A 144,179-nucleotide genomic window follows, 5' to 3' on the forward strand; every position below is an offset into this window, starting at 1 on the left:
AGCAGTTTGGGTCAGCGCTCAGCCGTGCTGCCAGCCCCTATTTTGTGAATCATCAAGAGCGCACCTACTCCACTCCCACGACAACTAGGAAGCCAGGAGGCAGGGGTGCGGTGCACTCCTGAAGATAAGATCCTGTAAAAACCTCTTCAAATGGGCCATTAATTTTAATTAGATTAGAAAAGTTGCACCAAACAATTCAATATAAATTACAAAATTCACTTCTGGAACATCCATGTGTTTTGCTACTTCTGTCACATAATAATAAGCTGGGTGACATAACAATAATGTAAGTTGTTCTTTTGTTAGTATAGGGCTTTAAATATTGATATATTTGTTGAGAAAGTATCTACATGATACTTTGGTACTTTAGGTTAAATACGTTCCTTTTTTTCTAGTATATAAATACCCCTGCATATTTATGTACCATCTGCATTGTCTTAATTATATGCTTTGATATTTTTCTCAATGTATAGACTATTAATGAACCATCTGTCAATCCCACACCTCTTACAGCATTCTTTTGATGATGATATTTTATTTTCGAAATTCATCAATGCACCAGTTTCCATTGTTTACCTATCTTTAACAGCTGAGCATATAGGCCCGCTGGTCTTCATTTTTGAGCACTTTATGTAATAGTAGATTATTCAAATTTTACCATAAAAATCATAATTTTTTTTTTAGCTTTTTTACTTGCAAGTATGCACGGAGAAAAATAAGTCAGCTTAAGAAATAAGCAAGGGAAAACGCAAATAGAAATATTAATGGATTTTCCTAGGTTGCAAATTATTTACTTGGCATCATCAATGAAAAACTGAAAAAATAAATAATCCGGATTCAAACTTTAGTTTAATTTTGCAGATTTTTATTTGTTTTAATTTTTATTTCATAAATCAATAATACACATGAAAATAGTCAACTTTGTAATAGATCTTATCAGATAAATCTGCTTCTTTCTCTTACAAAATTGATCATTCATTATCAAAAATCTCTCTTCTGGGGTAAAATCTTTACTCAGTGAAGACAAACTTTCCCATTACTGAGATAACAGTTGGCCTAGCGTGAAGATATCCAGGGTTTCATCGCTTGGCAGGAGTTACAAGATGTATCGAGAAAAGTACTGGGGACAATGAGCAGCGGAGGTGAGTATTAGATTTTTTTTCTACATCTCACAATGTACCAGAATAAGCTGTTTTTGAATATCCTGTTCTTATGGGCATGCATATAAAATTGTGGTTCCCATATTTATCCAACTATATTTTGATTATTATTTACAGTATCTAGAACTCAAGTCAGAACTGATTTCAACATCAAGTGTTTCCTTTGCTTATTCCTGTGATACTGTTTTTTCTCTCGTTATGCTGCTGATTTTAGTATCGCAATTCTAAATCCATTCTGACTCAAAATCTATTCTGACATGGATTTTTAAAGTAAGTACACCAGTCTCAACATGTCTAAGGGATTTTTTTCAACAATGTCACTTTAAAATCACACATTGAGTACGTGTATGTGGGGTGGGTTCAGGAGGCAGCATCTGCCTATGACACTGGTGATGGAAGCTAGCTCCGATCTATGCTGCCTAGTCATTTAGATGCCACCGTCAACCTCTGACTGCAAAATTTAAGTGGTTTAAGACTGTGGATCAGTTTTGGCGCCAATAACCCCTGCCATCGCCATTACATAGTTGCATTGTGCCAATGGGTTACCATGGCAGACGGACCCACTAAAGGTCTTTATCACCGGTCAATGGTCTTTCTATGTGATATGTGGCTGGGTTTCATAGGAGATAGTAAATTTCACTACAAAATGCAATGTTAAAGTTTTTAAAAACCTAAAAAGTATAAATTAACCCCCATTTTCCTAATCAGAAAATAAAGAAATAAAAAAAATAAAAAAAAAGATTATTTGCCACACTGTAAAAGCTGTATCTATCAATACATAAAATGATTTAACCAATGCAGTAATGAAAAAAAATCCGAAACACCGGAATTACTGTTTTTCTTTCCCCTCACTTTCCATCTCATGAAAACATGGTATGTATCCAAAAATGGTTAAAAAACAGCAGCCCACTAAAACAACAAGTCCAAAATGGCAACAAAATCCAATGTTTTTTAAGAAATGCCTGAATTTTTTAGAACTAATAAACTATATATAAAAAAAAATATACGCAAATGTTTTGAATTGCCGAAACCATACTGACCTGGAGAATCTTGGTGTCAGGTTATTATTACTGCAATATGAAAGCTAATGTCACGCTGCAGCTCTGCAGGTAAGTGCAGACTCCACTAGATGGCAGCAGAGTGGAGAGAGGGCTGAAATCCTGCTCAGAGCAGACCAGCAGAACTGCAGCGAGGCTACCACCAGGTGGCAGCAGAATGGTCAGACAAACCGGGTAGATACCAGAGAGTAGCGCAGTACCAAGGGAAATTCCAAACAGTCAAAGGAGTGCCAAAAGATCAGTACCGGTCCGTAGCAGAAGTATCAGAAGGGAGAGACAGAAGCAGGTCAGAGCCAAAGCAGAGTCGAGTACCAGGGAATCCAAACACAAAGGGACAAACAGAGTCAGGGGCAGGAAGAGAGGTACGAGCAGACAAGGGCAAAGTCAGCTAAATGCAGCAGGACAAATCAGGGTTTCACCAGAGCCAGCTACACACGCCGTAGGCAGGAAATATAACTGACACTGTCTGCAGGAGGCAGCACAGCTAAATAGCAGACCCAACACCGGAACAAGGCAGAGAAAGTTAACCCCTGACTTGACCAGACTGGGAAAGGAGAGACAAGACCCAAAACCCGGTCTGGATCATGACAGCTAAACCCTAAAATAATGGGCTTATTGTTGTTTTTTTACCACTATATCCCACTTTTATTTTATTTTTTATTTATTTTTCATTACATTATATAGCAAATTAAATAGTCTCTTTTCAAACTATAACTTGCTTTGCTAAAATGAAGCCCTGATATGGCAATGTCACCAGAAAAATAAAAAAGTTATGACTCTTGGTAAAAGGGGATGAAAAACAAAGTGCAGAAATGAAAATTGGATGTCAGAAAGGTCTGTAGCCCATTATTACTGCAGCACAATTGTAGACGGACGCTCTATTTGTATAGCAAAGTAGCTAAACACAGATTTACTCTAGTGGTTTTACTAACAATATTAACATTTTACAAGCACTGGGATAAGAAAACTATTATTTTAGTAGCACATTTTAATGGACTTCGCACAGCTTTAATCTGTGCTAAGGAGCAATGCTACTGTCACATCAAATAAGACAAATACGAGGACCTTACATTAGGGCCATAAATTAAATGGTGTCTGGAGAACTATCAATAATATCCAATCATCATCTGCTTTATCAGCAGAAAAGTACACCTTTAAATGATGGAATCCAGCCATAAAGACCACACAATATTTCTAACATCCAACCCGAGAGACATTTTCTGTTACAACCGGAGTTACAGCTTATAACGTAACATTCTTTATCACCATTTAGGAAAGTACTCTATAAATTATTTCCGAAGCAAAGGCTGCAGGAGTCTGCCAAAATCACACATTTCCCGTTTTCTCAGAGTTTAAACTGTTTCATTATTGATATACTGAGTAAAATGGGGTCACCAAATACGGCCTTTATCTTCACAATAGGAAAGAAAAATGTTTTATTCACGGTAACCTGCAGTCTTCAGAACTTTTCTTTAAATGTGTGTTTAAACTCCTAGTGGATATGTGAGAAATCACCACAATTACAATATTATCGTTAATATTATCTCCCTTAATATTGTGTCAATTAAAGAATTATTCCCAGTTCCAAGATCCTACCTCAATATGTTGTAGGTGTAATAATAATAATATTAGCAAATACTTCCAATTAGAAATTTTGTATAGTTCTTCTTATTCGCTATGTTGCTTACCCCATGTGCAGGGCTATAACCATGGATACCTAAGATACTGCAATGCTCTGCATATGAGCTAAGAGATATTGCAAATCAGAAGAACTATACTACATTTCTAATTGTAGGTATTTGCAAATATTCTTAGGTTGTATGTCTTATTACTAAAGATGAGCCCATCGATCTGCGGAGGAACAAGTTTCAGTCGAATTTCCTAACATTTGAGGTCTGAAGTGAATTTAAGCATTAAGAGTTTTAATTCGTGGTTCACACACAAAAAAAATTCCCGGACCATTTTTCACACAGTTTAAGCCTCAGAGAGCAGCAGGTATAATTTTTCATTGCTGTTTGGGCTTCCTCATAATGCCATGCAGCTATTATACCATATACAGTGGGGGCCAGTACCTCGGCCATCACAGATCAGAGGTTCACAGTGGAGCTCAGTTTGTACAGCACAAGTGGTTTTCCATCTCCAAAGTCACTGGATAATCTTCTCTCTTCTGTAGAATGTAAGCTCTTGTAGTCAGCAGGGTCCTCTCTCTCCTGTAGAGTGTAATCTCTTATGGTCAGCGGGGTCCTCTCTCTCCTGTAGAGTGTAAGCTCTTATGTTCAGCGGGGTCCTCTCTCCTGTAGAGTGTAAGCTCTTATGTTCAGCGGGGTCCTCTCTCTCTCCTGTAGAGTGTAATCTCTTATGGTCAGTGGGGTCCTCTCTCTCTCCTGTAGAGTGTAAGCTCTTATGGTCAGCGGGGTCCTCTCTCCTGTAGAGTGTAAGCTCTTATGTTCAGCGGGGTCCTCTCTCTCTCCTGTAGAGTGTAATCTCTTATGGTCAGCAGGGTCCTCTCTCTCCTGTAGAGTGTAATCTCTTATGGTCAGTGAGGTCCTCTCTCTCTCCTGTAGAGTGTAAGCTCTTATGGTCAGCAGGGTCCTCTCTCTCCTGTAGAGTGTAATCTCTTATGGTCAGCAGGGTCCTCTCTCTCCTCTAGAATATAAGCTCTTATGATCAGCGGGTCCTCTCTCTGCTGTAGAGTGTATTCTCTTATGGTCAGCGGGGTCCTCTCACTCCTGTGGAGTGTCAGCTCTTATGGTGAGTAGGGTGCTGTTTCTCCTCTAGCGTGTAAGCTCTTATGGTCAGCGGGGTCTTCTGTCTCCAGTAGAGTGTAAACTCTTATGCTCCGCAGGTTCCTCTCTCTCCAGTAGAGTGTCAGCTCTTATGATCAGGCTGGTCCTCTCTTTTTGTCTCTATGATTATTATTATTATTCATTGCTTATATAGCACACGTCATATTCCACAGTGCTTTACAGAAATCATTGTCACTGTCCCAAATGGGTTTCACAATCTAAATTCCTTCTAGAGAAGAAAAAGGGAGAAAAATGCATATAGGGTAATAATATATTTTAAAAGTGAAATTGAGGTGTGAGGAGGTTGCTCACATGATTGGGTATGTATATGTCACAGCTCCAATAAATGCCCATAGGTTATTCAGCTGCTGCAGTCACGCCTGTAGATAAAAGAAGATATTCTTCATGTAGATTAAGGAGATGTAGGAGATAGACATTCTGATAGATCACACTGCTATGAGAAAGGATCACTTCCACATGTGGTAATACTTCAAGTAGCTTTTATTTTTCAGGTTCATATTAAACCCTTTCTCAGAACTGAACTACATACAGTGGCCAAAATAAATTTGTCAAATCAGACAAGGTGATTTTCTGGATTTGTTTTCTCATTTTGACTCTCATAGCTGTGGTCTCCCTAAGATGTCAATTACAGGCCTCTCTCATCTTTTTAAGTGGAAGAACTTGCACATTTGGTGGCTGACTAAATACTTTTTTTCCCCACTGTATATATAGTTCAGCATTGAGAATGGGTTCGGTGCAAACCTGAAATGTGTAAATTAAAGCTACTTGGAAGTATTACCATACATGAAACTACTTGTGTCTCATAAAAGTATGGTCTAGCAGAACATCTCTCCTACATATCCTAAATATAGATATCTAGATTCCATATTAGTATGTCATTGGAGTGTGGGAGGAAACTCAACCATGGGGAGAAAATACAAACTCCTTGCAGATGTTGTCCTTTGTTTCAGTTGAACAACCCCAGATCTGCAAAGCATCAGTGTTAATTACTGAGCCATTGTATTTCCCACCTCTCAACTGTAACGTGTAAGCTCTTTTGGTCAATGAGGTACTCTTTCTCCTTTTCACACCATGTATTTTTGAGCAATTACAAGCTTTCAAGTATTGAGATTTGTGCAAATGTATTCTCGGCAAAAAGAATTCAATTGAAAAAAAATCCCCTCATCTTTAATTATTGCCTCTGAGCCCTATTCGTTAAAGTATCATACATTTAAAAGGGTTTCCTCATGTTCTTGAATAAATAGAATTGCAAAGTGTTCATAAAACAGGCAATTTTGCAATTTACTTTTTATTAAAAATTCTCTCCATTCTCAAGAATGGAAGAATTTTAATATTACAATTTATTGCTCATTGTCTAGGTTACTCTCCCCTGTTGAAGTCTACCAGGGTGGCCACTCTTCTAGGCAAGGACAGCATCATGATTCCTCCCCTCAGTGTGTCTTAGATGCAGTGAGTGACAGCTCAGTCGACCAATGTAGTGTAGGGGCATGTTGAGCTGTCAGTATTTTGACAGACAGCTCATTCGTCCAATCTGAGACGGAGAGGTGCTGAGCTTCCTTCAGGTGTTCCCTGTTCTAAGTGATTGCCCAACTACTTAGCTATGCTGTCAGTTCCAGCTCTCTGCCAATCATAGCATTTGCTTGGTCATGCATGTTTGCCTTGTATTCCTGTACTCTGTTTGTTGATCTATTGCTGCCTGATCTTGGACTTCGTTCTGACAATCCATTTGCTTAGCGCTTTTGCTCTGATCTGCTATCTTCCTAGTATTCTGACCTCAGACCATGACCTGGCTATGTCTTTGTCTTTCACTGTTAGTTTATGATGTGTTCTCTTGGTATCTGACCCCAGAATGTTTTACTACCCTGCTTCACGGCTTGTCCATGAGTAGTGACTAGCGTCACAGAGAGCAGTACTTTGAAGCTCTTGCAAGCATTGCTCTGAAGCTGTGCTCTTTTGATGCTTCAGAGATAACACTGCCATTACTTGTAACATTGGAGGGTGCACAGTTCAGAGCAGTAGTGCAGCCATGCCATCCTTCTAAACTGTCAATCATGAGAAGCATACAGTCTTTCTCCCCTTCCCCAAGCAAGAGTCTGGGACGATGGGGAGTGGTACACTCCAGAAAACAGAACTTGATACTTACACGTGATATGTAACATGTAACATAGTCTCAACTAGCTTTTGTTCAAAGCCTCTTAAATTCTACAGAAACAAGTAAATTACTGTAGTGAAAATTCACTATTTTGGATGGATTTAACCTTAAAAAAGTAAAAAAGATAGTAAGCTCCATTAGCTCAGTGAATTAGCTTGACTGAAAAGGTTGTATGACTTCAACAAAAGTTGAACACTGGGAATGGTTTTAAGTAGAGTTAAGTGAATCTCCTAAAATTCAATCTTGACAGATTCATTCATTTTGGGTAGGAGTTTCATCTTTCCACTAGGTCTAATGATTGCACCTCTTTGGACTTCTTATTATTCCCAGTTTTAAGGCATCGCCAATGACTAAACCCCAGGCCGTTAACCGAGGTACAATGCAAGCCTTAATGTCAGTGATGTGTGTCACGCTCCATGGAGCTTAGTTAGCAGTGGTGCTTACATACAGGGAGCTGTGGTGGTAGGACAGGTAAAAGGAGTGGCATGGAGAAGGAACTGGGTATAATAGTTTATTGGTGGTTTTTAACCCATTTATTTCCTGGATTCAAGTAAAATTAAATCCCAAATAATTCAGATTTTGGGGGAAAATGTTTTAGCTGAATCAATTTGTTGAGAATCAATTCACTTTTTGCATCAAAATAATAAATTGAGCTATATAGACTGGTTCTAATCTTCCTGACTTGGTCTTCATTGGGCCAAAAAGCAATGACATTTAATTTTTCAGTCCTCGGCCATTTAGCTCTGTGATTGGCAGCAGAGATCAGGTTACTGAAGCCTCAGTGCTTCCTCTCCCTGCCAAGACCACCAGAGCAGCCCTGTAACCACAGAGGTAAGAGCTGATAAGTATACTTTATTTTACTATTTTAAAATATTTTTAGGAAGATGAAAAATCAATTGAAATCAGTATGCATTTTATGGCAACATTTTTTTAAATTGTCTCAGATTAGACATCGGTCGTAAACGAGGTTTAGACCCTGTGATCGCATCTAACGGCTTTATATTTTTTTCTTGGATATCCTCACAACATGTGAAGAAAGCAGAGCACACTGAGCAGGAGAGTAAGTAGCATGATGGATTCCTGGCACCGATGCCACATCAATCTTAAAACTATCATTTTAGGCACAATGGTCAGATGTCTGTCAACCTGACCATCATTGCATATCCTACCCATATGACTGCAAAGTTTTTCCTCATATAACACTGTATTTTTCCCTTTTGTTTCTTAGCTGAAATATAAGAAATCTACGATGTCATGTAAAAATGCTTCAGGTATCTATAGGAAGCAAAATGCAATTCAGATGGGTATCTGATAAGCAGGCTTAATAAGTGAAGCCACAGTCTACATATTGAGCAGCATTCCATCTGACAGAGCAGAGCTCTAGTTCAATATTGTCGTCTGTACAAATGTCTACCTTTGTTTGTTGTTGTCTTTCCCCAGCAGAAATGTCAGGGTCTTCTCTTTCTGCCGTATTTGCTGACATTTTCAATAGAACGCAATTCTTTTCCAACCTAATTAAGAAAACGACAACTCTGTTGAAAAGCTATAAAGTTTATTTGAATACTGATAATAAAAACAATTAATAGTGTTGTTTCCAGCTGATTTGGATAAAACAAAATGTAAGTTATGCATGCCTTTATCTTTCTGTATTGGTTGATTCTAGATCTTATAAAATGTACTATTAATAGTAATTAGTGTGTTGAGCATTCCGATACCGCAAGTATCGGGTATCGGCTGATATTTGCGGTATCGGAATTCCGATACCGAGTTCCGATATTTTTGTGATATCGGAAATCGGAATCGGAAGTTCCCAGTGTATGGTTCCCAGGGTCTGGAGGAGAGGAGACTCTCCTTCAGGCCCTGGGATCCATATTCATGTAAAAAATAAAGAATAAAAATAAAAAATATGGATATACTCCAGGCGGAGCCTGGACCTTAGCGGTGTAACCGGCAGCCTCCGTTCCTAAGAATGCAGTGAGTTTAGGACCTGCGATGACGTCGCGGCTTGTGATTGGTCGTGTGAGCGGTCACATGAGCGGTCAAGCGACCAATCACAAGCCGCGACGTCATCGAAGGTCCTTCACTCTGCATTCTTAGGAACGGAGGCAGACTCTTGGACCGGTGAGAACCGGGGCCGTCGGAGGGGTGAGTATATCAATATTTTTTATTTTTATTCTTTATTTTATACATGAATATGGATCCCAGGGCCTGAAGGAGAGTTTCCTCTCCTTCAGACCCTGGGAACCATTCCGATATTTTGTGTCCCATTGATATGCATTGGTATCGGGTATCGATATCGGCGATATCCGATATTTTTTGGGTATCGGCCGATCCAATCCGATACCGATACCGTTGCATATCGGAAGGTATCGCTCAACACTAATAGTAATTAATACTATTAATCATCCATTAATACCAACACACCTCCATCAAAAAAGGTTTTGCAAGGAAGAATGTGGCTGACCTGGAAAGGAATATGCCTTTAAAATGTGACAAGAGTCAAATTGCTCCAAAGCTTAAGTGTAAGAAGTGACACCAATTAAAAAAGCACTCCTGTCAAAGTTTTTATCCTATTAATCCTAGTTTATCCTACTGCAGCATAGCTGAGAAGGATAGGGTTAAATCTGAGCTCTGCTTGATTAGATGCACCTGCAGTGTTTTTCTAAGAAGCAGGAAGTAGGTTTATTGTGTCACAGTCTCCTGAGGGAGTGTTAGTCTGCTGAATGAAGCAGTGTGCTATTGGTGAGTGAACAGCCAAAATGTGAGCTGTAGCTAAGTAGTCTGATTGTGAGAGCTACAGAGAACCATGTGGAAGCTGCAGCCTGTTCAGTGTGAACTATGCTTGGAGTTGAACACTTCTGATTGCCACTGGAAACTGCTGGAGCTCGGACTGAAAGGGATACCAGAACTGGTAAGATCCTGCCTCTTCTGTGTGTGAAGTAAATGCACAGGCCATGTGCAGAAAACCACTACTGTAGTGTCACTGGTTGCTATGGACAATAGCTGTTTTGTGTGACCGAGATGGGTCTAGCTTAGCCATGTATGAGTAGCCAGGGTTTGTTCTGTTTAGTTAGCGCCTGGCCATGGCTAAGGATTTATGTGTGAACTCTACCTAAGGCCTAATGTCTAATGCCTACCAGAGAGAGTGAACTCTTACAATATGTTTAAATAATGCAATTTTTTTTCACTTAACTCCCAGAAACTATAGCATAGTGTACTAATATAAGCCATATTTTTTTTACTGAAATGTGCCTGTCAGTCTAGGGCAATTGGGACGTATTTCGTGGGTATGTCAAGATACACGCTAATACCTTTTTGTTAAAAAAATGTATAGACACACTATAACTATCTATTGGTAAAGAAGATTGTTACTTTAATATTGTTTAGATTTTTTACAAACTTCAACAGTACAGCAATTGGAGGGACATGTCCTTCATAGTGAAGCAAAAAGGTTAATTTGATAGAGCCGGCTGTGTCAGATGAATTTGTGAACCACCTTTGAATTTTTCCCTGCAATCATGTTGTCATGCCACAGCTGTGTCTTGAAGTAAAAAACAACTACAAATTTCCTTAGGTCTTTGCATTCTGGTGATGTCATTGACTCTCATGCATTTTGGATTATCTTTTCTGTAGAATATGTAGGCCTATTGACAACAAATCAATTCTGCTCATGACTAGTGTTGAGCGATACCGTCCGATACTTGAAAGTATCGGTATCGGAAAGTATTGGCCGATACCGGCAAAGTATCGGATCTAATCCGATACCGATACCCGATACCAATACAAGTCAATGGGACACCAAGTATCGGACGGTATCCTGTATGGTTCCCAGGGTCTGAAGGAGAGGAAACTCTCCTTCAGGCCCTGGGATCCATATCAATGTGTAAAAGAAAGAATTAAAATAAAAAATAGGGATATACTCACCCTCCGACGCAGCCTGGACTTTACCGCCGTAACCGGGAGCCGTTGTACCTAAGAATGCGCGCTTGAAGGGCCTTAGATGAGGTCACGGCGCTCTGATTGGTCCGTAGCGGTCGCGTGACCGCTACGCGACCAATCACAAAGCCGTGACGTCACCTAAGGTCTTTCAAGCACTTGAAATACCTTAGAAGACGTCCGCAGCTTCTGATTGGTCGCGTAGCGGTCGCGTGACCACTACGCGACCAATCACAAAGCAGTGACGTCACCTAAGGTCACTATGTTTGACAAGTGTGACCAACCTGTCAGTCAGTTTTCCAAGCGATGCTACAGATCGCTTAGAAAACTCTAGCATTCTGCAAGCTAATTATGCTTGCAAAACGCTAGTTTTCTGCAGGTATATGCATGCTAATTCTGCATGCGATATACCCGCGGCAGGAGGCGCAGAATTGCCGCGGAAATTTCCGCGGCAATTCTGCAACGTGTGAACTTAGCCTAAAGGTTCTTTAGCTTTTATAGCTTTTATCTGACATTACCTATCTATCTGATGTCTGTACAAAGACATATAGGGCAAATTGGATACACAATGAATGTTTTACAAATGGAAAAAACTGGGTTATTATTTAAAAACAAAAGGAAGATATGTCATGGGAGAAAGTAGAAGAACAATATTGTGTTATTAAAAAAAGGGTGGTGGGAATGATTTGATGAGTTGACATTAGTATTATAGCTTATCATGGATGTGTATGCTTTTCTTATCACACAACTCAATGGTGTAATGCAGCAGACCACACAGCCATTATGTGGCCTGTGAGTCAGGGATTCACCAGTATCTGCAACCTCAGAATGTAGGTACAGTTGAACAAAGTTTTGGAGAGGGAGTCATCGGATCATTGTCCCGCCACTCAACCTGTGTGTTTGAGTCTCAGCGCAGCAGGCGAGATGACACCACTAGACTGTGCCTGTTGAATAGAACCTTAGACCACACACTACACAGACTGGAGCAGGAAATCAGGGGAACAGTGTTAGGTGAGTAGTATTTATTGTTTATTTTACAAGTCAGTATTTGTAGGAGCCATAGGGCCTCAAATTGCATGGGAAACACTATGGGGGCATCATACCATGTGGTGGGGATTGTGGAGGTATCCTAATGTGTGGGATGGAGTGTTGGGTCATTATACTGAGTTGTGAGTATGATACAGTGTGTGTGGTCGACGATAGAGATATCATAGTGTGTGGGGTCAATGGGGCCATCATACTGTATGGGGGCATTCTGTTGGACTTTGGAGGCTTTATACTGGCTTGGGAATACTGCGGGGAAGTTACTTTTTTTTAGCACTAAGTGTCCCTCTCTATAAATGTTGGGAAATATAATAATAAAATAATCGTCTTTATTTTTATATAGTGCTAACGTATTCTGCAGCGCAAAAGAGTCCTGGTCGTTGCAGTAATATCGTTCTTCCACCAGGGGGAGTGATATTACGTCTGAAGGCAATAAAGGAGATCGTCTTGCCAGGTATCACAAACCATGTGTTAGGAGTCGAGTTTCCTCTGCTGCACATGAGGAATCTCGATCCGTGTCTGCTGCGGTCTCCCATTCTCCATCGGCCGCAGTGGAGCCTGCTCATTGGAGACATCGGTCCCAGCGTGTCACTGAGACTGATTCTGTGCAAAGGGTTACTGCTGACTCTCCAGGCTCTGCTATTGTACCCTGCACTGATCTGCGGTGAGCAGGCTTTTCTGGGACTAAGTCCTGCTTTGCACACACTGAGCATGCCCAGTGCAAGATCTCTCAGTGGAGATCAAGGGTCACATGCTCAGGTACTGCAGCCAAATCTATTGGTCCTTCTAGGAAGGTCCTGTAGGTGCGCAGGCTCTGTAGCAGTCTCTCATTGGTCCTTTTAGGAAGGTCCTGTACGTGCTGCAGCTATTTAAGGCTCGCATGGCCGCACGGCCATGCGCTAGTATCTTCCAAAGTTACGTGCTTTGCGCCACTGTGGTCATGTGTTTGAATGTGCTCAGGGACCCGGCTGAAATAAGCCCCTAGAATGCTGGCACCTCCGGTGAGGAGATTGTGTTTGAGAGTATTCAGGGACCTGGCTGAAATAAGCCCCTAGAATGCTGGCACCTCCGTCGAGGAGTGTTGTGTGCATGCATGACCACTGACTGCTCTCATCTGGGTAGTTAGCCTGTGCCTCTGTGAGAGTCTAACAGGGCACAGAGCTTTGCTTTCTCAGCCGCTCTGTGAAGCTAACAGAGCTGGTTCATACCGCCATATTGTGCCGCCATTCACTTAGCAGCAGGTTCTTTCCTGCACGGTGTATCCTGGGTTGCGAACGCACCAATCCCATCAATAAATATATTCGGTGCGTTCCGCAAACCCTAACACCATGCACCACACTTCACACTCCAGTCCACCAGGGGGAGCCTTGCTCCTATTCACTAGGGCACTCCTCACGATTAGGTAAAACTGGTGGTTTGGATAGGAAGTTAGTCAGACACTGACTGGGCTTCACCCAGGCAGTTCCTGTCAGGCAGACAGAGGGGAAGGAGGAACATCACAGAGCTGCAGACAGAGAGGTCTCTGACAGGGGTGGCATCCTGTCAGAGGCCTAGACAGAGGGCCACGGAGCTGCGCCTGCCCCACGTGTGGCAGCATCCTAACGAAGGACACAAAAGAGAATTGTATTGTAGCGGGTGAGAAACGAAGTCATAGCACAAGGAGAGGAATCCAGAGAGAGAGTTCTGCCCTGCAAAAGGCTGCCTCCTTCTGAGGCACAAAATCCGGTAGCCGGAACACCAAGGGAGCAATCGTCTCCAAGCCTTGCTTCAGTGACCAGCAGGACAGTCAATTCCACGTTGGCTGCCCGACCATATACCCAGGAGGCACGGTGGCAACTTGTGGGGGCTGGGGCGTCGTAGGTCCCTGTAAAAAGCCTCAGGCCACCAGTCATATGGGTTTGTCCTATCCATACCATCTGGGGGACAGAGAGGAAGACATAACATCTAGAACATCTACAACAGTTGTGAGGACCTTACCAAGAAGCTCAGCAGGGAGGTACTACAACACACAGGCACTAGAAGAAGGCTACTGATTTCCACCTGGATAAGGGGACTCTGGATTTGCCTTCAGACCGGCCGGACTCTGCCTACCCTGTGGTCTGTAACCTGGACTGTGGATGCTGAAGCCTTCAGTAAAGGTAAAGAGACTGCAACCTTGTGTCCTCATTATTCACTGCGCCTCACATCATCCACCATCCATCACCTACACTCTGAGAAGCCCTGGGGACACACTTGTGGGAAGGTATACCATCTTGCTGCCATAACACCACCCCAGCGGACCCCTAAGCAGCGTCGGTCACCTTGACCGAATACCACAGGTGGCGTCACACATTATCCCATAAAAACTCTTCCTTTTATTGGACACCCCTCAAAGGGCCACGGACCGGGTCGGGCCACCGTGACATCCCCACACCGAAGGACCCGGTACCGAGTACCCCATTGTCCTTGCATGGGGGCGCTCCAAATCTTGGCGTCATGAACAGGATCTACTTAAGCCTGAAAAATCGGGTCATGTGCACCTAAGAACTGTGCCAGAACTGTATCTGAACTGTGATTTGCTTAAAGACTGTGTATTGCCATTTGCCGCCAAAATTCCCACCAAAACCGCCGCCATTACAGCGCCACGAGGAGCGCAGGAGAAGAAGAAGGGCTTGCCAACATGGGAGGGGACTACCAAAGCGGCACCAGGATTGACGACCGCCCCCTCCGACTGTTGCTACGAGAGGACGACGTGCCCAGCACCCAAGGAGATCCGCCCTCAGAAAATGGAGGAGCCGCGTGCGTGTGCTACCGAAGGTCCAGGAGAAGAGATAACGACCAGCGGGTACCTGAACGACGACGAAGTGACCCGGGACCATCTCAGGCGACCGGAGGCGAACCCGACCCTGCCGCTGCTGGAGGGTCCAGACTTCTTGGATCCGCAGGTGGAGGAGCCGGACCCTCAACTCCCAGATGCAGAGCTGACAGCAGTGAAGAAATGGAAGTTGGAGCTGTGCAGGAAGATTACACTGGAAGAACCGCGGTCCGAGCAGCAGCAGACTCCAGTGTCCTCATCAGCGGTGCGGATCGACATCGGTGGAACCACATCAGACGCAGGTACGGAAAATGCCCCAGCCCCACCGACCGATCCTGCCCCGACTGTGACCAACCACCAGCCGCTGTTCTAGTCCTAACGACCCCCAACACGATCGACGAGGTCCTGCCCCCATTACCAACATCTATGGGCGTACCACTGGACATGAGCCCTGAGGGGGTGATCTTCAAATGGGACGCTCCAAAGACCAAGCCGGACGGGTCCAAACAAGAAGGTTCCTATATTGCAATACTCACCTGGGAGGAGTATAAACAATGACTACTCTCACACTGGAAAAACCTAAAGGAAACAGAACAGAATGTCCAACGTAAAGTGCAGAATCATAAGACCAAATGCTGTAATAAGAGCCCGGCGAAGTGAGGGACAGTATTAGCCTTTGACCCGAAAAGGGGTTGGGGCTTTATACAGGAGCCGGGACTGCAAACCGAAGTCTTTGTTACCAGCTATAACGTGGAGGCCCAGTTCCGCGATGGTCACCCTAATTGAAACTTGTGCAGAGGGGACCATGTGACCTACACTCGCCACTGGAGTGAGCAAGGTTGGTACGCTAAGAACGTTAAACGATGTGAACCTGCCGTAGCGTCACCTGCTGCCACAACTAAGCCTAACAACATTACCCCTCTAGTCTCTGAACTAGAGGGTCCCAACACTACTACCACTGTGTGTATCATTTCTACTACTGAATCTGCTACTAAAACTGACATCCTTACCCAAACCATTAATGACTTGACCACACCTGAGAGCCAGACCAATGACGTCAATACAGCATCAGATGAGAACTCGGATACAAACCTTCCCAGGCCAGGAAGTGTTCGCAACCGACTGATGCTTTGCAACTTACTGTAAAAGAAATCTGAAAAGAATGTAAATAGTTCTCAAAACATTTCCTTTTCTACTTTAAACCCGTCTAGGGTTAACTCTTAAAGGGGTCCCCTGCTTAAAGGGATCCTATGTTTTGCACAAGTTTTTTATTGTTTCCACGAACTGCAGAATCATGAACTGTGCATGATCACAAACTGTTCTTGTATATAGTTTGCACCTTCTTAAAGGTGCTTCCTACTGGTTTTACAAAGGTGGCTTTTACAGAGACTGCCTCTAACAGAAACTACTGTTAATCTTGCTGTAAAAATTACTTTGCTTTTCAGACCTGAAGAAAAACCCGTTGGTGTGGCAGAATTCCGGGTCAGGATTACACGTCTTGTAGCCCACCCAAGAAGAAGGAAGTCTTCAATATTGCTAAGAAGGAATATAAACCTGCTCACCCGTGATGCATAAACCAATCTTCGGGAGCACGGACCCGCTGTGTCCAGGCGTATAGAATCCAAAAAAGAAGAGAATTTCCAGCTTCACCCAGTCCGTAAAAAAGAGTTTTCTTTATTCACAAACTTTAAGCATAGAGGATACAGTCTTCAGCACGAGCCATATGGGTAAGAATCTCAACGCGTTTCTGGAGACTAAGCTCCCTTAATCATGACATGTCATGACATGACATGGCACTTAAAGTTTGCGAATAAAGAAAACTCTTTTTTACGGATTCGGTAATGCTGGACATTCTCTTCTTTTTTATACCATCTTGCTGCCATAACACCACCCCAGCGGACCCCTAAGCAGTAGTGTTGAGCATTCCGATACCGCAAGTATCGGGTATCGGCCGATATTTGCGGTATCGGAATTCCGATACCGAGTTCCGATATTTTTGTGATATCGGAAATCGGAATCGGAAGTTCCCAGTGTATGGTTCCCAGGGTCTGGAGGAGAGGAGACTCTCCTTCAGGCCCTGGGATCCATATTAATGTAAAAAATAAATAATAAAAATAAAAAATATTGATATACTCACCCGTCCGGCGTCCCCTGGACCTTAGCGGTGTTAACCGGCAGCCTCCGTTCCTAAGAATGCAGTGTGTAGGACCTGCGATGACGTCGCGGCTTGTGATTGGTCGCGTGAGCGGTCACATGAGCGGTCACGTGACCAATCACAAGCCGCGACGTCATCGAAGGTCCTTCACTCGCTCATTCTTAGGAACGGAGGCTGCCGGTTAACACCGCTAAGGTCCAGGGGCCGCCGGACGGGTGAGTATATCCATATTTTTTATTTTTATTCTTTATTTTTTACATGAATATGGATCCCAGGGCCTGAAGGAGAGTTTCCTCTCCTTCAGACCCTGGGAACCATAAGGGATACCTTCCGATACTTGTGTCTCATTGACTTGCATTGGTATCGGGTATCGGTATCGGCGATATCCGATATTTTTCAGATATCGGCCGATACAATCCGATACCGATACTTTCAAGTATCAGAAGGTATCGCTCAACACTACTAAGCAGCGTCAGTCACCCTGACCGAATACCACAGGTGGCGTCACGAACATTGTCCCATAAAAACTCTTCCTTTTATTGGACGCCCCTCAAAGGGCCATGGACCGGGTCGGGATACTGTGACATCCCCACTGAGAACCGAAGGACCCGGTACCGAGTACCCCATTGCCCTTGTGTGGGGGCACTCCAATTCCACAGTGCTTTACAGTTTGCAGACATTATCATCACTGTCCCCGATGGGGCTCACAATCTAAATTCCCTATCAGTATAGCTTTGGAATGTGGAAGGAAACCAGAGTATCCGGAGGAAACCCATGTAAAACACAGGGAGAACATACAAACTCCTTTCATATGTTGTCCTGAATTTGATTTGAACCCAGGACTCCAGCGCTGCAGGACTGCAGTGCTAACAACTGAGCAAATATGATCTTCTGTGAATGCTCTTACTCACTGACACCCTGTCCATGACACCAAATATCTTTTTCAGGAAGAGTCTAATTAGGATTTTTGTATAGGCGTTATATGATTTCTATGTACACCCGTAACACACATGGTATTAGTGCTAGCACATTAGTTTGAACAAAAAAGAAATAAACATAATTAAATTTATAATTAAACATTAAAGTTGTCCTCACTGTTTGTTAGTTTGCAGCATATTCTACATGATGCTAAAACATTCTTGTAAAAATACATAAGGGAACAAAAGGGCAAAACTGTCTGAAACCTTATCTCCTTAACCATGAGCGGGACTTGGTGATAAGTGATGAGAAACTCGGTGCAAAACAAATCAAATTAGTACCAAAATGTTTAGCAATTTTCTGAACTCAGCAAGTTTGATCAAGCTGTCATTTGATTTGCAAGAACTGCTTGAAATGGCTTCTGATGTTTTACACATTGTAGAACATTGCATCAGCCAGAGTACGCCATGATCACCTTGAACGTGGTGGAGCTTTGCCGTAATACCTTACATCTATCACATCACATGGAAAGGCACAGCCAATCTGCAGGGGCCAGTCATAGCTCATATAAAAGCAGACACAGAAAATGCAGCAACCATTTTGTGGAGAATGAGGGAGTATGGCTGACCTCATGAGATACAGTGAAGGTATATTTTATATTTGTCATTTTCAATTTGAGTTTGAAACAAAACAGGATAAAAGAAAAAGAAGGGATTATAACAGCAATTCCTGGCGCTGCTTTTCATTTGTTTAAATTTGTGTACTGTTATTTTAACTGTTAATATATTAGACATGTCTTTTTTTTACAGTTACAGACAATTGTAGAAGTTCGTTATAGTTAGCCTAACCCTCATGTATGACTGTCATTCTGTAATTAATTTTAAAAGTATAGAACTGTTCAGACATCGTCATTACAGATTCTTGCTACAAAGAGCATGGAGATTACTGTTCCTTAATTAGTAAATGTCCTTCACAAATCAAATCATCTCAGTAAAATGAAGTTTCTTGTATAAGACAATACATACATTATTTGATCTGCAGCTGCAGGTCACAGATTAGAGCAACTTTATTACAATTTGGTTCAATGGAAATAAAAGTAAAGTAGAAATGAAACCAAAATTTTACGTACACATATTTAACATTTCAAATTCATCAGAAAATCAATTTCAGGCCATTCATCCACCAAAACATTTAATTAAAATCACAGAAGCACACAAAGTACAAAAGGTCTTTAAACCTCATTTATTAAATAGCGGAAAGCCATTTACTGAAGAAACTAATCGTACTATTGAAACGAATGTATTTTTTATATAAAGTATAATGAAGCATAATATATCATTCTTGTTGGCATGTGATCCAATATGGTATCTGCATAATTCAACATCAGCCGACACGTTTTATGCTCATTCATATGTAATAAAATAAGTACAAGTTCTTCTCATCAGAACTATGCTCTATTACCAGTATTAACAAGGACACAGATAAGAGGATTATTTTCAAGTGTGCAAAAGTGCACAACAGCGTAACCTTGCAGTAATTGGTTTTCAATAATATATGACAAAGCAGAACAAAATAATATGACAAAAATATAAAAAATACAAAACAGCAAACAAGCTACATGATTGGGAAAAATGTCATACTTTAACATTATTAAAGCAGATCTGTCATCAGATTTCACAATCTAAACTGCATATAGTATTCAATAGATCACTTATACTTGATGAGGCAGGTTTACTTACTTTCAAAATCAACGTGAGTGTTCTACTAGTCTGGGAAAAAAAATTATTATCGTCAGCCATCTCGTTGCCTTTTATAGGAAAAATAAATATTTTTTCAGGCCCGCTGTGTGTTTTCTTGTAGAGTTGCAAATAAATAACTGACATCAGCCATCTCTTTGCCATTTGTAGACCAAATAAATAATGTTTCTGGACCAATGTTTATTTGTTAGTAGTCTATGAAATAAACAATTTACATCAGCCATCTCGTTGCCATTTACAGGCCAAATATATATTTTGTTCAGGACTGCTGTATGTTTTCTAGTAGTGTTTTAAATAAATAACTGGTATCAGCCATCTTGTTGTCATTTATAGGCCAAATAAATAATGTTTCTAGACCAATGTGTGTTTTTTAGTAGTCTGGGAAAAAATAATTGTCATCGGCAATCTCGTTGCCATTTATAGGCCAAATAAATATTTTTCAGGACCACTGTGTGTTTTCTAATAGTGTTGCAATTAACTAACTGGCATCAGCCACCTCTGTGGGGATTGTTATGATCCCAGTGGCTTAGGATCACAAATCTAACCAGCTAAGTCAGAGAAAATAGGACAAGCTCTGGGGATGTGGTAACTGGACTGACCGCAAAACCTGATCCTAACCAAACACACTAAAGGTAGCCGTGGAACGTTTCCTGAAATCCTAGATGTCTCTTCACGGCCTGAGAAACTGACTACCCCCAGAGATAAAGTAAGACCTCACTTGCCTCAGAGAAATAACCCCAAAGATATAGAACAGCCCCCCACAAATAATAACGGTGAGTTAAGAGGAAAAGACAAACGCAGAGATGAAACAGGTTAAGCAAATGAGGCCCGCTAACACTAGATAGCAGAAAATAGCAAGGGATCTGTGCGGTCAGTAAAAAACCCTATACAAAAATATCCACGCAGAGAATGCGAGAACCCCCACACCAACTAACGATGTGGGGGGAGCAACTCAGCACCCCAGAGCTACCAGCAAGCAGAGAAATCACATATTAGCAAGCTGGACAAAACTCATAATATTCTAGGAAACTGTTATGACCCCAATGGCAGAGGGTCTCAGAAATAATAACCAAGTCTGCAAACACAAAAAACCAGCTCATAGGGCAGTGGTAACTGGGCTGACCATATATCTAATCCTAGCACCACAAATAGAAGTAGCCGGGGAAAGTGCCTACGTTGGTTCTAGACGTCTCGCGCCAGCCGGAGAACTAACTAACCCTAGAAGGGAAAAGAAAGACCTTTCTTGCCTCCAGAGATAAGACCCCAAAAAGTTGGATACAAGCCCCCAACAAATAATAACGGTGAGGTAAGAGGAAAAGACAAACATAAGAATGAACTAGGTATTTAGCAAAGAGAGGCCCACTAGCTAATAGCAGAATATAGTAAGATAACTTATATGGTCAGCAAAAACCCTATTAAAATATCCACGCTGGATATTCAAGAACCCCCGAACCGTCTAACGGCCGGGGGGAGAACACCAGCACCCCTAGAGCTTCCAGCAAAGTCAGAAATCACATTTAGTACAAGCTGGACAAAAATAGAAGCAAAGCAAATAACCTAAATAACCAAAAAGCAAGACTTAGCTTAATTTTGCAAAAACCAGGACCAGCGGAGAGGAGCAAACAGAAGGATCTGATTACAACGATGCCAGGCACTGGACTAAGGATCCAGGAAGTTAATATAGCAACACCCCTGAACTAACGGCCCAGGTGAGTGCCAAAGTGAAGAAAGACAATCCCAGAGTCATATCACTAGTGACCACAAGAGGGAGCCAAAAAGTCTAATTCACAACAGTACCCCCCCCCTTAAGGAGGGGTCACCAAACCCTCACCAAGACCACCAGGGCGATCAGGATGAGCAGCGTGAAAGGCACGAACTAAATCGGCCGCATGCACATCAGAGGCAACCACCCAGGAATTATCCTCCTGACCATAGCCCTTCCACTTGACCAGATACTGAAGCCTCCGCCTGGAGAGACGAGAATCCAAGATCTTCTCCACCACGTACTCCAACTCGCCCTCAACCAACACCGGAGCAGGAGGCTCAACAGAAGGAACCACAGGCACAACGTACCGCCGCAACAAAGACCTATGGAACACGTTGTGAATGGCAAACGACACCGGAAGATCCAAGCGAAAGGACACCGGATTAAGGATTTCCAATATCTTGTAAGGACCGATGAAGCGAGGCTTAAATTTAGGAGAGGAGACCTTCATAGGAACAAATCGAGAAGACAGCCATACCAAATCCCCAACACGAAGTCGAGGACCCACACCGCAGCGGCGGTTGGCAAAACGCTGAGCCTTCTCCTGTGACAACTTTAAGTTGTCCACCACATGATTCCAGATCTGCTGCAACATATCCACCACAGAATCTACCCCAGGACAGTCAGAAGGCTCCACATGTCACGAGGAAAAACGAGGATGGAAACCAGAGTTGCAGAAAAAAGGCTGTTGTGAATTTGGATTCTGGGCTCCCCCGGTGGCTACTGGTGGAATTGAACTTGTGACATCATCTTCCCTGTTCACCTGTTCTGATTAGATCTGGGTGTCGCTATATAACCTGGCTTCTCTGTTAGATGCTTGCCGGTCAACAATGTTATCAGAAGCCTCTCTGTGCTTGTTCCTGCTCCCAGACATCTACTAGATAAGTTGGACATTCGTCCATGTTTTGTTTTTGTATTTTGGTTCCAGTTCACAGCTGCAGTTTCGTTACTGTGTCTGGAAAGCTCTTGTTGATCAGGAATTGCCACTCTGGTATTATGAGTTAATGCCAGAGTCCTAAAGTAATTTCTGGATGTGTTTTGTTAGGGTTTTCTACTGACCATGAAAGTATGCTTTCTGTCTTCTGCTATCTAGAAAGCGGACCTCAAATTTGCTAAAACTATTTTCCTGCTGCGTTTGTTGTTTCATCTCATATCACCGCCAATATATGTGGGGGGCTTCTGTCTCCTTTTTTTTGGGCATTTCTCTAGAGGTGAGTCAGGTCTTATATTTCCCTCTGCTAGCATTATTTAGTTCTCCGGCCGGCGCTGGGCATATAGGGATAAAAAGTAGGACATGCTACCTGGCTACTTCTAGATGATGCGGTAGGTTTAGTTCATGGTCAGTATAGTTACATCTTCCAAGAGCTTGTTCCTATAGAGGCTTATGCTAGTTCTCTGGCCATGGAGATCATGACAGTTTGACCGGCCCACTAAAGGGTTAAAATCCTTGGCTGAGAAAGGAGAGAAATAAGAAGTCTGCTGAGAGTTTTTTTTTTTTTTTTTTTTTCTGTGCTCTTAATTGGATCACTTGCCAGTCTGTCTATGCTGCAGTCTTTCTTTTTTTTCTCTCTCCTTATAATCTTTGAATGGCTTTGTGTTCACCTGTTAATAATGGATCTTCAGAGTGTAACTACAGGTTTGAATAATCTCACCACGAAAGTACAAAATTTGCAAGATTTTATTATTCATGCTCCGGTATCTGAGCCGAGAATTCCTTTGCCGGAATTCTTCTCAGGGAATAGATCTGGCTTTCAGAATTTTAGAAATAATTGCAAGTTATTTTTGTCCCTGAAATCTCGTTCTGCTGGAGACCCTGCACAGCAGGTTGGGATTGTGATTTCCTTGCTCCGCTGCGACCCTCAAGACTGGGCTTTTGCATTGGCACCAGGGGATCCTGCGTTGCGCAATGTGGATGCGTTTTTTTTGGCCTTGGGCTTGCTGTATGAGGAACCTCATTTGGAACTTCAGGCAGAAAAAACTTTGATGTCCCTATCGCAGGGGCAAGATGAAGCTGAAATTTACTGCCAAAGATTCCGTAAATGGTCTGTGCTTACTCAGTGGAATGAGTGTGCCTTGGCGGCTACTTTCAGAGAGGGTCTCTCTGATGCCATTAAGGATGTTATGGTGGGGTTCCCTGTGCCTGCGGGTCTGAATGAGTCCATGACAATGGCCATTCAGATCGATAGGCGTCTGCGGGAGCGCAAACCAGTGCACCATCTGGCGGTGTCCACTGAGAAGACGCCAGAAAGCATGCAGTGTGATAGAATTCTGTCCAGAAGCGAGCGGCAGAATTTTAGACGGAAAAATGGGTTGTGTTTCTATTGTGGGGATTCTACTCATGTTATATCAGCATGCTCTAAACGTACTAAAAAGCTTGATAAATCTGTTTCCATTGGCACTTTACAGTCTAAATTTATTTTGTCTGTGACCCTGATTTGCTCTTTGTCATCTATTACTACTGACGCCTATATCGACTCTGGCGCCGCTTTGAGTCTTATGGATTGGTCCTTTGCCAATCGTTGTGGGTATGATTTAGAGCCTTTGGAAACTCTTATTCCTCTGAAGGGGATTGACTCCACCCCATTGGCTAATAATAAACCACAATACTGGACACAAGTGACTATGTGTATTAATCCGGATCACCAGGAGACTATTCGTTTTCTAGTGCTGTATAATCTACATGAGGATTTGGTGCTGGGATTGCCATGGCTGCAGTCTCACAACCCAGTCCTTGACTGGAGAGCTATGTCTGTGTTGAGCTGGGGATGTAAGGGGACTCATGGGGACGTACCTTTGGTGTCCATTTCATCATCTATCCCCTCTGAAATCCCTGAGTTCCTGTCTGACTATCGTGACGTCTTTGAAGAACCCAAGCTGGGTTCACTACCTCCGCACCGTGAGTGCGATTGTGCTATAGATTTAATTCCGGGTAGTAAATACCCAAAGGGTCGTTTATTTAATCTGTCTGTGCCTGAACATACTGCTATGCGAGAATATATAAAGGAGTCCTTGGAAAAGGGACATATTCGTCCATCGTCATCTCCCTTAGGAGCCGGTTTTTTCTTTGTGTCAAAAAAAGACGGCTCTTTGAGACCATGTATCGATTATCGGCTTTTGAATAAAATCACTGTAAAATATCAATACCCATTGCCGTTGCTGACTGATTTGTTTGCTCGCATAAAGGGGGCCAAGTGGTTCTCTAAGATTGATCTCCGTGGGGCGTATAATTTGGTGCGGATCAGGCAGGGGGATGAGTGGAAAACCGCATTTAATACGCCCGAGGGCCACTTTGAGTATTTGGTGATGCCTTTTGGTCTTTCTAATGCCCCTTCAGTCTTCCAGTCCTTTATGCATGATATTTTCCGCGATTTTTTGGATAAATTTATGATAGTGTATCTGGATGATATTCTGATTTTTTCGGATGACTGGGACTCTCATGTCCGGCAAGTTAAGAGGGTTTTTCAGGTTTTGCGGTCTAATTCTCTGTGTGTCAAGGGTTCTAAGTGCGTTTTTGGGGTTCAGAGAATTTCCTTTTTGGGATATATTTTTTCTCCCTCTTCCATTGAGATGGATCCTGTCAAGGTTCAAGCTATTTGTGATTGGACGCAGCCCTCTTCTCTTAAAAGTCTTCAGAAATTTTTGGGCTTTGCCAACTTTTATCGTCGATTTATTTCTGGTTTTTCGGATGTCGTTAAGCCATTGACCGATTTGACTAGACAGGGTGCTGATGTTGCTAATTGGTCCCCTGATGCTGTGGAGGCCTTTCAGGAGCTTAAGCGCTGTTTTTCTTCTGCCCCTGTGTTGCGTCAGCCTGATGTGACTCTTCCTTTTCAGGTTGAGGTCGACGCTTCTGAGATCGGAGCTGGGGCAGTGTTGTCGCAGAAAAGTTCTGACTGCGCCGTGATGAGGCCTTGTGCCTTCTTTTCCCGTAAATTTTCGCCCGCTGAGCGGAATTATGATGTTGGGAATCGGGAGCTTTTGGCCATGAAGTGGGCGTTTGAGGAGTGGCGCCATTGGCTCGAGGGGGCCAGACATCAGGTGGTGGTATTGACTGACCACAAAAATTTGATTTATCTTGAGACCGCCAGGCGCCTGAATCCTAGACAGGCGCGCTGGTCATTATTTTTTTCTCGGTTTAATTTTGTGGTATCGTACCTACCAGGTTCTAAGAATGTTAAGGCGGATGCCCTTTCTAGGAGTTTTGAGCCTGATTCACCTGGCAACTCTGACCCCACAGGTATTCTTAAGGAGGGAGTTATCTTGTCAGCCGTTTCTCCAGACCTGCGGCGGGCCTTGCAGGAGTTTCAGGCGGATAGACCGGATCGTTGTCCGCCTGATAGGCTGTTTGTTCCTGATGATTGGACCAGTAAAGTCATCTCTGAGGTGCATTCTTCTGCGTTGGCAGGTCATCCTGGAATTTTTGGTACCAGGGATTTGGTGGCAAGATCCTTCTGGTGGCCTTCCCTGTCACGAGATGTGCGAGGCTTTGTGCAGTCTTGTGACGTTTGTGCTCGGGCCAAGCCTTGTTGTTCTCGGGCTAGTGGATTATTGTTGCCCTTGCCTATTCCTAAGAGGCCTTGGACACACATCTCGATGGATTTTATTTCAGATCTGCCTGTTTCTCAGAAGATGTCTGTCATCTGGGTGGTGTGTGACCGTTTTTCTAAGATGGTTCATTTGGTTCCCCTGCCCAAATTGCCTTCTTCTTCCGAGTTGGTGCCCCTGTTTTTTCAAAATGTTGTTCGTTTGCATGGTATTCCTGAGAATATCGTTTCTGACAGAGGAACCCAATTTGTGTCTAGATTTTGGCGGGCATTTTGTGCTAGGATGGGCATAGATTTGTCTTTTTCGTCTGCTTTTCACCCTCAGACTAATGGCCAGACCGAGCGGACTAATCAGACCCTGGAGACATATCTGAGGTGTTTTGTGTCTGCTGACCAGGATGATTGGGTTGCTTTTTTGCCATTGGCGGAGTTCGCCCTCAATAATCGGGCCAGCTCTGCCACCTTGGTTTCCCCGTTTTTCTGTAATTCGGGGTTCCATCCTCGATTTTCCTCCGGTCAGATGGAATCCTCGGATTGTCCTGGAGTGGATGCGGTGGTGGAGAGATTGCATCATATCTGGGGGCAGGTGATGGACAATTTAAAGTTGTCCCAGGAGAAGACTCAGCTTTTTGCCAACCGTCACCGTCGTGTTGGTCCTCGGCTTTGTGTTGGAGATTTGGTGTGGTTGTCTTCTCGTTTTGTCCCTATGAGGGTCTCATCTCCTAAGTTTAAGCCTCGGTTCATCGGTCCGTATAAAATATTGGAGATTCTTAACCCTGTTTCCTTCCGTTTGGACCTCCCTGCATCCTTTTCTATTCATAACGTTTTTCATCGGTCGTTATTGCGCAGGTATGAGGCACCGGTTGTGCCTTCCGTTGAGCCTCCTGCTCCGGTGTTGGTTGAGGGTGAGTTGGAGTACGTTGTGGAAAAAATCCTAGACTCCCGTGTTTCCAGACGGAGACTCCAGTATCTGGTCAAGTGGAAGGGATATGGCCAGGAGGATAATTCTTGGGTCACTGCATCTGATGTTCATGCCTCTGATCTGGTTCGTGCCTTTCATAGGGCCCATCCTGATCGCCCTGGTGGTTCTGGTGAGGGTTCGGTGCCCCCTCCTTGAGGGGGGGGTACTGTTGTGAATTTGGATTCTGGGCTCCCCCGGTGGCTACTGGTGGAATTGAACTTGTGACATCATCTTCCCTGTTCACCTGTTCTGATTAGATCTGGGTGTCGCTATATAACCTGGCTTCTCTGTTAGATGCTTGCCGGTCAACAATGTTATCAGAAGCCTCTCTGTGCTTGTTCCTGCTCCCAGACATCTACTAGATAAGTTGGACATTCGTCCATGTTTTGTTTTTGTATTTTGGTTCCAGTTCACAGCTGCAGTTTCGTTACTGTGTCTGGAAAGCTCTTGTTGATCAGGAATTGCCACTCTGGTATTATGAGTTAATGCCAGAGTCCTAAAGTAATTTCTGGATGTGTTTTGTTAGGGTTTTCTACTGACCATGAAAGTATGCTTTCTGTCTTCTGCTATCTAGAAAGCGGACCTCAAATTTGCTAAAACTATTTTCCTGCTGCGTTTGTTGTTTCATCTCATATCACCGCCAATATATGTGGGGGGCTTCTGTCTCCTTTTTTTTGGGCATTTCTCTAGAGGTGAGTCAGGTCTTATATTTCCCTCTGCTAGCATTATTTAGTTCTCCGGCCGGCGCTGGGCATATAGGGATAAAAAGTAGGACATGCTACCTGGCTACTTCTAGATGATGCGGTAGGTTTAGTTCATGGTCAGTATAGTTACATCTTCCAAGAGCTTGTTCCTATAGAGGCTTATGCTAGTTCTCTGGCCATGGAGATCATGACAAAAGGCGAAACCAATGTAGCGGAACTAGCCCGATTATTAAGGGCAAACTCAGCCAACGGCAAGAAGGTCACCCAATCATCCTGATCCGCAGAAACAAAACACCTCAAATAAGCCTCCAGAGTCTGATTAGTTCGCTCCGTTTGTCCATTAGTCTGAGGATGAAAGGCAGACGAAAACGACAAATCAATGCCCATCCTAGCACAAAAGGATCGCCAGAGCCTGGAAACAAACTGGGATCCTCTGTCAGACACAATATTCTCAGGAATGCCGTGTAAACGAACCACATTCTGAAAGAACACAGGAACCAGATCGGAAGAGGAAGGCAGCTTAGGCAAAGGTACCAAATGGACCATCTTAGAAAAGCGATCACATACCACCCAGATGACAGACATGCCCTGAGAAACCGGAAGATCTGAAATGAAATCCATGGAAATGTGTGTCCAAGGCCTCTTTGGGACAGGCAAGGGCAAGAGCAACCCGCTGGCACGAGAACAGCAAGGTTTAGCCCGAGCACAAGTCCCACAGGACTGCACAAACGACCGCACATCCCGAGAAAAGGAAGGCCACCAAAAGGACCTAGCCACCAGATCTCTGGTGCCAAAAATTCCCGGATGCCCTGCCAACACCAAGGAATGAACCTCGGAAATGACTCTGCTGGTCCACTTATCAGGAACAAACAGTCTGTCAGGTGGACAAGAGTCAGGTCTCCCAGCCTGAAATCTCTGCAACACACGTCGCAAATCCGGAGAAATGGCTGACAAGATAACTCCCTCTTTAAGAATACCAACTGGTTCTGCGACTCCCGGAGAGTCAGGCACAAAGCTCCTTGAAAGAGCATCAGCCTTCACATTCTTTGAACCTGGTAAATACGAGACCACAAAGTCAAAACGGGAGAAAAACAATGACCAGCGGGCCTGTCTAGGATTCAGGCGTTTAGCAGACTCGAGATACATCAAATTTTTGTGATCAGTCAACACCACCACACGATGCTTAGCACCCTCGAGCCAATGACGCCACTCCTCAAATGCCCACTTCATGGCCAACAGCTCCCGATTGCCAACATCATAATTCCGCTCAGCAGGCGAAAACTTCCTAGAGAAAAAGGCACAAGGTCTCATCACAGAGCAACCAGGGCCTCTCTGCGACAAAACGGCCCCTGCCCCAATCTCAGAAGCATCCACTTCAACCTGAAAGGGAAGTGAGACATCAGGCTGGCACAAAACAGGCGCCGAAGTAAACCGGCGCTTCAACTCCTGGAAAGCCTCCACGGCTGCAGGAGCCCAGTTAGCAACATCAGAACCTTTCTTGGTCATATCCGTCAAAGGTTTAACAATGCTAGAAAAATTAGCAATAAAATGACGGTAGAAGTTAGCAAAACCCAAGAACTTCTGAAGACTCTTAACTGACGTGGGCTGAGTCCAATCATGAATAGCTCGGACCTTGACTGGGTCCATCTCCACCGCAGAAGGGGAAAAAATAAACCCCAAAAAGGGAACCTTATGTACCCCAAAGAGACACTTTGATCCCTTAACAAACAACGCATTCTCGCGCAAAACCTGAAACACCATCCTGACCTGCTCCACATGCGAGTCCCAGTCATCAGAAAAAAACAGAATATCATCCAGATAAACGATCATAAATTTATCCAGATACTTCCGGAAAATATCATGCATAAAGGACTGAAACACTGAAGGAGCATTAGACAGCCCAAAAGGCATCACCAAGTACTCAAAATGACCTTCGGGCGTATTAAACGCAGTTTTCCATTCATCTCCTCGCTTAATGCGCACAAGGTTGTACGCACCACGAAGATCTATCTTGGTGAACCACTTGGCACCTTTAATTCGGGCAAACAAGTCTGACAACAGAGGCAAAGGATACTGAAATTTAACAGTGATTTTATTCAAAAGCCGATAGTCAATACAAGGTCTCAAAGATCCGTCCTTCTTGGCCACAAAAAAGAATCCCGCACCAAGAGGGGAAGAGGATGGACGGATATGCCCCTTCTCCAGAGATTCCTTGATATACGAACGCATTGCGGTATGCTCAGGTACAGACAGATTAAATAGTCTACCCTTAGGAAATTTGCTACCTGGAATCAAATCTATGGCACAGTCACAGTCCCTATGAGGGGGCAGAGCACTGGACCTGGACTCGCTGAACACATCCTGATAATCAGACAAATACTCAGGAACTTCCGAAGGAGTAGAGGAAGCAATAGACACCGGCGGGGAATCACCATGAATACCCTGACAGCCCCAACTTGACACAGACATTGCCTTCCAATCCAAGACTGGATTATGAGTCTGTAACCATGGCAAACCCAAAACGACCAAATCATGCATTTTATGCAGAACAAGAAAACGAATCACCTCCCGATGTTCAGGAGTCATGCACATGGTTACCTGTGTCCAAAACTGCGGTTTATTTTCCGCCAATGGCGTAGCATCAATACCTCTAAGAGGGATAGGATTTACCAACGGCTTAAGAACAAAACCACAGCGCTTGGCGAATGACAGATCCATAAGACTCAGGGCAGCACCTGAATCCACAAACGCCATAACAGGGTAAGAGGACAATGAGCAAATTAAAGTTACAGACAAAATAAATTTAGGTTGCAAATTACCAATGGCGACATGACTAACAACCCTTGTTAGGCGTTTAGAGCATGCTGATATAACATGTGTAGAATCACCACAGTAAAAACACAACCCATTCTGACGTCTATGATTTTTCCGCTCATTTCTGGTCTGAATTCTATCACATTGCATCAAATCAGGTGCTTGTTCAGACAACACCACCAGAGGATTAGCGGTTTTGCGCTCCCGCAAACGCCGGTCAATTTGAATAGCCAGCGCCATGGAATCATTCAGACTTGTAGGAATGGGGAAACCCACCATCACATTCTTAATGGCTTCAGAAAGGCCATTTCTGAAATTTGCGGCCAGAGCGCACTCATTCCACTGAGTAAGCACGGACCATTTCCGAAATTTTTGGCAATACACTTCAGCTTCATCCTGGCCCTGAGAAATAGCCAGCAAGGCTTTTTCTGCCTGAACCTCAAGATTGGGTTCCTCGTAAAGCAATCCAAGCGCCAGAAAAAACGCATCAATATTTGCCAATGCCGGATCTCCTGGCGCTAGCGAGAAGGCCCAATCATGAGGGTCGCCCCGTAAAAAAGAGATAACAATTTTATCTTGCTGAGCTGAGTCTCCAGATGAACGGGGTCTCAGAGATAGAAACAATTTACAATTATTCCTGAAATTCCTAAACTTAAATCGATCTCCAGAAAACAGTTCAGGAATAGGTATTTTAGGTTCAGACAAAGGACTCCTGGTAACAAAATCTTGTATGCCTTGCACACGAGCAGCAAGCTGGTCCACACTTGTAATCAAGGTCTGGACATTCATGTCTGCAACAAGCACAAGCCACTCCGAGGTAAAGGGGAGGAAGAGAGGGAAAAAAAAAAAAAAAACTCAGAATTTCCTTTCTTATAATCCCACTTCTGCAATGCATTAAACATTCAATGTTGGCCTGGCATACTGTTATGACCCCAATGGCAGAGGGTCTCGGAAATAATAACCAAGTCTGCAAACACAAAAAACCAGCTCATAGGGCAGTGGTAACTGGGCTGACCATATATCTAATCCTAGCACCACAAATAGAAGTAGCCGGGGAAAGTGCCTACGTTGGTTCTAGACGTCTCGCGCCAGCCGGAGAACTAACTAACCCTAGAAGGGAAAAGAAAGACCTTTCTTGCCTCCAGAGATAAGACCCCAAAAAGTTGGATACAAGCCCCCAACAAATAATAACGGTGAGGTAAGAGGAAAAGACAAACATAAGAATGAACTAGGTATTTAGCAAAGAGAGGCCCACTAGCTAATAGCAGAATATAGTAAGATAACTTATATGGTCAGCAAAAACCCTATTAAAATATCCACGCTGGATATTCAAGAACCCCCGAACCGTCTAACGGCCGGGGGGAGAACACCAGCACCCCTAGAGCTTCCAGCAAAGTCAGAAATCACATTTAGTACAAGCTGGACAAAAATAGAAGCAAAGCAAATAACCTAAATAACCAAAAAGCAAGACTTAGCTTAATTTTGCAAAAACCAGGACCAGCGGACAGGAGCAAACAGAAGGATCTGATTACAACGATGCCAGGCACTGGACTAAGGATCCAGGAAGTTAATATAGCAACACCCCTGGACTAACGGCCCAGGTGAGTGCCAAAGTGAAGAAAGACAATCCCAGAGTCATATCACTAGTGACCACAAGAGGGAGCCAGAAAGTCTAATTCACAACAGGAAACATATTGAACATAGATGAGCAAGAATAAGCAAACAGAACTTAGCTTCTCATGGAGAGACTGAATACGGATGTAGACAGGAGCAATCAGAATAGCACTGAATACAACGACAGCAGGCATAGACTGAGAGTCCAAGTGAGCTTAAATAGAAAACCATAAAATATAAAAATAGGAGAAACGAGCACTCACCATAGGTACGTGCAATGTCTTACTTTATTGTGGCTTCATTTGCAAAAACAGCAAGGCAGTACAGAGAGAACCTTCGGTTCCTAACAGACGACGATCGTTTCGCTCTTCTGAGCTACAACGGGTGACCCGTTGAAGCTCAGAAGAGCGAAACGATCGTCGTCTGTTAGGAACCGAAGGTTCTCTCTGTACTGCCTTGCTGTTTTTGCAAATGAAGCCACAATAAAGTAAGACATTGCACGTACCTATGGTGAGTGCTCGTTTCTCCTATTTTTATATTTTACATAGACTGTTTCTTCTTCTTTTTTCACGAGCACCCCATAAGGTTGTGGTATCAGGATTTCAGCCGCTATGTGGAGGTGGGAACACAGGTGAGCGGTGCTGATTGTGCACTTGACTTTTTTCCTTTTTATTGCTTATTAAATAGAAAACCAGCCCACAGATAACGAGACAGCTGATGCCAGTCACAAACCTGCAGAAAGACAGCACTCACACAGTACCACTTGTGACCACAAGAGGGAGCCCAGAAATAGTCCACAACAGTACCCCCCCCTTGAGGAGGGGTCACCGAACCCTCATCAAGACCCCCAGGGCAATCAGGATGAGCCGCATGGAAGGCACGAACCAAATCGGCCGCATGAACATCAGAGGCGACAACCCAGGAATTATCCTCTTGACCATAGCCCTTCCACTTAACTAAATACTGAAGCCTCCGTCTGGAAATACGAGAATCCAAGATCTTCTCCACCACGTACTCCAATTCGCCCTCAACCAGCACCGGAGCAGGAGGCTCAACAGAAGGAACCACAGGCACCACATACCTCCGCAACAAAGACCTATGGAACACATTATGAATGCCAAACGATGCTGGGAGGTCCAAACAAAAAGACACCAGGTTAAGGATTTCCAAAATCTTATAAGGACCGATGAAGCGAGGCTTGAATTTAGGAGAGGAAACCTTCATAGGAACATACCGAGAGAACAGCCATACCAAATCCCCAACACGAAGTCGGGGACCAACACCGCGACGGCGGTTGGCAAAGCGCTGAGCCTTCTCCTGTGACAACTTCAAATTGTCCACCACATGGTTCCAAATCTGCTGCAACCTATCCACCACAGAATCCACCCCCGGACAGTCAGAAGGCTCAACCTGAGCCGAGGAAAAACGAGGATGAAAACCAGAATTGCAGAAAAAAGGCGAAACCAAAGTAGCAGAACTAGCCCGATTATTAAGGGCAAACTCGGCCAATGGCAAAAAAGTCACCCAATCATCCTGATCAGCAGAAACAAAACATCTTAAATAAGTTTCCAAGGTCTGATTAGTTCGCTCGGTTTGGCCATTCGTCTGAGGATGGAAGGCCGACGAAAAAGACAAATCTATGCCCATCTTAGCACAAAAAATCCGCCAAAATCTGGACACAAACTGGGATCCTCTGTCAGACACAATATTTTCAGGGATGCCGTGCAAGCGAACCACATTCTGAAAAAATAAAGGAACCAAATCGGAGGAGGAAGGCAACTTAGGCAAGGGCACCAAATGGACCATTTTGGAAAAACGATCACACACCACCCAGATGACAGACATTCTCTGAGATACTGGAAGATCTGAAATAAAATCCATGGAAATGTGTGTCCAAGGCTTCTTCGGGACAGGCAAAGGCAAAAGCAAACCGCTGGCACGAGAACAGCAAGGCTTAGCCCGAGCACAAATCCCACAGGACTGCACAAAGGAACGCACATCCCGCAACAAGGAAGGCCACCAGAAGGACCTAGCCACCAAGTCTCTGGTACCAAAAATCCCAGGATGACCTGCCAACACCGAAGAATGAACCTCGGAAATAACTCTGCTGGTCCATCTATCTGGGACAAACAGTCTCTCTGGTGGGCAACGGTCAGGTCTCTCAGCCTGAAATTTCTGCAGCACTCGTCGCAAATCTGGGGAAATGGCAGACAAAATCACTCCCTCTTTGAGGATACCAGCCGGCTATGAAACTCCCGGAGAGTCAGGCACAAAACTCCTAGAAAGGGCATCAGCCTTCACGTTCTTCGAACCAGGCAGGTACGAGACCACGAAATCGAAACGGGAGAAAAACAACGACCAACGAGCCTGTCTAGGATTCATATGCTTGGCAGACTCGAGATAAATCAGATTTTTGTGATCAGTCAAGACCACCACACGATGCCTAGCTTCCTCGAGCCAATGTCGCCACTCCTCAAATGCCCACTTCATAGCCAACAATTCCCGATTACCAACAACATAATTCCGCTCGGCAGGCGAAAACTTTCTTGAAAAGAAGGCACAAGGCTTCATCACAGAGCCATCAGAGCTTCTCTGCGACAAAACAGCCCCTGCTCCAATCTCAGAAGCATCCACCTCGACCTGGAAAGGAAGAGAGATATCAGGCTGACATAATACTGGAGCTGAAGAAAACCGGCGCTTCAGCTCCCGAAAGGCTTCCACTGCCGCAGGAGACCAATTAGTCACATCAGAACCTTTCTTGGTCAAATCCGTCATGGGCTTAACCACGCCAGAAAAATTAGCGATGAAGCGACGGTAAAAATTAGCAAAACCCAAGAACTTCTGAAGACTCTTAACAGATGTAGGCTGAGTCCAGTCATGAATAGCCTGGACCTTGACTGGGTCCATCTCAATAGTAGAAGGAGAAAAAATAAAACCCAAAAAGGAAACCTTCTGTACTCCGAAGAGACATTTTGAGCCCTTCACAAATAAGGCATTAGCACGCAGGACCTGAAATACCATCCTGACCTGCTTCACATGGGACTCCCAGTCCTCAGAAAAGACCAAAATGTAATCCAGATACACAATCATAAATTTATCCAGATATTCTCGGTAGATGTCATGCATGAAGGACTGGAACACAGAAGGAGCATTAGAGAGTCCAAAAGGCATCACCAAGTACTCAAAATGGCCCTCGGGCGTATTAAATGCTGTTTTCCATTCATCCCCCTGCTTAATACACACAAGGTTATACGCACCAAGAAGATCTATCTTGGTGAACCAACTGAACCCCTTAATCCGAGCAAACAGATCAGATAATAATGGCAAAGGATACTGAAATTTGACCGTGATTTTATTTAGAAGACGATAATCTATACAAGGTCTCAGAGAACCATCCTTCTTGGCCACAAAAAAGACTCCTGCACCAAGAGGGGAGGAGGACGGGCGAATATGTCCCTTCTCTAAAGACTCCTTTATATAACTCCGCATTTAGGCATGTTCTGGTATAGACAAATTAAAAAGTCGTCCCTTAGGGAACTTACTACCAGGAATCAAATTTATAGCACAATCACAATCCCTGTGAGGAGGCAGGGCACCGGATCTGGGCTCATCAAATACATCCTGGTAGTCCGACAAAAACTCAGGGACCTCAGAAGGAGTGGAAGAAGCAATTGACACCAAAGGAGCATCGCCATGAATCCCCTGGCAACCCCAACTTGAAACAGACATAGCTTTCCAATCCAGAACTGGATTATGGGCCTGCAGCCATGGCAGACCCAAAATGACAACATCATGCAGATTATGCAGCACAAGAAAGCGAATCACCTCCTGATGCACAGGAGTCATGCACATGGTCACTTGAGTCCAATACTGAGGCTTATTCTCAGCCAATGGTGTAGCATCAATACCCCTCAGTGGAATAGGGAATTCCAAAGGCTCCAGGACAAAACCACAGCGCCTGGCAAACGACAAATCCATCAGGTTCAGGGCAGCACCTGAATCCACAAAAGCCATAACCGAGTAGGATGACAAAGAACAAATTAAAGTAACAGACAAAATGAATTTAGGCTGTATAGTACCAACGGTGACAGATTTAGCGATCTTTTTTACGCGCTTAGAGCATGCTGAGATAACATGAGTTGAATCACCACAGTAAAAGCACAACCCATTTTAACGTCTATGATTTTGCCGCTCAATTCTGATCTGAATTCGGTCACATTGCATAGACTCATGTCTCTGTTCAGAAAACACCGCCAGATGGTGCGCAGATTTGCGCTCCCGCAAACGCCGATCAATCTGAATGGCCAAAGCCATTGAGTCATTCAGACTTGCAGGCGTGGGGAACCCCACCATAACATTCTTAATGGCTTCAGAAAGACCTTCTCTGAAATTTGCAGCCAGGGCACACTCATTCCATTGAGTAAGCACCGACCATTTCCGAAATTTTTGACAATACACCTCAGCTTCATCCTGGCCCTGAGAGAGAGCCAGCGAGGCCTTTTCTGCCTGGTTCTCAAGATTAGGTTCCTCATAAAGCAATCCAAGCGCCAGAAAAAACGCATCCACATTCAGCAATGCAGGATCTCCCGGCGCCAGGGAGAAGGCCCAATCTTGAGGGTCGCCACGTAACAGGGAGATAACAATTCTAACTTGCTGAGCGGAATCACCAGAGGAACGAGGTCTCAAAGAAAGAAATAATTTACAATTATTCTTAAAATTCAGAAACCGAGATCTATCTCCAGAAAACAACTCAGGAATAGGTACTTTTGGCTCAGACATAGGACTGTGAACAACAAAATCCTGAATGCTTTGCACCCTTGCAGCAAGATGATCCACACTAGAAGTCAGACTCTGAATATCCATGTCTGCATCTGAACTCAAAGCCACCCAGAGATTAAGGGGATGAGAGAAGCTGGACAGACTGCCGCAAAGGGAGAAAAGAAAAAAAAAATTGTACTCAGGACTTCTCTTATCCCACTTCTGCGATGCATTAAACACTTTTCTGGCCTGCTGTACTGTTATGATCCCAGTGGCTTAGGATCACAATTCTAACCAGCTAAGTCAGAGAAAATAGGACAAGCTCTGGGGATGTGGTAACTGGACTGACCGCAAAACCTGATCCTAACCAAACACACTAAAGGTAGCCGTGGAACGTTTCCTGAAATCCTAGACGTCTCTTCACGGCCTGAGAAACTGACTACCCCTAGAGATAAAGTAAGACCTCACTTGCCTCAGAGAAATAACCCCAAAGATATAGAACAGCCCCCCACAAATAATAACGGTGAGTTAAGAGGAAAAGACAAACGCAGAGATGAAACAGGTTAAGCAAATGAGGCCCGCTAACACTAGATAGCAGAAAATAGCAAGGGATCTGTGCGGTCAGTAAAAAATCCTATACAAAAATATCCATGCAGAGAATGCGAGAACCCCCACACCAACTAACGATGTGGGGGGAGCAACTCAGCACCCCAGAGCTACCAGCAAGCAGAGAAATCACATATTAGCAAGCTGGACAAAACTCATAATATTCTAGGAAACATATTGAACATAGATGAGCAAGAATAAGCAAAAAGAACTTAGCTTCTCATGGAGAGACTGATTACGGATGTAGACAGGAGCAATCAGAATAGCACTGAATACAACGACAGCAGGCATAGACTGAAAGTCCAAGTGAGCTTAAATAGAAAACCAGCCCACAGATAACGAGACAGCTGATGCCAGTCACAAACCTGCAGAAAGACAGCACTCACACAGTACCACTTGTGACCACAAGAGGGAGCCCAGAAATAGAGTTCACAACAGGGGATACTGTGCCAGAAAAATCTGTGTGTCTACTCTGCACATGTCACTGTGGGAGTACTCCAAAAAAAAAGCCTCTGTGGAGGTACCCTTCAAAACAGCCGGTTTGGGGTAGGGCACAAAACATTGTAAATGAAAAATAGAACAAACAAACTGCGATGAAGTCTAACTATGGCTGGGTGCAGCTAACATTCTTCTATATTCAGCCTAAGGTACTGACAAGTCCTATGTGATCCATGGCTAGTTCATTTTAATGAACGTAAGCCTGACCACATTGGCTGTAAACAGGCGCATAAGCCTGTCTGTGATCACACCTCCTGCCATGCTAAAGACACGTTCCAACAGTACACTTTCTGCAGGGCAAGCCAGTGTCTCCAAGGTGTAAAGGGCAAGATCGGGCAATGTGTCCAATTTGTAGACCCAGAAGTTCAGTATATGGAGACCCATCAATCAGTATATGGAGACGTTTGGACACATAATCTTCCACCATGTAGTTGAAACTGTCTTGCTTGTGGGTTTGAACCCTTGAGCTTGTGTTTTGTCTCCCGCTACTTTGTCTGCGAAGCCACAGGACACACATTTTCTTTGAGTGTTTGGGTTCTGTTTTCTGGCTGGAGTCTGTCTAGCTTAACACAGATGTTTTCGTTTGTCCACCTATCACCTTTTGGGTGCAGCTTTACATTCTGTCCCCACAGAAGGTGTTTCCAGCTGGTGACAGATTCATTCAGATGTTCTGACATTATTTAGATGTAATTCCAAGCCTTCACACACAGGTCTCTGGATGCATAAACTACAATTGTTTACCCACCACAGTCGGGATGAGTGAGAGCTGGTCAGCTGTTACGGAAGTAGACATCACTGCTGCTTTTGTGTCATCCTAGTACAACACATCTTTGTCAATCCACCATAACATATCCACCTGCATCTCACTCACAGTCCAGCAGTTTGTCCTGTTCTCGGTACTCCACCCTTTCTCAGCACAGCAATAAAATCACCATGAATACACACGTGGTCAAAATTGTTGGTACCCCTCGTTTAATGACAAAAAAACTCACAGCGGTCACAGAAATAACTTGAATCTGACCAAAGTAATAATAAATAAAAGATCTATGAATATGAACAAATGAAAGTCAGACATTGCTTTTCAACCATGCTTCCACAGGATTTAAAAAAAATAAAACTCATGAAATAGGCCTGGACAGAAATGATGGTACCCCTGAAAATAATGTGACAAAAGGGACATGTTAAATCAAGGTGAGTCCACTAACTAGCATTACAGGTGTCTGCAATCTTGGAATCAGTGAGTGGGCCTGAATATAGGAATACAGATACTCACTGTGCTGTTTGGTGTGTATCACACTCAACATGGACCAGAGGGAGCGAAGGAAAGAGTTGTCTCAGGAGATTAAAAAGAAATTTATAGACAAACATGTTAAAGGTAAAAGTTATGAGACCATCTCCAAGCAACTTAATGTTCCTGTGACTACAGTTGCACATATTATTCAGAACTTTAAGATCCATGGGACTGTAGCCATCCTCACTGGATGTGGCCGCAGGAGTAAAACTGATGACAAATCAAAGAGACGGATAATACGAATAGTAAAAAAAGAACCCAGAAAAACTTCTAGACAGATTAAAGGTCAAGCTCAAGGAACATCAGTGTCAGATCGCACCCTCCGTCGTTGTATGAGCCAAAGTGGACTTCATGGGAGATGAACAAGGAGGACACCATTCTTGAAAGAAATCATAAAAATCCAGACTGAAATTTGCCAAACTACATGTTGAAAAGCTGCAAAGCTTCTGGGAGAATGTCCTATGGACAAATGAGACAAAAATGGAACTTTTTGGCAAGGCACATCAGCTCTATGTTCACAGACGAAAAAATGAAGCATATCAAGAAAAGAACACTGTCCTTACTGTAAAACTTGGAGGAGGCTCTGTTATGTTTTGGGGCTGCTTTACTGCATCTGGCATAGGGTGTCTGGAATCTGTGCAGGGTACAATGAAATCTCAAGACTATCAAGGGATTCTAGAGAGAAATGTGCCAGAAAGCTTGGTCTAAGTCGTAGGTCATGGGTCTTGCAACAGGATAATAACCCAAAACACACAGCTAAAAACACCCAAGAATGGCTAAGAGGAAAACATTGGACTATTCTGAAGTGGCCTTCTATGAGCCCTGACCTAAACATATTGAGCATCTTTGGAAAGAGCTGAAACAAGCCGTCTGGAAAAGGCAACCTTCAAACACGAGACAACTGCAGCAGTTTACTCTTGAGGAGTGGGCCAAAATACCTGTCGAGAGGTGCAGAAGTCTCATTGACAGTTACTGAAATTGTTTGACTGCAGTGATTGCCTCAAAAGGTTGTGCAACAAAATATTAAGTTAAGGGTACCATCATTTCTGTCCAGGCCTATTTTATGAGTTTAATTTTTTTTTAATGCTGTGGAAGCATGGTTGAAAAGTAATGTCTGACTTTCATTTGTTCATTTTCATAGATTTTTTTTTATTTATTACTACTTTTGTCAGATTTAATTTATTTTTGTGACCATTGTGGGTTTTTCTGTCATTAAACAAGGTGTACCAACAATTTTTACCATGTGTGCATAATTATATCCCTCATCAGTACAAGTATACAGCATCCTATCACCATCAGTGCATAAAGACATCACCAGAACCAACATCAGTACATGTATACATTACCAGAGCCACCATCATTATATGAATACATAACCAAAATCATCAACAGTATATGAATATCATATCAAAACCACCATCAGTACAGCAATACAGCTTGAAAAACATCATTATTACATCAATACAATTCATGAACCAAAAATAGTACAAAAATATATCCACAGAGCGATTGTCAATACATAAATACAGCACCAGAACCATCACCAGTACTTGAATACATCTCTACAACTACTATCAGTACATGAAAACAACATCAGAGCTACTATCAGAACATAAATGTAGGATCAGAGATAGTATCAGTACGTGAATGTAGCTTCAGAACCATCATCAGTACAGGAATAAAGCACTAAAACCATCATTAACACATGAATACATTTTTCACAGCCAACTCTTGTCTCTGCAGTCTTCCCTTTTCTATGGTCTTCTGTAGTACATCCCAACACAGTGATCTTAAAACTAATAGTGTCATTATAATATCTTTGAATAAAAATATTATTATTATTATTATTATTATTATTATTATTTATTTATATAAATAAGGGGTTACATGAAAATACAAATATCACTTACATTAAACAAAACTAACAATAACAGACTGATACAGAGGGAAGAGGACCCTGCCCTTGCGGGCTTACATTCTACAGGATTATGGGGAAGGAGACTGTAGGTTGAGGGTTGCAGTAGCTCCGATGGTGTTGAGGTGGCAGTGTGGTCATTACAGGTTGTAAGCTTCTTTGAAGTGGTGGGTTTTCAGGTTTCTTTTGAAGTATCCAAATGTGGTGGATAGCCGGACGTGTTGGGGCACAGAATTACAGAGGATGGGGGATATTCGGGAGAAATCTTGGAGGCGATTGGGTGAGGAGTGAATAAGCATGGAGGATAGAAGGAGGTCTTAGGAGGACCAGAGATTACGTGAAGGAAGATATTGAGAGACTAGTTTGGAAATATATGGAGGAGAAAGGTTACGGATGGCTTTGTAGGTCAGTGTTAGTAGTTTAAACTGGATACACTGGGAAATTCTGAGCCAGTGAAGGGATTTTCAAAGAGGGGAAGCAGGAGTGCAGCAAGTACAGAGATTAGTTAGTCGGGCAGCAGAGTTAAGGATGGACTGGAGGGGTGCAAGAGTGTTAGAAGGTTGGCCCCAGAGGAGGATGTTGCAGTAGTCGAAGCTGGAGATGATTAGGGCATGCACAAGCATTTTGGTAGAGTGAGGGTTGAGGAAAGGATGGATTCGGGATGTGCGGTTTTAAGGACAGGGCAGAATCCAGGGTTACTCAGTGGATTTTGGGAACAGGGGAAAGTGTGATTTCATTTATTTTGATAGATAGGTCAGGCAGAGAAGATATGCGAGATGGACGAAACATAGTTAGTTCAGATTTGTCCACACTGAGCTTGAGGAAGCGAGAGGAGAAGAAGGAGGATATGGCTGATAGACACTCTGGGATTCTGGAGAGCGGAGAGGTGACATCTGGGCCAGAGAGGTAGACATGAGTGTCATCAGTATATAGATGGTATTGGAAGCCATAGGACCTTATGAGTTGTCCCAGGCCGAGTGTATAGATTGAGAAGAGTAAGGGCCCAAGGACAGAGCCTTGAGGGACACCAACAGTGAGGGGGTGAGATGAAGAGGTAGTATGGGAGTAGGAAACTCTAAATGTGCGGTAGGTAAGGTAAGAGGAGATCCAAGATAGGGCGAGGTCTTTGACGCCAAAGGAAGAGAGGATCTGTAGTAGAAGGCAGTGGTCAACTGTGTTGAAGGCAGAGGACAGGTCTAGAAGGAGGAGTATAGAGAATTGTCTGTTAGCTTTGGCTTTAACTAAGTCGTTAGTAATTTTGGTCAGGGCAGTCTCAGTGGAATGGTGGGGACAGAAGCCAGATTGTAGGTTGTCGAAGAGAGGGTTAGATGCAAAGTGAGAGGAAAGTTCAGCATGGACGTGCTGCTTAAGGAGTTTGGATGCAAATGGGAGCAAAGATATGGGGCGATAGCTGGACATAGCGCTTGGATCAAGTGATGGTTTTTTGAGGATAGGTGTGATTGTGGCATGTTTGAAAGCAGTGGGGAAGGTACCAGAAGTTAGTGATAGGTTGATGGGTTAGGGATGGGATTAGTGTGGTGGATACTAATACTATGGATACTTGCCAAAGCTTTTTAGTCATGTCTTTGTGCCAGGGTGGTAGAAGGAGTAGATGCGGACGGTGTAGACTTCAAAAGAAGGGAGGATAAGGGAGGTTAGCGTTGGGATTGGGTTAAAGGTACAGTAAAGAAAGGAGAAGGCCACTCCTCCACCATGTTTATTGCCAGGGTGAGGAGTGTGGCTGAAGTGGAGGCCACCATAACATAGTGCAGCAGGGGAGGCAGTGTCAGAGGATGTCAGCCATGTTTCGGTGATGCCCAGAATGAAAAGATTACTAGAGGTAAAGAGGTTGTGAATCACATGGAGTTTATTGCAGATGGAGCGGGCATTCCTGTTGTGAATTTGCTTTTTGCTCCCTCTAGTGGTTACTAGTTTTTTGACTCTGGTTTTTCTGTCATTCCTTTTATCCGCACCTGGGTCGTTAGTTAGGGGTGTTGCTATATAAGCTCCCTGGACCTTCAGTTCTATGCCTGGCAACGTAGTTATCAGAGCTAGTCTGCTGTGCTCTTGTCTACTGATCCTGGTTCCAGTTATATCAGCTAAGTCTGCCTTTTGCTTTTTGCTATTTTGTTTTGGTTTTGTATTTTTGTCCAGCTTGTTCCAAATCTATATCCTGACCTTTGCTGGAAGCTCTAGGGGGCTGGTGTTCTCCCCCCGGACCGTTAGACGGTTCGGGGGTTCTTGAATTTCCAGTGTGGATTTTGATAGGGTTTTTGTTGACCATATAAGTTACCTTTCTTTATTCTGCTATCAGTAAGCGGGCCTCTCTGTGCTAAACCTGGTTCATTTCTGTGTTTGTCATTTCCTCTTACCTCACCGTCATTATTTGTGGGGGGCTTCTATCCAGCTTTGGGGTCCCCTTCTCTGGAGGCAAGAAAGGTCTTTGTTTTCCTCTACTAGGGGTAGCTAGATTCTCCGGCTGGCGCGTGTCATCTAGAATCAACGTAGGAATGATCCCCGGCTACTTCTAGTGTTGGCGTTAGGAGTAGATATATGGTCAACCCAGTTACCACTGCCCTATGAGCTGGATTTTTGTATTCTGCAGACTTCCACGTTCCTCTGAGACCCTCGCCATTGGGGTCATAACAGTTTGCCAGGCCAGTATTAAATGTTTAATGCATTGCAGAAGAGGGATTATAAGAAAGAAGATTCTGAGTTTTTTTTTTCTCCTTCCCCTTTACCTCAGAGTGGCTATGCTTGCTGCAGACATGAATGTCCAGACCTTGATTACAAGTGTGGACCAGCTGGCTACTCGTGTGCAGGGCATACAAGACTATGTTATCAGAAATCCTAGGTCAGAACCTAAAATACCGATTCCTGAACTGTTTTCCGGAGACAGGTTTAAGTTTAAGAATTTCGTGAATAATTGTAAATTGTTTTTGTCCCTGAGACCCTGTTCATCAGGAGATTCTGCTCAGCAAGTAAAAATTGTTATTTCGTTCTTACGGGGCGACCCTCAGGATTGGGCTTTTTCGCTGGCGCCAGGAGATCCGGCATTGGCTGATCTTGATGCGTTTTTTCTGGCGCTCGGTTTACTTTATGAGGAACCCAATCTTGAGATTCAGGCAGAAAAGGCCTTGCTGTCTATGTCTCAGGGGCAGGACGAGGCTGAAGTGTATTGCCAAAAATTTCGGAAATGGTCCGTGCTGACACATTGGAACGAGTGTGCACTGGCCGCTAATTTTAGAAATGGCCTATCTGAAGCCATTAAGAATGTTATGGTGGGTTTTCCCATTCCCACAGGTCTCAATGATACTATGGCACTGGCTATTCAAATTGACCGGCGGTTGCGGGAGCACAAAACCGCAAATTCCCTCATGGTGTTGTCTGAACAGACACCTGATTTAATGCAATGTGATAGAATCCTGACTAGAAATGAGCGGAAAATTCATAGACGCCGGAATGGCTTGTGCTACTACTGTGGTGATTCTACACATGTTATCTCAGCATGCTCTAAACGTATAGCTAAGGTTGTTAGTCCTGTCACCGTTGGTAATTTGCAACCTAAATTTATTCTGTCTGTAACTTTGATTTGCTCACTGTCGTCTTTTCCTGTCATGGCGTTTGTAGATTCAGGTGCTGCCCTGAGTCTCATGGATCTCTCATTTGCTAAGCGCTGTGGATTTACTCTTGAACCATTAGAAAATCCTATTCCTCTTAGGGGTATTGATGCTACACCATTGGCAGCAAATAAACCGCAGTATTGGACTCAGGTTACCATGTGCATGACTCCTGAACACCGCGAGGTGATACGTTTCCTGGTTTTACATAAAATGCATGATTTGGTCGTTTTAGGGCTGCCATGGTTACAGACCCATAATCCAGTCCTGGACTGGAAGGCTATGTCAGTCTCAAGTTGGGGCTGTCGTGGTATTCATGAGGATTCCCTGCCTGTGTCTATTGCTTCTTCTACGCCTTCGGAAGTTCCGGAGTATTTGTCTGATTATCAGGATGTCTTCAGTGAGTCTGAGTCCAGTGCACTGCCTCCTCATAGGGACTGTGACTGTGCTATAGATTTGATCCCAGGCAGTAAATTTCCTAAGGGAAGACTGTTTAATCTGTCGGTACCTGAACATACCGCTATGCGTTCATATATCAAGGAGTCTCTGGAAAAAGGACATATTCGTCCGTCTTCTTCCCCTCTTGGTGCGGGATTCTTTTTTGTGGCAAAAAAGGACGGATCTTTGAGACCTTGTATTGATTATCGGCTTTTAAATAAGATCACTGTCAAATTTCAGTATCCTTTACCGCTGTTGTCTGACTTGTTTGCCCGGATTAAGGGTGCCAAGTGGTTCACCAAGATAGACCTTCGTGGTGCGTACAACCTTGTGCGCATTAAGCAAGGTGATGAATGGAAAACCGCATTCAATACGCCCGAAGGTCATTTTGAGTACTTGGTGATGCCTTTTGGGCTCTCCAATGCGCCTTCAGTTTTTCAGTCCTTTATGCATGACATTTTCCGGAAGTATCTGGATAAATTTTTGATTGTTTATCTGGATGATATTTTGTTTTTTTCTGATAATTGGGATTCGCATGTGGAGCAGGTCAGGTTGGTCTTTAAAATTTTGCGTGAAAATTCTTTGTTTGTCAAGGGCTCAAAGTGTCTCTTTGGTGTACAGAAGGTTCCCTTTTTGGGGTTCATTTTTTCCCCTTCTGCTGTGGAGATGGACCCAGTCAAGGTCCGAGCTATTCTTGATTGGACTCAGCCCTCGTCAGTTAAGAGTCTTCAGAAGTTCTTGGGCTTCGCTAACTTCTACCGTCGTTTTATCGCTAATTTTTCTAGCATTGTGAAACCTTTGACGGATATGACCAAGAAGGGCTCCGATGTAGCTAACTGGGCTCCTGCTGCCGTGGAGGCTTTCCAGGAGTTGAAACGCCGGTTTACTTCGGCGCCTGTTTTGTGCCAGCCTGACGTCTCACTTCCCTTTCAGGTTGAGGTGGATGCTTCGGAGATTGGGGCAGGGGCCGTTTTGTCGCAGAGAGGCCCTGGTTGCTCTGTTATGAAGCCTTGTGCCTTTTTCTCTAGGAAATTTTCGCCTGCCGAGCGAAATTATGATGTGGGCAATCGGGAGTTGTTGGCCATGAAATGGGCATTTGAGGAGTGGCGTCATTGGCTCGAGGGTGCTAAGCATCGTGTGGTGGTCTTGACTGATCACAAAAATCTGATGTATCTCGAGTCTGCTAAACGCCTTAATCCGAGACAGGCCCGCTGGTCATTGTTTTTCTCCCGCTTTGATTTTGTTGTCTCGTATTTACCAGGTTCAAAGAATGTGAAGGCCGATGCTCTTTCTAGGAGCTTTGTGCCTGATGCTCCTGGAGTCGCTGATCCTGTTGGTATTCTTAAAGATGGAGTTATCTTGTCAGCTATTTCTCCGGATCTGCGACGTGTGTTGCAGAGATTTCAGGCTGATAGGCCTGAGTCTTGTCCACCTGACAGACTGTTTGTCCCGGATAAGTGGACCAGCAGAGTCATTTCCGAGGTTCATTCCTCGGTGTTGGCAGGTCACCCGGGAATTTTTGGCACCAGAGATCTGGTGGCCAGGTCCTTTTGGTGGCCTTCCTTGTCAAGGGATGTGCGGTCATTTGTGCAGTCCTGTGGGACTTGTGCTCGAGCTAAGCCTTGCTGTTCTCGTGCCAGCGGTTTGCTCTTGCCCTTGCCTGTCCCGAAGAGACCTTGGACACATATCTCCATGGATTTCATTTCTGATCTTCCGCTATCTCAGGGCATGTCCGTTATCTGGGTGATATGTGATCGCTTCTCCAAGATGGTCCATTTGGTTCCTTTGCCTAAGCTGCCTTCCTCTTCCGATCTGGTTCCTGTGTTTTTCCAGAACGTGGTTCGTTTGCACGGCATCCCTGAGAATATTGTGTCAGACAGAGGATCCCAGTTCGTTTCCAGGTTCTGGCGATCCTTTTGTAGTAGGATGGGCATTGATTTGTCGTTTTCGTCTGCTTTCCATCCTCAGACTAATGGACAGACGGAGCGAACCAATCAGACTTTGGAGGCTTATTTGAGGTGTTTTGTCTCTGCTGATCAGGACGATTGGGTGACATTCTTGCCGTTGGCTGAGTTTGCCCTTAATAATCGGGCTAGTTCCGCCACCTTGGTTTCGCCTTTTTTCTGCAACTCTGGTTTCCATCCTCGCTTTTCTTCGGGTCATGTGGAGCCTTCTGACTGTCCTGGGGTGGATTCTGTGGTGGATAGGTTGCAGCAGATCTGGAATCATGTGGTGGACAACTTGAAGTTGTCACAGGAGAAGGCTCAGCGCTTTGCCAACCGCCGCCGCGGTGTGGGTCCCCGACTACGCGTTGGGGATTTGGTGTGGCTTTCTTCCCGCTTTGTTCCTATGAAGGTCTCCTCTCCCAAATTTAAACCTCGTTTTATTGGGCCTTACAAGATATTGGAAATCCTTAATCCTGTATCTTTTCGTCTGGATCTTCCTGTGTCGTTTGCTATTCACAATGTATTTCATAGGTCCTTGTTGCGGCGGTACATTGTGCCTGTAGTTCCTTCTGCTGAGCCTCCTGCTCCGGTGTTGGTTGAGGGCGAGTTGGAGTACGTGGTGGAGAAGATCTTGGATTCTCGCCTCTCCAGGCGGAGGCTTCAGTACCTGGTCAAGTGGAAGGGTTATGGTCAGGAGGATAATTCCTGGGTGGTCGCCTCTGATGTTCATGCGGCCGATTTAGTTCGTGCCTTTCATGCCGCTCATCCTGATCGCCCTGGTGGTCGTGGTGAGGGTTCGGTGACCCCTCACTAAGGGGGGGGTACTGTTGTGAATTTGCTTTTTGCTCCCTCTAGTGGTTACTAGTTTTTTGACTCTGGTTTTTCTGTCATTCCTTTTATCCGCACCTGGGTCGTTAGTTAGGGGTGTTGCTATATAAGCTCCCTGGACCTTCAGTTCTATGCCTGGCAACGTAGTTATCAGAGCTAGTCTGCTGTGCTCTTGTCTACTGATCCTGGTTCCAGTTATATCAGCTAAGTCTGCCTTTTGCTTTTTGCTATTTTGTTTTGGTTTTGTATTTTTGTCCAGCTTGTTCCAAATCTATATCCTGACCTTTGCTGGAAGCTCTAGGGGGCTGGTGTTCTCCCCCCGGACCGTTAGACGGTTCGGGGGTTCTTGAATTTCCAGTGTGGATTTTGATAGGGTTTTTGTTGACCATATAAGTTACCTTTCTTTATTCTGCTATCAGTAAGCGGGCCTCTCTGTGCTAAACCTGGTTAATTTCTGTGTTTGTCATTTCCTCTTACCTCACCGTCATTATTTGTGGGGGGCTTCTATCCAGCTTTGGGGTCCCCTTCTCTGGAGGCAAGAAAGGTCTTTGTTTTCCTCTACTAGGGGTAGCTAGATTCTCCGGCTGGCGCGTGTCATCTAGAATCAACGTAGGAATGATCCCCGGCTACTTCTAGTGTTGGCGTTAGGAGTAGATATATGGTCAACCCAGTTACCACTGCCCTATGAGCTGGATTTTTGTATTCTGCAGACTTCCACGTTCCTCTGAGACCCTCGCCATTGGGGTCATAACACATTCCATAGCGATCCAGAGAGAGAGTGAAGGGGGTGGGCATGGATTTGAGGTGGGCAAGATTTCAGGTGTTTATATTGGGTTGGGAGTGGTAGGAGGGGATAGTAATTGGAGGTATGAGCTGTGGGGGTCCAGGATTGGGAGATATGTCTCCAGCAGTGAGGAGAAGCAGAGAGAGACAGAGCAGGTGGAAGAAGGAGAGTGGGCGGCTTGTTTTGTGTTTTATTAGGAGAGATCTGAAGTTGAGGAGCAGGTCAGCAGAGGAGGTCAGGTGGGGAGTCAGGAGGGAAGGAGAGATTATTAATTGGTTAGAGGGTGCTGGGGTTTGGGGATAGCGAAGGAGGCTGAGCAGGAATGGAGCCAAAACTGTTGAAGTGTATGTCAGCATGATGAGTAAGTGTGGTGGAAAGGGAAAGAAATTTAGTACATTTATTAACAGTGGTTAGTCTTACCTTCTGTTCACTTCTGGCATATTGATATGATATGATATACTGATATGATATACTGATGTGATATTTGCTGCTATCCTATCTTGAATATCTTATTATGCTGTGCCCTAAATAATTAATTGTCCCTTACTGTGCTCCTTGCGCAAAAAAAAATTACCTCCACAGTATCCCTCTTATGGTACATAATCTCCATAATATCAAGTAGCATAAAATATTGATTCCACACCATTTAATCTTACATGCTATGACTATTACACTGCCCTCCATTATGTGCTATGACCACCACACCACTCCTGTTATGTACTATAACCACCGCACCATTGACCATTATGAACAATCATCACCACACTGATCCCCTTGCCTCCACTTTGGCAGCACATCAAGCTGTCCTTATCTTCACAATGTCCATGTTGTCCCCCTCTTCACACTGCCCCCATATTACTCCCTTTTCACAGTATTTCTCTCACACTGCCCCACACTCATTTCCAAATGTTAACCCTCCCACAACCATGCTTCCCCAAATAAAACTGTGATCCCTCTTCACACTGTCCCCCCAAACTGCCCCATTTCAATACTTTGCTTCCTCTTCACAAAGAAATAACGTCAGCTGCATGATTACACCACTGCATACCAGGGTCATTTGCTGATTGGTGTTTCTCTTACCCCTGAATGCCAGCTCACATCTTCATTTGTGTTACGTCTTAAGGAGTGCAAAACCATGTTCTACCTCTTCAAACATGCAAGTTTGGTTACACTGCCCCAACCAACTGTCCTAAGCACTAGACTCTCAATGCCAAATTTCAGCCCTTGCTGTAAACATTAAAAGGTGGTTTGTTCGGTTTGGTCATTTTGTGTTGACAGAATCCCTTTAATACTGAGAGAAGGAAGGAGAGTGAGAGCAATGATTCAATACAGACAGAAGCAGTTTGTTGGTTATACCTGTCAAAAGCAGCAGGATATCCAGCGACGTGAAGAAGTTACAAAAATTCTACAGCAAAATGATGTAACATTTTCAATGAAGACTATTCACAGGTTGGCCTAATTTTGCATTTTGGAAGAAAATGAATAATAATAAACACACAGTGCAAGGTTGTTGGTAGCCTTTAGGCCAAAACTAATTTGACGCTCGTATAATTAAACTTGGACAGCTGTAGATATGCTGATAATATATTACGTACAATACCTAGCTACAGTATGTGATATACTATCAATTGTTAATTAAGCTGTGCATTTGCAGATTGGAGATAGTACAGCCCAGAGCACAGCTTGTACTTTAAAAGAGTTAGCTAAATCAGAATGCTATTCAAGGCTTGTGATTCTCGTGACCTTAGTGGCTTGGGTATTATTTTTGAACATGACACACTCATATGTTTATTTGCTTCACTATCTTTCCTGATCACTGTTATGGAGTCAGTTTTCGACTTCTTGAAGGGATTGCTGGTCAACCTTGACTCATTGCGAAAAAGCAAAGCTAAATCCCTGGTGTTATGTTGATACATTGTAATAAAGGTAACATACAGTACAAGAATTTATGGAAAGCAAGCTACTGTAAACTTCAACCTTCAGGCGACTAGCAATTTGCCAAGACTTCCAATTAGCTACATCCCTACTGACCACTTCCTCCGGGTACTAGAAACTGCATGACAGAAGAGGATTTGCAGTCAGATGCAAACTCGTTAAATGAATATAAAGGTTATCATCCCTAGGACACAGAAACAGCATATGCAGCATATAAAACTAGTAAATAAATGAACTATGCATTCTCAGAATAAATAAGCAGCTCCCAGGTCAGTCACAAATCATATATTGTAACCGCAACATCTTATTTTATAAATTCAGTCTTCATTGTGATGGATATTCAAGCATAAATGTACTTTTCGAAGTTAAACTAAAGGGGCTAAAGTGAATATATCTGTTTATAAAGATTTACATGAGCTATTTCTAATGTTAAATGCAAAAAACTTCTAGAAATTGTACTTAATATGATGTAATAATTCCTTTAAACTGTGTCTGTCAAGAGAAACTATAGAAAACACCTAAACATCCAGCAATCTAATGCTTTACATTCAGCCAGTGAGTCACATACAGCCATTATGTACGTAATGTGCATACACTGGGCCATAGAGAACTATCTTTCCTAGTACCCAACTAACAAGAATTAAAGAACTACTCGATTTTGTATTCTGTCATTATGAGATGGAAGGGGATGGAAAACTGAGAAGACCCACACAGTTAATGCATAACAAAGTGTCTGCAAGTGAACACCTTTGTCTGGTGGTCAAAGATTTTAGGAAAATCAAAAGCGGAGAGAATTTCATTAGCAGGAACTGTAACATAGTAGCATAGTTTTTAAGTTTGAAGGAAGAATTTAAGTCCATCGAGTTCAACCTATAGCCAAACCTAACATGCCCTAACATGTTGATCTACAGGAAGGCAAAAAAAAAACCATGTGGCAAAGAGTAAGCTCCACATTGGGGAAAAAATTCCTTCCTGACTCCACATACGGCAATAAGACTAGTTCCCTGGATCAACGCCCTATCAAGGAATCTAGTGTATATACCCTGTAACATTATACTTTTCCAGAAAGTCATCCAGTCCCCTCTTAAATTTTAGTAATTAATCACTCATTAAAACATCATACGGCAGAGAGTTCCATAGTCTCACTGCTCTTACAGTAAAGATTCCATGTCTGTTATTATGCTTAAACCTTCTTTCCTCCAGACGTAGAGGATGCCCCCTTGTCCCTGTCTCAGGTCTATGAGTAAAAAGATCATTAGAAAGATCTTTGTACTGTCCCCTCACATATTTATACATTAAAAAAAGATAACACCATAGCCTTCGTTTTTCCAAACTAAATAACCCCAAGTGTAATAACATATCTTGATATTGCAGTCCTATAATAACTTTGGTCGCTCTTCTCTGCACCCGCTCTAGTTCAGCTATGTCTTTCTTATACACCGAAACCCAGAAGTGTACACAGTATTCTAAGTGTGATCGAACTAGTGACTTGTAGAGAGGTAACATTATGTTCTCCTTATGAGCATCTATGCTTCCTTTAATGCATCCCATTATTTTATTTGCCTTTGTAGCAGCTGCCTGACACTGGCCATTAAATGTGAGTTTGTCATCTACCCATACACCCAGGTCTTTGTCATTGACGGTTTTGCCCAGTGTTTTACAATTAAGCACATCATTATACATCTTATTTCTTCTGCCCAAGTGCATGACCTTACATTTATCCCCATTAAAGCTCATTTGCCATTTATCAGCCCAAGCTTCTAGTTTACATAAATCCTCCTGTAATATAAAATTGTCCGCCTCTGTGTTGATTACCCTGCAGAGTTTAGTGTCATCTGCAAATATTGAAATTCTACTCTGTATGCCTCCTACAAGGTCATTAATATGTTAAAAAGTGTGCCTGAGGCCATGTGCACACGTTCAGGATTGTTAGCGTTTTTTTCGCGTTTTTTCGCTATAAAAACGTGATAAAAACGCAAAAAAAAACGCTTACATAAGCCTCCTATTATTTACAGGGTATTCCGCATTTTTGGTGCAAATGTTGCGATTTTTTCCGCGAAAAAATCGCATAGCGGAAAAAAAAGCAACATGTTCATTAAAAATGCGGAATTGCAGGGATTCCGCACACCTAGGGGTCCATTGATCTGCTTACTTCCCGCACGGGGCTGTGCACACCATGCGGGAAGTAAGCAGATTATATGCGGTTGGTACCCAGGGTGGAGGAGAGGAGACTCTCCTCCACGCACTGGGCACCATATAAGTGGTCAAAAAATAAGAAATAAAATAATAAACAGTCCTATACTCACCCTCGATGTCTTGCCGCCTCCTCGCACGCTGCCGTTCGGTTTCTGTACCTGGTGTGCGCTGAAGGACCTCGCCGAATGACGTCACTGTCCTGTGATTGGTCGTGAGCGGTCATGTGACCGCTCACGTGACCGTGACGTCACGGGAGGTCCTGTGCGCACAGACCAGCTATACGGAACGGACGCCGGTGAGATGTCTGGGTGAGTATAAGCATTTTTTTATTTTTTTTATTATTTTTAAACATTCTATCTTTTACTATAGATGCTGCATAGGCAGCATCTATAGTAACAAGTTGGTCACACTTGTCAAACGCTATGTTTGACAAGTGTGACCAACCTGTCAGTCAGTTTTCCAAGCGATGCTACAGATCGCAGGGAAAACTTTAGCATTCTGCAAGCTAATTACGCTTGCAGAATGCTAAAAAAACGCGAAAAAAACGGAAAAAAAATGCAAAAAAAAAAAATGCGGATTTCTTGCAGAAAATTTCCGGTTTTCTTCAGGAATTTTCTGCAAGAAATCCGCAACGTGTGCACATACCCTAATACTGACCCCTGTAGATATGAGTGCATGTTGCCTGGGGGAAGGGATTGGAGGAGACACCAGGTCAGGTGACAGCTGTGTCACAGTTAGGAATTATAAAAGGCATGGGAGGGCAGGGAAGGGGAGGAGTCGATGGCTAAACCTGTATCAGGACAGACGTATGAAAGTTGTTGAGGCGGCTTATAGACGCAATTACCAGCATGGGTCAGACAAGTGAAGCACAGCCCCAGTCTTGGATCAGAAATTGAGACAATCCAAGAGAGAGAGAGCTGATTAGAGAAATTGAGACGATAGTACCATGGACAAGCTTAGATAGTGTCCTAATAACAAAACCTATATGAAAAAGTTAGAATTTACTTTTTATTATTATATATTAAAAACCTTCTTAAAGGGTATCAATATAATTGAATAAATGAGTGCCTCTAAGCAAAGGATATGAAAAATTTTTGCATGTCAAATGCCAGTCCTAACTGATATAAATCCTTCAAATAAATGGGTTAAGAGCAATACAATATGGTAAGAGGTATATTGTGAAGGGTTAAAAAGATGTCAGAGATGTTGATAACCTACACTCCCTGACAGAAGTTATGTCGCTTATCCATGTTATGTAAATAAAAGCTTATAACCTGACGTTAAATTCATCCATTGGTTGTATAAATTATTCTTTTGAAAGCTGAAACCCTCTGAAATGTGGTTTATGTTAAGAAAATAAATTGGCATCAATGCGGAAATAGTAATCAGTTAATGGAGAGAGAATGGTCAGTTTTTGGCAAGACAAACATTTTGTCGCCCACAGAAAGTATTGTGATATTCAAACAAATAATAATAATTTTAATAACTTAAAATACATGTTGCAGAACATTGGTGAATGAAGTTGTGGTGCTATTAGAGTCATATTTAATATTTTGTGTGACTTCCATGAGCTTGAAGGACTACATCCATGTGGTTCAACAATGATTCATACAATTTCTTAATAAAGCCATTATGAATAGCAAAGAATGCAGTCTAAGGCTGGTTTCACATTTGTGGTTGTGTCCGCAGCATTTCTACCGCATATATCCGCATGCGTTGTGTATTCCTATATTTAACATTAGGGATGCATGCATTTTTGATTTTTGGCGTTCTGCTGCGTTTGACGAAGCATGCGTCATTTCGTCATTTGCGGCTTGGCGCGGAAATGCAAAATGTAGTAATTTTTAGAGGCGTCAATTTGCCGCCTGGAAACGCATGCGGTCGATTGAGCAAGGATTGCGGCAAAAAAATGCATTGCTGTCTATATGAAGCATGCATTCACAAGCACATGCGTTTGCTTGCGTTCGTGAACACATGCGTTTCAATAGAGAAAAACATGTCTAGACACTGATAAGCCACCCCCCACATACAAGGTGATAAAGGGAGGGAGTGGACATTTGCAGGTCACTACTCAGCAGACCCTGAAGCAGACGAGACACAGGCTACATCTTGAGGAAAACAAGACACTGAACAATGTGAGTATATCCTAGCCAATGCCTTTATTTTCTATTTTCTGTCTCTACATGTCCTAATTTCTTGTATTTCTTTCTGCATGCATGCATCAGAATGTCTTCTGCTTCTTCTTCTGATGAGGAGTTTTGTCCAGGACAGTCGGAAGTTGAGCATGTCAGTGAGGTGAGTACTTGCCTCGTCAGATTTGTAAGTATTCACTGTCACATCTACACATGTGACAATTTGAATTTTTCATTTTTTTAGAGCTCTTCTTCAACTGCGGCACAGACTGGGCAGGAGCAGCGGACTCAAGGTCGGGTGGAAAGATGGCAGCGGGTATGTATACAAGGCTGACTGTTTACTGTATCCTCAGTGTAATATTCTTGAATCTTCTTTTCTTTCCATTCCTATTTCTTAACTTTTTTCTTCTGGAATCCTTTTGTAAGTTGACTTTCCTATTCATGCCATTTCTCAGCATCTTTTTTCTTTTTTTTCCTTATGTTACATAGTTACATAGTTATTAAGGTTGAAGGAAGACTGTAAGTCCATCTAGTTCAACCCATAGCCTAACCTAACATGCCCTAACATGTTGATCCAGGGGAAGGCAAAAAAAACCCATGTGGCAAAGAGTAACCCCACCATGGGGAAAAAAATTCCTTCCCGACTCCACATACGGCAATCAGACTAGTTCCCTGGATCAACGCCTTATCAAGGAATCTAATATATATACCCTGTAATATTATACTTTTCCAGAAAGGTATCCAGTCCCCTCTTAAATTGAAGCAATGAGTCACTCATTACAACATCATACGGCAGAGAGTTCCATAGTCTCACTGCTCTTACATTAAAGAATCCGCGTCTGTTATTATGCTTAAACCTTCTTTCCTCCAGACGTAGAGGATGCCCCCTTGTCCCTGTCTCAGGTCTATGATTAAAAAGATCATCAGAAAGGTCTTTGTACTGTCCCCTCATATATTTATACATTAAAATAAGATCACCCCTTAGTCTTCGTTTTTCCAAACTAAATAGCCCCAAGTGTAATAACCTATCTTGGTATGGCAGACCCCCCAGTCCTCTAATAACCTTGGTCGCTCTTCTCTGCACCCGCTCCAGTTCAGCTATGTCTTTCTTATACACCGGAGACCAGAACTGTGCACAGTATTCTAAGTGTGGTCGAACTAGTGACTTGTATAGAGGTAAAATTATGTTCTCCTCATGAGCATCTATGCCTCTTTTAATACATCCCATTATTTTATTTGCCTTTGTAGCAGCTGCCTGACACTGGCCACTGAATATGAGTTTGTCATCCACCCATACACCCAGGTCTTTTTCATTGACGGTTTTGCCCAGAGTTTTAGAATTAAGCACATAGTTATACATCTTATTACTTCTACCCAAGTGCATGACCTTACATTTATCCCCATTAAAGCTCATTTGCCATTTATCAGCCCAAGCTTCTAGTTTACATAAATCATCCTGTAATATAAAATTGTCCTCCCCTGTATTGATTACCCTGCAGAGTTTAGTGTCATCTGCAAATATTGAAATTCTACTCTGAATGCCCCCTACAAGGTCATTAATAAATATGTTAAAAAGAAGAGGGCCCAATACTGACCCCTGTGGTACCCCACTGCTAACCGTGACCCAGTCCGAGTGTGCTCCATTAATAACCACCCTTTGTTTCCTATCCCTGAGCCAGCTCTCAACCCACTTACACATATTTTCCCCTATCCCCATTACTCTCATTTTATGTAACAACCTTTTGTGTGGCACCGTATCAAAAGCTTTGGAAAAGTCCATATATACTACGTCCACTGGGTTCCCTTGGTCCAGTCCGGAACTTACCTCTTCATAGAAGCTGATCAAATTAGTCTGACATGAACGGTCCCTAGTAAACCCGTGCTGATACTGGGTCATGAGGTTATTCCTCTTCAGATACTCCAGCATAGCATCTCTTAGAATGCCCTCCAGGATTTTACCCACAGTAGAGGTTAAGCTTACTGGCCTATAATTACCGAGTTCAGTTTTTGCCCCTTTTTTTGAATATTGGCACCACATTTGCTATACGCCAGTCCTGTGGTACAGACCCTGTTATTATGGAGTCTTTAAAGATTAAAAATAATGGTCTATCAATGACTGTACTTAGTTCCTGCAGTACTCGGGGATGTATCCCATCCGGGCCCGGAGATTTGTCAATTTTAGTTATTTTTAGCCGCCGCTGTACTTCCTGCTGGGTTAAGCAGGTGACATTTAATGGGGAATTTTTATCACTAGTCATATTGGCTGCCATGGGATTTTCTTTTGTAAATACTGATGAAAAAAAGTCATTTAGCATATTGGCTTTTTCCTCATCCTCATCCACCATTTCACCCAGACTATTTTTAAGGGGGCCAACACTGTCATTTTTTAGTTTCTTACTATTTATATAGTTAAAGAATATTTTGGGATTATTTTTACTCTCTCTGGCAATGAGTCTCTCTGTCTCAATCTTTGCTGCCTTGATTTGCTTTTTACAGAATTTATTTAATTTTCTGTATTTATTTAATGCCTCCTCACTACCTACTTCCTTTAATTCTCTAAATGCTTTCTTTTTGTCCCTTATTGCGCCCCTTACAGCTCTATTTAGCCATATTGGTTTCCTCCTATTTCTAGTATGTTTATTTCCATACGGTATATACTGTGCACAGGTCCTATCCAGGATGCTAATAAATGTCTCCCATTTTCTTTGTGTATTTTTGTGTCTCAGGATATCGTCCCAGTTAATTGCACCAAGATCCTCTCTCATCCGTTGGAAATTTGCCCTCCTGAAGTTTAGTGTCCTTGTCACCCCCCTACTACCCATCTTATTAAAGGTTACATGAAATAATGTTAATTCACTAAATGTTAATTCACTAAACTTTAATGACTTTATTTAATTTTTAGGTTCCACAACGGGAGGATGACCTAATTGAAAATGACCTCCTCATCTCCCTGGTCCATGAGCGAGACCCATTGTGGGACATCCGGGATCCACTGCACTCAAATAATGTCACGATCCGGCGCCTATGGAATGAGGTGGTCAAAGAGATGTGGGATGGCTGGGACAACGCCCCGACTCGGGTCTGAAATGCATTTGGTAAGTATTGCACTGCAGTGTGAAGCAGCAGAGACCTTGGCCGTGATCAATCGACTGTGTGATGAAAGAAACTCTCAGGAGTTTCTGTCATCACACACAGTTGTGTGAGCACGGCCAAAAGTCCTTTTTCTGACCATAAATTTTTTTAACAGTGGCCAAAGTCAAAACACATTGGCGTTCGATGAAGGACCACTTCAACAAGGACCTACGTCAAGAGAGCCGTGTTCTCAGTGGTTCAGGAGCAAGGATCAGAAGATACAAATACTATCGAGTTCTGGCATTTTTAAGACTGGTCCTTGCCCAGAGAACGTAAGTATTTATCACGTGCATTAGGTTGTATTGTATTACCATAATCTGTATTTTTCTATTCCACAGGATTTTGCGTCTTGTTAATTTTTGGTATTAATTTTCTTTTTCCTTTATTCACAGCACATGGAGCACAACTGTTGGCCCAGGTTCTGGAGCGGTCCTTCATCCGACAGCCATGGACCCATCCCAGCCATCCAGCAGCACTGCAGCAAGTGGACCTTCCACACTAACTGAAGACCAGGGAGCTGGTCCATCAGCTCTTCCCCTTTCGCAGTCCTCTTCCACTGCCCCTTTTTGGGGGGGCTCCTCCCGGCAGCGGCAGAGGGCATCAGACAGGTCACTCATGCCTGAGATTTTGCAATTGAGCTCGGTTTTACACGACGCAATCAAGGCTTTGAGTGACCAAATGGATATTTCACATAACCTCTTGAAAGCACGTATCCAGGAGGTAACCAAAAGCCTTGACCAAGTGAAAGCCGACCTCCAGAGACCAGCACATCATTTTTTTAACCAAATTGAGAAGGGCATGTCGGAACACCTTACTCCTGATCTCCAGCTGAGTGTCATGCAGGCCTGCAATGCTGCTTACGTGCAGGCTATGCAGCAGAGTCGGTATTTCCAGCAGACAGTGTCAGCATATCCACCTGTGCCTTCACTGTCACGATGAACCTCAATGCCGACCTCTGCTGCATACCGCTGCACGGCCACCTCAATTCCTAGCACTGCCGGACACCACTACAGCACCACCACCATGCCGAGTGCAGTTGGACATCCCACCGCCACCACCATGACAACCGCTGCTCCTGCTTGGACCTCCTCCACTGACACCATGATGCAGCAGGACCCTGGCATGGCCTTCCGTACAGCAACCACCACGATGCAGCAGGACCCTAGCATGGCCTTCCGTACCACCACCACTACAATGCAGCAGGACCCTGGCATGGCCTTCTGTACCGCCACCACCACGATGCAGCAGGACCCTGGCATGGCCTTCCATACCGCCACCACCACGATGCAGCAGGACCCTGGCATGGCCTTCTGCACCGCCACCACCACAATGCAGCAGGACCCTGGCATGGCCTTACACTCTACAAGCGCTATGGACTCTGGCATGGCTGCAAGGTCTATGAGCACTATGGACTCTGGCATGGCTGCACACTCTACGAGCACTATGGACTCTGGCATGGCCTTACCCTCTACAAGCACTATGGACTCTGGCATGGCCTTACCCTCTACAAGCACTATGGACTCTGGCATGGCTGCATGCTCTATGAGCACTATGGACTCTGGCATGGCTGCACGCTCTACGAGCACTATGGACTCTGGCATGGTGCAGCTGGACCCTGACAGGTCACCCACCACTACGCCATGCCATATGAGCCCACCAAGGCTTCCCAGAACCTGGCAAACCCCCAAAAAAACAATAAAAAAACAGAGGACTCTTAGTATTCCTCCCCCTTCACCTCCCAATGTGTCTATAATGTCAGGTTTGTCTCATCCTTCCAGTGCATCTCAAGCCTCTCATGTGTCAAGCCCCATCCCCGAACTTCCAGACCCTACTAGTTTCATTGCCCCTTCTCCTGCCACCTCTGCGTCATCCATGGTTAGCCAGGCCTCAGTGCTTCACACCACCCGTTTACATCACTCTACCCCAAGCCGGCGCAGTTAAATACATTTTTTTGGTTGTTAAAAAATATAAAAAATTTGATTTGCCCCAATTACGTTTGGTTTATTGTGTCTTCCGCCGCCGGCAACACACACCATGCGCCAAATAAGAAACTTCGCCACACACTTTATTTTTTAGCCACATCATATCTCCAGTAGTTATAAAAAAAAGACTGCAGTCTTTTGTGTCTTTAGTATAGAGATATGAGGTGGGCCAAAAAATGTGTACTTGTATTATCTCCATAATCTCTTCTTTCTGCTTTGTCTGTGACTAGTGTTGCAGTCAGAAGAGAAAATGGCGGACATACAGTGCAGAACTCTACTGAACAGGTCAGGTGTCAAAAAACTCATTAGTTAGGACACCTGACCTGGTGACTAGAGAACTGCCTTGTATAACCTCCATTTTCTCTTCTGTGTACATAATCTATTACACACAAATTGAAGTGACCATGGTGATCACACACGGCATATCTATGCTCACCTGCACAGGTGTCAGAAGTAGTGAATTCATGAAGCTGTTATATGTGCATCATGAATTCATTATTTCTGACACCTGACTTGATGAGTATAGATCTCTTGAGTGTGACAGTCATTGTCTCTTCAGTCTGTGTCCAATGGATACAGCATAACAGAATCAGGATGCAATGACGTCAACAAGCTTACCAATAAAGCAACATGGCTGCCATAACACTAGCAGTATGTGGCCAGTGTTTTATATCAGTATTTGTAAGCCAAAACAAGGAGTGGAACAATTAGAAGTAAATTATGATATTAACATAATAACTAGCACCTCTGCCTTTATCACCCACTCCTGGTTTTGGATTACAAATACTGATATTAAATACAGACCAAATACTTCTAGTTTTAGGACAGCCTTGGTTTGTAGAGGAAAAACTTAGGAGACACGGTCAACACAACCAAAACTAAAGCTTATTAATGGGAAATATTATTTCAGAAAATTACTGGTACAGATCGAATTACAACAGGACATTTACACAATATTGTCCTGCCATGACACACTTCCAATATCTGAATCAAAAAAGGCAGCAAATTGGTCCCGCATGTGACCAACTGCTGCAGTTGACCGCAGCGGGTGATGCTGGAAATCGGGCAGTGAGTGTGCAACTGGTTCATCCAGTAAAATGTTGGGTTGCTCCTTAGCCATTATATAATTGTGCAGAACCACACAGGCTTTGACCACCTTGTCGACTGTTTCCACTTTTAGATTTATGGCTGATGCAAGAATGCGCCATTTCGAGACCAGAATGCCAAAGGTACACTCTACTGTTCTTCGGGCCCTGGTCAGTCTGTAGTTAAAGATCCTTCTAGTGTGGTTCAAGTCTCGACTGGAATAGGGCTTCAGTAGGTTTCAACACATCTGAAAGGCCTCATCCCCAACCATAACAAATGGCATCGGTGGACCTTGAGTGTTGGGGAGAGGTTGTGGCGGGGGAAAATTGAAATTTTTGCCATACAAAAGTCTGGGAATCGTTGCCACAGCCAAAAGCTCCAATGTCCATGGCGATGAAGCGACAGTTCGTATCAGCTATTGCAATGAGCACAACAGAAAAATATTTTTTACAGTTGAAATACTCCGATCCTGTTCTGGCAGGTTTGATAATGCAGATGTGCTTTCCATCCACCGCTCCTAAACAGTTGGGGAAATCACACACACTCCAGAATTTTTCCGAAATTTCAAGCCACATATCGACAGTGGGTAGGGGTATAAACTCATCCCGGAGTACATTCCACAAAGCCCGACAGGTGTCCGCAACTATTCCGGACAGGGTGGATATTCCAAGCTGGTATTGGAAGTGGAGGGATGATAAACTCTCTCTAGTTGCCAGAAATCTGTAAGAAAATGAAACCCCCCAAAAATTACAAACTATTCTATTTATGGTGTGGTTACGCTAAAGAAAGAAAAGAAAATACCCAAAACATACATGTCAGAAAACACAAAATTTGGACTGTCACTGGTTTAGATTTGGAACGTACCTTAATGTAACCAGCAGACGTTCCTCCGGTGGAATCGCTCTACGGAGCTGGGTGTCCTGTCTCCGTATGGCTCCTTGGACATCAGCAAGCAAATCCCGGAACGAGTCTTGCGACATCCTTGTATATTCATGGAATTTCTCCGGGTTGGCAGTAAGCTCGCCATACAGCGTGTGATAGGCTCCATGGCTCTCACGTAGTTCGATAATGGGGTGTCTCCAAAAACACCTACGTTGTCTCCTTCTCCATCTTTTGCGATTTCTGTCTTGCTCCCAAGCAAAAGCACAGGCGAGAAACAGCTTGATGCTTAAATCCAGGTTGAAATAAAAGCTCTCCATGCGAAGATCCATCATGACACAGGATACAGGAGCAAAATCTGAAGATTACAGCTGTTCAGGGGTCTATATAAAAAAATCCCATAATACACGCCCTCTGTAGTCCCATTGGCGGTGTCTGGTTATCTTGATTTTTCTCTTGTGAAATTTCTCATCATGCGCACCAAAAACGCAAACGCAGGAAAAACGCATATAAACGAGTACAAACGCGGTGTTTTTTTAAACGCATGTGTTACCGCATGCGTCTTAAAAATGCTGCGTTTGTAAGCGTTTATATGCGTTTTTTCCACCACTTGCGGATTAAACGCTGCGGATTTAAATGTGAAACTAGCCTTACATGCCTCCCAGAGTTCATCTAGATTCTTTGGTTTTGTCTTCCAAGCTTCCTCTTTCATCCTACCCCAAACATGCTCAATGATGATCATGTCTGGTGACTGAGCTGGCCAGTCCTTGAGCACCTTGATCTTTTTTGCCTGGAGGAACTTTGTTGTAGAGAAGGATGTAGAGATCGACCACCATCCTGCTGCAGAATTTGACCCCTTTTATGATTTGGAATATAAGAGGTAGCTAATACTTCTTGATATTTTTGGCTATTGATATTGCCTTCCACCTTTGCAAATGTTTCGCACCCACCAATACTTAATGTAACCGCAGACCATGATCTTTCCACCACCAAATTTAACTGTTTTCTGGGTGTATTTTGGATCCATACGGGGTCCAGTAGGTCTCCTGCAGTATTTGTGGTGGCTGTGGTGTAATTCTACTGAAGATTCATCAGAGAAATCCACCTTCTGCCACTTTTCCAGCGTCCATCTGTTTAGCAGGCTGTGGGACTTTGCAAATGCCACACGGTTTTTTATTTGCCTTTTGTTTAGTGCTGGCTTCTGGGCACTGATTTGACCATGGAGGCCATTTCAAGACAGAATCCTACAAACTGTTCTAGTTGACACAGGGACTTGAGGTGACCAGGCCTATTGGAGCTCTGCTGCAGTGGAAGTGAAGAGGGGGCTTTCTTTGGATTTTCTAACCAACAAACGTTCCTCCTGAGCAGTTGTCTTGCAGGGTCTGCCGGACCTGGGCTTGTCAAACACATCTCCAGTCTCTTCAAATTTTTTTTAATTCTTTGTACTTGCCACTGAGACACATTAAAGGTGCCAGCCACCTCTGCGGTGGATCTGGTCTTCAGCCTCTTGATAATCCAGGCTTTGGTCACAGGGTGCATTTTTGGCATGTTGTCAGAGCTCAAGTTGCAGTTCAAGTGAAGGTCTTGGGTGCTGGGTTTCTTTTTATACACACACACACACACACACACACTAATTAACTGATCATTTACTGAGCACAGGTGAGGATGTAAACTAGGATTGGGTGCATTATATGACCAGGCGACAAAACTTTTGTCTTGCCAAAATCTGACCATTCTGTGACCATTGACTGATCGATATTTCTGCATTGATGCCAATTTATTTTCCTAACCTAAACCACATTTTGGAGGGTTTCAGCTTTCAAAAGAATAATTTATACAACCAATGGATGAATTTAACATCAGGTTATAAGCTTTTATTTACATAACTGTCATGATCTCTGCAGGCAGAGATCATAGCAAGCCTATAGAGGGACAAGCTCTCGGAAGATGGAACTATACTGACCATGAACTAAGCCTGCCGCGCAACTAGAAATAGCCAGGTAGCATTTCCTATTTATCGCTAGATGCCCAGCTCTGGCCTAAGACCTAAATAGCTAGCAGAGGGAAATATAAGACCTGGCTCACCTCTAGAGAAATATTCCAAAGAAGACAGTAGCCCCCCACATATAATGACGGTGAGTTCAGATGAAACAACAAACGCAGCAGGAAAATAGTCTTAGCAAATTTGAGGTCCGCTTACTAGATAGCAGAAGACAGATAGTATACTTTCATGGTCAGCAGAAAAACACTAACAAAACACCATCCAGAGATTACCTTAAACTCTGGCATTAACTCATAACGCCAGAGTAGCAATCCCTGATCAACGAGAGCTTTCCAGACACAGTAACAAAACTTCAGCTGTGAACTGGAACAAATAGGCAAAACAAAACATGGACAAAAGTCCAACTTATCTAGTAGTAGTCTTGAAGCAGGAACAAGCACTGAGAGGCATCAGATAACATTGTTGACCGGCAAGAAACCACCAGAGAAATGAGCTTAAATAGCGACACCCACTACTGATGGAATCAGGTGAAACAGGAAAGAGGATGACAAGTCCAATTCCACAAGCGGCCACCGGGGGAGCCCAGAATCCAAATTCACAACAGTACCCCCCCCTCAAGGAGGGGGCACCGAACCCTCACCAGATCCACCAGGGCGACCAGGATGAGCCCTATGGAAGGCACGAACAAGATCAGAAGCATGAACATCAGATGCATTGACCCAAGAATTATCCTCCTGGCCGTAACCCTTCCAGTTGACCAGATACTGGAGTTTCCGTCTGGAAACACGAGAGTCCAAAATTTTCTCCACAACGTACTCCAACTCACCCTCAACCAACTCAGAAGAAGAAGGCAACTTGGGCAGAGGAACCAAATGGACCATTTTAGAGAAACGGTCACAGACCACCCAGATGACAGACATCTTCTGGGAAACAGGCAGATCTGAAATAAAATCCATCGAGATGTGTGTCCAAGGCCTCTTAGGAATAGGCAAGGGCAACAGCAGTCCGCTAGCCCGAGAACTACAAGACTTGGCCCGAGCACAAACGTCACATGACTGCACAAAGACTCGCACATCTCGTGACAGAGAAGGCCACCAGAAGGATCTTGCCACCAAATCCCTGGTACCAAAAATTCCGGGATGACCTGCCAATGCAGAAGAATGTACCTCAGAGATGACTCTGCTGGTCCAATCATCCGGAACAAACAGTCTATCAGGCGGACAACGATCCGGTCTATCCGCCTGAAACTCTTGCAAGGACCGCCGCAGATCAGGAGAAACGGCCGACAAAATTACTCCCTCCCTAAGGATACCTGTGGGTTCAGAATTACCAGGAGAGTCCGGGTCAAAACTCCTAGAAAGGGCATCTGCCTTAACATTCTTAGAACCCGGTAGGTATGACACCACAAAATTAAAGCGAGAAAAAAATAAAGACCAGCGCGCCTGTCTAGGATTCAGGCGTCTGGCAGTCTCAAGATAAATCAAATTTTTGTGGTCAGTCAATACCACCACCTGATGTCTAGCCCCCTCGAGCCAATGGCGCCACTCCTCAAACGCCCACTTCATGGCCAAAAGCTCCCGATTCCCAACATCATAATTCCGCTCTGCGGGCGAAAATTTGCGAGAAAAGAAGGCACAAGGCCTAATGACGGAGCAGTCGGAACCTTTCTGCGACAACACTGCCCCAGCTCCGATCTCCGAAGCGTCAACCTCAACCTGAAAAGGCAGATTCACATCAGGCTGACGCAACACAGGGGCAGAGGCAAAACGGCGCTTAAGCTCCTGAAAGGCCTCTACAGCATGAGGGGACCAATTAGCAACATCAGCGCCTTGTCTGGTCAAATCAGTCAGTGGTTTAACGACATCCGAAAAACCAGCAATAAATCGGCGGTAAAAGTTGGCAAAGCCCAAAAATCTCTGAAGACCCTTAAGAGAGGAGGGCTGAGTCCAGTCACAAATAGCTTGCACCTTGACGGGATCCATCTCAATGGAAGAGGGAGAAAAAATATACCCCAAAAAGGAAATTTTCTGGACCCCAAAAACGCATCCACATCGCGTAACGCAGGATCCCCTGCTGGCAATGAGAAGGCCCAATCTTGAGGGTCACCCCTGAGCAAGGAAATCACAATCCTAACCTGCTGAGCAGGGTCTCCAGCTGAACGAGACTTCAGGGACAAATAAAGCTTACAATTATTTCGGAAATTCTGGAAGCTAGCTCTATTCCCTGTGAAGAACTCCGGCAAAGGAATTCTCGGCTCAGATACCGGAGCATGTACCACAAAATCTTGTAAATTTTGTACTTTCGTGATGAGATTATTCAAACCCGCAGTTACACTCTGGAGATCCATTATTGTCAGGTGCACACAGAGCATACAGAGATTAGGAGGAGAGAGAGAGAAAAGACTGCAGCAAGGCAGACTGGAGGAAAAAAAAAAAAAAAAAATTTCAGCAGACTTCTTATAGCTCTCCTTTCTCAACCTGGGTCTTTAACACTTTATGCCGGTCAAACTGTCATGATCTCTGCAGGCAGAGATCATAGCAAGCCTATAGAGGGACAAGCTCTCGGAAGATGGAACTATACTGACCATGAACTAAGCCTGCCGCGCAACTAGAAATAGCCAGGTAGCATTTCCTATTTATCGCTAGATGCCCAGCTCTGGCCTAAGACCTAAATAGCTAGCAGAGGGAAATATAAGACCTGGCTCACCTCTAGAGAAATATTCCAAAGAAGACAGTAGCCCCCCACATATAATGACGGTGAGTTCAGATGAAACAACAAACGCAGCAGGAAAATAGTCTTAGCAAATTTGAGGTCCGCTTACTAGATAGCAGAAGACAGATAGTATACTTTCATGGTCAGCAGAAAAACACTAACAAAACACCATCCAGAGATTACCTTAAACTCTGGCATTAACTCATAACGCCAGAGTAGCAATCCCTGATCAACGAGAGCTTTCCAGACACAGTAACAAAACTTCAGCTGTGAACTGGAACAAATAGGCAAAACAAAACATGGACAAAAGTCCAACTTATCTAGTAGTAGTCTTGAAGCAGGAACAAGCACTGAGAGGCATCAGATAACATTGTTGACCGGCAAGAAACCACCAGAGAAATGAGCTTAAATAGCGACACCCACTACTGATGGAATCAGGTGAAACAGGAAAGAGGATGACAAGTCCAATTCCACAAGCGGCCACCGGGGGAGCCCAGAATCCAAATTCACAACACATAACATGGATAAGCGACTTCTGTCAGAGAGTGTACTAAATATAATATGGTAAGAGGTACGTTGTGAAGGGTTAAAAAGATGCCAGAGATGTTGATAACCCACTTCTTGTCTGCGGCCTCCAGTATTTCCAATATGTCTCTTGGCTGCCTGCATCTTCCAGTACCTCAGTCTCCTGCCTGTCTGCAGCTTTCAGTATCTCTCCAATCTTTCTACGGTCTCTAAGACACCTCCTGGATACCTATGGCTTACAGTCCCTCAGTCTCCTTTCTGCCTGTGACCTTCAGTATTTCTGCATCCTGTCTGTGGTCTCAGAGAAGTTTCCTTACTGACTGTGGCTTCTAGTTCCTCAGTCTCCAGGCTGCCTGTGGCTTCCAGTCCCTCAGTCTCCTGCTTATGGTGTTCAGTATCTCTGCAACCTGTCTACAGTCTCCAGGATATATCCTGGCAGCCTGCAGCTTCCAGTCCTCAGTCTCTTGTTCATCTGCATTCTCCAGTATCTCTGATCTCTGTTTCCCATGTGCCTCATCTGCTTGATGCACCGACACCCTGTGGCATGTGTGCCCACCTGGACCTTTGGCTTGGGGGATCCACCTCATCACGTGAGCCTAACAAATCTCCTGCAAATAAGATATTTAAATGATGGGCCATCTGCTGAACTAGGGACTGACTAGGGTCAGAAAGAAATACCCTCCTTGTCATACCTGGATTATCAACATCTCTGGTGTCTTTTTAACCCTTTTCAATATACTGCTTACTATTATATTGTTCTTGTACCCCCCTTTTTGATTGATTTATATCAGTTAAGGAATGGCGTTTGGGATTTAAAGAAGTTATATTTCCCATATTTGCAAAGAGGCAATTAACTCAATTATTTCAGATAACTTTTCAGAATAGACTGTCATTTCTATGTACATGAGGAATAACACTATTTTCCTTCTCCATCTGTGGATGGAAACTACCTGTCTCTTATGCACTGTACACACAGGCATGAGGAATTCCTGCTTTCCTATCTCTATTTAACACGTTTTCTGGAGCAACAGAACAAAAAAAGAGGTATGTATAAATGGTGATCACCTTCGAATAGTTTATTATAATTAACAATGACAAGCCAAGCCAAAAAACAGATAAAAACTTTTTAAAAGCCCAAAAATGGCCATGAAAACATAGACCTAATCTCTATAGGACTTCGGTCCACCCAACCTGAAATGCCCTGAGTCCTCAAACAATATATAACATGATTGGCTGATTATTGTTCACAAAAAAGATGGCTATGTACAGATTAATTAGAGCTCAGTCACATGATGAATTTATTATATAAAAATGAAACTGCACAGAATAAACATAAAGTGCAATGTGTAGCTAATATATTTTATATATACACAGAAGCGAATAAATTAGTAAATACCTACAGTATATCAATCTGCAGTGTTATTATGCAGTACTTATAAGCAGCTATTTATGCATACATAGCAACAAATGAAAAGCTATATGAATATATATATTAATCTGCAGTTTTAGAATACAGCACTTGGTGAAAGGTTTAAGTGTGAAATAGATTAGAATGAGCTCATCATAAATAAATGTACAAAGAGTAATACAATACCAGCACCTTCAACTTTTAAGGACAACCTGTCACCCCCCTCAATCATTTGTAACTAAAAGAGCCACCATGTGCTGCACTAATGCTGCATTCTGACAAGGTGGCTCTTTTAGTTCTTGTTCCTGCCACAGCTGAATCGTTTATCAAATTTGTCCCTCATACCTCGAAATCGCCATGGGGGCAGGTCTTTCCCCCCTAACACAGACGCACCACGGCCGTCACTCAGGGCCTCTGCGCACCGGGTGCTGCCTCCTCTTCCTTCATTAGCGTCCCCGGCACCTGTGTTGTAAGTTCGAAGGGCAGCGCGACTGCGCATTGCAGAAAAAAACTTACAGCGCAGGTGCCAGGGCTGCACTACTCAGGTGACCGCAGTGGAGACTATGAGTAAGGATATCATTGCACACCCCTAGTAATGTGAATGTATCTTAAAGTGATACATACCTAATTTTTCGCTGAGTTACATTGTGACTGGTTTGATTGTCTTACTGCCTTTCAATTTTCTTATAGCAGCACCTTATACTTTGACCTTATATTTATGGATATACTGTTTTAGAAGCTGCGCTAATTTATTGCTCTGAGCACATTGATATTTCCTACCAGTGACATCTTTTACCCAATGTGATAGCATATTATACATTGTTTGTGAGATTGGTATTTTGTGTCCTCCCATCCACTTTGACATATGCGGTTTCTGGGTTTTATACCTGTAATGTTAGCTATTTCACTTTTGTGGTTTCTTTGTAGTGTCTACTTGTATTCTTTGAATAAATTATTACTTGGATTTTATTTGGGACTTTTTGAGCTCTTTTTCTTTCTGTGCTGCCGAAGTCCTAGAAAGCCTACATGTTTAACCCCTTCATGATATCTGCCGAACATGTATGGCTCCATCGGATGTGCTTTCCCGCAAACTGTCATATCAAATATCTATTTCTTACTGCAAAATGCTAAATGTATATAATTTATACAATGTGATTTTCTGGATTTTATTTTTGATATTCTATCTCTCAATGTTAAAATTAACCTACCCTTAAAATTATAGACTGTTCATTTTTTTGTCAGTGGGCAAACTTACAAAATCAGCAAGGGATCAAATACTTATTTCCCCCACTGTAAAAATAAAAATAAACAAAGTACACATATTTGGTATTTCTGCGTCCAGAATAACATGGCGTATAACATTGTCCCAATAGTTAACCCCTTCTCCGAACATCAAAAAGTAAAATAAAACGTGTCAAAAAATTCTGCTTTTTCATCATACCGTTGAACAAAAAGTGGAGTAAAACGGGCCCAAAAAGTTGAATGTAAATAAAAAAGGTATAGCTGAAATTCTCATCTTGTCCCACAAAAAACAAACCACCATACAGCTCCGTCAATGGAGAAATAAAAAAGAAGGGATCCAGGAATTTAGTGATGCAAACGCAATTATTTTTTTTATAAAATTGTTTTTATTTTTTTTTAAAGCGGTAAGTGGAAAAACATAAAAACCACAAGTTGAATGGTATAAAAAACAATTCCTGAATTGCTGTTTTGTTTTTATTCTGCCTACCAAAAATCGGAGTAGAAAGAAATAAAAAAATATATTCCAGAATATTATAACAATAAAACCTCCGACTCATCTAGCAAAAAACAAACATCCACCCAAAGAATAACGTTGTCTAATCACTTATACTGCACAAGAAATAGCATAATAAATAAAGAGTACCAATTCTTGACCTGTTGTTAATTTGTTCATTCTGCCTCCCAAAGATCACAGTAAGGCTCAGCACACATTTATCCTGCACTCTACATTGTGTTTCCTTGTAAATCTCTGAAATACAAGATTCAGACAGAATCCCTGATGGAAGATTCCCTATAATGAGGCAGATGTAGACACTGGCTTATGATCCAGCAGTGTCCCTCTTTGAAGTGTGCATAAAACACTGCTAAACAGAGACCAGATGGAGTCCAAAGTAATTCTGCTGCTCATTTGAGATTTAGATGGTAACCACAATGTAGAGCGCAGGATAAATGTGATCCAAAATGTTTTGTAAAATGTTCTCAACAAAAGCTACAACTAAGTTCACAAAAAAGCAAATCTCCACTCAGGTCCGTCTTCTGTTAACGGAAACATAGGGGGCCTACATGGTACTGGTAACACAATGGCTCTTGAAAAGTGAAATGGCTGCCCCCAAAAGAAATTCAGTGAATTCTGTGTTTCCAAATCCATATTCCCCTTTTCTTTCTGAGCTCCAGTGTGCTTAAACCTTATTTAGAGTCCACATGTTTTTCAATACTGCAGTGATGAGAGAAACATCTATTGCTGTTTGTTTCTGGAAAGCATGCATGGAGTCAAAATCATCACTACACTTGTAGATAAATTCCCAGAGGGGTGTAATTTCCAAAATGGGGTCACTTGAGGAGTGATTCTGCTGTTCTGGAAGTTAGGGGTTCTGTATATGGAGTCAACAAACTATTCTAGGGAAATCTGTGCTCCAAGAGTCAAACAGCGCTCCTTCCCTCGCGAATCTCGCCCTGTGGTTACCAGTACTGTACAGACACATATGGGATATTGCCACATTCAGCAGAGATTGAGTGACAAATTTTGGTGCCATTTTTTATTTATGTGAAAATGTAAAATCTGGGGCTAAGACAACATTTTTGTAGTAATAACATAATTATTTTTTCTTCACCACCCAATGGCATACGGTTCTGTGACACACTTGTAGTGTCAATAAGATTTACTGCCCTCTTAGATGAACTCATTGAGGGGTGTAGTTTGTAATATGGGGTCACTTATGGGAGGGTTCTGCTGTTTTGGCACCTCAGGGGCTCTGCCAATATGACATGGCACCCTCAAACCATAACAGCAAAATCTACACTATAATATGGCGCTCCTTCCCTTCTGAGCTTTGTACTGTGGCTCAAACAGGAATTTCCCATCACTCATGGGATATCGGCATACTCACTCCAAAAGTCAAATGTTGCTCCTTCCCTTCCAAAACCTGCCATGTCAGTAGTTTTCAACTACAAATGCACTATCGGCGTACTCAGGAGAAATTACACCACAAGTTCGGTGGCCCACTTTCTCCTGCTACCCTTGTAAAAATGAAAAATTTGGGACTAAACAACATTATTGTGGGAAAATTTAATGTTTTCATTTTTTTCTTCAACATTTCTTTAATTCCTGTGAAGCACCTAAAGTGTTAATAAATGTGTTGAATGTGGTTTTAGCACTTTGAGGTATGCAGTTTTTTAAATGCTGTCACTTTTGCATATTTTCTGTCCCATAAGCCATTTCAAATGTGATGTGGTCCCTAAAAAAATGGGTTTTGAAAGTTTGTTGGAAGAATGAGAAATTGCTGATAAATGTTTAACCCTTCTAGCTTCCTAACAAAAAATTGAAAGCTTGAAAATTGAGAAATTTTCAAAAATGTTGCCAAATTTACAATATTTTCATAAATAAACCCAAACTATGTCAACCTAAATATACCACTACCATGAAGTACAATGTGGCACTAAAAATATTTTCAGAATCACTGGGATACGTTGAAACGTTCCCGAGTTGCTACCACATAAAGTGACAATAGGTCAAAATTAGAAACATTGGCCTGGTCAGGAAGGTGAAAACATTCTTCAGAATAAATGGGCTAAAACCTGAAAATGCTGGAACTCTTCAAGTCTGCTATGTATGCAGCTATGTCAGTCTTGAGATATATGCATATCAAAAAGATAGTAATCTCTAATCCCTAAACTCTTCTTTAAAATTGTGTGTTGAAGTACATGTAACTGCATTGTTCCTATCTCTTCCCTTTGGATTGTTCATCAGGTACATATTCTTTTTCTGGTTCTGAACCCTGGCTGTGCTTCTATTCCACCTGTTGCTATATCATATCTTGACAGTTCTCTTAGAGAGGACTCAGCTCTATTCCTGACTAAACTTCTATCTCACTCTTTGACCTGACTGATATTCTGACTACTTCCCTATTGGCAACCTTTGACTTTGCTCCTGACTGTGCTATTGCTCTATCTACACTACTGACATCTATATGTGACTATTCCATGGATAGCACCCTGGGAATCTGACCATATCTCCCTAAAGGTGCTAAGAGTAAAAGCACCAAACTGATTGTGGTTTAGAAGATCCTAAGCTCCAGTGAGTAACATAGCAGAACCAAAGAAAAAACTGATGTTCTGGCACTTTCATCCATAAAATTAATCTTTTTATTAAAAAATATTTAAAAAACAGGAAGTTCCATTATAAGGATGAAACTTTTCAAATTTCTGGCATACACTACTCCATTAGTTTTAGGCATAAAGTTTCATCCTCATGATGGATTCTCCGGTTTTGAAATTAGTTTCTAATAAAAGGATTCATTTTATGGCAGAAAGTTCTTGAAAATCCTTTTTTCTTCTTTGATTCTACAATAGCTGAGCTTCACCAGCAGGAATTGTCACCCATTCATCAACCTTCTGGTGTATCCCGAATAATATTGCCATGGTGACCTTCTTTCTTTCTTTTTTTCTACAAACTGAGTAACATTGCATGCTGCTATATGAATTAATACATAATTAATCAAGTTGGAAATTTTTAGTAATTTATATTTCATGGAAATTATGTGTCAAACATGGCTTGGCAATAATAAATTATCTGCAAAAGTTATTTTATTTGACTATTGAGACCTTTTCTATACCGGTATAAAAGTATTTATCACAAATGTCATGAAGATAATGATTGTTTAGCTTTGGATTTATAGACAAAAAATGGAATTTATCATTTGATTCTCCAAATGTAACATGGAATTGACTCCTTGGCATAAACGCTTAGTGACAAGCACATACAACAAAATAGGGATGTGTGAAAGGATCTTTCATCATTTTCTGTGATTCAATATTGGAGAGTAATCTCCGAGTTTTGAAAAGGCAGAAAGAGAAATCAGAGGGACGCGGTCTCCCTATATTGTTAGGTTCCTTTCAGATTATGTCTTCTGTGTACATTTACCCTATGTGTCAGGAAAGCTCCCATCTAGTACACTGAATGTATCCACAGATAAGAAAATTGTCAGATACCCCGATGTCTATAACTGCTTCCTGACATTTGCCGTTCATCTATAGAGCACGATAGGTATGGAAGTATGGAGTGGGCTCAAGAGCTGAGACTACACCATTATTGGTATATGCTGGCTGTGTTAAAAAGGACCTTTCACGGAATTTTCCATGCTTAACTGTAAACACATTGTAATAGTGACTCTAGAGCGGAATAAAATATATATTTTTTTATTTCGCCTTTCCGTTGATGAGATATCAACAATTAAAGTATTTGGCACCTAATAAGTTAATTTTGGTTAATTCCAATTAGATGTTATCAGTTAGTTTTCACTGGAGATGTGCAATTTTTCCCTCTGCATGACACTGACCAATCATAAGTAAGAAGCAACAAACAGCAGAAAAAGTCCATGCCCCACAATAGCTTAGAGCAGACAACAGCCTTAAGTGTGATTACTGATACATCTCAGGACAGACAATGTGGGGGAAAGAGCAGCACTATAGAGCTTACAATGTTAAGAGAGGAAGAGAGCTGATAAAAGGGTTTGTAATATGACTTAGCTAAGCTGAGCGACATCATCCTTCACCCCCACATTGACTCATGCAGGAGATTAGACCAGGAGATCACCGTAGGTGCATTACATCTCACACAATGAGAAATCTGCTTTAAGCTAATGTGGGGTTTTTCTTTTATCCTTTGAGTGTTGCTGCCTGCTTATGATTGGTCAGCATCATAGAATCAGAGAATGTTAGCGTTGGAAGGGACCTCATGGGTCATTGTGTCCAACCCCCTGCTCAATGCAGCTCAGGATTCCCTAAACCAGAGAAGCAGCCTCTGTTTGAAGACTTCCATTGAAGGAGAAATCACCACCTTTCGTGGAAGCCTGTTCCACTCATTGATCATGATCACTGTCAAAAAGTTTTTTCTAATATCTAACTTGCACCTTCTCCCTTTCAGTTTCATTCCATTACTTTGTAATGCGCAAATGAGAATAAGGATGATCCTTCTACACCATGACATCCCTTCAGATATTTGCAGATACTGTAGCTATTATGATTCCTCTTAGCCTTCTTTTTTGCAAGCTAAACATTCTCAGATCCTGTAACCGTTCCTCATAGGACATACTTTGCAGTCTGCTCACCATCCTGATAGCTCTTCTCTGAGGTTGCTCCAGATTTTCAATGCTTCTTAAAATGTGGTGCCAAGAACTGGACACAGTATTCCAGATGAGGCTTGATCAAGGAGGAGTAGAGGGGGATAATTACTTCACATGATCTAGACTTTAGCCTTCTCTTAATACATTCTAGAACTGTGTTTGCCTCTTTTGTTGCTGTATCACACTGTTGAATCATGCGCAGTCTGTGATCAATTAGTATACCCAAGTCTTTTTCACATGTGCTGTTGCTTAGTTCTATTCCTCCTATTCTGTAGATGTAGATTTTGTTTTTCTTGCCCAGATGTAGAATCTTGCAATTATTACCACTCTTTGAGTATGATTGCTGAGCCAGTTATGAATCCACCCAACCGTAGCATTGTCAATCCCAAACACATAAAACAAATATCAGCATAATAGTGACATATATAGTACAATGACGTAATGTAACAACCATAGACATATTCACACGGTTTCACCACATCCACGAGAACTGTAGGGCTTGCCACGAGAGATGTGGATTATTATTCACCAAATAGGCTGCCACTCAATATTCAGCAAAAATCATATGCATGGTCCAGACAATAAAGACAGTGAATGTAGATGAGACATCAGAACAACAATACTAAAATGAACAAAAGACACACAAATTAAAATCCAAATCTATTAGTTGCATATTACAGGAACAGAAAAAAGCTTAATTGCTCATTGAGACTCGCCACGCCATACTGCCTAAAATTGAGATCCAGCGGCATTCTAACTGCCAAGTATGCACTTCATGTCACTTTCTCTTACTCCACTATGTAACTAGTCAATGCAGAATATCTTGAATTCCTTAGGATTGCATTTGGGATTGCATTTGTCCGTGAATTGTCTTCAAGATTGCAATGTTGTTCACTGCGCTGGCAGACAAAATGTCCCTCACATGCTCATGGGTACATACCCGGAGTTCACACGAGGTAAGGCCGACATAGATCAATTTGCACATACATGTTGCGTAATATACCACAAATGTCATGCTACATGAAATGTAGTTGGTAATCTTGAATTCTTTGGAGCCATCAACAGAGGTGAACAATGTTTCACGCACATGATTCTGACAGACAAGTCAATCCCCGCAAGAGTAAAAAACCCATTTGCATTTTCCAGCATTGAAGAAGTCTGGTGTTCTTGCCACATAGTGGCTCCTAACCAAAATATCTTTGAGGGTTTTGCTTCATCGTATGGTCATTAGAGGTAAATCTGACAGATGTTTTGATAGAGTGTGTTCCATTTTTAATACAGCCCAGTGCCTCTGCAGGATCTTCCATATGGTTTCCCACTGATGGTTGTATGTTGAGATGTATCGTATTCCTGGCTCATTCACCTTGTCAGTTTTGTATAAGCAGATCTTTTCTCCTAGAATTCCTGGCCTGGGAGTAGCCCCTTTTATTGCTAGATTTATTTAATCTACAGGGTGGGCCATGTATATGGATATGCCTAAATAAAATGGGAATGGTTGGTGATATTAACTTCCTGTTTGTGGCACATTAGTATATGGGAGAGGGAAAACTTTTCAAGATGGGTGGTGACCATGGTAGCCATTTTGAAGTTGGCCATTTTGGATCCAACTTTATTTTTTCCAATGGGAAGAGGGTCATGTGACATATCAATCTTATTGAGAATTTCACAAGAAAAACAATGGTGTGCTTGGTTTTAACGTAACTTTATTCTTTCATGAGTTATTTATAAGTTTCTCTTTGCTTACAGCCATTGACATGTCGCAGAGGTTAACACGTGAGGAGCGGATAGAAATTGTGTTGATGTCTGGTGAACGCACTGTCAGGGTCATTGCAGCAGATTTCAATGCAAGACACCCTACGCAAGAAAACTGTCACCATTCCCATGTTATTTAGGTGTATCCAAATAAATGGCCCACCCAAAAAAGTTTGCCTCATCACTGAACGTAATGTTCTGTGTAAACTGAGGCAATCCCCACATGTACTCAAGCTGTCTAGCAGCCTCAAATCATGCAGCTATGTCGACAAAAACTAAATCTACAAGCACGCCAAAATACTCGGAGACCACCCGAGCATCCTCAGGAAATCTCATGTAAGAAGAATACTCGCTCATCATTAGTGCCAACACTTTTGACCATGATTGTACATGATAAGATGATATACTAAGAGGATAAAAACTTTAATGGGAGTGCTTCTCTAAGCACTGGTTCATAAGATCTGTTGCCTGTGACACTATACTTTCCAGTAAAATACAAACCATGCAGACCATATGAAAAAAGTCACTTGGACATAGCCCAATCTGTTAAAGGGGTTGTCCAGTTTCCTAGTAAAATTGCCCAAAGACTAGATGCTTTAAAACAACATACCAGGCAGTACTTAATTGTTAAAACTCCCACTCCAGCATCACCTCTTCATTGCTTCAGACTGGATTTTATTGACATGGCTGCAGCATTGATCTTCTGTCTACAGTATTGACCACTGCTGCCAATCACTGGACTAGTACCATCTACTTTAATATGATTGTTGAGCCTAGTGGTTGGCTGCTGAAGTCTCGTTTTTCATGCAGGATATCACCCAATGCATCCCTGTTGACCCACGGAGAACATTAGAGGAGCAACAACAGAGCACCAAGGACTTAAGCAGATGAGCATTGTATGGATCATTTTTCGACGAAAAAGGCCAATCTCTTTAAGATTAGGTACATAATTTGTACCAAAATTGTAATTCGAATTAATACACAGGGATAAAGTAGAGGAAAGTTTGGATTGTACATTTTTGTTTCTGATAAGAGTATGGTAAAAAGACAAATATACAGGAATAATATAAAATGACTAAGTCCCCAAAATAGTCAATGATCTTTTTTCTTTTTTCATGTGTGCGGAATTGATAAAAGCATTTCAATTATTTTCCGAATTGTACATTTTGTAAAGTAATGCTTGAAAAACCAAAGAGAGAAGAAAGAAGCAGTCATGTTAAGTATGCTGTTTCCTGGTTTAATTAAGTGTGCTGGAGACTGCGACTCAATAACTGGAATCTGCAGTAGTACTGACTGATAATTAGTATTATAGAATCATTGTTTGTAGTCTTGGCAGCATCACAGTCACTTGTAAGAGACCCGACTTTCTAATTGATCTTTTCAAGATGCGTCTAAAATTCTAGACAATTTCCTGAATAATTTCATTGAAAGTTTCAGCACTTTAAATAGTTTTCAAATGCATTGTAAAACCTTGCACATTTCTATTCCATTTTTCTATCATTGGAGGGTTTTGGTTCTTTATCTGCCATTCTGGTTTCAGGCTTTTTACTGTTCAGTAGAGTCAGTAGAGATGATCAATTCATAGCTAATTAATTAGAGTCAAATTTTCAGAAATTTGCAGATTCTGATAAATTTAAACAATTTGAAATTTAATTTGTGTTCATCAACCAAAACAATTTGTGCTGCCTTCTTACACATTGCAGTAGACTACATTAGGCATAGTAGGCTGAAATCATCTCAGGCAAGGCTGCATGGGCTTTCCCATAAAGCTTTGCAGCTATTACATCACATGGTAAAGCACATCCAATCAGGAGGGACTGTCATAGCCCGTATAAAAGCCAAGGCAGGTAATGCAGCAGCATTTTAGAATGAGTTTAAGATAAGTTTAAGATTAAGATGAGAGAATGTCAGAGCTCAGCAATAGAGGTATGAAGGAAACGCACTAAAACAGACAGTAATATGTTGTATAACTGCAGTTCTGAGGAAGATGAGAGAAGTAGTCTGTAAATAATACAGAGATTAAACTGATATGGGGAGAGAGAGATAGGAGAGGTGCCAACAGCAGTGTCAGACTCAATGAAATTGACCAGTGATATTGTGTAGCTGACATCTGTTCCACTGCATTTGAATTACTATGCAAGTAAAAATAATAAGATTTGAGATTCCTCAATGGTTGATATGTTTTAATGGCTAACTGAAAAGATAATAACAAATTGCAAGCTTTCGATAATACTCAGGTCTCTTCATCAGGCATAGAATAATTCAAAATCTGAAGAGTCACATATTTGTACACAACAGGGTACAGGAATAATGAAATAAATAAGACAAGTGATGTGAAAAAGATAAGACAAGTGCCATGGAAAATACAGGAATTGATGCCGATTCTGTGATGAAACTTACAAAGTTCCTCCTCACCCACAATTTATTTGAATTTGATAACAAGATATACCGTAGCTACAAGAGAATGGTACAGCAATGGGAAGTAAAATGGTTCCACCGTACGCAAATCTTTCTATGGCCAAGCTTAAAAGTTACTTTTTGTCTTAATGTCCCATCAGGCCTCTGACCTACTACCGTTACATTGACAATATTTTAATCCTCTGGACAGAGTCTGAGCAACAGCTAAAGACATCCCATGAACAGTTTAATAAAATTCATCCCAACATCAACTTAACACTCAACTACTCGTGCACTGAAATTAACTTTTTTGAACACCATCATTAAGCTACAGAAAAATTATATAGAGTCATCCCTGTACCAAAAGCCAACCAACCATCCAACATACCTTAAATGGGACAGTTTTCATCGCAAACACATAAAAGAACTCAAGTGTCTATAGCCAAGCCATCAGACAAAATCGGATATGTTCCAACCCTATAGATAGAGACAAACAACTTGGTGACCTCAGAAAGACCTTTTTGAATTGAAAACCAGATTACAAGAGCCACCAGAATATCAAGGAATCACCTCCTACATTACAAGACTAAAGAAGAAAGCAACCGGGTACCTCTAATAGTATAATCCAAATCTTACAGCGATAAGGGGAGCTACACAGAATTAACAACCTTTACTATAAAAAGATGCCTGATTACAATCCATATTTCCAGACCCCCCACTTCTGTGTTTTACGCAGCCCCCATATATAAGAAGCATCATTGTCAGAAGCTCCCTGTCCTCTCCAACAGCTACAGGAACCATTCCCAGCAACCAGAAAAAATGCAAAACCTGTCCATTTATAATTAACCCCTTACTGACCTCGGACGGGATAGTACGTCCGAGGTCAGCTCCCCTGCTTTGATGCAGGGCTCCGCGGTGAGCCCGCATCAAAGCCGGGACATGTCAGCTGTTTTGAACAGCTGACATGTCCCCGCAATAGCGGCGGGTGAAATCGCTATTCACCCACCGCTATTAACCTGTTAAATGCCGCTGTCAAACGCAGACAGCGGCATTTAACTACCGCATCCGGCCGTGTGGCCGGATATGACGTCATCGCCGACCCCCGTCACATGATCGGGGGTCGGCGATGCATTAGGAAGGTAACCATAGAGGTCCTTGAGACCTCTATGGTTACTGATCGCAGGTAGCTGTGAGCGCCACCCTGTGGTCGGCGCTCACAGCACACCTGCAATTCTGCTGTGTAGCAGCGATCTTATGAAGCATGGCAAAAGTGAAAAAAAAAAGTAAAAAAAAATGTGAAAAAAATAAAAAAAACATAAAAGTTTAAATCACCCCCCTTTCGCCCCAATCAAAATAAATCAATAAAAAAAATAATCAAATCTACACATATTTGGTATCGCCGCGTTCAGAATTGCCCGATCTATCAATAAAAAAAAGCATTAAGCTGATCGCTAAATGGCGTAATGAGAAAAAAAATCGAAAAGCCAGAATTACGTTTTTTTGGTCGCCACGACATTGCATTAAAATGCAATAACGGGCGATCAAAAGAACGTATCTGCACCAAAATGGTGTCATTAAAAATGCCAGCTCAACACGCAAAAAATAAGCCCTCACCTGACCCCAGATCATGAAAAATGGAGACGCTACGAGTATCGGAAAATGGCGCAATTTTTTTTTTTTTTTAGCAAAGTTTGGAATTTTTTTTCACCACTTAGGTAAAAAATAACCTAGTCATGTTAGGTGTCTATGAACTCGTAATGACCTGGAGAATCATAATGGCAGGTCAGTTTTAGCATTTAGTGAACCTAGCAAAATAGCCAAGCAAAAAACAAGTGAGGGATTGCACTTTTTTTGCAATTTCACCGCACTTGGAATTTTTTTCCCATTTTCTAGTACACGACATGGTAAAACCAATGATGTCCTTCGAAAGTACAACTTGTCCCGCAAAAAATAAGCCCTCACATGGCCAAATTGACGGAAAAATAAAAAAGTTATGGCTCTGGGAAGGAGGGGAGTGAAAAACGAAAACAGAAAAATGAAAAATCCCAAGGTCATGAAGGGGTTAACACTGACAAGATAAAGTTCCCCAACTCACATCAGGACTACAAGATCCCAGATAGTTTCAGCTGTATCCCATCTAATGTGGTGTACTTAATTATATGTACCAAATGTCCAGCTGGGGGTCTATATATGGTGGAGACAGGGCAAAAACTAAGAACAATGATGAATTCTCACACAATAAAAGAAAAGAGAATAGATCTACCTGTGGTCAAACATTATTGTATCCCTGATCACATTATCTTGGACATGAAATTACTTGTATTAAAAGGTAACTTCAAATCTCATAGAAACAGAAGAGTCTGGGAGTACAAATGTATGACAACCTTTGACACACTCAGTGTAGGAATTAATGTGTTGCATGGATTTATGTCTTTCTATATCAACTAAGGAATGTGCTTCTCAGACCTTGGGGGGCATTACAACTGACCAGACCTCAATCAGAGGACAATAAAACTTTCACACTCCTTATCTATGGACTGTTCCAATCTTTGCGGCCACAATTGTTTATCCCTCTCCCAAAATTATAGTTCTGCATACATCTTTCCTGTATGCAATCAAAAATCATAAGGTACATAGTTTACTTTTTTTGCAGTTTGTATTAAAAAAGTTACAAAAAAAGCAGTAAAGCGCACCCTATAATTATATAGTCTGTTGTGATTTTTGCTTTTTGCTCCCTCTAGTGGTCATTAGTGATTTGACTCTGGAGCGTCTGTCTTTTTCTATATCCTCACCTGGGCCGTTAGTTCAGGGGCGTTGCTATATAAGCTCCCTGGACCTTCAGTTCAATGCCTGGCATCGTTGAAATCAGAGCTAATCTGTTGTGCTCTTGTCCTCTGATCCTGGTTCCTGTTTTCCAAGCTAAGTCTGCTTCTTTGCTTTTGCTTTTGTTTTGTTTGGTATTTTTGTCCAGCTTGTTCCTATCTGTATCCTGACCTTTGCTGGAAGCTCTAGGGGGCTGGTGTTCTCCCCCCGGACCGTTAGACGGTTCGGGGGTTCTTGAATCTCCAGCGTGGATTTTTATAGGGTTTTTGTTGACCAGATAAGTTATCTTGCTATATTCTGCTATTAGTAAGCTGGCCTCTCTTTGCTGAACCTAGTTCATTTCTGTGTTTGTCATTTCCTCTTACCTCACCGTTATTATTTGTGGGGGGCTTGTATCTTGCTTTGGGGTCCCTTTCTCTGGAGGCAAGAGAGGTCTTTGTTTTCTTCTCCTAGGGGTAGTTAGATTCTCCGGCTGGCGCGTGTCATCTAGCGATCACCGTAGGCATGATCCCCGGCTACTTCTAGTGTTTGCGTTAGGAGTAGCTATTTGGTCAACCCAGTTACCACAGCCCTATGAGCTGGATTTTTGTATCTTGCAGACTTACACGTTCCTCTGAGACCCTGTCCACTGGGGTCATAACAGTATGCCAGGCCAGTATTAAATGTTTAATGCATTGCAGAAGTGGGATTATAAGAAAGAAAATTTTGAGGTTTTTTTTTTCCCTCTCTCATTTTTTTTTTTCTTTTCCCCTTTACCTCAGAGTGGCTTAAGCTTGCTGCAGACATGAATGTCCAGACCTTGATTACAAGTGTGGACCAGCTTGCCGCTCGTGTGCAGGGTATACAAGATTATGTTACCAGAAATCCTAGGTCTGAACCCAAGATTCCGATTCCTGAACTGTTTTCAGGAGACCGATTTAAGTTTAGGAATTTCAGGAATAATTGTAAATTATTTTTGTCCCTGAAACCTTGTTCGTCTGGAGACTCTGCTCAACAAGTAAAAATTGTTATTTCATTCTTACGGGGTGACCCTCAGGATTGGGCTTTTTCGTTGGCGCCAGGAGATCCGGCATTGGCTGATATTGATGCGTTTTTTCTGGCGCTCGGTTTACTTTATGAGGAACCCAATCTTGAGATTCAGGCAGAGAAAGCCTTGCTGGCTATGTCTCAGGGCCAGGACGAGGCTGAGGTGTATTGCCAAAAATTTCGGAAATGGTCCGTGCTGACACATTGGAACGAGTGTGCACTGGCCGCTAATTTTAGAAATGGCCTTTCTGAGGCCATTAAGAATGTTATGGTGGGTTTTCCCATTCCCACAGGTCTGAATGATACCATGTCCCTGGCTATTCAAATTGACCGGCGGTTGCGGGAGCGCAAAACCGCAAATTCCCTCATGTTGTTGTCTGAACAGACACCTGATGTGATGCAATGTGATAGAAAAACCGCAAATTCCCTCATGGTGTCGTCCGAACGGACACCTGATTTGATGCAATGTGATAGAATCCTGACTAGAAATGAGAGGAAAATTCATAGACGCCGGAATGGCTTGTGCTACTACTGTGGTGATTCTACACATGTTATCTCAGCATGCTCTAAACGTATATCTAAGGTTGTTAGTCCTGTCACCGTTGGTAATTTGCATCCTAAGTTTATTCTGTCTGTAACTTTGATTTGCTCACTGTCATCTTATCCTGTCATGGCGTTTGTAGATTCAGGTGCTGCCCTGAGTCTTATGGATCTCTCATTTGCTAAGCGCTGTGGTTTTATTCTTGAACCATTAGAAAATCCTATCCCTCTATTGATGCTACGCCATTGGCAGAAAATAAGCCGCAGTATTGGACACAGGTTACCATGTGCATGACTCCTGAACACCGCGAGGTGATACGTTTTCTCGTTCTACATAAAATGCATGATTTGGTTGTTTTGGGGCTGCCATGGTTACAGACCCATAATCCAGTCCTTGACTGGAAGGCTATGTCAGTGTCTAGTTGGGGCTGTCGTGGTATTCATGAGGATTCCCTGTCTGTGTCTATTGCTTCTTCTACGCCTTCGGAAGTTTTGGAGTACTTGTCTGATTATCAGGATGTCTTTAGCGAGTCCAGGTCCAGTGCATTGCCTCCTCATAGGGACTGTGACTGTGCAATAGATTTGATTCCAGGCAGTAAGTTTCCTAAGGGAAGACTGTTTAATCTGTCGATACCTGAACATACCGCTATGCGTTCATATATCAAGGAGTCTCTGGAGAAAGGACACATCCGTCCGTCTTCTTCCCCTCTTGGTGCGGGATTCTTTTTTGTGGCTAAAAAGGACGGATCTTTGAGGCCTTGTATTGACTATCGGCTTTTAAATAAGATCACTGTCAAATTTCAGTATCCTTTGCCGCTGTTGTCTGACTTGTTTGCCCGGATTAAAGGTGCCAAGTGGTTTACCAAGATAGACCTTCGTGGTGCGTACAACCTTGTGCGCATTAAGCAAGGGGATGAATGGAAAACCGCATTCAATACGCCCGAAGGTCATTTTGAGTACTTGGTGATGCCTTTTGGGCTCTCTAATGCCCCTTCAGATTTTTCAGTCCTTTATGCATGACATTTTCCGGAACTATCTGGATAAATTTCTGATCGTTTATCTGGATGATATTCTGGTTTTTTCTGATAATTGGGACTCGCATGTGGAGCAGGTCAGGATGGTCTTTAAAATTTTGCGTGAAAATTCTTTGTTTGTCAAGGGCTCAAAGTGTCTTTTTGGTGTACAGAAGGTTCCCTTTTTGGGGTTCATTTTTTCCCCTTCTGCTGTGGAGATGGACCCAGTCAAGGTCCGAGCTATTCTTGATTGGACTCAGCCCTCGTCAGTTAAGAGTCTTCAGAAGTTCTTGGGTTTCGCTAACTTCTACCGTCGTTTTATTGCTAACTTTTCTAGCATTGTGAAACCTTTGACGGATATGACCAAGAAGGGCTCAGATGTGGTTAATTGGGCTCCTGCTGCCGTGGAGGCTTTCCAGGAGTTGAAACATCGGTTTACTTCGGCGCCTGTTTTGTGCCAGCCTGATGTCTCGCTTCCCTTTCAAGTTGAGGTGGATGCTTCAGAGATTGGAGCAGGGGCCGTTTTGTCGCAGAGAGGCCCTGGTTGCTCTGTTATGAGACCTTGCGCCTTTTTCTCTAGGAAGTTTTCACCTGCGGAGCGAAATTATGATGTGGGCAATCGGGAGTTGTTGGCCATGAAATGGGCATTTGAGGAGTGGCGTCATTGGCTCGAGGGTGCTAAGCATCGTGTGGTGGTCTTGTCTGATCACAAAAATCTGATGTATCTCAAGTCTGCTAAACGCTTGAATCCTAGACAGGCCCGCTGGTCATTGTTTTTCTCCCGTTTTGACTTTGTTGTCTCGTATTTACCAGGTTCAAAGAATGTGAAGGCCGATGCTCTTTCCAGGAGCTTTGTGCCTGATGCTCCTGGAGTCGCTGAACCTGTTGGTATTCTTAAGGATGGTATTATCTTGTCAGCTATTTCTCCAGATCTGCGACGTGTGTTGCAGAGATTTCAGGCTGATAGGCCTGATTCTTGTCCACCTGACAGACTGTTTGTGCCTGATAAGTGGACCAGCAGAGTCATTTCCGAGGTTCATTCCTCGGTGTTGGCAGGTCACCCAGGAATTTTTGGCACCAGAGATCTGGTGGCCAGATCCTTTTGGTGGCCTTCCTTGTCTAGGGATGTGCGGTCATTTGTACAGTCCTGTGGGACTTGTGCTCGAGCTAAGCCTTGCTGTTCTCGTGCCAGCGGGTTGCTCTTGCCCTTGCCTGTCCCTAAGAGACCTTGGACACATATCTCCATGGATTTCATTTCTGATCTTCCGGTGTCTCAGGGCATGTCTGTTATCTGGGTGATATGTGATCGCTTCTCCAAGATGGTCCATTTGGTTCCTTTGCCTAAGCTGCCTTCCTCTTCCGATCTGGTTCCTGTGTTTTTCCAGAACGTGGTTCGTTTGCACGGCATCCCTGAGAATATTGTGTCAGACAGAGGATCCCAGTTCGTTTCCAGATTCTGGCGATCCTTTTGTAGTAGGATGGGCATTGATTTGTCGTTTTCGTCTGCTTTCCATCCTCAGACTAATGGACAGATGGAGCGAACTAATCAGACTTTGGAGGCTTATTTGAGGTGTTTTGTCTCTGCTGATCAGGACGATTGGGTGACCTTCTTGCCGTTAGCTGAGTTTGCCCTTAATAATCGGGCTAGTTCCGCCACCTTGGTTTCGCCGTTTTTCTGCAACTCTGGTTTCCACCCTCGTTTTTCTTCGGGTCATGTGGAACCTTCTGACTGCCCTGGGGTGGATTCTGTGGTGGATAGGTTGCAGCGGATCTGGAATCTTGTGGTGGACAACTTGAAGTTGTCACAGGAGAGGGCTCAGCGCTTTGCCAACCGCCGCCGCGGTGTGGGTCCCCGACTACGTGTTGGGGATTTGGTGTGGCTTTCTTCCCGCTTTGTTCCTATGAAGGTTTCCTCTCCCAAATTTAAACCTCGTTTTATTGGTCCTTACAAGATATTGGAAATTTTTAATCCTGTATCCTTTCGCCTGGATCTTCCTGTGTCGTTTGCTATCCACAACGTGTTTCATAGGTCCTTGTTGCGGTGGTACGTTGTGCCTGTGGTTCCTTCTGCTGAGCCTCCTGCTCCGGTATTGGTTGAGGGTGAGTTGGAGTACGTGGTGGAGAAGATCTTGGATTCTCGTCTCTCCAGGCGGAGGCTTCAGTACCTGGTCAAGTGGAAGGGCTATGGTCAGGAAGATAATTCCTGGGTGGTCGCCTCTTATGTTCATGCGGCCGATTTAGTTCGTGCCTTTCACGCCGCTCATCCTGATCGCCCTGGTGGTCGTGGTGAGGGTTCGGTGACCCCTCACTAAGGGGGGGTACTGTTGTGATTTTTGCTTTTTGCTCCCTCTAGTGGTCATTAGTGATTTGACTCTGGAGCGTCTGTCTTTTTCTATATCCTCACCTGGGCCGTTAGTTCAGGGGCGTTGCTATATAAGCTCCCTGGACCTTCAGTTCAATGCCTGGCATCGTTGAAATCAGAGCTAATCTGTTGTGCTCTTGTCCTCTGATCCTGGTTCCTGTTTTCCAAGCTAAGTCTGCTTCTTTGCTTTTGCTTTTGTTTTGTTTGGTATTTTTGTCCAGCTTGTTCCTATCTGTATCCTGACCTTTGCTGGAAGCTCTAGGGGGCTGGTGTTCTCCCCCCGGACCGTTAGACGGTTCGGGGGTTCTTGAATCTCCAGCGTGGATTTTTATAGGGTTTTTGTTGACCAGATAAGTTATCTTGCTATATTCTGCTATTAGTAAGCTGGCCTCTCTTTGCTGAACCTAGTTCATTTCTGTGTTTGTCATTTCCTCTTACCTCACCGTTATTATTTGTGGGGGGCTTGTATCTTGCTTTGGGGTCCCTTTCTCTGGAGGCAAGAGAGGTCTTTGTTTTCTTCTCCTAGGGGTAGTTAGATTCTCCGGCTGGCGCGTGTCATCTAGCGATCACCGTAGGCATGATCCCCGGCTACTTCTAGTGTTTGCGTTAGGAGTAGCTATTTGGTCAACCCAGTTACCACAGCCCTATGAGCTGGATTTTTGTATCTTGCAGACTTACACGTTCCTCTGAGACCCTGTCCACTGGGGTCATAACAATAGTCTCTATGGACATCAGGGCACACATCCTCACCAGGGGGTCCATCCCAGATAGAACATCCAAATCCAAACTGAAGAAACGGACAGCGCCACACCAGATAGTGAAAAGCAGCTCACATATTTATTCTGCCTCCTGCGACAACGTTTCGGTCCGAAGACCTTTGTCAAGCCCCTTGACAAAGGTCTTTGGACCGAAACGTTGCCGCAGGAGGCAGAATAAATATGTGATCTGCTTTTCACTATCTGGCGTGGCGCTGTCCTTAACTTCAGTTTGTATTAAAAAAGTGTGACCCCTTCTTTTCTGTGGCAACAGGCTCTGCTGAAGATAATCTGTCTAGGAGACAAGCCGCACACAGTGGCAGAGTTAATAAAAGGCATAACAGACCAAGCAGATCTGTGACTCTCACCGATGAACATGTTGTGTGTGATAATGGCTGTCACCAGTTGGAGGCTGCGAAGCTTGGCAAGCTCACATACGTACCATACTTGGCTCACATGCTAATCTTGGTAGTTCAGTGGTTTCTAGAAACCTACCCAGATTTGCTGGAGTTTCTAGTCAAGGTATGCATGGAAGCGTCCATTTCCGGAAATCAGCTACAGCTGTAGCCACTCTTACAGTGCTCCATCAGTAGGGTCATCCTTAGACACTGGAAGGCAACAACTGAAGGGCCTCATTCAAATAATAAAGATTAAAAACACTTTATATGCTGCTGTAATCTGGTAGTGTGGAAAAGTCAGGGTTAATTCAGGCTTTTCATTTTTATCAGAGTTAGCCTGTCAGCATATTCTGTTGACAGCCAAAACAGTCTCACTGTTATAACCCCCTCTGCTGATACTGAAAACCAACTCAGACAAGATGCTAGCAGCAGGGCAGCACAACACCTCCAAGGCAGAGGGACATCTCATGCCAAGTATCCAGCTTTTCAAAAACTGACCGTCACATCCAAACATAGATTAAGTGTGAACAGGTGCTGAACCTTAGAGTCACCAACTCCTATACAGTCAAGCAAAAAAGGCAGCACACTGCAGCGCTAACACATGCAAACATGAAACACAGAAATTGAATTGCATTACTGCACTAGAAATATGAAAAATTAGAGCGTTTAGCGCATAAAAAAGGCCAATTTTATGTGTACCTGGTAGCCACTTTACGGCATCTCTCTTATACCAGGTCCTACGCTTTCCTTCCTCACTGAGAATAAACGTCTCCATGTGAATGGGTACCTATGAAAACCTCTTCTTAGACAACATTCTCTCTCTCTGTGGAGGGGTACTGAACCTGCTGCAATTAAGACACCTGTGACTAGGAGGCGGAGTGCTCGGTCAGAAGGCTAAAGAATACTTTTCAAAAAACTGACCGTCACATCCAAACATAGATTAAGTGTGAACATGTGCTGAACCTTAGAGTCACCAACTCCTATACAGTCAAGCAAAAAAGGCAGCACACTGCAGCGCTAACACATGCAAACATGAAACACAGAAATTGAATTGCATTACTGCACTAGAAATATGAAAAATGAGAGCGTTTAGCGCATAAAAAAGGCCAATTTCAGTGAGGAAGGAAAGCGTAGGACCTGGTTTAAGAGAGATGCCGTAAAGTGGCTACCAGGTACACATAAAATTGGCCTTTTTTATGCGCTAAACGCTCTCATTTTTCATATTTCTAGTGCAGTAATGCAATTCAATTTCTGTGTTTCATGTTTGCAAGTATCCAGCTTTGAGACCCAATAGTTGAAGGTCACAGAGGAATTAGGAAGTATGGTGGTGTGGTCACCCAGGTATTGCTTTACTATCTTTAAAAACGTTTCCCTCCTTGTCAAAAATACCTGGTCATCAGGGCATGGATGCTTGGAGGGTGTCATGAAATTGGCCCAGGCCTTTGACAATGTACCCCTGCCTCTGCTGTACCTGATGTGCGTCTCCCTCACCTCTCCTCCTTGGTTGGGCAAGGAAGCTTGCCCCCTGCTGCTAGTGTTGTCTGATGGGATTTTTTTTCAACATATTATTTGTAATTGTCTTCTGGAATACCACCATCTTAGTAGACCTCTCCACCTCAGGAAGACTCCTAATATGAACTGTAAATCTACTACAATTTGCTAAATGGAGGCAAAGTCATAGAAAAGCCAATGTAACTAGGACTCTTTCTTAGTTAGGTCACAAGTTTAGTCTTAAATTGAGAGGAGAAGCACTCCAATGATGGATAACACATAGATGACAATCCAAGTTTGCTATATGACATTCAACCAGGGCAATGGCTAGAGGAAAGGTACGTTTGTACCTTTAAACATCAACGTATAAGATACAAAGCCAAGACCCATGTACTTAGACTACTACAATAACTAAAAAAAAGGATAAAGACTTCACATATCATTACGTGCATTAAGGTCTAATCGGAGCTATAAGCACTGGAGAAAAATAAAGAAAAGACTGGAACTTAGTGAGCAAGCACTGATGGGGAGCTATGGCGGCAGGAACAAGTGAGGGTGAATTTGACTTTTAACCCCTTTCTGATCCACCTGTTTAAAAATAGCAATTGAGGCAAATTCAAATTTCCCAGCCCAATTGGATCGAATGTGCCAAATTTTAATTTAGACGTATTTGTTCATCTCCATTCCTAACAAAAAACAACCCTAACTGTATTTTGCTTTTCTTTGTAAAAGTTTATGCTTCTACACAACTGAAGTTATTAAAAAGCTAAGTTAAGATTGATACTGCCTATTGTATGCTTGCACTTGAGCTAATAATCTGTAAAATATTCTGCACAATTTCAATTACTAAAATTCTATCTAAAATGAATAATCGTATTGGTAAACTTTTCATAAAATGGAAGAAGAAAAAATTAAATTCTTCAAGGGCAATATTGCAAAAGGAAATAGGAAAGGATGTTTTCAATATTCTGGCAATAAATGGCTCATGTTTCGGGGCACAGTTTGTACTTTGCTGAATTAAACTTGTCTTTTTCATAATTAATAATAATAATTGTAGAAACATGTCAAATACAGAAAGCCGTTAGGCCTCTGCCATTGATTTTGAATAACAAAATAGTTTGCTTTTAAGATGCAATTTCTAAAGAAACGTTTTATTTTGCTGATAAATTTGAACAGCAGCAAAAATTATAAATGATTGTAAATCAAATACCCAACTGATCGTTAGAAACGCTGAATAGGAACAAAAACTGCAAATTGCAGACTTCGCACAATACCCCAAACAGGTACAAATAACATCTAATATAATTATTATTTTCCCATAGAAAAGTGCTGCTTTCAGCAGAAAGAGTGGGAGTATAATTACTTGAGTATGTACTCCATTTTCTTCTGGTATGTTGAATACCCGCTGGAATGGGAAAGACATAAGGACAAAGCAGAGCTCCCGTAAAATATATGTTGTGCCTAAAAGAAAAGAACATTACATGACATTTACTAACAAATTGAAAATATTTAAGAAAATTTCAACTTTTACCTAATTATTAAAAAAGAAATGTAATGTAAATGCTCCTTTCTCATGGTAAATGTAAAAGAGATTCAATATATGTGCCAGGGAAAATCATCTCTTATATTTATTGTGCATCCTTTCAAATAATTGAAGTTATTTATTTTCTGTAAAATGTGGGACACCTTTTATAAAATCTATTGCAAGGTAATTCACAGCAGCAGCTTATTTAACACAAATCAAGCATATTTTTTATCGGCTTTCCCTCATTCGAATAACAAGGTGCTGGTTGTTCTAGAAATATGTGGTATTCCCTCAACACAAAATTCATAGGACTGGTGACATTAAAGTTACAGACTTGGCAAAAGCCTCTCTGGACCCTATTGGATTTGTATTTAGGGCCATTATAGGCACCTGCCTAGGGCGCTAGGGTGCTATTAAAGTTCCAGCACTGGTAAGCTCTAATTTATCTGAATAACTGCAGTTGCTCAGCTCTGTTTCTGAGCAGCTGGTCAGGTTTGCACATAGGATGATGGAGGCCATACATTGTAAAGAATTGCTCACTGTTTATAAAGAAGTGTCTGAAACACAGTCATGGCTAGGAACTGAGTGACAGGCACTTTTGTTATGCAACTGAGACCCAGCATAGAGTAAGGTGATGGACAGCCAAGCCACAGGCCAGCACTGAGCCTGGGGAGACTTGCTCAAGAGTCGCAGTGTCTTCTCACTGTGCAGTTTTCCCTCACCTTCTGCCAGCATTGGACTCTCTCTAGGGGAAGTTTTTTGCCTATATTGATATTAAAGGGGTTTTGTAAGTGCTAAAAAATGTTTGTAGTCTCTCTATGTGGCTGCAGATTACCACATCTTTGCAACATACACACTGTCAAGATTGCCCTATATTCCCGACACGAGTATGCAATCTGCCTCTCTTAAAAGAACATTGAGAAAGGAAGATAAGAATCCAGTTGGCGCATGACCGCAACTGTGAAAATCATATACTTGCTATGACATGAATCACCACTAGTAGTAGGAATACATGGCAATTGTGACAGTTTGCCTATTGCACACTGTCACAATTCCGTAAACTGCAGTCACGTTGAGTGAATGCAGAAATTTGTCTAGAGCCCGGAAAACTCTTTTAAACCAGTATTCAGTTCTGTCATACATTTTTTAAGCTATATGCAGTGGCTTCTAGTCATAAATTTGTACTTGTGTAATGATATACATGGAAAGATCTTTTGTACAATGGACACTAGCAGTGCCTGACAAGCTCTATTTACCTATAATGGGGCTTGTCAGTATTCTGTCATTTTTAACACTGCATGCATTATGCATTATTTTTCATTTCAGAGAACTCAAATGTAAAAAAAACCGAATACGACTGAAAAATATTTGGACTTGTGGAAGTCCCAATTTTTGGACTGCCTTAATCAGTATATGTGATAACGTAACATTTATGGCATTCACAAATTGAAAGAAACCATACAAAGGAATTTTGTGGATATCATCGCACTGCTGAACAAATAGAAGTCCGGACGTATTAAAGAAAAGGAATGGTGGCTTTATTCAACGCGTTTCAAAGTCTAAGCATGACTTCTTCCTCAGGAATTACCACATATAAATCATAGGGTAATACATTATGATGTATATGAGGTAATTCCTGAGGAAGAAGTCATACATAGACTTCTTGAATATGTCCGGACTTCTATTTGTTCAGCAGCACGGATGATATCCACAAAATTCCTTTGTATGGTTCCTGATATGGTCAATGCCTGACCTGTGGATCTGCGACAGCTGACTTTTATATGCCTTGTCAAAGGGGCACCAGGTGAGCAGTTTTCTGAATAACAGATTCTGAATCTATCGGATAAGACCCTATTTGCGCTTCTTTTCTCCTACAGTTCACTTCATTGACAAATTGAAAGTAGGTATTTGAGAGCCCTTTGTGAGTGGAACCTAAGAATTTCATAAGTGTCAGGTGAAATTTAGAAAAGTTGGATGGGGGTGGTCAAAGGAAGGCACACATGTAAAATTTTGCCTAGGGCACCAAGAGAGTTTGCATTGTTGACCTGAGACAATCTACTTGATTAATCCTTACCCTTTACAATAAGGTTTTGACTTGTCCTAAATGATAGTCTCAAATAAATGATTGAAGAGTGCAGAAGGAAAGATAGTTGACAAGTGTCCAGAATGTAGAAAGGATTAGAAAATAGCATCAAGGGACATAAGCTAAGATGGGAAATGGAGCCAAAAATGGGAACTGTCCAAACTTCACAGCCAAGGTGAAAACTGATTAAAACAGAAAATATAAAACAGGAAAATGATGCAAAAATTCCAGGAGATACAGTCTATCAAGTGCTCTAACAAGAGATAAAGAACAAAGTATCATATTGCTTAGGCACTAGTCCAGTGTCCAAAGTCACTTAATATAATTTCAGATGGCTGGTACCATCAGCCAGCACTGCAAAAATCTCTGTTTTTGGGCCCTGTGCTCATGTCCCATTATCATTCATTTGTAATTGATGTAGTATTAAAAAATGGAATCAATTACAAACAAAGCAAAGAACGAAGTATTCAATTTTGAATGTATCTATCCCAAAAAAAATAAAAAGGATCTATTTAAAAACGGTCACTTTGGTTCAATTTTTATCAGATTCGTTTTTTCCTAAAGGCATCTCTAAACATATGTAGTGTTCTGGGCATCTGCAGTTCTAAAAGCAGATCTGTTAATGAATGACATAATGGAAGACAAACCATTATGTAAAATAAAAATGAATAAAAAATCGGAAAGCTGCTGACAAGCTTAGACTGGCCCACAGGAGAAGAGGAGAATCCTCCGGTATACGGTTTGTGTCCTGAGTAGGGTTGAGCGATACCTTCCGATATTCAAAAGTATCGGTATCAGATTGGATTGGCCGATATCCCAAAAATATCGGATATCGCCGATACCGATACCCGATACCAATGCAAGTGAATGGGACACAAATATTGGAACGTAAATGAGCCCTTTCTGTCCTTCCATATGCTGTTCTGGAGGGGGGAAGAGTGTGGGCAGTGCGAGGGTGGACACTGTGAGAGTCTATGTGTGCGGGCAGGGTCTGTGCGGGCCTGCCAGGGATCTAATTCTATGCGGCACTGTATCCGGGCTGCCCAGGCTCTATGCGGCGTGCCAGGGCTCGATGCGGCGTGGGGGGGTCTCTGCAGCGCGGGGGGTCTCTGCGGCATGGGGGGTATCTGTGTGGAGAGGGGGGGTGTCTATGCGGCATGGGGGGTGTCTCTGCGGTGTGGGGGGTCTCTGCGGTGTGGGGGGGATCTCTGTGGCGTGGGGGGGTCTCTGCGGCATGGGGGGGTCTCTGCAGTGTGGGGGGGTCTCTGTGTGGCGTGCGGGGAGTCTCAGTGCGGGCATCGTCCAATGGGACTACAAGTCCTATCAGGCTATGCCTGCTACACTGACAGTGATTGGCACATTAGCCAATGATGGGACAGTAGTAGTCCCATCATCCGGCTAATGTGTTGAATGAAAAAAAAAATACTCCATACATGCTACATACATACATACATGCTACATACATACATACATACATGCTGCATACATACATACATACATGCTACATACATACATTCTACATACATACATGCTACTTACATACATGCTACATACATACATGCTACATACATACATTCTACATACATACATGCTACATACATACATACACGCTACATACATACATTCTACATACATACATACATGCTACATACATACATACATGCTACATACATACATACATGCTACATACATACATGCATGCTACATACATACATTCTACATACATACATGCTACATACTACATACATACATGCTACATACATGCTACCTGCTACATACATACATGCTACACACATACATACATACATGCTACATACATACATGCTACATACTACATTCATGCTACATACATACATGCTACATACATACTGCATGCATACTACATACATGCTACATACATACATGCTACATACATACTGCATACATACATACATCCATACATACTACATACATACATGCTACATACATACATTCTACATACATACTTGCTACATACTACATACATACATACATGCTACATACATGCTACATACATACATGCTACATACATACTACATACATACATGCTACATACATACATGCTACATACTACATACATGCTACATACATACATGCTACATACATGCTACCTGCTACATACATATATGCTACATACATGCTACATACATACATGCTACATACTACATACATGCTACATACATACATACTACATACATGCTACATACATACATGCTACATACATACTGCATACTTACATACATACATACTACATACATCCATACATACTACATACATGCTACATACATACTACATGCATACAGTACTGCATACATACAATACATACATATAGACATACAGTACATTAAACATAGATTTCATAATCACCATTACTTGTCATTTTGATCCCCGAAGCCAGTGTCATCTGTAAAAAATTTGAAAAAAACAAACAATCAATATACTCCCTGTCCACAGAAATCCACGAGTGTCCCAAGATGATCTCCCGTGGAGAGCAGCAGCAACAGCTATTGCAACCGCTCTCCAGGGGCCCCAGGAACACAATGACGGGAGGAAGGTATCCTTCCGCCACTGTATTCCTCCGCCGCTGTAAAAAAAAGTCCCTAGTCTCACTTTATGGCATTGCTGGCTGACAAATTTTCCCAGGCAGCAATTGCCATAAAGTGACACTTTGAACTCAGGTAACCTCAGTGATACACTGCAGGAGCCATTGTCTTCTGTCATTGTGTCACTGAGGGTTCTATAGAGCAGTGACATCACCCAATGTCACTGTTCTATAGGGGAGATCCTCGTGGGACACTCGTTATTAATTGGACTACGGCGGACAGGTAGTAAACTGTTTATTATTTTACGTTTTTTGCAGGCGCTGAAGTATGGTAAATATGGTGAAATGAAGAATATTAAAATACTTTTTCCTAATGTGTGAGTGTTTTATTAACCCATTCTTACTATTGGATTAATAACGGATAGGCGTCTTATTGACCTGGCTTAATGTCACCTTACGATAGCAAGGTGACATTAAGCCCTTATTACCCCATATCCCACCGCTACACGGAAGTGGGAAGAGAGGGGCTAAGTGCCGGAATTGGCGCATCTTACACATGCGCCATTTCTGGGTATTTGTAGCCGGGGGGGCAATATCCATGGCCCCTCTCTAGGCTGTGAATATCGGCCCGCAGCTGTCTGCGTAGCCTTTCTGGCTATAAAATATAGGGGGACCCAACATCATTTTTTGGGGGGTCCCCCTATTTTAATAGCCAGTAAAGGCTACGCAGACAGCTACGGGCTGATATTCATATCAGGCTACAAATATTGGCCCCCAGCTGTCGGCTTTCCCCCTCTGGCGCAGAAAATTGCGCGGGAGCACACGCCGTTTTTTTCAGTTTTTTTTTTAATTCAACGCCCATAAAGGCCTCTTTCACACTTGCGTCTGTACTGGTCCATCGCTATGCGTCGGGCCGACGTACCGACGCATGTTGTGAAATTTGTGCATGATGTGGGCAGCGGATGCAGTTTTTCAATGCATCCGCTGCCCATTCTGAAGTCTAGGGAGGAGGGGGCAGAGTTTCTGCCGCGCATGCGTGGTAGAAAATGGCGGACGTGACGGACAAAAAAACGTTCACTTGAACGTTTTTTCGTGCCGACGGTCCGCCAAAACATGACGGATCCGTTGCACGACGGACGCGACGTGTGGCCATTCGACGCGATCCATCGCTAATACAAGTCTATGGGAAAAAACGCATCCTGCGAGCACATTTGCAGGATCCATTTTTTCCGGCGGATCCATTTTTTTCCGTCGGATCCGTTTTTTTTGCCAGATCCATTTTTTTCTCATAGAGTTGTATTAGTGCCGGATTGCGCCTTATGGCCACACGTTTCATCCATTTTTTGCAAGATCCGTCAAAAAAGCTGTTTACGCCGGATGGAAAACACATAGGAACGGTTTTTCTGTCCGGCAAAAACACGCATAGCGATGGATCCGGCAAAAAAGATATGAAACTGAGATGTGAAATGATGAATCCGGCCTCTGAATCTGTTTTTTCATGCATGTTTCCATTCAAATCATGCACATTTTCTGTTTATTTATTTTCCAAAAACCGCATCAAAACCTGCATCAAAACTGGACCAAAAACTGCATCAAAAACCACACCAAAAACCTGCATCAAAAAAGCACCAAAAACTGCATCAAAATCAGCATCAAAAACCGCACCAAAAACCTACATCAAAAACTGCACCAAAAACCTGCACCAAAAACTGCACCAAAACTGCACCAAAAACGGCATCAAAAACCTGTACTAAAAACTGCATCAAAAACAGCACCAAAAACAGCATTAAAAACCGCACCAAAAACCTGCACCAAAAACTGCATCAAAAACCGCACCAAAAACCGCACCAAAAAAATCACCAAAAACTGCATCAAAATCAGCATCAAAAACCTCACCAAAACCTACATCAAAAACAGCACCAAAAACTGCATAAAAAACTGCACCAAAAACCTACATCAAAAACAGCACCAAAAACTGCATAAAAAATTGCACCAAAAAACCTACATCAAAAACAGCACCAAAAACCTGCACCAAAACTGCATCACAAACCGCATCAAAAACCGCACCAAAAACCTGCATCAAAAAAGCACCAAAAACTGCATCAAAAACAGCACCAAAAAGCTACATCAAAAACAGCACCAAAAACTGCATTAAAAACCGCGCCACAAACCTGCACCAAAAACCGCATCAAAAACTTGCATCAAAATCTGCACCTAAAACTGCATCAAAAACAGCATCAAAAACCGCATCAAAAACCGCATCAAAACTGCACCAGTTTTTATGCAGGTTTTGATGCAGTTTTTGGTTCAGTTTTTTGGTGCAGTTTTTAATGCAGTTTTTGGTGCTGTTTTTGTTGCGGTTTTTGATGCGGTTTTTGATGTGGTTTTTGATGCAGTTTTTGGTGCAGTTTTTTGATGCAGTTTTTGGTGCAGGTTTTTGGTGCGGTTTTTGATGCAGTTTTTGGTGCAGGTTTTTAGTGCGGTTTCTGATGCAGTTTTTGGTGCAGGTTTGTGTTGCGGTTATTGATGCGGTTTTTGATGCAGTTTTTGGTGCAGGTTTTTGGTGTGGTTTTTGATGCAGTTTTTGGTGCAGGTTTGTGTTGCGGTTTTTGATGCTGTTTTTGATGTATCTTTTTGGTGCGGTTTTTGATGCAGTTTTTGGTGCTTTTTTTGATGCAGTCTTTTGGTGCTGTTTTTGATGCAGTTTTTGGTGCAATTTTGATGCAGGTTTTGATGCGGTTTTTGGAAAATAAATAAACAGAAAATGTGCATGATTTGAATGGAAACGTGCATGAAAAACAGATTCAGAGGCCGGATTCATCATTTCACGTCTCAGTTTCATACATTTTTTGCCGGATCCGTCGCTGTGCGTGTTTTCGCCGGACAGAAAAAACGTTCCTCTGTATGTGTTATCCGTCAGGCAGAAACAGCTTTTTTGATGGATCTGGCAAAAAAACGGATGAAACATGTGGTCATCAGGCGCAATCCGGCGCTAATACAACGAGAAAAAACAGATCTGGAGGAAAAAAACAGATCTGGCATAAAAAAACGGATCCGGCGGTAAAACACAGATCCGGTGGAAAAAATGGATCCTGCAAATGTGCTCGCAGGATGCGTTTTTTACCCATAGACTTATATTAGCAAAGGATTGCGATGGATGGCCACACGTCGCGTCCGTCGTGCAATGGATCCGTCATGTTTTGTCGGACCGCCGGCATGAAAAAACGTTCAAGTGAACTTTTTTTCTCCGTCGCGTCCGCCATTTTCTACAGCGCATGCACGGCAGAAACTCTGCCCCCTCCTCCCCGGACATCAGAATGGGCAGCAGATGCGTTGAAAAACTGCATCCGCTGCCGACGTCATGCACAAATTTCACAAAGTGCGTCGGTACGTCGGCCTGACGCATAGCGATGGACCTGTACCGACGCAAGTGTGAAAGACGCCTTTATGAGCATTGAATTTAAAAAAAATGGAAAAAAACAGCGTGGGCTCCCGCGCAATTTTCTGCGCCAGAGGGGGAAAGCCGACGGCCGGGGGCCAATATTTGTAGCCAGCTATGAATATCAGCCCGTAGCTGTCTGCATAGCCTTTACTGGCTATTAAAATAGGGGGACTCCCCAAAAAAATGACGTGGGGTCCCCCCATATTTTATAGCCAGAAAGGCTATGCAGACAGCTGGGGGCTGATATTCATAGCCTAGAGAGGGGCCATGGATATTGCCCCTTCCCCCCGGCTATAAATACCAGTCCACAGCCGCCCCAGAAATGGCGCATCTGGAAGATGCGCCAATTCCGGCACTAAGCCCCTCTCTTCCCACTCCCGTGTAGTGGTTGGATATGGGGTAATAAGGAGTTAATGTCACCTTGCTATTGTAAGGTGACATTAAGCCGGGTTAATAACGGAGAGGCATCAATAAGACGCCTATCCGTTATTAATCCAATAGTAAGAAAAGGGTTAATAAAACACGCACACATTAGGAAAAAGTATTTTAATATTCTTCATTTCACCATACTTACCATACTTCAGCTCCTGCAAAAAATGTAAAATAATAAACCGCATACTACCTGTCCGCCGTAGTCCAATTAATAACGAGTGTCCCACAATGATCTCCCCTATAGAACAATGACATTGCGTGATGTCACTGCTCTATAGGAACCTCAGTGACACACTGACAGGAGACAATGGCTCCTGCAGTGTATCACTGAGGTTACCTGAGTTCAAAGTGTCACTTTATGGCAGTTGCTGCCTGGGAAAATTTGTCAGCCAGCAATGCCATAAAGTGAGAATAGGTACTTTTTTTTTACAGCAGCGGAGGAATACAGTGGCGGAAGGATACCTTCCTCCCGTCATTGTGTTCCTGGGGCCCCTGGAGAGCAGTTTCAACAGCAGTTGCTGCTGCTCTTCACGGGAGATCGTCGTGGGACACTCGTGGATTTCTTCGGACAGGGAGTGTATTGGTTGTTTGTTTTTTTCATATTTTTTACAGATGACACTGGCTTTGGGGAACAAAATGACAAGAAATGGTGAGTATGTAATCTATGTGTAATGTACTGTATGTCTATATGTATGTATTGTATGTATGTATGCAGTATTGTATGCATGTAGTATGTATGTAGCATGTATGTAGTATGTATGGATGTATGTAGTATGTATGTATGTAGCATGTATGTAGTATGTATGGATGTATGTATGCAGTATGTATGTAGCATGTATGTATGTAGCATGTATGTAGTATGTATGTATGTAGCATGTATGTAGTATGTATGTATGTAGCATATATGTAGTATGTATGTATGCAGCATGTATGTAGTATGTATGTATATAGCATGTATGTATGTGGCATGTATGTATGTAGCATGTACAGTTAGGTCCATATATATTTGGACAGAGACAACATTTTTCTAATTTTGGTTATAGACATTACCACAATGAATTTTAGACAAAACAATTCAGATGCAGTTGAAGTTCAGACTTTCAGCTTTCATTTGAGGGTATCCACATTAAAATGGGATGAAGGGTTTAGGAGTTTCAGCTCCTTAACATGTGCCACCCTGTTTTTAAAGGGACCAAAAGTAATTGGACAATTGACTCCAAGGCTTTTTCATGGACAGGTGTCGGCAATCCCTTTGTTATGTCATTCTCAATTAAGCAGATAAAAGGCCTGGAGTTGATTTGAGGTGTGTTGCTTGCATTTGGAAGGTTTTGCTGTGAAGTAAACATGCGGTCAAAGGAGCTCTCCATGCAGGTGAAACAAGCCATCCTTAAGCTGTGAAAACAGAAAAAACCCATCCGAGAAATTGCTACAATATTAGGAGTGGCAAAATCTACAGTTTGGTACATCCTGAGAAAGAAAGAAAGCACTGGTGAACTCATCAATGCAAAAAGATCTGGGTGCCCACGGAAGACAACAGTGGTGGATGATTGCAGAATAATCTCCATGGTGAAGAGAAACCCCTTCACAACAGCCAACCAAGTGAACAACACTCTCCAGGAGGTAGGCGTATCAATATCCAAATCTACCATAAAGAGAAGACTGCATGAAAGTAAATACAGAGGGTTTACTGCACGGTGCAAGCCACTCATAAGCATCAAGAATAAAAAGGACAGACTGGACTTTGCTAAAAAACATCTAAAAAAGCCAGCACAGTTCTGGAAGAACATTCTTTGGACAGATGAAACCAAGATCAACCTCTACCAGAATGATGGAAAGAGAAAAGTATGGCAAAGGCGTGGTACAGCTCATGATCCAAAGCATACCACATCATCTGTAAAACACGGCGGAGGCAGTGTGATGGCTTTGGCATGCATGGCTGTCAGAGGCACTGGGTCACTAGTGTTTATTGATGATGTGACACAGGACAGAAGCAGCCGAATGAATTCTGAGGTATTCAGAGCCATACTGTGTGCTCAGATCCAGCCAAATGCAGCCAAACTGATTGGTCGTCGTTTCATACTACAGATGGACAATGACCCAAAACATAAAGCCAAAGCAACCCAGGAGTTTGTTAAAGCAAAGAAGTGGAATATTCTTGAATGGCCAGGTCAGTCACCTGATCTCAACACAATTGAGCATGCATTTCACTTGTTAAAGACTAAACTTCAGACAGAAAGGCCCACAAACAAACAGCAACTGAAAACCACGGCAGTGAAGGTCTGGCAGAGCATCAAAAAGGAGGAAACACAGCGTCTGGTGATATCCATGAGTTCAAGACTTCAGGCAGTTATTGCCAACAAAGGGTTTTCAACCAAGTACTTGAAATTAACATTTTATTTAAAATTATTGAATTTGTCCAATTACTTTTGGTCCCTTTAAAAACAGGGTGGCACATGTTAAGGAGCTGAAACTCCTAAAACCTTCATGCAATTTTAATGTGGATACCCTCAAATGAAAGCTGAAAGTCTGAACTTCAACTGCATCTGAATTGTTTTGTTTAAAATTCATTGTGGTAATGTCTATAGCCAAAATTAAAAAAATGTTGTCTCTGTCCAAATATATATGGACCTAACTGTATGTATGTAGTATGTAGCATGTATGTAGCATGTATGTATGTAGCATGTATGTAGCATGTATGTAGCATGTATGTATGTAGCATGTATGTAGCATGTATGTATGTATATAGTATGTATGTAGCACGTATGTAGTATGTATGTATGTAGCATGTATGTAGCATGTATGTATGTAGTATGTAGCATGTATGTAGCATGCATGTATTCCACGTCTTTGCTTTAATAAACTCCTGGGTTGCTTTGGCTTTATGTTTTGGGTCATTGTCCATCTGTAGTATGAAACGACGACCAATCAGTTTGGCTGCATTTGGCTGGATCTGAGCACACAGTATGGCTCTGAATACCTCAGAATTCATTCGGCTGCTTCTGTCCTGTGTCACATCATCAATAAACACTAGTGACCCAGTGCCTCTGACAGCCATGCATGCCAAAGCCATCACACTGCCTCCGCCGTGTTTTACAGATGATGTGGTATGCTTTGGATCATGAGCTGTACCACGCCTTTGCCATACTTTTCTCTTTCCATCATTCTGGTAGAGGTTGATCTTGGTTTCATCTGTCCAAAGAATGTTCTTCCAGAACTGTGCTGGCTTTTTTAGATGTTTTTTAGCAAAGTCCTGTCTGTCCTTTTTATTCTTGATGCTTATGAGTGGCTTGCACCGTGCAGTAAACCCTCTGTATTTACTTTCATGCAGTCTTCTCTTTATGGTAGATTTGGATATTGATACGCCTACCTCCTGGAGAGTGTTGTTCACTTGGTTGGCTGTTGTGAAGGGGTTTCTCTTCACCATGGAGATTATTCTGCAATCATCCACCACTGTTGTCTTCCGTGGGCACCCAGGTCTTTTTGCATTGATGAGTTCACCAGTGCTTTCTTTCTTTCTCAGGATGTACCAAACTGTAGATTTAGCCACACCTAATATTGTAGCAATTTCTCGGATGGGTTTTTTCTGTTTTCACAGCTTAAGGATGGCTTGTTTCACCTGCATGGAGAGCTCCTTTGACCGCATGTTTACTTCACAGCAAAACCTTCCAAATGCAAGCAACACACCTCAAATCAACTCTAGGCCTTTTATCTGCTTAATTGAGAATGACATAACAAAGGGATTGCCGATACCTGTCCATGAAAAAGCCTTGGAGTCAATTGTCCAATTACTTTTGGTCCCTTTAAAAACAGGGTGGCACATGTTAAGGAGCTGAAACTCCTAAACCCTTCATCCCATTTTAATGTGGATACCCTCAAATGAAAGCTGAAAGTCTGAACTTCAACTGCATCTGAATTGTTTTGTCTAAAATTCATTGTGGTAATGTCTATAACCAAAATTAGAAAAATGTTGTCTCTGTCCAAATATATATGGACCTAACTGTATGTATGTGGTATGTAGCATGTATGTAGCATGTATGTATGTAGCATGTATGTAGCATGTATGTATGTATATAGCATGTATGTAGCACGTATGTAGTATGTATGTATGTAGCATGTATGTAGCATGTATGTATGTAGTATGTAGCATGTATGTAGCATGCATGTATGTAGCATGTATGTAGCATGCATGTATGTATATAGTATGTATGTAGCACATATGTAGTATGTATGTAGCATGTATGTAGCATGCATGTATGTATATAGTATGTATGTAGCACATATGTAGTATGTATGTATGTAGCATGTATGTAGCATGTATGTATGTATATAGTATGTATGTAGCACATATGTAGTATGTATGTATGTAGCATGTATGTAGCATGTATGTATGTAGCATGTATGTAGCATGTATGTATATAGCATGTATGTAGCATGTATGTATGTAGCATGTAGCATATATGTAGCATGTATGTATGTATGTATGTAGCATGTATGTAACATGTATGTATGTATGTAGCATGTATGTAGCATGTCTGTATGTATGTAGCATGTATGTAGCATGTATGTATGTATGTAGCATGTATGTAGCATGTATGTATGTATGTAGCATGTATGTAGCATGTATGTATGTATGTAGCATGTATTTAGCATGTATGGAGTATTTTTTTACATTTAACACATTAGCTGGATGATGGGACTACTACTGTCCCATCATTGGCTAATGTGTCAATCACTGTCAGTGTAGCAGGCATCGTTCGATGGAACTTGTAGTCCCATCGGACGATGCCTGCACAGACACAAAGACCCCCAGCAGTCCAAACAGACCACCCCGGCAGGCCGTACAGACCCAGGAGAGGCCGCACAGACCCCCCAGCAGGCCGTACAGACCCCGGAGTGTTATGGACTGGTGATTTAGGATCGACATGCGACTAGCTCTGAGCAGGTGGTAACTATACTGACCGCAGTTCCTGATCTTAACACAACACTAGAAGTAGCCGTGGGATGTTCCTGTCACTCCCTAGACACCTCCTCACAGCCTAAGAACTAACTACTTCTAAAGGTAGAAACAGGAAAGCTATCTTGCCTCAGAGAAAATCCCCAAAGGATAGGACAGCCCCCCACAAATAATGACTGTGAGTGGAGAGGGAAATGACATACGTAGAATGAAACAAGATGTAGCAAAGGAGGCCAATTCTAGCTAGACAGATAGTACAGGACAGAACACTGTGCGGTCAGTAATAAAAGCTAGAAAAAGTCCACCGCAGAGAATGCAAAAATCTCCACACCTGAATAAAGGTGTGGAGGGCAAAATCTGCTGCCCATGGCTTCCAGCTTAGCTGAATAGATCCATACTGATAAGCTGGACTAAGAGAAAAACATAGAATGTGCTGAACAATCAAGTCCACAACAAGTGGACAGCAAAAGGACAAGCAAGGACTTATCTTTGCTGAACTGGTCAGAGTGTCAGGGAAATCCAAAAGAGCTGTGACTCCAAGCAGGAACAATTGACAACTGGCGTTGTCTGAGGGACAAGGCCAGACTAAAATAGCCGAGCCAGAAAGACGATCAGTGGAAGCAGCTGCTGATGCTAAATCCAAGAAGCAGCCATTCCACTCAAAACCACAGGAGGGAGCCCAAGAGCAGAACTCACAAACGTGCTACTTACAACCACTGGAGGGAGCCCAAGAGCAGAATTCACAACAGTACCCCCCTCTTGAGGAGGGGTCACCAAACCCTCACCAGAGCCCCCAGGCCGATCAGGATGAGCCAAGTGAAAAGCACAAACCAAATCGGCAGCATGGACATTGGAGGCAACAACCCAAGAATTATCCTCCTGGCCATAACCCTTCCACTTGACAAAATACTGAAGCCTCCGCCTCGAAAAACGAGAATCCAAAATTTTCTCCACCACATATTCCAACTCCCCCTCAACCAACACTGGGGCAGGAGGATCAACAGAGGGAACAACGGGTACCACATATCTCCACAACAAAGATCTATGGAAAACATTGTGGATGGCAAAAGAGGCTGGAAGGGCCAAACGAAAAGACACTGGATTGATAATCTCAGAAATCTTATAAGGACCAATAAACCGAGGCTTGAACTTAGGGGAAGAGACCTTCATAGGAACATGACGAGAAGATAACCAGACTAAATCCCCCACCCGAAGCCGAGGACCAACACACCGACGGCGGTTAGCAAAACATTGAGCCTTTTCCTGAAACAACGTCAAATTGTCTACCACATGAGTCCAAATCTGCTGTAACCTGTCCATCACAGAATCCACACCAGGACAATCAGAAGGCTCAACCTGCCCTGAAGAAAAATGAGGATGGAAACCAAAATTACAAAAGAAAGGCGAAACCAAAGTAGCCGAACTGGCCCGATTATTAAGGGCAAACTCGGCCAACGGCAAGAAAGCCACCCAATCATCCTGATCAGCAGACACAAAGCATCTCAAATAGGTTTCCAAGGTTTGATTAGTTCGCTCAGTTTGGCCATTTGTCTGAGGATGGAACGCCAAAGAAAAAGACAAATTAATGCCCATCCCAGCACAAAAGGCCCGCCAAAACCTAGAAACAAACTGGGAACCTCTGTCAGACACAATATTCTCCGGAATGCCATGCAAACGAACAAAAAATAGCAAAAACTCTGTATGTAGAAGAACGGTACAGATATACCCACTAGAACAATTATTAAATACAGCGCAAGTGGAAATAAAACATAACTTTTACTAGGATAATATAAAAGTACAAATCAAAAAAGCCACCCAAAAGTGATATAAAAACACATGGGGTAAGGTCTCAACAAAGGGACCCAACAGAAAAACCCCCTAAAAGGATTCAAAAAACACTGCCTGCCAAGGCGCTTGCAGATGAAAAGCAGACCAATATATGATTCAAGAGATAGCTACCAGAAACAAATACATATGAGTCATAAAGCGATAATACATATAATTGGTTGCATGTAAATAGAGAATTATTGCACAATGGCAAAAGACATGGCACCTATACCACGGTGTCATTAATAAGAGTCAGGATAAAGAAAATGGAACATTCTCACCAACTCCAAGATCAATAGGCAGGAGATCCGGAACACCTCTTGTACAGGCCACGGTCCGGAGTATGAAGAAGGGAACTGACAATACCCTGTCATTCCCTATGGGGCTAACAGTAGTCTATCCCCAAAACTCCTGCCCTTACAAGGGCAGTCCACAGCTACCCCTGCACAAACATGCCCTGCACTCTCCCTGTGGTCAGTCCCGACGCGTTTCCTCCAAGCTAATCATCAGGGGACCTGCTTGATTGTAGAGATAAGTGCTCAAAAGGGAGACATAAGTTGCTGCCACCCCCTATGCTGTCCTGCAGAGGGTATTGTCAGTTCCCTTCTTCATACTCCAGACCGTGGCCTGTACAAGAGGTGTTCCGGATCTCCTGCATATTGATCTTGGAGTTGGTGAGTATGTTCCATTTTCTTTATCCTGACTCTTATTAATGACACCGTGGTATAGGTGCCATGTCTTTTGCCATTGTGCAATATTTCTCTATTTACATGCAACCAATTATATGTATTATCGCTTTATGACTCATATGTATTTGTTTCTGGTAGCTATCTCTTGAATCATATATTGGTCTGCTTTTCATCTGCAAGCGCCTTGGCAGGCGGTGTTTTTTGAATCCTTTTAGGGGGGTTTTCTGTTGGGTCCCTTTGTTGAGACCTTACCCCATGTGTTTTTATATTACTTTTGGGTGGCTTTTTTGATTTGTACTTTTATATTATCCTAGTAAAAGTTATGTTTTATTTCCACTTGCCATGCAAACGAACCACATGCTGAAAAAACAATGGAACCAAATCAGAGGAGGAAGGCAATTTAGGCAAAGGTACCAAATGGACCATTTTAGAGAACCGGTCACAAACCACCCAGATAACAGACATCTTCTGGGACACAGGAAGATCCGAAATAAAATCCATGGAAATATGCGTGCAGGGCCTCTCAGGGACAGGCAAAGGCGAAAGCAACCCACTAGCGCGGGAACAGCAAGGCTTAGCCCGGGCACAAGTCCCACAGGACTGCACAAAAGAACGCACATCCCGCAACAAAGAAGGCCACCAAAAGGACCTAGCAACCAAATCTCTGGTACCAAAAATCCCAGGATGACCAGCCAACACCGAACAATGGACCTCAGAAATTACCTTACTTGTCCATCTATCAGGAACAAACAGCTTCCCCACAGGACAGCGTTCAGGCTTATCAGCCTGAAATTCCTGAAGCACCCTCCGTAAATCAGGGGAGATGGCAAAAAGAATCACCCCTTCCCTAAGAATGCCAACCGGCTCAAGGACTCCAGGAGAATCAGGCAAAAAACTCCTAGAGAGGGCATCCGCTTTAACATTCTTAGAGCCCGGAGGATATGAGACTCCAAAATCGAAACGGGAGAAAAACAGGGACCATCAAGCCTGTCTAGGGTTCAGCCGCTTGGCCGACTCGAGGTAAATCAGATTCTTATGATCGGTCAAGACCACAATGCGGTGCTTGGCTCCCTCAAGCCAATGTCGCCACTCCTCAAATGCCCACTTCATAGCCAACAACTCCCGATTGCCGACATCATAATTGCGTTCCACAGGCGAAAACTTTCGGGAAAAGAAGGCTCATGGTTTCATCAAGGAACCATCAGAATTCCTCTGTGACAAAACGGCCCCTGCCCCAATCTCAGAAGCGTCAACCTCAACCTGAAAAGGAAGAGAAACATCCAGCTGACGCAACACAGGGGCAGAAGTAAATCGACGTTTAAGCTCATGAAAGGCCTCAACAGCCGCAGAGGACCAATTCGTCACATCAGCGCCTTTCTTCGTCAAATCGGTCAGGGGCTTAACCACACTGGAAAAGTTGGCAATGAAACGGCGATAAAAATTAGCAAAGCCCAAAAATTTCTGAAGGCTCTTCACAGAGGTGGGTTGAATCCAGTCATGAATGGCTTGGACCTTAACAGGATCCATTTCTATAGACGAAGGAGAAAAAATAAACCCCAAAAAAGAGACCTTCTGAACTCCAAATAGGCACTTAGACCCCTTCACAAATAAGGCATTATCATGAAGGATCTAGAATACCATCCTGACCTGCTTCACATGAGACTCCCAATCATCGGAAAAAATCAAAATATCATCCAAATACACAATCAAGAATTTAGCAAGATAATTGCGGAAAATATCATGCATGAAGGACTGAAATACAGAAGGAGCATTAGAAAGCCCGAAAGGCATCACAAGGCATTCAAAATGGCCTTCGGGCGTATTTAATGCAGTTTTCCATTCGTCACCCTGTTTAATACGAACAAGATTATATGCCCCTCGAAGGTCAATCTTGGTAAACCAACCAGCACCCTTAATCCGAGCAAACAAATCAGAAAGCAAAGGCAAAGGGTATTGGAACTTGACCGTGATCTTATTAAGAAGGCGATAATCAATACACGGTCTCAAGGAGCCATCCTTCTTGGCAACAAAAAAGAATCCTGCTCCCAATGGTGACGAAGACGGCCGAATATGCCCCTTCTCCAAAGACTCCTTAACATAACTCCGCATGGCGGCATGCTCTGGCACAGACAGATTGAAAAGTCGGCCCTTAGGGAACTTACAGCCAGGAATCAAGTCAATAGCACAATCACAGTCCCTATGTGGAGGAAGGGAACTGGACTTGGGCTCATCAAATACATCCTGGAAATCTGACAAAAATTCAGGAACATCAGAAGAGGGGGAAGAGGAAATTGACATCAAAGGAACGTCACTATGTACCCCTTGACAATCCCAACTAGTCACAGACATAGATTTCCAATCCAGCACTGGATTGTGTACTTGTAACCATGGAAAACCCAGTACAGCAACATCATGTAAATTGTGCAACACCAGAAAATGGCAATCTTCCTGATGTGCTGGAGCCATGCACATAGTCAGCTGAGTCCAATACTGAGGTTTATTCTTGGCCAACGGTGTAGCATCAATACCCCTCAAAGGAATAGGGCTCTGCAAAGCAGCAAAGAAAAGCCACAGCGCCTGGCGAATTCTAAGTCCATTAAGTTCAGGGCAGCGCCTGAATCCACAAATGCCATGACAGAAAAGGATGACAATGAGCAAATCAGGGTCACAGACAGGAGAAATTTAGGCTGTACAGTACTGATGGTAACAGATCTAGCGACCCTCTTAATACGCTTAGGGCAATCAGAAATAGCATGAGCAGAATCACCACAGTAAAAACACAGCCCATTCTGACGTCTGTATCCCCGCTGTTCCGCTCTAGTCAAAATCCTATCACATTGCATAGGCTCAGGACTCTGTTCAGAGGACACTGCCATATGGTGCACAACTTTGCGCTCGCGCAGGCGCCCATCAATCTGAATGGCTAAAGACATAGATTTGCTTAAACCAACAGGCGTGGGGAACTCCACCATAACATCTTTAAGGGCTTCAGAAAGACCCTTTCTGAAAATTGCTGCCAGAGCCTCCTCATTCCATTTAGTGAGCATAGACCATTTTCTAAATTTCTGGCAGTATAATTCTGCCGCTTCCTGCCCCTGACACAGGGCCAACAAGGTTTTTTCTGCATGATCCGCAGAGTTAGGTTCGTCATACAATAATCCGAGCGATTGAAAAAATGCATCTACATTAAGCAATGCCGGATACCCTGACTCAAGGGAGAATGCCCAGTCCTGAGGGTCACCACGCAGCAGAGAAATGACTATTTTAACTTGCTGAATGGGATCACCAGAGGAACGGGGTTTCAGAGCAAAAAACAATTTGCAGTTATTTTTAAAGTTCAAAAACTTGGATCTATCCCCGTAAAACAAATCTGGAGTAGGAATTCTAGGCTCTAAAGCCAGAGTCTGAACAACATAATCTTGAGTACTCTGTACTCTTGCAGCAAGCTGATCCACACGAGAAAACAAACCCTGAACATCCATGCCCGTGCCAAAATCCTGAACCACCCAGAGATTAAGAGGGAAAAAAAAGACAAAACAAACTAAAGAAAAAAAAAATGGCTCAGAACTTTTTTTTTTCCTTCTTTTGAGATGCATTTAACTCATTTTGGGCCAGTTGTACTGTTATGGACTGGTGATTTAGGAGCGACATGTGACTAGCTCTGAGCAGGTGGTAACTATACTGACCGCAGTTCCTGATCTTAACACAACACTAGAAGTAGCCGTGGGATGTTCCTGTCACTCCCTAGACACCTCGTCACAGCCTAAGAACTAACTACCCCTAAAGGTAGAAACAGGAAAGCTATCTTGCCTCAGAGAAAATCCCCAAAGGATAGGACAGCCCCCCACAAATAATGACTGTGAGTGGAGAGGGAAATGACATACGTAGAATGAAACAAGATGTAGCAAAGGAGGCCAATTCTAGCTAGACAGATAGTACAGGACAGAACACTGTGCGGTCAGTAATAAAAACTAGAAAAAGTCCACCGCAGAGAATGCAAAAATCTCCACACCTGACTAAAGGTGTGGAGGGCAAAATCTGCTGCCCAGGGCTTCCAGCTTAGCTGAATAGATCCATACTGATAAGCTGGACTAAGAGAAAAACATAGAATGTGCTGAACAATCAAGTCCACAACAAGTGGACAGCAAAAGGACAAGCAAGGACTTATCTTTGCTGAACTGGTCAGAGTGTCAGGGAAATCCAAAAGAGCTGTGACTCCAAGCAGGAACAATTGACAACTGGCATTGTCTGAGGGACAAGGCAAGACTAAAATAGCCGAGCCAGAAAGACGATCAGTGGAAGCAGCTGCTGATGCTAAATCCAAGAAGCAGCCATTCCACTCAAAACCACAGGAGGGAGCCCAAGAGCAGAACTCACAAACGTGCCACTTACAACCACCGGAGGGAGCCCAAGAGCAGAATTCACAACACCGGAGAGGCCGCACAGTCCCCCTAGCAGGCCGTACAGACCCCGGAGAGGCCACACAGACCCCCCGGCAGGCCATACAGACCCCGGAGAGGCCGCACAGACCCCCCGGCAGGCCGTTCCGACCCCGGAGAGGCCGCACAGACCCCCGGCAGGCCGTACAGACCCCGTAGAGGCCGCACAGACATGCAGTCTCCGCCCACGCACCGCCCACACTCCATTATAGTGATTTTGTCATGTCGGACTCTGTTCAGACCAGGTCGTTCGACAGACAGCGGTAATTCCGCTTTTGACCACTATGTGCTCATTGGCGTCGGCTAGATTTTATCTAGCTGGTCCGGGGTTAATTTACCTGATGCTCGGATTGGAAGCTGGGCCATGCCCATTGCCTTTAAATAGTTCTCCTGAACATTGGGCGTTGCCGATTATAGCTTCTGTCTTGTGCGGTGTTATCTCGGTCTGGAGTGGTGAGCAAGTAGTTGGAGTATCGTTGCTGGTGGTATATTTCCCTTTGTCTTATTTACTCCTTCCTATATTTGTATTTATTTTGCCCTGGCATTTATAGTGTATTCCTGAGTGACTGCGGCGTGGTGTATGTTTTCCGTTATCCTTGTCTGTTCTAACTGTGGGTATTGGTGTATGATCTTTTCACCAGGTGGTGCGCGGTGGTTTCAGCCAAGGGTTCAAACAGGAGACAGGGCGAGGGTCGAGGCCTAGACATGCACACCATCAGTGTAAACTCTAGGTAGAGGGTCAGTCAGGATTTCCCTAGTCTGAGGGAAATTGCAGGGGCCCGGGTTATTAGCTCTTGCCCACCTAGTCTCCTCGTGACATTATAATCGGCCTTTAAAAAAAAAAAAAGGGATTTCCTTTTTTTTGTTTTGTCATGGATCCCATGACTTCCATAACCCGCCAGTTGGAGGCGCTGTCCCTACAGGTCACTGAGTTGAGGGGGGCAGTGCAGCAACAGGGACTAGCAGTATCTAATGTGCAAGCTGGGGCGACAGGTAGAGTTGCTGAACCTAAGTTTCCTTTGCCTGAAAAATTTGCTGGGGAACGCAGTAAATTTGTTTCTTTTCGTGAAGCTTGCAAACTATATTTCCGTACGCGCCCGATCTCCTCAGGTAATGAGGCTCAGCGTGTGGGCATGGTGTTGTCATTGTTAAGCGGGGATCCCCAAGCATGGACGTTTTCTTTACCATCTGATTCTGCTGCATTTGACTCTGCGGAGAGTTTTTTTTTCCTTTCTTGGAAATATTTACGATGAGCCAGACAGAGTGGCTCTAGCAGAATCTAAGATATGCACTATTCGCCAGGGGGAGCAAGTAGCAGAGGATTACTGTTCTGAATTTCGTCGCTGGGCAATCAATACACAGTGGAATGATCCAGCGCTGTGGAGTCAACTTATTCATGGGGTGTCTGGAAGGGTTAAAAAAGCCCTTCTGATGTACGAGACTCCTATTTCTCTAGATTCCGCTATGAGTCTGGTTGTCCGCATTGATCGCAGTTTGCGTCAGGGGGAGCATGAGACACCGCCTATGGGAGAGGGTTTAGGTTCACGTGTGGTTGCTGCAGGTGAGCCCACGGAACCTATGCAAATCTCAGGGGTGTCACATGTGAAGCGTCGATCCCCTGAGCTCAGGAAGCAGGGAGCCTGTTTTTACTGCGGTAAGACTGGTCATTTTATTAACATCTGTCCTCTACTGTCTAAGAAAGACGCAACGGTGGAAAACTTCTAAGCTCAGAGGGTGTGGAGGAGACCAATCTGAGCTTATGTATATCCTCCATGGTGGTTTCCCAATGCATGCTCCCTGCTAAGGTTATAATCGCTGGCAGTGAGCTGACAATTATTGTGTTTGTGGATAGTGGTTCAGCCACAAATCTCATTGATGAGGAGTTTGCGCGCACAGCAGGTTTTAGGATTGAAAAACTGCCTCATCCTATCCGCGTGGTCACCATCAATGCTGCTCCTCTCTCACAGGGGGAGATTACTGAATTTGTGGCTGAGGTGAAATTCCACATTGGGGTTCTACATTCCGAGCAGGTTACATGTAAGGTGCTCAGGAATCTTCCTGCTCAGGTGGTTTTGGGTTTTCCATGGTTGTCTATGCACAACCCGGTAATTGACTGGAAAACTCAGGACATAATTCAGTGGAGCGAATTCTGCCAGGAAAATTGCCTGGCCACATGTGTGTCTGCTGTGACTTCAAGCGTTCTGGAGTCACTTCTGGATTTTGGGGATGTGTTCTCTGAGAAGGGTTGTTCAGAGTTGCCGCCACATCGCCCCTATGACTGTACTATCAGATTTAATCCAGGGGCCAAATTGCCTAAAGCAAGGATGTTTAACATCTCCGGTCCGGAGAGACAAGCATTCAAGTATTACATTGCTGAAAGTTTGAGCAAAGGGCACATCAGGCCTTCATCCTCGCCTGTGGCAGCAGGGTTCGTCTTCGTGAAAGAAGAAAGATGGCGGATTACGCCCGTGTTTGGATTTCAGGGAATTGAACCAGATTACAGTTCGTGATCCATACCCTATGCCACTAATACCAGATTTGTTCAACCAGGTGGCAGGTGCTAAGTGGTTTACCAAGCTTGACCTCAGGGGGGCATACAAAGAGTCCGTCAAGGTGATGAGTGGAAGATGGCTTTTAATACCCCTGAGGGTCATTTTGAAAATTTGGTGATGCCATTTGGGTTGACTAACGCACCTGCAGTGTTCCAACATTTCATTAATGATGTGTTTTCGCATGTTTTGGGGAAATTCGTTATCGTGTACCTAGATGACATTCTCATATATTCTTGCGACCGTTATACTCATTTAGATCAAGTCAGGCAGGTGTTACAGCTTCTCAGAGAGAATTAGCTGTATGCTAAACTTGAGAAATGTGTATTTTCTGTTCAAGAGTTGCCTTTATTGGGTTATATTGTGTCTGCTTCTGGTTTTAAAATGGACGCCGCTAAGGTGCAAGCGGTGCTGCATTGGGAACGGCCTGACAACCTGAAAGCACTTCAGCGGTTCATTGGGTTTTCTAACTACTATAGGAAATTTATCAAGGATTTTTCCATCATTGCTAAACCGCTAACTGACATGACTAAAAAGGGTACCAATTTCTCCATTTGGCCAGAGGCTGCTGTGCGGGCATTTGAATTTCTTAAGAACAGTTTTGTTTCAGCCCCCATTCTTGTGCAGCCAGACGTATCAAAACCTTTTGTTGTGGAAGTCAATGTGTCTGAGGTTGCTGTGGGGGCGGTACTATCACAAGGCTCATCTTTGAGTGATTTGCGTCCATGCGCCTATTTCTCCAAGAAACTGTCGTCCGCCGAACGTAACTACGATATCGGCAACAGGGAGTTGTTGGCAATCAAGTTGGCCTTTGAGGAATGGCGACACTTCTTGGAGGGGTCGGTACATCAGGTTACTGTTATTACCGATCATAAGAATCTGCTGTATTTGGAGTCAGCCAAGCGTCTGTCCCCCAGGCAGGCTCGCTGGGCATTGTTTTTCACGCAGTTCAATTTTGTTGTCACTTACAGACCGGGGTCTAAAAACACTAAGGCGGATGCTCTGTCCAGGTGTTTTCTGGGGGGAGAACCTCGGGAGGATCCAGTACCCATCCTCCAAAAGGGTGTTGTGGTTTTGGCTCTCACTACCGAGGTTGAGGCTGAGATTGCCGAGGCTCAGGAGGAGGTACCATCTGAGCTTCCCATCAACAAATCTTTTGTACCGCTTCATCTCCGCTTAAAGGTTTTGGCGGAACATCATGATGCTGTCCTGGCTGGCCACCCAGGGGTTTGAGGTACCTTGGAGTTGGTGTCACGTCGGTTTTGGTGGCCCAAGATCCGACAGGACGTGGTCTCATACGTGTCAGCTTGTACCACGTGTGCTAGGGCCAAGACGCCCCGCTCCCATCCTGTTGGCACACTACTTCCTCTTGAGGTACCTAGTAAGCCATGGACGGAAATCTCCATGGATTTCATCACTGATTTGCCCTGCTCAGCTGGGAACACGGTCATCTTGGTGATTGTTGATCGGTTTTCAAAAATGTCGCACTTTGTGTCTTTGCCTTCGTTGCCTAACGCTAAGACTCTGGCTCAGGTATTGTTGTGAATTCCGTTCTTGGGCTCCCTCCTGTGGTTATGAATGGTACTTTTGTGAGTTCTGCCATTGGGTTCCCTCTGGTGGTTTCGAGTGGAACTGCTGCCCCTTGAGTTTAGCCGCAGCAGCTGCTTTCACTAATCGGTTCCCCTGGCCTTGCTATTTAACTTGGCTCTGGTCTGTAGTCCATGCCAGCTGTCAATGTTCTCTGGGTTGGATTCAGATCTCTCCTTGGATTTCTCTGATGGCCTGTCCATTTCACCATAAGATAGGTTTTTGCTAGTTCTTTGGTTGTCCATTTGCTTTGGACTTTACTGCTCAGTCTAAGTTATGTTTCTTTTTGTCCAGCTTGTCATTATGAAATATTCAGACTAGCTGGAAGCTCTGGGGAAGCAGATTTGCCCCTCCACACCGTGAGTCGGTGTGGAGATCATTTTTGTAAACTCTGCGTGGATTTTTAGTTTTTTAATACTGACCGCACAGTTTCCTTTTCTATTTCTGTCTATCTAGATTAGAATTGGCCTCTTTTGCTAAAATCTGTTTTCATTTCTGTGTCTGTCATTTCCCTCTCTACTCACAGTTAATATTTGTGGGGGGCTATCTTTCCTTTTGGGAATTTCTCTGAGGCAAGATAGTTTTCTGTTTCCATCTTTAGGGGTAGTTGGTTCTTAGGCTGTGACGAGGTGTCTAGGGAGAGTCAGGAACACTCCACGGCTATTTCTAGTGTTGGTGTTAGGATTAGGAACTGCGGTCAGTAAAGCTACCACCTCCTCAGAGCTTGTCCCATGATTCATTTTACCCACCAGGTCATATCAGTGCTTCTCCGTAACCACCAGGTCATAACAGTACAGCTGGGCCACAATGTGTTGAATGCATCTCAAAAGAGGGAAAAGAAAATTCTGAGCCATTTTTTTTCCTTTGCAGCTTGTTTTGTCTTTTTTTTCCCCTTAATCTTTGGGTGGTTCGGGATTCTGGTGCTGATATGGAAGTTCAGGGTCTGTCCTCACGTGTCGATCATCTCGCTGCAAGGGTACAGAGTATCTAAGATTATGTTGTTCAGACTCCTGTTTCTGAGCCTAGAATTCCTATTCCTGATTTGTTTTCTGGGGATAGATCTAAATTTCCGAACTTTAAAAATAATTGCAGATTGTTTTTTGCTCTAAAACCCCGTTCCTCTGGTGACCCCATTCAGCAGGTGAAGATTGTCATTTCTCTGATGCGTGGAGACCCGCAGGATTGGGCATTCTCCCTTGAGCCAGGGAATCCTGCATTGCTCAATGTGGACGCATTTTTTCAAGCACTCGGACTGCTGTATGACGAACCTAATTCTGTGGATCAGGCAGAAAAAATCTTGCTGGCTCTGTGTCAGGGTCAGGAAGGAGCAGAAGTATACTGCCAGAAATTTAGACAGTGGTCTGTGCTCACAAAATGGAATGAGGATGCCCTAGCAGCTATTTTCAGAAAGGGTCTTTCTGAAGCCCTTAAGGATGTTATGGTGGGGTTCCCCACACCTGCTGGTTTGAACAAATTGATGACTCTGGCCATTCAGCTTGATAGGCGCCTGCGCGAGCGTAAGGTGGTGCACCATATGGTGGTGTCCTCTGGGCTGAGTCCTGAGCCTATGCAATGTGATAGGATTTTTACTAGAGCAGAACGGCAGGAATTCAGACATCAGAATGGGCTGTGTTTTTACTGTGGTGACTCTACTCATGCTATTTCTGATTCCCCGAAGCGTACTAAGAGGGTCGCTAGGCATGTTACCATTATTACTGTACAGCCTAAATTTCTTTTGACTGTTACCCTGATTTCCTCATTGTCGTCCTTTTCTGTAATGGCATTTGTGGATTCTGGTGCTGCCCTGAACTTAATGGACTTAGAATTTGCCAAACGCTGTGGTTTTTCCTTGGAGCCTTTGCAGAGCCCTATTCCCTTGAGGGGGATAGATGCTACGCCATTGGCCAAGAATAAACCTCAGTACTGGACACAGTTGACCATGTACATGGCTCCATCACATCAGGAAAATATTCGCTTTTTGGTGTTGCATAATTTGCATGATGTTGTTGTGCTGGGTTTTCCATGGTTACAGCTACATAATCCGGTGCTGGATTGGAAATCTATGTCTGTGACTAGTTGGGGCTGCCAAGGGATGCATTGTGATATTCCTTTGATGTCAATTTCCTCTTCCCCATCTTCTGAAGTTCCTGAGTTTTTGTCAGATTTCCAGGATATATTTGATGAGCCCAAGTCCAGTTCCCTACCTCTTCATAGGGACTGTGATTGTGCTATTAACTTGATTCCTGGCTGTAAGTTCCCTAAGGGTCGACTCTTCAATCTGTCTGTGCCAGAGCATGCCGCTATGCGGAGTTATGTAAAGGAGTAGGGTTGAGCGAAACGGGTCGATCATTTTCAAAAGTCGCCGACTTTTGGCTAAGTCGGCGTCTCATGAAACCCGATCCGACCCCTGTGCTTGTCGGCCATGCGGTACGCGACTTCCGCGCCAAAGTCGCGTTTCAATGACGCGAAAAGCGCCATTTCTCAGCCAATGAAGGTGAACGCAGAGTGTGGGCAGCGTGATGACATAGATCCTGGTCCCCACCATCTTAGAGAAGGGCATTGCAGTGATTGGCTTGCTGTCTGCGGCGTCACAGGGGCTATAAAGGGGCGTTCCCGCCGACCGCCATCTTACTGCTGCTGATCTGAGCTTAGGGAGAGGTTGCTGCCGCTTCGTCAGAAGCAGGGATAGCGTTAGGCAGGGTCCACTAACCACCAAACCGCTTGTGCTGTAGCGATTTCCACTGTCCAACACCACCTTCGGTGTGCAGGAACAGTGGAAGCTATTTTTTTTTTTTTCCTCAGCGCTGTAGCTCATTGGGCTGCCCAAGAAGGCTCCCTGATAGCAGTATTGCTGTGTGTACGCCACTGTGCAAACCAACTGCTTTTTTCAAAGCACATATCCTCTTGTTCCTTTCTGCACAGCTATCTTTTTTGTTTTTCCACACTTTTTATTTAATTTGTGCATCAGTCCACTCCTATTGCTGCCTGCCATACCTGGCTTACATTACTGCAGGGAGATAGTAATTGTAGGACAGTCCCTGTTTTTTTTTTTTTTTTTTTTTGTGGGAGATTAAGATTGGCATTACTGCTACAGTGCCATCCCTGTGTGTGCCATCTCTCACTGAGTGGGCCATAGAAAGCCTATTTATTTTTTCCGTGATTTGTGTTCTAAATTCTACCTCAACACAAAAACACTACATCAATCAGTGGTAGAAAAATATTGGCCTCAGTCAGGGCTTGTGTGCCACTGCTGTGTGTGCTATCTCTCATTCAGTGGGCTATAGAAAGCCTATTTATTTATTTATTTTTTTTTCTTATTATTTGGTTTCTAAAGTCTCCCTGAAAAAAAAAATAAAAATAAAAAAACAGTGGGAGAGTAATATTGCCCTTTCAGCTTGTGTGCCAGTCTTGACTCCTGGGTGTGCCACCTCTCTCTCATTCAGTGGGCCATAGAAAGGCTATTTATTTTTTTGGTTTTTTTAATATTATTTGGTTTCTAAAGTCTCCCTGAAAATAAAAGAAAAGAAACTTAAAAAAACAGTGGGAGAGTAATATTGCCCTTTCAGCTTGTGCGCCAGTCTTGACTCCTGGGTGTGCCACCTCTCTCTCTCTAATTGTGGGCCATAGAAAGCCTTTTTTTTTTTGTTTTTTTTAATATTATTTGGTTTCTAAAGTCTCCCTGAAAAAAAAAAAAACATAAAAAAACAGTGGGAGAGTAATATTGCCCTTTCAGCTTGTGTGCCAGTCTTGACTCCTGGGTGTGCCACCTCTCTCATTCAGTGGGCCATAGAAAGCCTATTTTTTTTTTTTTTTAAATATTATTTGGTTTCTAAAGTCTCCCTGAAAAAAAAAAAACATAAAAAAACAGTGGGAGAGTAATATTGCCCTTTCAGCTTGTGTGCCAGTCTTGACTCCTGGGTGTGCCACCTCTCTCTCATTCAGTGGGCCATAGAAAGGCTATTTATTTTTTTGGTTTTTTTAATATTATTTGGTTTCTAAAGTCTCCCTGAAAATAAAAGAAAAGAAACTTAAAAAAACAGTGGGAGAGTAATATTGCCCTTTCAGCTTGTGCGCCAGTCTTGACTCCTGGGTGTGCCACCTCTCTCTCTCTAATTGTGGGCCATAGAAAGCCTTTTTTTTTTGTTTTTTTTAATATTATTTGGTTTCTAAAGTCTCCCTGAAAAAAAAAAAAACATAAAAAAACAGTGGGAGAGTAATATTGCCCTTTCAGCTTGTGTGCCAGTCTTGACTCCTGGGTGTGCCACCTCTCTCATTCAGTGGGCCATAGAAAGCCTATTTTTTTTTTTTTTAAATATTATTTGGTTTCTAAAGTCTCCCTGAAAAAAAAAAAAACATAAAAAAACAGTGGGAGAGTAATATTGCCCTTTCAGCTTGTGTGCCAGTCTTGACTCCTGGGTGTGCCACCTCTCTCATTCAGTGGGCCATAGAAAGCCTATTTATTTTTTTTTTTAAATATTATTTGGTTTCTAAAGTCTCCCTGAAAAAAAAAAAACTTAAAAAAACAGTGGGAGAGTAATATTGCCCTTTCAGCTTGTGCGCCAGTCTTGACTCCTGGGTGTGCCACCTCTCTCTCTCTAATTGTGGGCCATAGAAAGCCTTTTTTTTTTGGGTTTTTTTAATATTATTTGGTTTCTAAAGTCTCCCTGAAAATAAAAGAAAAAAAACTTAAAAAAACAGTGGGAGAGTAATATTGCCCTTTCAGCTTGTGCGCCAGTCTTGACTCCTGGGTGTGCCACCTCTCTCTCTCTAATTGTGGGCCATAGAAAGCCTTTTTTTTGGGGTTTTTTTTAATATTATTTGGTTTCTAAAGTCTCCCTGAAAAAAAAAAAAACATAAAAAAACAGTTGGGAGAGTAATATTGCCCTTTCAGCTTGTGTGCCAGTCTTGACTCCTGGGTGTGCCACCTCTCTCATTCAGTGGGCCATAGAAAGCCTATTTATTTTTTTTAAAAAAATATTATTTGGTTTCTAAAGTCTCCCTGAAAAAAAAAAAAACATAAAAAAACAGTGGGAGAGTAATATTGCCCTTTCAGCTTGTGTGCCAGTCTTGACTCCTGGGTGTGCCACCTCTCTCATTCAGTGGGCCATAGAAAGCCTATTTTTTTTTTTTTAAATATTATTTGGTTTCTAAAGTCTCCCTGAAAAAAAACAAAACATAAAAAAACAGTGGGAGAGTAATATTGCCCTTTCAGCTTGTGTGCCAGTCTTGACTCCTGGGTGTGCCACCTCTCTCATTCAGTGGGCCATAGAAAGCCTATTTATTTATTTTTTTAAATATTATTTGGTTTCTAAAGTCTCCCTGAAAAAAAAAAAAACTTAAAAAAACAGTGGGAGAGTAATATTGCCCTTTCAGCTTGTGCGCCAGTCTTGACTCCTGGGTGTGCCACCTCTCTCTCTCTAATTGTGGGCCATAGAAAGCCTTTTTTTTGGGGTTTTTTTTAATATTATTTGGTTTCTAAAGTCTCCCTGAAAAAAAAAAAAACATAAAAAAACAGTGGGAGAGTAATATTGCCCTTTCAGCTTGTGTGCCAGTCTTGACTCCTGGGTGTGCCACCTCTCTCATTCAGTGGGCCATAGAAAGCCTATTTATTTTTTTTTAAAAATATTATTTGGTTTCTAAAGTCTCCCTGAAAAAAAAAAAACATAAAAAAACAGTGGGAGAGTAATATTGCCCTTTCAGCTTGTGTGCCAGTCTTGACTCCTGGGTGTGCCACCTCTCTCATTCAGTGGGCCATAGAAAGCCTATTTTTTTTTTTTTTTAAATATTATTTGGTTTCTAAAGTCTCCCTGAAAAAAAAAAAAACTTAAAAAAACAGTGGGAGAGTAATATTGCCCTTTCAGCTTGTGCGCCAGTCTTGACTCCTGGGTGTGCCACCTCTCTCTCTCTAATTGTGGGCCATAGAAAGCCTTTTTTTTTGGGTTTTTTTAATATTATTTGGTTTCTAAAGTCTCCCTGAAAATAAAAGAAAAAAAACTTAAAAAAACAGTGGGAGAGTAATATTGCCCTTTCAGCTTGTGTGCCAGTCTTGACTCCTGGGTGTGCCACCTCTCTCTCTCATTCAGTGGGCCATAGAAAGCCTATTTTTTTGGGGGGGGGGTTTTAATATTATTTGGTTTCTAAAGTCTCCCTGAAAAAAAAAAAAACCATAAAAAAACAGTGGGAGAGTAATATTGCCCTTTCAGCTTGTGCGCCAGTCTTGACTCCTGGGTGTGCCACCTCTCTCTCTCTAATTGTGGGCCATAGAAAGCCTTTTTTTTTTTGGGTTTTTTTAATATTATTTGGTTTCTAAAGTCTCCCTGAAAATAAAAGAAAAAAAACTTAAAAAAACAGTGGGAGAGTAATATTGCCCTTTCAGCTTGTGCGCCAGTCTTGACTCCTGGGTGTGCCACCTCTCTCTCTCTAATTGTGGGCCATAGAAAGCCTTTTTTTTTTTGTTTTTTTTTAATATTATTCATTTATTTGGTTTCTAAAGTCTCCCTGAAAAAAAAAAAACATAAATTAGGTGGGAGATTAATATTGACATTAGTGCTTGAGTGACAGTCCTGCGTGTGTGTCATCTCTGTGATTTTGTGCCACAGAAAACAGAGTGTGTAACATTGTGCCTGATTTTCCTTGTGGTCTCACCAACCTGTTAAGGGATATTGAAATCATACTGAAGTTATAGCTCACCGTGTAAGTTGTTTGACAGCAACAAATAAAGTTACTTTGGTTAAGATTTTAAAACAATGAGGAAGTCTGGTGCAAGAGGTCGTCGTGGGCGTTCATTGTCAGCTGGTAATGATGGTAGTGGTAGTGGAGCATCAGGTGGTCGTGGGGATAAAAATATTCCACCTAAGTCTGGAGCTGTGGAGCCAGTTTCGTCGTCAGGCTACACAAGGCCTCGAACGCTCTCTTTTCTGGGAGTAGGAAAACCGCTTTTAAAGGCGGAGCAGCAACAGCAAGTTTTGGCTTACATTGCAGACTCAGCCTCTAGCTCTTTTGCCTCCTCTTCCGAAACTGTTAAATGTAAAAGCAGCGCGTCGCTTGTGGATGTTCACGGTCAGGGACAAGTCGCTTCCTTGTCCTCCTCAGCAAAAACTACAACAAGAGAGAAGGATGCAGCAGGCGACACAACGGGTCACTCCATGGAGCTCTTTACACATACCGTCCCTGGCTTAGAAAGTGAAACATTTAACAGGCCATGCCCATTACAAGTAGATTCTGACATGGAGTGCACTGATGCACAGCCACAGCCAGAGTACTATGCTGCTCCTTTGACTCAGACCACCACATTGCCCTCTCAGGGTACAGATCCACAATCAGACCCTGATGAGACTATGTTGCCCCGCCACGAACGCTATACCACCGACCGACACAGTGACACAGACGAAGTTGCACACGAGCTCGAAGAGGAGGTAATAGATGACCCAGTTATTGACCCCGATTGGCAGCCATTGGGGGAACAGGGTGCAGGCGGCAGTAGTTCAGAAGCGGAGGTGGAGGAGGGGCCGCAGCAGGCATCAACATCGCAACAGGTTCCATCTGCCGGGCCCGTATCTGGCCCAAAACGCGTGTCAAAGCCAAAACCTGTTGGAGGACAGCGTGGCCATCCGGTTAAAGCTCAGTCTGCAATCCCTGAAAAGGGATCCGAGTCTAGGAAGAGTGCAGTCTGGCAGTTTTTTAAACAACATCCAACTGATCAGCGCAAAGTCATCTGTCAAAAATGTTCAACTAGCTTAAGCAGAGGTCAGAATCTGAAAAGTCTAAATACTAGTTGCATGCATAGACACTTAACCACCATGCATTTTCAAGCCTGGACTAACTACCAAACGTCCCTTAAGGTTGTAGCACCCTCGGCCAATGAAGCTAGTCAGCAACGCAACATTCCTTCCGTCACTGTAAGGCCACCATTTTCCGCACCACCGGCAGTATCTGTGCAGGTTTCTTTGCCAGCCAAAAGCAGTCAGGGTCAGGGAACCACCAGTTTTGTAGGAGGAAATATTGCATCTAGGGCACCGGCGGAAACAATACCGTCTCCAACCGTCTCTCAGTCTGCCATGTACACCGGCACACCCGAAAGTTCCACGATCTCCAGCTCTCCAGTCCAGCTCACCCTACATGAGACTCTGGTTAGAAAAAGGAAGTACTTATCCTCGCATCCGCGTACACAGGGTTTTAACGCCCACATAGCTAGACTAATCTCGTTAGAGATGATGCCCTACCGGTTAGTTGAAAGCGAAGCTTTCAAAGCCCTGATGGAGTACGCTGAACCACGATACGAGCTACCCAGTCGACACTTTTTTTCCAGAAAAGCCATCCCAGCCCTGCACCAGCATGTTAAACAGCGCATCGTCCATGCACTCAGGCAATCTGTGAGTACAAAGGTGCACCTGACTACAGATGCATGGACCAGTAGGCATGGCCAGGGACGTTATGTGTCCATCACGGCACACTGGGTGAATGTGGTGGATGCAGGGTCCACAGGCGACATCAATTTAGGGACAGTTGTGCCTAGCCCACGGTCTAGGAAACAGTTGGCTGTAGGCGTTCGCACCCCCTCCTCCTCCTCCTCCTCCTCCTCGTCCTCCTGCAGAAGCTACAGCTCTTCCACAGAACGCAGTCTGCCAACCACTCCATCGGCAGATGACACTGTTGCACACCAGTTGTCCCATTATGGGCCAGCTACTGCCAAGCGTCAGCAGGCTGTATTGGCTATGAAGTGTTTGGGCGACAACAGACACACCGCGGAAGTTCTGTCCGAGTTCTTGCAACAAGAAACGCAGTCGTGGCTGGGCACAGTGTTGTGAATTTGGATTCTGGGCTCCCCCGGTGGCTACTGGTGGAATTGAACTTGTGACATCATCTTCCCTGTTCACCTGTTCTGATTAGATCTGGGTGTCGCTATATAACCTGGCTTCTCTGTTAGATGCTTGCCGGTCAACAATGTTATCAGAAGCCTCTCTGTGCTTGTTCCTGCTCCCAGACATCTACTAGATAAGTTGGACATTCGTCCATGTTTTGTTTTTGTATTTTGGTTCCAGTTCACAGCTGCAGTTTCGTTACTGTGTCTGGAAAGCTCTTGTTGATCAGGAATTGCCACTCTGGTATTATGAGTTAATGCCAGAGTCCTAAAGTAATTTCTGGATGTGTTTTGTTAGGGTTTTCTACTGACCATGAAAGTATGCTTTCTGTCTTCTGCTATCTAGAAAGCGGACCTCAAATTTGCTAAAACTATTTTCCTGCTGCGTTTGTTGTTTCATCTCATATCACCGCCAATATATGTGGGGGGCTTCTGTCTCCTTTTTGGGCATTTCTCTAGAGGTGAGTCAGGTCTTATATTTCCCTCTGCTAGCATTATTTAGTTCTCCGGCCGGCGCTGGGCATATAGGGATAAAAAGTAGGACATGCTACCTGGCTACTTCTAGATGATGCGGTAGGTTTAGTTCATGGTCAGTACAGTTACATCTTCCAAGAGCTTGTTCCTATTGAGGCTTATGCTAGTTCTCTGGCCATGGAGATCATGACAGTTTGACCGGCCCACTAAAGGGTTAAAATCCTTGGCTGAGAAAGGAGAGAAATAAGAAGTCTGCTGAAAATTTTTTTTTTTTTTTTTTTTCTCTAGTAGTTAGTGTGCTCTTAATTGGATCACTTGCCAGTCTGTCTATGCTGCAGTCTTTCTTTTTTTTCTCTCTCCTTCTAATCTTTGAATGGCTCTATGTTCACCTGTCTATAATGGATCTACAGAGTGTAACTGCAGGTTTGAATAATCTCGCCACGAAAGTACAAAGTTTGCAAGATTTTGTTGTTCATGCTCCGGTATCAGAGCCGAGAATTCCTTTGCCGGAATTCTTCTCAGGGAATAGATCTAGCTTTCAGAATTTTAGAAATAATTGTAAGTTATTTTTGTCCCTGAAATCTCGTTCTGCTGGAGACCCTGCACAGCAGGTTGGGATTGTGATTTCCTTGCTCCGCGGCGACCCTCAAGATTGGGCTTTTGCATTGGCACCAGGGGATCCTGCGTTGCGCAATGTGGATGCGTTTTTTCTGGCCTTGGGCTTGCTTTATGAGGAACCTCATTTGGAACTTCAGGCAGAAAAAACTTTGATGTCCCTATCGCAGGGGCAAGATGAAGCTGAAATTTACTGCCAAAGATTCCGTAAATGGTCTGTGCTTACTCAGTGGAATGAGTGTGCCTTGGCGGCTACTTTCAGAGAGGGTCTTTCTGATGCCATTAAGGATGTTATGGTGGGGTTCCCTGTGCCTGCAAGTCTGAATGAGTCCATGACAATGGCCATTCAGATTGATAGGCGTCTGCGGGAGCGCAAACCAGTGCACCATCTGGCGGTGTCCACTGAGAAGACGCCAGAAAACATGCAGTGTGATAGAATTCTGTCCAGAAGCGAGCGGCAGAATTTTAGACGGAAAAATGGGTTGTGTTTCTATTGTGGGGATTCTACTCATGTTATATCAGCATGCTCTAAGCGTACTAAAAAGCTTGATAAATCCGTTCCCATTGGCACTTTACAGTCTAAATTTATTTTGTCTGTGACCCTGATTTGCTCTTTGTCATCTATTACTACGGACGCCTATATCGACTCTGGCGCCGCTTTGAGTCTTATGGATTGGTCCTTTGCCAATCGTTGTGGGTATGATTTAGAGCCTTTGGAGACTCTTATTCCTCTGAAGGGGATTGACTCCACCCCATTGGCTAATAATAAACCACAATACTGGACACAAGTGACTATGTGTATTAATCCGGATCACCAGGAGACTATTCGTTTTCTGGTGCTGTATAATCTACATGATGATTTGGTGCTAGGATTGCCATGGCTGCAGTCTCACAACCCAGTCCTTGACTGGAGAGCTATGTCTGTGTTGAGCTGGGGATGTAAGGGGACTCATGGGGACGTACCTTTGGTGTCCATTTCATCATCTATTCCCTCTGAAATCCCTGAGTTCCTGTCTGATTATCGTGACGTCTTTGAAGAACCCAAGCTGGGTTCGCTACCTCCGCACCGTGAGTGCGATTGTGCTATAGATTTAATTCCGGGTAGTAAATACCCAAAGGGTCGTTTATTTAATCTGTCTGTGCCTGAACATACTGCTATGCGAGAATATATAAAGGAGTCCTTGGAAAAGGGACATATTCGTCCATCGTCATCTCCCTTAGGAGCCGGTTTTTTCTTTGTGTCAAAAAAAGACGGCTCTTTGAGACCATGTATTGATTATCGGCTTTTGAATAAAATCACGGTTAAATATCAATACCCATTGCCGTTGCTGACTGATTTGTTTGCTCGCATAAAGGGGGCCAAGTGGTTCTCTAAGATTGATCTCCGTGGGGCGTATAATTTGGTGCGGATCAGGCAGGGGGATGAGTGGAAAACCGCATTTAATACGCCCGAGGGCCACTTTGAGTATTTGGTGATGCCTTTTGGTCTTTCTAATGCCCCTTCAGTCTTCCAGTCCTTTATGCATGATATTTTCCGCGATTTTTTGGATAAATTTATGATAGTGTATCTGGATGATATTCTGATTTTTTCGGATGATTGGGACTCTCATGTCCGGCAAGTTAAGAGGGTTTTTCAGGTTTTGCGGTCTAATTCTCTGTGTGTCAAGGGTTCTAAGTGCGTTTTTGGGGTTCAGAGAATTTCCTTTTTGGGATATATTTTTTCTCCCTCTTCCATTGAGATGGATCCTGTCAAGGTTCAAGCTATTTGTGATTGGACGCAGCCCTCTTCTCTTAAAAGTCTTCAGAAATTTTTGGGCTTTGCCAACTTTTATCGTCGATTTATTTCTGGTTTTTCGGATGTCGTTAAGCCATTGACCGATTTGACTAGACAGGGTGCTGATGTTGCTAATTGGTCCCCTGATGCTGTGGAGGCCTTTCAGGAGCTTAAGCGCCGTTTTTCTTCTGCCCCTGTGTTGCGTCAGCCTGATGTGACTCTTCCTTTTCAGGTTGAGGTCGACGCTTCTGAGATCGGGGCTGGGGCAGTGTTGTCGCAGAAAAGTTCTGACTGCGCCGTGATGAGGCCTTGTGCCTTCTTTTCCCGTAAATTTTCGCCCGCTGAGCGGAATTATGATGTTGGGAATCGGGAGCTTTTGGCCATGAAGTGGGCGTTTGAGGAGTGGCGCCATTGGCTCGAGGGGGCCAGACATCAGGTGGTGGTATTGACTGACCACAAAAATTTGATCTATCTTGAGACCGCCAGGCGCCTGAATCCTAGACAGGCGCGCTGGTCATTATTTTTCTCTCGGTTTAATTTTGTGGTATCGTACCTACCGGGTTCTAAGAATGTTAAGGCGGATGCCCTTTCTAGGAGTTTTGAGCCTGATTCACCCGGCAACTCTGACCCCACAGGTATTCTTAAGGAGGGAGTTATCTTGTCAGCCGTTTCTCCAGACCTGCGGCGGGCCTTGCAGGAGTTTCAGGCGGATAGACCGGATCGTTGTCCGCCTGATAGGTTGTTTGTTCCTGATGATTGGACCAGTAGAGTCATCTCTGAGGTACATTCTTCTGCATTGGCAGGTCATCCTGGAATTTTTGGTACCAGGGATTTGGTGGCAAGATCCTTCTGGTGGCCTTCCCTGTCACGAGATGTGCGAGGCTTTGTGCAGTCTTGTGACGTTTGTGCTCGGGCCAAGCCTTGTTGTTCTCGGGCTAGTGGATTATTGTTGCCCTTGCCTATTCCTAAGAGGCCTTGGACACACATCTCGATGGATTTTATTTCAGATCTGCCTGTTTCTCAGAAGATGTCTGTCATCTGGGTGGTGTGTGACCGTTTTTCTAAGATGGTCCATTTGGTTCCCCTGCCCAAATTGCCTTCTTCTTCCGAGTTGGTGCCCCTGTTTTTTCAAAATGTTGTTCGTTTGCATGGTATTCCTGAGAATATCGTTTCTGACAGAGGAACCCAATTTGTGTCTAGATTTTGGCGGGCATTCTGTGCTAGGATGGGCATAGATTTGTCTTTTTCATCTGCTTTTCACCCTCAGACTAATGGCCAGACCGAGCGGACTAATCAGACCCTGGAGACATATCTGAGGTGTTTTGTGTCTGCTGACCAGGATGATTGGGTTGCTTTTTTGCCATTGGCGGAGTTCGCCCTCAATAATCGGGCCAGCTCTGCCACTTTGGTGTCCCCGTTTTTCTGTAATTCGGGGTTCCACCCTCGATTTTCCTCCGGTCAGATGGAATCCTCGGATTGTCCTGGAGTGGATGCGGTGGTGGAGAGATTGCATCATATCTGGGGGCAGGTGATGGACAATTTAAAGTTGTCCCAGGAGAAGACTCAGCTTTTTGCCAACCGTCACCGTCGTGTTGGTCCTCGGCTTTGTGTTGGAGATTTGGTGTGGTTGTCTTCTCGTTTTGTCCCTATGAGGGTCTCATCTCCTAAGTTTAAGCCTCGGTTCATCGGTCCGTATAAAATATTGGAGATTCTTAACCCTGTTTCCTTCCGTTTGGACCTCCCTGCATCCTTTTCTATTCATAACGTTTTTCATCGGTCGTTATTGCGCAGGTATGAGGCACCGGTTGTGCCTTCCGTTGAGCCTCCTGCTCCGGTGTTGGTTGAGGGTGAGTTGGAGTACGTTGTGGAAAAAATCCTAGACTCCCGTGTTTCCAGACGGAGACTCCAGTATCTGGTCAAGTGGAAGGGATACGGCCAGGAGGATAATTCTTGGGTCACTGCATCTGATGTTCATGCCTCTGATCTGGTTCGTGCCTTTCATAGGGCCCTTCCTGATCGCCCTGGTGGTTCTGGTGAGGGTTCGGTGCCCCCTCCTTGAGGGGGGGGTACTGTTGTGAATTTGGATTCTGGGCTCCCCCGGTGGCTACTGGTGGAATTGAACTTGTGACATCATCTTCCCTGTTCACCTGTTCTGATTAGATCTGGGTGTCGCTATATAACCTGGCTTCTCTGTTAGATGCTTGCCGGTCAACAATGTTATCAGAAGCCTCTCTGTGCTTGTTCCTGCTCCCAGACATCTACTAGATAAGTTGGACATTCGTCCATGTTTTGTTTTTGTATTTTGGTTCCAGTTCACAGCTGCAGTTTCGTTACTGTGTCTGGAAAGCTCTTGTTGATCAGGAATTGCCACTCTGGTATTATGAGTTAATGCCAGAGTCCTAAAGTAATTTCTGGATGTGTTTTGTTAGGGTTTTCTACTGACCATGAAAGTATGCTTTCTGTCTTCTGCTATCTAGAAAGCGGACCTCAAATTTGCTAAAACTATTTTCCTGCTGCGTTTGTTGTTTCATCTCATATCACCGCCAATATATGTGGGGGGCTTCTGTCTCCTTTTTGGGCATTTCTCTAGAGGTGAGTCAGGTCTTATATTTCCCTCTGCTAGCATTATTTAGTTCTCCGGCCGGCGCTGGGCATATAGGGATAAAAAGTAGGACATGCTACCTGGCTACTTCTAGATGATGCGGTAGGTTTAGTTCATGGTCAGTACAGTTACATCTTCCAAGAGCTTGTTCCTATTGAGGCTTATGCTAGTTCTCTGGCCATGGAGATCATGACAGCACAGTAGATCTTGAGGCAGGCAAGGTAGTGAGTGATAACGGAAGGAATTTCATGGCTGCCATCTCCCTTTCCCAACTGAAACACATTCCTTGCCTGGCTCACACCTTAAACCTGGTGGTGCAGTGCTTATTGAAAACTTATCCTGGGTTCTCCGACCTGCTCCTCAAAGTGCGTGCACTTTGCTCACATATCCGACGTTCGCCTGTACACGCCAGCCGTATGCAGACCTATCAGCGGTCTTTGAACCTTCCCCAGCATCGCCTAATCATAGACGTTGCAACAAGGTGGAACTCAACACTGCACATGCTTCAGAGACTGTGCGAACAGAGGCGTGCTGTTATTTATTTGTGGGAGGATACACGGGCAGGCAGTAGGATGGCAGACATGGAGTTGTCAGGTGTGCAGTGGTCTAAGATACAAGACATGTGTCAAGTCCTTCAGTGTTTTGAGGAATGCACACGGCTGGTTAGTGCAGACAACGCCGTAATAAGCATGAGCATCCCCCTAATGCGTCTGCTGATGCAAAGTTTGACGCACATAAAGGAGCAGGCGTCTGCACCAGAGGAAGAGGAAAGCCTTGATGACAGTCAGCCATTGTCTGGTCAGGGCAGTGTACAGGACGAGGTAGCGGGCGAAGAGGAGGTGGAGGACGAGGAGGATGATGGGGATGAGTATATTTTTAATGCCGAACCTTTCCCGGGGGCACAGGAAATTGGTTGCGTGTCACGGCCGGGTTCTGGTTTTTTGAGGGACACAAGTGACGTAGATTTGCCTGCAACTGCCCCTCAACCAATCACAACCGGAGATTTGACAACTGGAACTTTGGCCCACATGGCAGATTATGCCTTACGTATCCTAAAAAGGGACACACGCATTACGAAAATGATGAACGATGACGATTACTGGTTGGCCTGCCTCCTTGATCCACGCTATAAAGGCAAATTGCAAAATATTATGCCACATGAGAACTTGGAACTAATATTAGCAACCAAACAATCAACTCTTGTTGACCGTTTGCTTCAGGCATTCCCAGCACACAGCGCACGTGATCGTTCTCACACGAGCTCCAGGGGGCAGCAGACTAGGAGTGTTAGGGGTGCACACATCAGAAGTGGCGTTGGACAGAGGGGTTTTCTGACCAGGTTGTGGAGTGATTTTGCTATGACCGCAGACAGGACAGGTACTGCTGCATCAATTGAAAGTGACAGGAGACAACATTTGTCCAGTATGGTTACTAACTATTTTTCATCCCTTATCGATGTTCTCCCTCAACCGTCATTCCCATTTGATTACTGGGCCTCCAAATTAGACACCTGGCCAGAATTGGCAGAATATGCATTGCAGGAGCTTGCTTGCCCGGCAGCAAGTGTCCTATCAGAAAGAGTATTCAGTGCTGCAGGTTCAATATTAACCGAAAAAAGGACTCGTCTGGCTACCCAAAATGTTGACGATCTAACATTCATTAAAATGAACCACAACTGGATTTCGAAATCTTTTGCCCCACCTTGCCCGGCCGACACCTAGCTTTCCTATGAAAAGCTCTTGCCTGTGAATTACTTTTCTAATGTCTAATTTGCTGCAGCTGATTGTACAGCATACGACATGTTTACACCTCCCTAAATGGCAAAACTCCCCACACGGGGCCGTGGTATCGCGACTTGGCGCAAGCACCCGTGAGACTGCTGTTTGTCTGAAGAGGTGGGTGTGCTCGCTTTTGGTTGACGGCATTGCTACTGGGTCCCTCATAGTACAATGTAGTGTCTCTGGTGGTGGTGGTGCGCACCCAACGTCAGACACACCGTTGTAACATGAGGGGCCCTGGGGCGGTCCCGCCGGCCTCAAGAGAGTTCCCCCCTACCCCAGCTCAAAATGTGCTCTACCACGTGCAAAATTATGTCGCACAGCTCCACCAATCTTTAGTCTATTCGCTGACATCATTCAATGTCTGGCACTGACAATACAAATTTGTAGACATCTATGATGCAACTTAAAGTAGTCTGTGTCTGTGTCCTATATTGGCACCATTAAATAGTTACTGCCAAATTACTATGTCAGAAACTCAGTAGATGAGCCCACCCCTGTACCTAAGTATGCCACCTTTTTTTTTGTTTTGGTTGTTTTGCGAGACATTAACATCTATTTATATTTTGGGAGTACTGGGACAGACACTCCTTGCACTACTCCTCCACTCACCACCAAGCTGCCTGTGTATCCATGTAACCGCTGTAAAGCTGCCATGAGCCGATTGTTTGTTATTTTAGGCCTTTGATAGCCTGTCTACGGTCCCTACTTGAAATACTCCTCCACTCATCACCAGCTGCCTGCCCGTGTATCCATGTAACCGCTGTAAAACTGCCATGAGCCTATTGTTTGTTATTTTAGGCCTTTGATAGCCTGTCTGTGGTCCCTACTTTAAATACTCCTCCACTCACCACCAAGCTGCCTGCCCGTGTATCCATGTAACCGCTGTAAAACTGCCATGAGCCTATTGTTTGTTATTTTAGGCCTTTGATAGCCTGTCTGCGGTCCCTACTTGAAATACTCCTCCACTCATCACCAGCTGCCTGCCCGTGTATCCATGTAACCGCTGTAAAACTGCCATGAGCCTATTGTTTGTTATTTTAGGCCTTTGATAGCCTGTCTGCGGTCCCTACTTTAAATACTCCTCCACTCATCACCAGCTGCCTGCCCGTGTATCCATGTAACCGCTGTAAAACTGCCATGAGCCTATTGTTTGTTATTTTAGGCCTTTGATAGCCTGTCTGCGGTCCCTACTTTAAATACTCCTCCACTCATCACCAGCTGCCTGCCCGTGTATCCATGTAACCGCTGTAAAACTGCCATGAGCCTATTGTTTGTTATTTTAGGCCTTTGATAGCCTGTCTGCGGTCCCTACTTTAAATACTCCTCCACTCACCACCAAGCTGCCTGCCCGTGTATCCATGTAACCGCTGTAAAGCTGCCATGAGCCTATTGTTTGTTATTTTAGGCCTTTGATAGCCTGTCTGCGGTCCCTACTTTAAATACTCCTCCACTGACCACCAAGCTGCCTGCCCGTGTATCCATGTAACCGATGTAAAACTGCCATGAGCCTATTGTTTGTTATTTTAGGCCTTTGATAGCCTGTCTGCGGTCCCTACTTTAAATACTCCTCCACTCATCACCAGCTGCCTGCCCGTGTATCCATGTAACCGCTGTAAAACTGCCATGAGCCTATTGTTTGTTATTTTAGGCCTTTGATAGCCTGTCTGCGGTCCCTACTTTAAATACTCCTCCACTCACCACCAAGCTGCCTGCCCGTGTATCCATGTAACCGATGTAAAGCTGCCATGAGCCTATTGTTTGTTATTTTAGGCCTTTGATAGCCTGTCTGCGGTCCCTACTTTAAATACTCCTCCACTCATCACCAGCTGCCTGCCCGTGTATCCATGTAACCGCTGTAAAACTGCCATGAGCCTATTGTTTGTTATTTTAGGCCTTTGATAGCCTGTCTGCGGTCCCTACTTGAAATACTCCTCCACTCACCACCAAGCTGCCTGTGTATCCATGTAACCGATGTAAAACTGCAGTATTTTGCTTATAAAAAAGAAAATACTGGAGAGATATCAAATGCAGACATTTTAACATTAAAAACAAAAACACATACAACAAAAAACTGGTACAGTACAAAAATTGGCCACCAGCTACAAAAACTTTCTCCTGCAAGTAGTTAACTGAAAGGTTTTTTTCCATTGAAAACACAGATATGGCATCCACCGAGTGTTGTCCTGTCGCGTCTTCTTTATATTATTGCCAAGAAGCTGCAACTGAATAAAGCTGAGCTTCTACCTTCTGCCTCTTATTAACTGCTTTTTTTTTTATAAAATTGGCTGTTCCGGCCTACTAAAGGTGTCTGTCTGCCCCTGCCTGGTGTTGTCCTCAACTGAATAAAGCTGAGCTTCTACCTTCTGTTCCAAATTACCATTTTTAAAAATGCAATTGGCTGTACCGGCCTACTAAAGGTGAATGTCTGCCCCTGCCTGGTGTTGTCCTCAACTGAATAAAGCTGAGCTTCTACCTTCTGTTCCAAATTACCATTTTTAAAAATGCAATTGGCTGTTCCGGCCTACTAAAGGTGTCTGTCTGCCCCTCCCTGGTGTTGTCCTCAACTGAATAAAGCTGAGCTTCTACCTTCCGGCTCTGATTAACTGCAGTTTTTAAACACATTGGTGGTTCCGGCCTACTAACGGTGTCTGCCCCTGCCTTCTGTTGTCCTCAACTGAATAAAGCTGAGCTTCTACCTTCCGGCTCTGATTAACTGCAGTTTTTAAACACATTGGTGGTTCCGGCCTACTAACGGTGTCTGCCCCTGCCTTCTGTTGTCCTCAACTGAATAAAGCTGAGCTTCTACCTTCCGGCTCTGATTAACTGCAGTTTTTAAACACATTGGTGGTTCCGGCCTACTAACGGTGTCTGCCCCTGCCTTCTGTTGTCCTCAACTGAATAAAGCTGAGCTTCTACCTTCCGGCTCTGATTAACTGCTGTTTTTAAAAAAAATTGGTGGTTCCGGCCTACTAACGGTGTCTGTCTGCCCCTGCCTGGTGTTGTCCTCAACTGAATAAAGCTGAGCTACTACCTTCTGGCTTTGATTAACTGCTGTTTTTAAAAAAAAAAATGGTGGTTCCGGCATACTAACGGTGTCTGCCCCTCCCTGGTGTTGTCCTCAACTGAATAAAGCTGAGCTTCTACCTTCCGGCTCTGATTAACTGCAGTTTTTAAACACATTGGTGGTTCCGGCCTACTAACGGTGTCTGCCCCTGCCTTCTGTTGTCCTCAACTGAATAAAGCTGAGCTTCTACCTTCCGGCTCTGATTAACTGCAGTTTTTAAACACATTGGTGGTTCCGGCCTACTAACGGTGTCTGCCCCTGCCTTCTGTTGTCCTCAACTGAATAAAGCTGAGCTTCTACCTTCCGGCTCTGATTAACTGCAGTTTTTAAACACATTGGTGGTTCCGGCCTACTAACGGTGTCTGCCCCTGCCTTCTGTTGTCCTCAACTGAATAAAGCTGAGCTTCTACCTTCCGGCTCTGATTAACTGCTGTTTTTAAAAAAAATTGGTGGTTCCGGCCTACTAACGGTGTCTGTCTGCCCCTCCCTGGTGTTGTCCTCAACTGAATAAAGCTGAGCTTCTACCTTCCGGCTCTGATTAACTGCAGTTTTTAAACACATTGGTGGTTCCGGCCTACTAACGGTGTCTGCCCCTGCCTTCTGTTGTCCTCAACTGAATAAAGCTGAGCTTCTACCTTCCGGCTCTGATTAACTGCAGTTTATAAACACATTGGTGGTTCCGGCCTACTAACGGTGTCTGCCCCTGCCTTCTGTTGTCCTCAACTGAATAAAGCTGAGCTTCTACCTTCCGGCTCTGATTAACTGCAGTTTTTAAACACATTGGTGGTTCCGGCCTACTAACGGTGTCTGCCCCTGCCTTCTGTTGTCCTCAACTGAATAAAGCTGAGCTTCTACCTTCCGGCTCTGATTAACTGCAGTTTTTAAACACATTGGTGGTTCCGGCCTACTAACGGTGTCTGCCCCTGCCTTCTGTTGTCCTCAACTGAATAAAGCTGAGCTTCTACCTTCCGGCTCTGATTAACTGCTGTTTTTAAAAAAAATTGGTGGTTCCGGCCTACTAACGGTGTCTGTCTGCCCCTCCCTGGTGTTGTCCTCAACTGAATAAAGCTGAGCTTCTACCTTCCGGCTCTGATTAACTGCAGTTTTTAAACACATTGGTGGTTCCGGCCTACTAACGGTGTCTGCCCCTGCCTTCTGTTGTCCTCAACTGAATAAAGCTGAGCTTCTACCTTCCGGCTCTGATTAACTGCAGTTTATAAACACATTGGTGGTTCCGGCCTACTAACGGTGTCTGCCCCTGCCTTCTGTTGTCCTCAACTGAATAAAGCTGAGCTTCTACCTTCCGGCTCTGATTAACTGCAGTTTTTAAACACATTGGTGGTTCCGGCCTACTAACGGTGTCTGCCCCTGCCTTCTGTTGTCCTCAACTGAATAAAGCTGAGCTTCTACCTTCCGGCTCTGATTAACTGCTGTTTTTAAAAAAAAAATGGTGGTTCCGGCCTACTAACGGTGTCTGCCCCTCCCTGGTGTTGTCCTCAACTGAATAAAGCTGAGCTTCTACCTTCCGGCTCTGATTAACTGCAGTTTTTAAACACATTGGTGGTTCCGGCCTACTAACGGTGTCTGCCCCTGCCTTCTGTTGTCCTCAACTGAATAAAGCTGAGCTTCTACCTTCCGGCTCTGATTAACTGCAGTTTTTAAACACATTGGTGGTTCCGGCCTACTAACGGGGTCTGCCCCTGCCTTCTGTTGTCCTCAACTGAATAAAGCTGAGCTTCAACCTTCTGGCTTTTGGCCTACAGTAGCAGATATTAAACTGCATTTGGCCTATTAGTGTGTTTGGGCCCTTAAAACAGTGTCTGCTGCTCCTGGGTTTGCTACTCCACTGAACAAAGCAATGCCGCCTGTTTAGTCCTGTTACCAATTTTGATCTGCATTTAGCCTACTTTATTCTTTGGCCCTATATATGTTTCCTCCTCATCCTGTCCACTGCCCAGCCACTGCTACATGAGTCTGCTGGTACATTGACCTAGACCACTACATTCCCCTTGCACTCTACACAGCCAGAATCTGACCCTGCTGAAAGTCAGGTTCCCCTTCCCGCATGTTATACCACCTTACACAGGGACAAAGAGGAAGGTGCAGATGAAAGTGCAGGTTCCTTCATCAGGTGGGGGGGGCATACTCGTTGGCGACGTCACTGGCACAGGGCCCCTCAGAGTACGCAAAAGTGTCGCTGCTGGTGGGAGGCGCCCCCGCCATGCAAACACACATCGCTGTACTTTGAGGGGCCCTGTGCCAGTGCCAATGCGAACGAGTGCCCCCCCCCTGCTTGCTCAGGATCATAGCACTTGCAACGTTGAAATACTTACCTCTCCCTGCTCCACCGCCATGACACGTAGTCCATGTTTCCTGGGCCCACTAAAACCTTGAACCAGCCCTACCCCCACAACTTTTGCCAAATGACCCCCAATTTCCAGTGCCCAACTATTATTATAAAGTTAATTAAGATTGACACGCTTCAGAAAACAAGAATGGATGTTTTTGGCAGTAAAATGTGCACTGTAGGTGTTTTCCTGGCCTCCACTCACTGCCGGCTATGCTTCCCCATTGACTTGCATTGGGTTTCGTGTTTCGGTCGATCCCCGACTTTTAGCGATAATCGGCCGACTTCACTCGACTCGACTCTGGACTAAATCGGGTTTCACAAAACCAGACTCGATCTTAAAAAAATGAAAGTCGCTCAACCCTATAAAGGAGTCCTTAGAAAAGGGGCATATTCGCCCATCTTTGTCACCGTTGGGAGCGGGGTTCTTTTTTGTTGCCAAGAAGGATGGCTCCTTGAGGCCCTGTATAGATTATCGCCTTCTCAATAAGATCACGGTCAAATTCCAGTACCATTTACCTTTGCTTTCTGATTTGTTTGCTCGGATTAAGGGGGCTAGCTGGTTTACCAAGATCGACCTTCGTGGGGCGTATAATCTTGTTCGTATTAAACAGGGTGATGAATGGAAAACAGCATTTAATACGCCCGAAGGCCATTTTGAATATCTTGTGATGCCTTTCGGGCTCTCTAATGCTCCATCTGTGTTTCAGTCCTTTATGCATGATATTTTCCGGGATTATCTGGATAAATTCATGATTGTATATTTGGATGATATTTTGTTTTTTTCCGATGATTGGGAGTCTCATGTGAAGCAGGTCAGGATGGTATTTCAGATCCTTCGTGCTAATGCATTGTTTGTGAAGGGGTCTAAGTGCCTTTTCGGAGTTCAGAAGGTTTCTTTTTTGGGTTTCATTTTTTCTCCCTCGGCTATTGAAATGGACCCTGTTAAGGTCCAGGCCATTCATGATTGGACTCAACCCACATCTGTGAAGAGCCTTCAGAAATTTTTGGGCTTTGCTAATTTTTATCGCCGCTTCATTGCTAATTTTTCTAGTGTGGTTAAACCTCTGACCAATTTGACGAAGAAAGGTGCTGATGTGGTGAATTGGCCCTCTGCGGCTGTGGAGGCCTTTCAAGAGCTTAAACGTCGTTTTACTTCTGCCCCTGTGCTGCGTCAGCCAGATGTTTCTCTCCCTTTTCAGGTTGAGGTTGACGCTTCTGAGATTGGGGCAGGGGCCGTTTTGTCTCAGAGAAGTTCTGATGGCTCTTTGATGAAACCGTGTGCTTTCTTCTCCAGAAAATTTTTGCCTGCTGAGCGTAATTATGATGTCGGCAATCGGGAATTGTTGGCTATGAAGTGGGCATTTGAGGAGTGGCAACATTGGCTTGAGGGAGCTAAGCATCACGTTGTGGTCTTGACCGACCATAAGAATCTGATTTACCTCGAGTCTGCCAAGCGGTTGAATCCTAGACAAGCTCGATGGTCTCTGTTTTTCTCCCATTTTGATTTTGTGGTCTCGTATCTTCCGGGATCTAAGAATGTGAAGGCTGATGCCCTTTCTAGGAGTTTTTTGCCTGATTCTCCGGGAGTCCTTGAGCCGGCTGGTATTCTCAAGGAGGGGGTGATTCTTTCTGCCATCTCCCCTGATTTGCGGCGGGTGCTTCAGGAGTTTCAGGCTGATAAACCTGACCGCTGTCCAGTGGGGAAACTGTTTGTTCCTGATAGATGGACTAATAAGGTAATTTCTGAGATTCATTGTTCTGTATTGGCTGGTCATCCTGGGATTTTTGGTACCAGAGATTTGGTTGCCAGGTCCTTTTGGTGGCCTTCCTTGTCCCGGGATGTGCCTTCTTTCGTGCAGTCCTGTGGGACCTGTGCCCGGGCCAAGCCCTGCTGTTCCCATGCTAGTGGGTTGCTTTTGCCTTTGCCGGTCCCTGGGAGGCCCTGGACGCATATTTCCATGGATTTTATTTCTGATCTTCCTTTTTCTCAGAAGATGTCTGTCATCTGGGTGGTTTGTGACCGGTTTTCTAAGATGGTCCATTTGGTACCTTTGCCTAAGTTGCCTTCCTCCACTGATTTGGTTCCATTATTCTTTCAGCATGTGGTTCATTTGCATGGCATTCCGGAGAATATTGTGTCTGACAGAGGTCCCAGTTTGTTTCTAGGTTTTGGCAGGTCCTTTTGTGCTAAAATGGGCATTGATTTGTCTTTTTTCGTCAGCATTTCATCCTCAGACAAATGGCCAAACGGAGCGAACCAATCAGACCTTGGAAACCTATTTGAGATGCTTTGTGTCTGCTGATCAGGATGATTGGGTGACCTTCTTGCCGTTGGCCGAGTTTGCCCTTAATAATTGGGCTAGTTCGGCTACCTTGGTTTCACCTTATTTGGGACTTCGGTTTTCATCCTCGTTTTTCTTTGGGGCAGGTTGAGCCTTCGGACTGTCCTGGTGTGGATTCTGTGGTGGACAGGTTGCAGCGGATTTGGACTCATGTGGTGGACATATTAACGTTGTCTCAGGAAAGGGCTCAATGTTTTGCTAACTGTCGTCGGTGCGTTGGTCCCCGGCTTCGTGTTGGGGATTTGGTCTGGTTGTCTTCTCGTAATGTTCCTATGAAGGTTTCTTCCCCTAAGTTCAAGCCTCGCTTTATTGGTCCTTATAAGATTTCTGAAATTATCAATCCGGTGTCTTTTCGTTTGGCCCTTCCAGCTTCTTTTTCCATTCATAATGTTTTCCATAGATCTTTGTTGCGGAGATATGTGGTGCCCATGGTCCCCTCCGTTGACCCTCCTGCTCCGGTGTTGGTTGAGGGGGAGTTGGAATATGTGGTGGAGAAGATTTTGGATTCTCGTCTTTCGAGGCGGAGGCTTCAGTATCTGGTCAAGTGGAAGGGTTATGGCCAGGAGGATAATTCTTGGGTTTTTGCCTCCGATGTCCATGCTGCCGATTTGGTTCGTGCTTTTCATTTGGCTCGTCCTGATCGGCCTGGGGGCTCTGATGAGGGTTCGGTGACCCCTCCTCAAGGGGGGGGTACTGTTGTGTATTCCGTTCTTGGGCTCCCTCCTGTGGTTATGAATGGTACTTTTGTGAGTTCTGCCATTGGGCTCCCTCTGGTGGTTTTGAGTGGAACTGCTGCCCCTTGAGTTCAGCCGCAGCAGCTGCTTTCACTAATCGGCTCCCCTGGCCTTGCTATTTAACTTGGCTCTGGTCTGTAGTCCATGCCAGCTGTCAATGTTCTCTGGGTTGGATTCAGATCTCTCCTTGGATTTCTCTGATGGCCTGTCCATTTCAGCATAAGATAAGTTCTTGCTAGTTCTTTGGTTGTCCATTTGCTTTGGACTTTACTGCTCAGTCTAAGTTATGTTTCTTTTTGTCCAGCTTGTCATTATGAAATATTCAGGCTAGCTGGAAGCTCTGGGGAAGAAGATTTGCCCCTCCACACCGTGAGTCGGTGTGGAGATCATTTTTGTAAACTCTGCATGGATTTTTAGTTTTTAATACTGACCGCACAGTATCCTTTTCTATTTCTGTCTATCTAGATTAGATTTGGCCTCTTTTGCTAAAATCTGTTTTCATTTCTGTATATGTCATTTCCCTCTCTACTCACAGTTAATATTTGTGGGGGGCTATCTTTCCTTTTGGGAATTTCTCTGAGGCAAGATAGTTTTCTGTTTCCATCTTTAGGGGTAGTTGGTTCTTAGGCTGTGACGAGGTGTCTAGGGAGAGTCAGGAACACTCCACGGCTATTTCTAGTGTTGGTGTTAAGATTAGGAACTGCGGTCAGTAAAGCTACCACCTCCTCAGAGCTTGTCCTATGATTCATTTTACCCACCAGGTCATATCAGTGCTTCTCCATAACCACCAGGTCATAACAGGTATTTGTGCAGGAGGTGGTCAGACTTCATGGGGTTCCGTCTGACATCGTGTCTGATAGGGGTACTCAGTTTGTGGCAAAATTTTGGAAAGCATTTTGCTCACGGCTGGGGATCAAGTTGTCTCATTCTTCGGCGTTTCATCCTCAGTCAAATGGTCAGACGGAGCGTATGAACCAAAATTTGGAACAGTACTTACGCTGCTTTGTCTCTAATAACCAGGAGGAGTGGTCTACGTTCCTTCCTTTGGCTGAGTTTGCCATCAATAATCACCGCCAGGAGTCGTCTTGGGAGTCTCCGTTTTTTTGTGCTTACGGGCTACATCCTCAATTTTATACTTTGAGTCAGAGGGGCTCTTCCGGCGTTCCGGAGGAGGACCAATTAGGAGCACAATTGTCATCAGTCTGGAGGAGAGTTAAACAGCGCCTGTTGAGTGTGGGTGCTAGTTACAAATGTGTGGCTGACAGTAGGCATGTGCCAGGTCCGGACCTGAGTGTGGATGACTGGGTGTGGTTATCCACAAAAAACATAAGACTCAAAATACCATCCCTTAAATTGGGTCCACGGTTTATTGGTCCATTTAGGGTCATCGCCGTCATTAACCCAGTAGCGTACCGATTGGAGCTTCCTACGTTATATAAGATACACAACGTGTTCCACAGGTCTCTTTTAAAGAAGGTGGTGGGTTCTGTGGACGCAGCGCCTATGCCACCTCCAGTCTTGGTGGATGGTAATTTGGAATTTGAAGTCTCCAAGGTGGTTGACTCTCGAGTAGTGAGCCGCACTTTACAGTACTTGGTACACTGGCGTGGTTATGGGCCTGAGGAGAGGTCCTGGGTACCAGCCTCGGACATTCATGCGGATCGGCTGGTCAGGTTTTTTCACCGTCGCCATCCAGACAAGCCAAGTCCTATAAGCCGTGAGGGCCCTGGGGTCCCTCGTAGAAGGCGGGGTACTGTCATGTTGGACGCTGTTCAGATCAGGTCGTTCGACAGACAGCGGTAATTCTGCTTTTGACCACTATGTGCTCATGGGCGTCAGCTAGATTTTATCTAGCTGGTCCGGGGTTAATTTACCTGATGCTCGGATTGGAAGCTGGGCCATGCCCATTGCCTTTAAATAGTTCTCCTGAACATTGGGCGTCGCCGATTATAGCTTCTGTCTTGTGCGTTGTTATCTGGGTCTGGAGTGGTGAGCAAGTAGTTGGAGTATCGTTGCTGGTGGTTTATTTCCCTTTGTCTTATTTACTCCTTCCTATATTTGTATTTATTTTGCCCTGCGCATTTATAGTGTCTTCCTGAGTGACTGCGGCGTGGTGTATATTTTCCGTTATCCTTGTCTGTTCTAACTGTGGGTATTGGTATATGATCTTTTCACCGGGTGGTGGGCGGTGGTTTCAGCCTAGGGTTGAAACAGGAGACAGGGTGAGGGTCGAGGCCTAGACATGCACACCATCAGTGTAAACTCTAGGTAGAGGGTCAGTCAGGATTTCCTTAGTCTGAGGGAAATTGCATTGGCCCGCTTTATTAGCTCTTGCCCACCTAGTCTCCCTGTGACAGATTTTTGCACTGTGGGGACTTCCGATTCCGATTTCCGATATCGCAGAAATATCGGAACTCGGTATCGGAATTCCGATACAGCGAATATCGGCCGATGCCCGATATTTGCAGTATCGGAATGCTCAACACTACTCCTGAGGAAGAAGTCTGGAATGACTTTGACTGAAAAACCTGGAATAAAAATCCGTTATTATTATACTTCCATCTGGATCTTCATTGCCTTCTAGCAGTGCATATAAACCACATTTGGCTCCTGATTTTTCATTCCTGTCATTCCACATTTTGATAAATGCCTGAATAGCACCTGAACTACTTGAGAGCAGTTTTGAATATGCTGACTCATGCTGTTTTTAAAATGATATTACTTTGAGGCTTTTCCTAAATATAGTGCCCCCAAAGGTACATCAAAACTGAATAGATCACTAAAACCATACATTTTGTAAACTTCCTTGAAAAAAAACCCAAAAATTTGCTGCTAAATAAATAACAAAACTAACAAAATCAAAGGGCACTTGACAACTGTGTTGATGTAAGGTAGACGGAAGGTAAATGTTATTTACTAACTATTTTGTGTGGAATGACTGTTTGAATTAGAAATATAAACATTAAACATTAAAAATTTTAAAGCTGAATTGTTTTTTATTTTTTTGTCAAATTCTTTATAATTTCATAAATAATTGCAAAAACAAAGGAAACTAAATTTACTGCTATTACAAAATACAATGTGTCTTGAAAGAAAACTTACTCATAATCAACGAGATATGATGGAAACATCCCACAGTTATTGCAATATATAGTGACACATTTGAGATTTGCAAAGTGCATTGTACTTAATAAATCTTGGGGAAAAAATAAGTTGCACAATTGGATGTGTTAAAAAAATGTTCCTGTGCTGAGATAATCTTATAAATGTGCCCCTGCTGTGTTGTGTGTAATGGCTGTGTCTGACCTACCTGACCTCTGATCCCCTGCTGTACTGTCTGTATACTCTTTTGCTTCCTGCTCTGCCCAGGAGCTGTGGTACGATCAGAACATGCTCCTGTACAGTCAGATACAGTCATTACACAGTACACATCAGTGGCACATTTATAAGGTTACCTCTGTTAGGAGTCGAGTTCCCACCGCTGCACAGGAGGAATCTCAAACCATGTCCCCTGAGGTCTCCCCATATTCCGGAAGGTCCCGGAAGGATGCAGCTATAAAAGGTTTGCATGGCCGCTCGGCCATGTGCTAGTATAAAACCAAAATTGTGGATGTGTGGATGTGTTTATGCAATCTGATGAAAGCTCCTAATTGAACCCTTTCCCTAGTGTTGTTCACTGATTGTGGGTGATTGGAGCCAACTAGTGCCAGATTGTGCCATC

The sequence above is a fragment of the Ranitomeya variabilis genome, chromosome 2, assembly GCF_051348905.1.
Source record: "Ranitomeya variabilis isolate aRanVar5 chromosome 2, aRanVar5.hap1, whole genome shotgun sequence".
In the NCBI taxonomy this organism is placed as follows: Eukaryota; Metazoa; Chordata; class Amphibia; order Anura; family Dendrobatidae; genus Ranitomeya; species Ranitomeya variabilis.